Source organism: Carassius carassius, chromosome 46 (assembly GCF_963082965.1).
Source record: "Carassius carassius chromosome 46, fCarCar2.1, whole genome shotgun sequence".
NCBI lineage: Eukaryota > Metazoa > Chordata > Actinopteri > Cypriniformes > Cyprinidae > Carassius > Carassius carassius.
In genome coordinates this window covers 14182561-14304456 of record NC_081800.1, presented here as the reverse complement: position 1 = coordinate 14304456, position 121896 = coordinate 14182561, and the positions used below count along the sequence as shown (strand labels likewise).

The 121896-nt window shown below is 38.5% G+C and overlaps 3 protein-coding genes across 16 annotated transcripts; 1 reads left to right on the top strand and 2 right to left on the bottom strand.

Moving 5' to 3' along the window:
- The first annotated feature begins 5523 nt into the window (after window positions 1-5523).
- Window positions 5524-62521, top strand: LOC132128833 (polyhomeotic-like protein 2). 3 transcript variants are annotated; one of them, XM_059540197.1, is made up of 15 exons: window positions 5524-5661; window positions 29091-29319; window positions 30805-30948; window positions 32531-32608; window positions 32850-33011; window positions 34485-34637; window positions 34754-35051; window positions 48150-48511; window positions 48629-48761; window positions 59315-59514; window positions 60237-60336; window positions 60725-60839; window positions 60929-61052; window positions 61135-61408; window positions 61487-62521. In XM_059540197.1, exons 2-15 carry the CDS (start codon window positions 29155-29157, stop codon window positions 61639-61641), a joined length of 2463 nt encoding a protein of 820 aa, XP_059396180.1. In that variant the 5' UTR covers window positions 5524-5661; window positions 29091-29154; the 3' UTR covers window positions 61642-62521. The 3 variants fall into 3 exon arrangements, with proteins under 3 accessions (XP_059396180.1, XP_059396179.1, XP_059396178.1); XM_059540196.1 differs by lacking the exons at window positions 5524-5661; window positions 29091-29319; window positions 30805-30948; ... (4 more) ...; window positions 48150-48511; window positions 48629-48761 and adding an exon at window positions 49953-50160 and having other exon boundaries at window positions 59318-59514; XM_059540195.1 differs by lacking the exons at window positions 5524-5661; window positions 29091-29319; window positions 30805-30948; ... (4 more) ...; window positions 48150-48511; window positions 48629-48761 and adding an exon at window positions 49953-50160.
- Window positions 62522-70313: 7792 nt separating this feature from the next.
- LOC132128851 (eukaryotic translation initiation factor 4 gamma 3-like) lies at window positions 70314-109931 on the bottom strand. 12 transcript variants are annotated; one of them, XM_059540217.1, is made up of 35 exons: window positions 109696-109931; window positions 104594-104648; window positions 101629-101799; window positions 93485-93577; window positions 93162-93194; window positions 91423-91443; window positions 88162-88341; window positions 87847-87961; window positions 87012-87118; window positions 86652-86777; window positions 83070-83142; window positions 80953-81720; window positions 80791-80870; window positions 80135-80354; window positions 79919-80046; window positions 79465-79584; window positions 78871-79026; window positions 78496-78693; window positions 78242-78388; window positions 77695-77931; window positions 77015-77119; window positions 76375-76513; window positions 76169-76257; window positions 74967-75063; window positions 74052-74169; window positions 73376-73590; window positions 73150-73268; window positions 72858-73030; window positions 72367-72492; window positions 72190-72271; window positions 72008-72106; window positions 71754-71900; window positions 71592-71673; window positions 71099-71266; window positions 70314-70941 (listed from the first exon to the last, which is right to left on the bottom strand). In XM_059540217.1, the coding sequence occupies exons 1-35, from the start codon at window positions 109851-109853 to the stop codon at window positions 70760-70762; spliced, it is 5127 nt and encodes a 1708-aa protein (XP_059396200.1). In that variant the 5' UTR covers window positions 109854-109931; the 3' UTR covers window positions 70314-70759. The 12 variants fall into 12 exon arrangements, with proteins under 12 accessions (XP_059396200.1, XP_059396203.1, XP_059396201.1 ...); XM_059540220.1 differs by having other exon boundaries at window positions 71099-71245; XM_059540218.1 differs by having other exon boundaries at window positions 79919-80043.
- Window positions 109932-112954: 3023 nt separating this feature from the next.
- Window positions 112955-117610, bottom strand: LOC132129287 (putative beta-lactamase-like 1). The gene is made up of 6 exons (XM_059540819.1): window positions 117426-117610; window positions 116710-116824; window positions 116424-116576; window positions 114985-115223; window positions 114231-114336; window positions 112955-114075 (listed from the first exon to the last, which is right to left on the bottom strand). Exons 1-6 carry the CDS (start codon window positions 117529-117531, stop codon window positions 113097-113099), a joined length of 1698 nt encoding a protein of 565 aa, XP_059396802.1. The 5' UTR covers window positions 117532-117610; the 3' UTR covers window positions 112955-113096.
- Between the last annotated feature and the right edge of the window lie 4286 nt (window positions 117611-121896).

Genomic DNA, 121896 nt, shown 5'->3' with positions numbered 1-121896 from the left:
TACTTATTTTGAGAAAACTATCATCATATACAGAGACAGCAGTTTCAAAAAAACACCAATGTTTCATGAGTTTATTACACAGAATACGTCACATGCTTATTAGATAACTGTATTTAAGTTGATGTATATGCTTTTATTTATTATTCTTTAATTTTCACAAATTTATAAAAGTAATCAAAAAGTACTCAAAAGTAATTAGTTACTTTACTTTAATAAAAAATTAATTGAAAAAGTTACACTACTATTACATTTTAAACAAGGTAACTTGTAATCTGTAACCTATTACATTTCCAAAGTAACCTTCCCAACACTGGTTCTGGGGTGCGTTTCCCAAATCCATGGTTGCTAACCTGTTAGCAACTTAGTTGGTTGGCAATGGGATGGGAAATTGCATTGCAACCAACTAAGTTGCTAACTTAGCAAGGTTTTGGGAAACGCACCCCGATCACCGGTTACCATGACAACAAAGACATCAAGTACACTACACTGGAAAAAAAAACTTAGGTGTCACACTTTGCTCGGAGAAGGACTGAAGAGATACAAGAGAATGTGGTAGTAGAATATTTAATTAAATGCCCACGGAGATACAAACAGATAACTGACATTCAATGACATAGACAGCCGACATCGAACCAAGAACAGAGGACACTATTTAAAGACAGAGACTGATGGGACACAAAATCAAATTGGCTAAATGGGGAACACCTGGAACTAATGACAGGAAACAGGAAACATAACCAAATAAGGACAACAGGAACTAAGACTAGGGTAAAACAAATGGATAATGTCCTAGCAGAAAATTATCAGTACATTTTCCAGACATTTCTTTCAACCCTAAAACTGTCACAGGGTTTACGAGACCTGCGGATCCATGTGCAAGCTTTTATTGAACAATGACGTGGTCGTAATAGGTATGGGTGAAACAATGGCAAACAGGTATATAGAGGGAAAGACACAAGAATAATTGATCGGAGTGAGATCTGAGTGAGTGTTATATAGTGAATGTGTGATTGCTTTCAGCTGTGTGTGTGTAATTGCATTCGGCTGTGTGCGTGTAATCAGTGCAATGGATGATGGGAACTGTAGTCCGGGAGGAAGTTCAACAGTGGGTGTGGTGCAAGAGTCCATGTGGTGAGCGGGTGACCTCTGGTGGTAAATGAACGGAAGTTCATAGACCAGATTCATGACAAAACACTACATAATGTAATGCATAAGTCAAAATACGGTACCATTCAACAGTTTGGATATGACTATAATAAAAATACGAATATTACTGAGTTTGAATTTACTTTAAAATTTAATTTATTCCTGTGTTGGCAAAGCAGAATTTCAGCACTACTACTACTACTACCGTTAGTGAAGTACTCAATTACTTGAATGTCACATGATCCTTCAGAAATCATTCAATATGATGATTTGATACTCAATAGATATGTATTTTTATTGTAAACTTTGGAAATTATTGTGCTGCTTAATATTTTGGGGCAACCGTGATATATTTTTCAGAATTCTTTAAATAACAGAAAGTTCAAAAGAACAACGTTTATTGTATAGAAATATTATAGAAAAGTTTTAACATTATAAATGTCTTTACTTGATTTAATGCATCCTTGATAAATAATAGTATTCATTTGTTTTTTGTTTTTTTTTAAAAAGCTCAGACACTAAACTTTTTAATAGCAAATAAATAAACAAAACAAAAAGCTAACAAACACACATACTTTTCACTAAAATAAATAGATAATTTAAATATATATATAATTGTAATATAAAATTATAATGAAATAACATAAAATAACCTAGAAATATACCTAATGACATTAATGCTGCAATTATTTTCTAAAATCAAAATATTACTATATTCTATTGACAGAATACTTTGGGGGTCAGTCGCATAAAAAAATTAAAACCTCTGAGTGAAAACCTGACTGAGTGTAAAGAAACTAAATATAAACCAAATATAATGGCAGGCCATCCCTACTCTGAAATAAACTTTTTATTTTTAAAAGGGGTATGTAAAGAGTCATTTGTGAAAAAGTCCTTCATTCTAAATACACATCTAAATATCCATAAAGGCTAAATACTGTAATATGAGCAGACACGCATCTAACATGCTGTACATTGACGTGAACTTTCACCAACTCGCCAGAGGATGGCAGAAGTAAAATACTAAGGTTGAAGGTCTATTTTCTGTATTTACAGTATACTGTGTCTGTAGGACGGCTTTCAAAATGTGAATTCTACTCACTTATTACTTTCTTTACAGTGTATTTGCATTATTCAAAAATGATTCTAAAGAAGTAGAGCAAATACCTCATGGACATTTCTGTACTTATCATTAATATTTCAGAGGGAAAGCCTTGAATAATGGATCATGTTGACGGTAATTGTGTGTGATGTCATGTAAACATTAATCATGACCTCTGAACCTTTGTGGTGTTCACTGCAGGAGATGAAAAGGTATTTTCTTTTTTCGCCAGTGCATGCCAGACTGACAGCATTAACCACAGATAACCTGTAAAAGACACTGCACCATATGAAACCATGAACGATATTAGTTGAAAAAATAAAATAAAATATCAGTCCTACTATTACAAATGTGAATGTCTGTCTCTAGGGATGAGAAATGGCAGTAGGTTGTTCATGGCCTGTGTGTGTGGATGGACAGGCAGCAGTCTGCCCCCATTCAGAGGTGAGTGATTTACAGCTCAACACAAGGGAGATGGATGGGAAAAGGGTGGATGTCTTTTATATATGGGGGCAATTACAGTGACGCTGGGGCATTTAAGCTACTGCTGATAAGGAACAGCACTGAATGGGGGTGGGCTCTTTTTCACCTCAACAACAGCTTTGTCATAAGTGTGATGGATCCTGCTAATCTAGTGTCTGTCTTTCCTTTTCTGGGAATTGAAATGGGATGTTCTCATTAATCGGATACACAGATGTGTGACTCAACTGCATCTCAAATTAATGCTTCCTTCACTGTTATCTTGAGGGAATCTTTCAACATTGTGAAACTTTGCTGTCTTGGCTGGTTGGGTGAATTCCGATGAAAATTACCAATCATCTATCAGTGCCTTTGTCTGTAATTTTGAGAAGGAATGTGCCTGTGTGGTGGCAGCAGTGACGTCAGCGCCATTCATGTTGCTTCATATCAGCCATATAAAGTGGATTCAGGATACTGCATTGGCCTACGCTCTTTAATACGTGCAGGATTTATGAAGAACCATTTCCTATAGCATCAGTGACATGTATTAGAATAAAATGATACAAAACGGCACCACTATTGGTAATCAGCACAACTAAATTTCTGAGTCTTCTGAGTATCTGTGCTATCTATAGATAGATAGATAGATAGATAGATAGATAGATAGATAGATAGATAGATAGATAGATAGGTTTTCTTCATTATCCATGCATAATTTTTCAGAAAAACCATGAGATATGCATATCAAATATGATACCTTAGGCCTTTGAGAAACATTTATATGTTTTGTCTCCCACAATAAAACGACATAACTTTAATCATAAAACTAAGCATTTAAGTATCTTCTAATAATAAACATCTCACTGACTTCCATTGCAAGCTTTCATTTTACTTATATATGAAGACTTTAGAAGCAAAAACCTGTCTGTCTGATTTTTTTCTTTTAAAGGAGCATTTTTATCAGGCTCCTATGAAAATAACATTGGACATTTTTGAAAATAAGGCATTGGATAACAGACTAATAACCTTTCTTTTCCATTAAATAGAAATTATTGAACCTAAAAACAGAAGCTTGATAAAAATGCTAATTTAAAAGAAAAAATCTTAGATGGACTTAGAGATGATTGATCATTGTATCTCAACAAATTATTTATATATATATATATATATATATATATATATATATATACATACATATAAATATATATATACATATATATATATTTTTTTTTTCACCAACTGAATTTGCTTGTTGTAAACTTGATTTTCACATTTAAAAAGTAGCTGTCCCAATGATCATTAGTTTCCAAAGAGTTTCACTACAATCATCTCATGATCAAAACAAAGTTCAACAAATAAAACTATTGCATAAAATATTAATAAAACAGACATAATACACAACTGTGACCACACCTGATAAACATCTGTCTGGATGTTTTGGTCATGCAAACTCAGTTGCCTGAGTAAAATGTCTCAGAAAACCTCAGTCAATGTATTGCTGCATCGAACCACTATGAACTCTTGTCTGATTTACATGTAAGTTAGGAGCTAAAATATCTGGATCAGCTTCCTGTGTTCCCCTTCAATACACTCCAAATCTTGGATTTCCATATCTTGGATTTCCATTTTTCTTATGTTGTTGGCAGATGTTTTCCTACCGAAGTGGATGCTCACATAGCTGTACTAGTTATTAGCTAATTCAGATCAAGTACAAAGGCTAGACCTCATACCAAGAATCTCTCTCTCTCTCTCTCTCTCTCTCTCTCTCTCATTCTCACTCACACACACACACACACACACACACACACAGACATAACAGAAGCATAAGGAACTTATTATCAGAGCAGAAAATAGCACAATCACCCCCTTCATTCTCCTGGCTGTCCTCTGACCTGTTTAATTATGCCAATGCTGCTCATGCACCTGTGTGTCCCAGACTATTACACCTCCCATCACTAAATGGCTTTTAGTATCGCAGCATCCTGTTCCACATCCACTCACTTTATTGCCTCACGCCACAACCCGAAAAAACCTACTGTTTGAATCACTCTTGAGCGAGACCAGTACAATCACGTACTCTTTGTTGAGGTGGGATCGTAAAAGTCATGGTCAAGCAACAGAGGTGTGTTGTAGGCTTCCACCCCCCATCGGCTCTAATGAGACACAGAGACTTGATAAGATGGAGGATAGTGCACACCTGCAGAAAGGACATTAGTACGCTGTTGTTAGACTACAATTCCTCCCTCTGCTCCCCACAGAGGCTGAACCGCTTTCTAACAGCGTCTATGACAAGAGACATGCATTTCTGCTTCACACTTTTTGCATTTCCACTTTGTGAATCAATTTTTGCATTTTCATTCACATAGAACACAATAAATGTGTGATTTTTTTAAAAATGCTATTAGAATGTATTCTTCTCTACATTGCATATATTTACTTTCAATATGCAAACTGAGGGTCTGATTCTCATTATTAGAATTCTGATAGCAAAAAGAAAGTTTCTTCACACTTTTTGCATTAAAACACTCTTTGTGACATCATTTCGTTCACATATTACAGTATTTACAACCCAAAATGTGGTCTTTTAAATATACTATTCTATATATTGTACATTTGTTGCATTATGCATATTGAGCATCTAATTTTCAGGGATTGATAGCAAAAATAGGTGCATCAACAGACCACATGTATCACAATCCTGTCGGGTTTCTATAAGAGAGCGGAATGAGAAGAGAGAAGGGAGGAGCTAGAGGTGGATCATACTGAATCCAGTGCAGCCTATTGGTGTTTTGAAGTCACATGATTGCTTCAGGAATGCTAATTCATACTGTATTTTTTCTCCTCCTCTGTGCTTGGTGTAGTCTGTGCCTGTCGGATAGAGCAAACCTCAGACATGGTGTTGGATATCAGGAAGGGAACAAGCTACTGAAGTTGAGACGAGGCCTGTGTTAAGGGTACGTAAAGCTTTATTAAGATGTGCTGTTGTTTTTGGCTTCATATGTGACTGTAAATGCCACTTGTTCAGGAAGCCCTATATGTATTTATATATGTCTCTTTAAGCTTAGTGTCTTATATCAACAGTATGTGTGGTCTTTATGTTAAATAGAGTGCATCAATGAGCGTATGCCTGTGCTTGTCCGTCTCGGCACAATGAAAGCCGTTTACTTTGGAGAATTCCACCACATGTCTGCACTGCTTTCATTACGGTTCATAACATCAGAGAAAGCGACACAGGCTGATAGATATTATCTAGGTGGGCTTGAGGAACTCAAGACCCTCCTTTCAAATCATACTTCACCCAAAAATAACATTCTGTCATTATCTACCCACCCTCCTGTAAGATTTCTTTCATAATCATGTTGTTTTGTCCATACAATTAAAGTCAGTGGGGTCCAGTGTTGTTTTCTTCAGAATGTCTTGAGTGTGAGCACATATTTGGGTGAATTATCCCTTTTATGTGACAAGCTGATTACTCAGTATTATTAATAAGACACGTTTTTTGACTGTAGTATTTCTGCTAAATCTGAAGGTGAGTGATTTATGTGGATATGTGTCACATCATTTGCAATGTTTTAAGGATGCACGATGAGTTTGCTTAGCACACATGTAAACAAGAAGCTTTTAGACCTCTCGTAAGACTACATGGAGACAATGGGTTCCTGGACAGGGGAGTGTTACACTATTAGACTGACTGACTGACAGCTAGTGCTGATATAGTTCATCAACCTATCGGCTCTCAAATAACAAGACCATATGCAATCTTTTTATTACCCAGTGCTCTGTAAACAACGCCAAGAGGAGCGACACTTGCGTGTAATCTCGCCAGTGTCATCTTATAAATTTGACACTGAACATCTGGACACTTTTATTAGTTAATTGTTGTGTGGAAGCTTTATATGTGATATGTGTTTTATAGAATGATATGCTATGGTTTATTGTGCAACTGTGCTGTAGAGTGAAGGAAGCAATAGTTTATATTTCATCATTTCATGTTGTGAGTTGTGTAAGTACTAAGGTGGCCTACTTCTAGGTTTTCGCAGATGAATCAAGCAAACCTTGTTGAATAACACTTTACAATAAAGTTCATTAGTTAACAATAGTTAACTACTTTAGTTAACAAACTAAGCATGAACAATACTTCTAGCATTTATTAATCATAGCTATAATTGTAACTTTAACATTCACTATCATTAATTAATGAACTGTGAATTAGCATGAACTAACATTAATAAAGATGAATAAATATTGTAATCAATGTGTTGCTCATTGTTCATGTTAGTTAACTAACATTAACTAATGGAACCTTATTGTAAAGTGTTACCGTTGTTGCTCTCAAAGCGCCAATGGGCAGGTCACTTCTGTATGGTAGCTGGGGTAAGACCTTCATGTTTTACACTTGCCTTTCCTGTGTCATGGGCCTCACAATGAGCTTGAGTAGTTCACCCTCACCCTCAGGTCACTCTAATAATTAATCAAACAGGAGGGACACAACTGCGGTCCCCCTTAAAGTACCAGGAAATGAGGGGCTTGTTGAGTAGTGCAAGAGGCTTCTGTAGTCAAAAGAGAACAGATAGAATGAAATTAGCACTCATGCAAGGTTTTTCCTTTATTATTCTCTCTCAAGGCCTGATATTTTCTGTGGAAGAAACAGATATTGGATTAAGTGATTAGATACTTGAGTGCACTCAAGTTCATAAAGTTCATAAAAATGCCTTTAATGCAGTTAAGAAAATAAAAAATATATAGGTAGAAGTTTATTAGTGCTGCCTTGTTCATTATTATAAAAGCTTTTGAGCTTTTTTCTCTTTAAAGTACATATAAATGTGGGCATTTGCAGATTGAGTGGCTTTTTTGGAAGTATTTACGGAATATTTACAGAAGTGTCTAACGTTGAAATGAAAAATCATTTCAATCATTTAATTTCAAAAAAAATGAAAAATGATCATTTGTCTTCTATCATTTACTCACCCTCAAGGTAATCCAAACCTGTATGACTGACTTCTGCAGAAAACAAAAGAAGATATTCTTCTTTTGTGTTCAACAGAAGAAAGAAATTCACGCAGCTTTGGAACAACTTGAGGGTGAGTATATGATAAAAAAGCTTTATTTTTTTTTTTAGATGAACTATTCCTTTAATGTACGTATGTTATAGATGTTATTATGAACAATTCATGTATGTATTTTTACCTTTTCTCTCTCTTTCTCTTTCTCTCTCTCATAACTCAAACTTCCAGTGAAAATTACAGCTTTCTCAAATTATGTATTTTCACTTAAACTCCGCCACTTACAATCGACTGCAAAACCACATACATTTCACATACATGCAGTTCTCACATGCTAAAATATAATTAACAACAGGCATAGTACCAAGTTACCGGCCTACATGTTTTACTTTTTTGATAATCTGCTACACACAGATATATGTCACAATACAGAAGAAAAGATCTGTCGATACTTCCATTTCATTGCAACTTCTAGTATTGTTTTTCTCTGCAGATCTGGAAACACTCAAGTCTATTGAGAGTTTGCTTCAAAATATGAGTCTCATACTCTTTTTAAAGCAGTTGAATGTTTTAGAGAAATTTTGATTGATTAAATTTATTAAGTCGACAATAAAGTTGACAATATATTTTTATCCATATTCTTCAGTAGAACAAGTACCAAAACCAGTAGACAATTGCTTTCACTTTTAACAGACAGCAGTCCAGTTTAGGCTATATATCACACACTGGTGATAGTTCTTTTGAAGGAAGAGATCTGTTTTTGAGCACATGCAGTGACCGCCTTGATCTCTAATGAGCTATACAGGACTCAACAATATGTGCTATGTGGAATCTAATGGTGAAATCCATCTCCAGCGATGAAAGCGGTGAGAAACAGTAACAGATGAGCCAAGATGTTTTCATACAGCGCTGTCCAAGCTCTCGTGTAGATGAGATGCAGACCTAGCAAATGAACGCGTTCACCTCAGCGCTCACCATGACATTCTTCTGTCATGCCTGATGATGCTCCCGTGTGACTCAACCATTAACAGAAAACTCAAAACATACCGTATGTCAGGGCTCTCTCTTTCTTTTCTGACAGTTTCTGATACTTATCCGACATTTAGATATGTTCACTGCTCTTCTCTCCTGTCTTTCCTGAGAATGACAAGTTTTGCCCTTAGAGAAATGCTTGTGATGCCCTGGTTCAAGTGTCAAAAACGGTGAAAGTGATTAATCAAATTGAATGCTGCATCAGAATATTAACTGATAATTCTCAGTCATTGAGTTCAGTAGCTCAGCAAAACTAAATTTGGCAATATTTGAAACAACAAGCATTTGATCATGCCTTGTTATCCTTGAGAGGTAAGATTTTCAGTTACTTTTAATTGAATACATTTTGTTTGAAAACACTTCCTATTCTATGTTTCATAAGAAATATAATACCATCAAGAGTGCTGTAGCAACAGCATGATTATGAGTGTGATATAGATTTCAAACAACAGTTTAATAAACAAGAAATTAATATTGAGTAACTTACATTTTTAGTATAACATGTCCAGCTTTGGGTCCTTTTTACATATTCCGGTTTGGAATACATCAGTGTATTTGAATTAATCAGTTGAGCGAATTATTCACTGACTCACTTATAACAGCAGGCAATTGTTTAGATCCTGAATGAATCAGTGTGTTTGATCAAATCGGTTAAATGAATGAAATAAATGAATAAATGCCTAACTCCTAACAACAGTCGCCACCTACTGGTGTAACAATGAAACTTTCATGAAAGAGTCACTGAAAAATCAAAAAGCAAAACAGTGTTGTTTAAAATCTAAATAAATCAATTTGTTTGAAATAATCAGTTTAATGGATGATTCAAGGACTCATAACAACAGTCAGTTGTTTAGTTCCTGAATGAATCGATGTGTTTGAACAAAACGACTGAATAAATGATTCAATGACTCGCTCATAAAGATCACCAAAAATCCCCACCACTAATACACAGACTGTTCATCAGAATGCACTAACACAGACAAGTGGAGTGATACAAACAGCAAAAACTCTCAGTGATCAGCATCCTTGTTACATCTCTTGACCAATAAAATTTGAGAGCCAGAACTAACTAATGCAATTATGAGTCAAATAGTTTTCTCAAAATGCACAGATCTCCCTTTCCTGTCAGAGGTTTTTTTTCTCGGAGTAAAGGCGTTTATGGTCTGAATGAGAATGTGTGAGAGCTGCTGACAGACTGTAGTGACTGTTTGAGAGTGTATAACTTGAGTGCAGACAACTCTCTCTCCCTCCACTGCTGCCTGGGCAGATGAAAGTGATTCTTGCCTGCCTCTGAGCTCCATACCCAGGTGTTCTCTGTCCTCCTCTCCCTCTCACTCAGCTCTCCAGCTCAGCAGCCGACAGCTACACAGCTGCTTGACATAAATCTCCTTTTTTTTTCTTTCTTTTTTTTTTTTGGAGAAGCAAAGCCTAGGGCATTAATGATTTTGTTCCTCACCAGCAAGGGCAGCAACCACTGATATTTGGCCCATATTCCAAACAATTTTTCTTTACTGTTTCATATTGATACATAAAACATACACATTTAAATATTTCGCTTTCGATGTCATGACTCCTGACTTTGGGATTTCCAAAAAATGCTGAAATACACTCACATTTCCCCCTCTGCATATCTAAAATAAGATATAATGTACAGTCAGTATGTCAGTACTACAAAATAACATCTCAACAGTTGATCAGCCATTATTCAACCTATAGACAGCTACTTACAAAAAAAAAGAAAAAAAATTACACGAATGAAACATTTTTTTGGGACAATAATCAAATATACAGTTTTTGTCTTTATATAATGGTCTTCATATAAAATAATTACAGACTTACAGAATTAAAGATTCAGTCAGAATCAAGCATTCCAGAGAGAAAAGGAAAAAAAGATAAAGGTATACAACAACATACTAAAAAGTAAGTTTATTATAATAATATAAAGATGTACAGTCAAAATATAACACAAAATAATCTACAAGACTAACATTTGCTGGTCGGGTGCAGAAAGTCAAATGAATGTTTAAAGTTGTGTTCGATAAGAAATATCATAATATACATTTTTCTATGACTGCTAAAACCCTGTAGTGGCACATTTGTCAAACAAAAGTCTTTTAATTAACATAGATGTTGTCAGTTCTTATCAAATTTGGAGGTTTTCTACTCAAGTTACACCTCTAGACATTGTTAGACAAATTAGAGCTACAAAGCTTCTTAAGACTCGTGAAAGCTTCATAGTTCTGAGGTTTTCAATATTTACAGTCACTTTTCAATTCTTGCGTTACACTCTAGACTTTCCACCTCAGGACAGAAGTAAATCAAAGATCAGACAGGCAGTTTAACTCTGAGGGTTTAAATTACATACATGATCTGTCATCTTTTCCTCCCCGTTTGCTAAGTACTGTCCAACAGCTTCATGCTATGACATGTGGCTATGACAGGTGGTTGTGTTTCACAAGAACATGGTTTGCTCAGGTGTTTTAGCTATATGTTTGCAACTGGAAAACTACCAGTCACCATTTGCTACGAAACATAACATCCACTAAAAATATATTATATGCTGCTTCAAAATGGGAAAAGTTACAAAACTGCACATTTAAAACTGAAATGTGTAGCTTGTGTATTTGACTCTATGTTATTTGTGATATGTGAGTGGGTTCGTTCTTTTTGCACTTTTGTGTCTTTTTTTTTGCAGAATGTGTATTGTCGTTTTTCACAGATTGTGTTAAACATGGTTCCCTTTCGAGAGTACTCTCGTACTGCGTAAGCTAGCTTACGCTATGGGAAAAGGTCCCCTTTTCTCGAGAATATGAAGCCAAAAATTATCCTTAATTTTTAAATAATGTAAAACGCAGTGCTGCAGCACAGCAGACCCAAGCGAAGCGGCTCGCGCGCTTATTGGCTGTGCTGCGGCAACTGCAGCAACCTATGGTGAGGCGGCGGAGAGTAACGAACCAATGGGGGCGATTCGCGCCCATTGGACGTCAGAGCACGCCAAAATAGGCGTGGCTGGAACTATATAAGCCACCGCTTCACCATAGGGATCAGATTTCATCTCCTTCAGCGATCTCACCTGCACTTCGCTGTCTTCTCCGGAGAAGCCTCTACACGCCGTCGAAAAGCCTCTCAGCGGGATAGCACTGCAACGCAGATCTGAGGACGCCGGCTCGTGTTTCATCTCGACACCGCCTTCAGCACTCGCTTCCTGCTGTAGTGAGGAATGGTCGGGCTCCATTGCGGACCCCCCCCCCCCTCTACAGCACCCAGCTGCACCGGACAACGCGCCGATATCGACGCGGAGCTTACTCGCGTGCTTACAAGGGCTGTCAGCGACCTTCAGCTCGACTGGTCTCCTCCAGACGAGCCCGCTAAAAGCAGGCTGGATGAATGGTTCCTGCAGGGGCGCCCTTCGGCCCCTCCGCAAAGAAACGCCCCCTTCTTCCCGGAAGTTCACAATGAACTCACGAAGTCGTGGAAAGCCCCATTCTCCGCACGCTTGAAGACTTCTGTCTCGTCAGCGCTCTCCTCTGTCGACGGCGCCCGAGACCACGGTTACGAGAGCCTCCCCCCTCTCGAGGAGGCTATTGCTGCACACCTCTGCCCGCCCTCAGCCGCTGGATGGCGGTCGAAGCCTGTGCATCCATCCAAGCCGTGCCGCACCACCTCAGCTCTCGCTGGCCGAGCTTACACCTCCGCTGGTCAAGCTGCTTCGGCTCTACACACCATGGCTGTGCTGCAGGTTTTTCAGGCCAGACTTCTCCGTAACCTGGACGAGTCTGCCCCAGATACCTATGACTTTAAAAATCTCCGCAGCGCTACTGATCTAGCCCTGCGTGCGACAAAGACCACAGCACAAGCGATCGGCCGAAGCATGCAAGCCTCGCTGTTTTAGAGCGACACCTCTGGCTCACGCTCACGGAGATGAAAGACGCCGACAAATCCGCCTTTCTCGACTCTCCTATCTCGCCTTCCGGCCTCTTTGGCTAGTCGCTTAAGGGTTTCGCTGAACGCTTCACTGAGGCTCAGAAAACGTCACAGGCAATGAGACACTTCCTGCCGAAACGCTCTAGCTCTGCTGCGGGACGCCGTAGAAATGCGCCGCCCCCTCAGACCTCGAAGCCATCGCAGCCAGACTTACAGTCTCGCCCAGCGACCAAAACCCAGCACTGCTCTCGCTCTACGAGCCGCAAACCGCCAGAGAGACGGGGACCTCGGCCCAGGATTGTGCTGAACCCCGAGCCTCCGAAGCCCTCCTGACCTTCGGGCTGAAAAGACCGTGGTTAAGTCCCGCTGCGGCCGGACCACCACACAAGAAACCTCACATGCTTCCTCCAATCCCCTCACTAAAGGCGGTTGGAGATGTCTATACTGCAGTAAACGAGCCTGTTACAATGCACGCACGCCTGCACACAAACGCCGTTTTCACGGCGACCTCAATAAAGCACAAAAAGAGCTTTTTCTATGTAGGCAGTGTGCCCACTACACAGTACGCACCCCTACATGTATACACACTCCCCCAAGTGTCACAAAGACTCACTCGGGTCTCCTTTCATGCCCACCTTCCCGCTCGCGCCGAAGGTGCTCTAAATGTAGCGCGCGTGCCCACTTCTCAGTGCGCAACCCTACAGATAAGCGCTGTCACCACAGTGTCACAAGCACAGCATACTCGAGCTACTGGTCCCCTCATAACAGGCGGCCAGTGCCCGAAGCACATTCAACCCATAACCGCACGAGCCGCTGCATGGCAGGCCATCCCCGGCATATCAAATTGGGTTTTGAATATAATAAAACGAGGTTACTCGCTCCAGTTCGCTCGCAGACCGCCGCGCTTTCGCGCCGTGGTCGAAACGAAAGTGAAAAGCGAAATGACACACGTCCTTCGCGCCGAACTGATAAACCTTCTTGCAAAAGGGGCGATAGAAACTGTCCCCCCTGCGCAGCGCGAGTCAGGCTTTTACAGCCGCTACTTCCTCGTACCAAAAAAGGATGGCGGTCTCAGACCCATCCTAGATCTCAGACGTTTGAACAAAGCGCTTATGACGCGATCGTTCAAAATGTTAACCACCAAACAAATACTCGCGCAAATTCGCCCGAGGGATTGGTTTTTCTCAGTGGATCTGAAAGACGCTTACTTTCACATTCAAATAGCACCCCATCACAGGCCATTCTTGAGATTCGCCTTCGAGGGGCAGACTTATCAGTACATGGTTCTTCCATTCGGCCTCTCCGTAGCGCCCCGTACGTTTACACGGTGCATGGATGCCGCTCTCGCACCCCTGAGAATGCGGGGAGTGCGAGTATTGAACTACCTCGACGACTGGCTAGTTTTAGCCCATTCCGAGGAACTACTGACGACACACAGATCCTGGATCCTCAGCCATTTAGAATGCCTGGGTCTCACGATCAACACTGTCAAGAGCGCTCTGTCTCCCAGCCAGAGGATTTCCTTTTTGGGGATAGACATAGACTCTGTGACATGTACACCGCGTCTGATGTCACAGCGCGCTCTCACTATTCAGCATTTAGCCGTGTCGTTCAAAGCCGGGTCTCTTTACCCGCTCAAACGATTTCAGGAAATGCTAGGTCTGATGGCATCAGCCTCTGCGGTTCTCAAACTGGGCCTGCTGCGCATGCGCCCACTACAGCGCTGGCTGAGAGACCGTGTTCCAGCGCGCGCCTGGATTTCCGGCCGCGCGCGCATCAGGGTGACCCACGGCTGCATCACAGCTCTGGCCCCTTGGAAAATAGCCAACTGGTATCAGTTAGGCGTAAGCACGGGCGCTGTCTCGAAATGGAAAGTAGTCTCGACAGATGCATCCAACCTCGGTTGGGGCGCCCTGTACGAGGGCAGGTCTGCCTCCGGCCTCTGGTCGAGCCCGGAGCGACTGTTACACATAAACTGTCTGGAGATGATAGCGGTCGAACTATCCCTGAAAGCTTTCCTCCCATTTTTAAAGGGCCACCACGTTCTGGTCAGATCAGACAGCATGTCAGTGGTGGCCTACATAAATCGCCAGGGTGGTGTCAGGTCAGAAACCTTGCACACCCTGACCGAGCGTCTTCTGACATGGGCACATTACAATCTGCGCTCGCTAAAGGCAGCGCATGTACCTGGCATCCTGAACCGGGGCCCGGACATGCTTTCCAGGGCGAATGTTCCCCCTGGGGAGTGGTCTCTTCACCCACAGACGGTTCAGTTGATGTGGAGCATCTTCGGCAGGGCAGAGGTCGACCTCTTCGCCTCAGAAGACAACGCTCATTGCCCAATATATTTTTCAAAGAGCAGGGACGCGCTGGCCCTCGATTGGCCCAGACGCCCGCTTTATGCCTTCCCACCGGTCGCGATGCTACCGCAGGTCATCGATCGGGTCAGGAAGAGCAGATGTGCTATGCTGCTAGTAGCCCCACTCTGGACGACCCAACCTTGGTTCTCCGAGCTGATGCAGCTGTCCAGTACAGCCCCATGGCCAATACCGCTGCGGAAAGATCTCCTCACGCAGCTGAAGGGCGCGCTCTGGCATCCCCACCCCGAACTTTGGGCCCTTCATGTATGGCCCCTCAACGGGTACCCGGGAACCTCCCTGAGGGAGTGTTAAAGACCATTACGGAAGCCAGAGCGCCCTCAACCAGGCGCCTATACGCGCAGAAATAGTCAGTGTTCTCCACCTGGTGCGGGACACGGAACCTAGACCCTCACTTATGTGACGTGACGGAGATACTCTCCTTCCTACAGGAGCGTTTAGATGCGGGCAGATCCCCGTCTACGCTCAAAGTGTATGTGGCAGCCATTGCAGCTTCTCATGCTCCGGTGGCCGGCCTATCACTGGGAAAAGACGAACTGGTCATTTGTTTCCTTAAGGGAGCTCGTCGGATGAACCCTCCCCGACCCCCTTCAATCCCTTCCTGGGACCTGTCTACGGTCCTAGAGGCCTTAAAGGGCCCCCCTTTTGAACCGCTTGAGTCTGTCGATATGAAGCTTCTTTCGTTCAAAACCGCTTTTCTACTGGCTCTGGCCTCAGTCAAGCGAGTGGGGGATTTACATGCGCTATCTGTAAGCGCTGACTGTCTCGAGTTTGGGCCTAATGACTCCAGAGTCATTCTCAGACCAAGACACGGCTATGTCCCCAAGGTGCTCTCAACACCGTTCAGAGCGCAGGTCATCTCGCTGTCAGCCCTTTCCTCGCAAAGCGACGAAAGCAACGCGAGCTTCATCTGCCCCGTCAGGGCTCTTAAAACCTATATTGCGCGCTCCGCCTTATTCAGGAGGTCGGACCAGCTCTTCATATGCTTTGGTGGGCGCACCCGAGGTCTCGCCACCACGAAGCAAAGCCTATCGCGATGGATAGTAGACACTATCTCGCTGGCTTACAAATCTAAGGGCCTTCACTGCCCGTTCGGCATCAGAGCCCATTCCACCCGAGGTATGGCCTCGTCATGGGCGTGGTCCTGCGGGATACCACTGGATGATATCTGTGCGGCGGCAGGCTGGGCCTCTCCGTCCACATTTATTAGATTCTATAATCTGCAAGTCCCTGCCCTGCAGGCCAGGGTACTTTCTATATAGACGTGCTAAGCCTTATCACGTCCCCCTTTTTTCGTTCCCTATATAAAGCTCACTAAGGTTGGCTGTTGGGACTGGGATTTCTCCTGCTATAAAGCCCCGAGCTCTCGCCTCGGGCTGTGACAGGTCGAAGTTCCCGAGCACGCACGGCGTTTTACATTGTGTTCCCATAGCGTAAGCTAGCTTACGCAGTACGAGAGTACTCTCGAAAGGGAACGTACTCGGTTACTAACGTAACCTCGGTTCCCTGAGATGAGGGAACGAGTACTGCGTAACCTGCCGTGCTATGTGCTCGGACCGGGTGATCGCTTCAGTCGATTTAAAACCTGATCCCTATGGTGAAGCGGTGGCTTATATAGTTCCAGCCACGCCTATTTTGGCGCGCTTTGACGTCCAATGGGCGCGAAGCGCCCCCATTGGTTCGTTACTCTCCGCCTCCTCACCATAGGTTGCTGCAGTTGCCGCAGCACAGCCAATAAGCGCGCGAGCCGCTTCGCTTGGGTCTGCTGTGCTGCAGCACTGCGTTTTACATTATTTAAAAATTAAGGATAATTTTTGGCTTCATATTCTCGAGAAAAGGGGACCTTTTCCCATAGCGTAAGCTAGCTTACGCAGTACTCGTTCCCTCATCTCAGGGAACCGAGGTTACGTTAGTAACCGAGTACGTTATTTAAAACAGTAAGTTGAAATTGCTGGGTTCAACAAAACAGTAGGTCTGTCTTAAATGGTTTATTGTTAAAAATGAATTCCCTTATCGAGAAAATGAAATAGAATTGGAAAATGTATTTTTTACTGCCAAAACCCAACTTCAGCAGAGGGGTAGAGTTTGAGAAACCTGGTCATTTCTGGTATGCTGGTTATGCTGGTAGCATAAATGACACAATTCCGCTTTAAATTTGGTCACTCAAAGAAAAAGTGCAAACTGACTTTCACCTGTGTTCTGCAGGTTCTGTCAGTAATAACTCATAGGCTGGAAGGCTTTGAGGTGTAAACTGAGTGCTCTCTGGGGCATCTGTGTATCTGATTCCTTCCCTGTGGTAATGTTGTTTTATGTCTCTGGGAGTTTGCACAGAGATGGCCACGTGTGCTGCTGGCTGCAGTCGTTTTACACTGAGACAAAGGAGAAGAATACAGCCTGAAAAACTCTCACTCTTTTAGCAGGAAGACATTAATTTATAGTCCCAGTGTGAGAGCATCTTTGAGCTGGACAAACCAATCATTTCAAGTATCATTTAAAAGGATAGTTCACCCCAGAATTTCTCATCTCTCTCATTTACTCATGTCTTTTAAATTCCTGTATGATTTTCTTTTTTCTGTATTTCTTTTTCCCATAGAGTGAGAGTGAACAGTGACAATAGTTGTCAAATTACCTTCATGTGTAATCTCCCTATCCATTTTCAGTGCCCTTTTTTGTTCCACAAAAGAAAGTCATGCAGGTTTTGAAAACAACATGAAGATGAAATAATGACTGATTTGTTTTATTTCTGGGTGAACTATCCTTTCAGAACAAAAATGTTTGTCTATTTCCATATCAGCAGCATCTATATTTTGATATTTTTACACCGACTCTTCTTGTAATCCTAAGAAAAGCAGAAATGTAATGTGCTACAGTCAGCTATCAGATTCAGGCATGCATTAAGAACAGCTCAGGCCTCCCGAGAATGCTGTTTAAATGTTTTAAAATGGTTTTGTGCAACTAAAGGCATTATTTTTTGATTGAAACATATTAATGAGATGGTGCTTACGATTGTGTGCCCGGGAGGCCTGTGTTGTTATAGTGAGGAAACTGATGTTGAATTCAGGTTATTTCACGCTTGGACTCCACGTGATAATTAGACATGATACAGTACAAATCTAGTTTGTGTGCACCCGGCTGAATAAAACAACAGCAAAATAGCCAAAACCATGCTACTGTTCCAATTTATCCGGCTCTGTGCACACCTAATTTATATGTTAATGGCTCCATCTTAAATGATAGCTTTGAATGCGCAGAATCCCAAATCTTTGTGAAATTGCACCACATACTTGGCATTCCCGTTCAGGTGCTGATGATAAGCTGACTCTATATTTAAACTGGACTATTTAAATATGCAAACACGCAGTCTGCATGTTAATTTGCCCTTCCATTTACAATGTGGGTGCCCTGATTTTTTTCAGCTGCCTGGATATTTGCATGGTGAAAATTCTGTCTGGCTTCTATGTTCAAATCCCGACTGACATTACTGTGTCATCTCATAAACTCAAGGGGTTTTCGCAGTGATGCCACAGAACAACAATTTTGGGTCTCCCAAAGAACTTTTCAGTGATCATTTTATAAAATAACATTTAAAAAAAAAATGTCTTAGTGCAAAGAACATTTTAACAATCTAACATACCTTTTTTTCTTTAATGATTGGTCATGCAATCTACAGTACCTCTAAAAACACTTGTGATAGCTGCCAGACAGAGAAACCCCCCTCTGTCGGGTTCTTCATACTGATACCAAGGCGACTGGGGGTCATATTTCATGCTTTCTCAGTTGAAAACGATGTGGCCCTTGCAGACAAAGCCTGCAGTTTTATGGTGGATCTTAAGGAAATGAGGGCCACAAATCTCCTTTGCCTGGTTGTAACATATAGGGGGAATGTGCTAATGTGGAGAATGATGGATACCAGAGAAGAGAGAGTTCTGGCAGGACAGAACAATGGCTTGTCAAGGTTAAGATAAATTTCTAACTTTGAACTGTTTTGTGGTAACTAGTTTGGTGAGCAAATCAAGGAGGAGAACTTCACCTGAAGGACTGAAGAACTGCTGTGTTGAGTCATTGCATGTGTTTGAGACAGATGATGATAAAAGAAGAGAATGTTACTGATTCATGCATGCTAGATGCATGCTAGAGGTTCCATCTGTGCTCTTTATTTTTTCCAGCTCGCCACATCTCTGATTTACGACAAACATTGATGTATGCTCAACAGGCACATTGTTAAGTGAACATGTTTTGTCAAGGTCCTTCGCTGCAGTGAAATCTTTCTGAGTGATGTACGCTCTTGTGCTACTGGGAACCATTAAATCTGACAGAATGAATTTCAAAAGCGTCAGATCTCGAGGTGACACCACGTCTGACGTATCCATTAACTGTAGAAACTCCTAATTGCTTTACTGTTTACTCACTCTTGGCCAAAGGTGTCAAAACTGACAACAAGCATCCTGTGATGAAGCTTATATCCTGGGTTTAACTAGCAGAGTGGTAAGCATGAAATGCTAATTTCAGATCTAATTTTAGATTAAATGTTTACTATACATGTGAGATCATTTTAATGGACCATTATAATAATAAATATTACCACTGTGGTTAAACAATTCATAGCATTATAAACAATCTAACAAAACAATATTACACACAATAAAAATACATTATACATTAATAACATTATTTAACACATTGGCTATCTTGAACTCACAATTAATAATTTTCACAGCATTTCTTAATCTAAGTAATGTTTATTTAGAAAGATACTTTTTTCATTGTTAATTCATGTACATTCATAATGCATTAACTAATTTTGGATTTTATATTTTTTATAATATTTTTTTATTTTACATTAACAAGTAGTCAGTTAATTATAATTAAAATATGTAACAATATATTAGACTATATGTACGTACAATATATGTAACATGTCATCAAGTTAATTTTGTTTTAGCTTATATAAAAAAAGAGAAATTAGTATATTTTATATTTTAATAGTTAATAGTTAATTTATATTAATTAATATAAAATATATTAGAATCACTAATATCTATCTATCTATACACACACAGTCATAGTCTCTCAATATCAGCTCATAAAAGCTGCATGCATAATATATATATATATATATATATATATATATATATATATATATATATATATATAAAGAGCAAAACTGCAGAAAGCAGCCGTTTCGGAATCATAGGGGATAATTAACTTGAATAAACAGAAGTTCAAATGATAATGAACATAGCATGAAAAAAAATACATTTATTTCTAATTCAAGAAGATTCATCTTGATGCACCACTGTTTAAAATACAAGATTAGAATGTAACGGTGCAAGACATGTGAATACACAGTACTCAGAGCAGTGACTGACCATTAATCATTCTTTTCAATCAAGCTGTCAGTTTATGACTTAACAAATGCCTGACCATACACACAACTGGTTTTAGCAGTTACTCAACATCTTTTGATGGCCAGGCTGCTGTGATCCTAGCAGACTGGTTTAACCTGGCTATGGCCTGTCCAGACAGGCACAGATTGGGTGTCTCATCCATCTGCAGTCATTCACCCTAAGGGTTTAGCCCTGATTGTTTGATGTGGCCTCTGCATTGTGCTGATAACCCATCTCTACCTGAACGCCTTGAAAAGAACCTTGACTTTTACAGCTCCGGCTCGCTCATGCTAATCCTATTTGTATCGCTCAGTGCAGACTTCGCATCCTGGTAGCTACACAAAAAACACTTTGGTTTTCAATGAGTGTAACTCAATTAGTTGTCTGACTGTGAGAGGGTTTTGCAAGAGGATACTCGGATGATGCTGGCACTGGACATTCAGTTAGCTACAGAGCTGTGTGGTGTGGAGGTCTCTAATGCAGACTACAGAGCAAATTAAGTGGAATAATGTGTAGTGTGTTGCTAGCCAGTTTAATAATGAGAAGAGAGGAGAGAGAGAACTACAAAGAGAGGACAAGTCTCCCTTTCAAGGTAATGGAGAATGGACTGTATTGAGCTTTTATGTCCTTGAAAGATTCCACATCTAGTGGAAGGTTAAGTGGGATCAAACCAATTCCACAAATGTATTCTGATGACTTCAATATTTAGAATTATATATAAAATCTCACTGTAGTACCGGTTGAAGACTCTTTCTCTCTTTTTCTCTTTATGTGCACCCAAACAAACACAAATAACTCAACATTTTAGGCCTGTCTGAATGTGTTAGACACATAACAGCAGGTGTATTGCACTATAGAAGAGGATCTCTCCCATTTGGTTCAGTGGCCACACTGTTGGTCTAGCTGTTCCTCTGCTGAGTACAGGAAGTGGGTCCAGGACTATTTTGATCAAGAAGTGTCCTCCCAGCCCCCAAGAAGAAAACCTCAGCTCATTTCCCCCCGCAGTAGCCTTTGATGTGTGTTTGTTTAATGACTTTATTGGGTCCCAGTCATCTGTGATGGGAGGAGTTTCAGGAGAGTCAGAGTTTGGATTCTCCTTGCTGCTAGTTGTATCCTGTCATAAGTTGTGGTGGAAGCTGTCAGACTATCTGAGTGAGTACAGTGCTACTGACTGGGTTTTGGCTTGTGAACTGTTTTTACAACATTTTAAAGTTTGATTTAAGAGAGTTCCCTGCTAGTAATTTTATGCTCTACATACATGAGTTAATGAATTAGCTGCAGTTAAAACATTTGTGGAATGTTCTCGACTAACATTTTTATGTGCTTTTGTCTTCCATCTTTTGCAGTGTATAATCCATTTATATAGTATATATTTAGTATATAGGATTTTATTTATATATTTTTTTGTATATAGGATAATTGGTTGTAAGGTGTTATATTGAGGTTGATTTTGCACTGAATAGGATTGCATAGAATTTCGTCATACTTCTTGTATAATGAAAAATAAAGATTCTGATTCTGATGACACTTTAATCTGTTTCTCTGCCTTTGAAATTACCATTATTTTCTGATGTCATGAACGTTATCAAAAACATCAACCAATAATGTTGTTTTTCAAAAATTTATCTTTCCATTTTTAAATGCATTGTGCATACATTTGTGTTATGAAAACATTATTTCCAAAATTGTATTCAAAATATTATTTTCTAATGTTATTATTTATAATATATATACAGTACAGACCAAAAGTTTGGACACACCTTCTCATTCAAAGAGTTTTCTTTATTTTCATGACTATGAAAATTGTAGAGTCACACTGAAGGCATCAAGGGCTATTTGACCAAGGAGGAGAGTGATGGGGTGCTGCGCCAGATGACCTGGCCTCCACAGTCACCGGACCTGAACCCAATCGAGATGGTTTAGGGGTGAGCTGGACCGCAGACAGAAGGCAAAAGGGCCAACAAGTGCTAAGCATCTCTCGGGGAACTCCTTCAAGACTGTTGGAAGACCATTTCTGGTGACTACCTCTTGAAGCTCATCAAGAGAATGCCAAGAGTGTGCAAAGCAGTAATCAAAGCAAAAGGTGGCTACTTTGAAGAACCTAGAATATGACATATTTTCAGTTGTTTCACACTTTTTTGTTATGTATATAATTCCATATATAATTCCACATGTGTTAATTCATAGTTTTGATGCCTTCAGTGTGAATCTACAATTTTCATAGTCATGAAAAAAAAGAAAACTCTTTGAATGAGAAGGTGTGTCCAAACTTTTGATCTGTACTGTATATACATATATATATATATATAGAGAGAGAGAGAGAGAGAGAGAGAGAGAGAGAGAGAGTGAGAGAGAGAGATAGAGCAAAAACAGCAGAAAGTGAATGAACATGAAAAACAGCCGTTTCGGAATCATAGGGGATAATTAACTTGAATGAAGAAAAGTTCAAATGAAAATGAACACAGCATGAATAAAAATACATTTATTTCTAATCTTATTTCTAATTTATTTCTTATTTCTAGTTTCTCTGCATCTGGAGAGCATCAGCGCTGCGGATCATTTAATAAAGCTAACAGCTATAAAACCAGCATTAATAACTTTTTAAAATAAGTTAAGCTCAAAACTCACTTTCAGTCAGCAGCGAGTATTTGAAATAACTTGATCTGATGTGGATTATAATAACCATACAAGGCAGAAATATTTATAAGTGATACAAAAGACTATGCACACTAGGCACTGCATTACCATAGTAAATGTGGTAAATGCGACCACTTAAAAAAATCAGATGTCAGCTTCTTATTCTCTGTCACAATCGTGTATTCATTTAGTAACAGATTTTATCTGTCATAATTCTAGTCTAGAGAGTTTAGCTACGCGTTAGGGGTGGGCAATATAGCATCAAAATTATATCACGATATTTCAGGAATATTTGCGATAGCGGTATTTATGACGATATAGGAAAAAATACATCGAACAACATTTTATTGGTGATTGCAGCTGGCGGGCAGCAGCATTTGCAAACAAAATGAAGGCCATTTTCAATCCTTTTCCAATGAGCTACTCTCATCGATGACATACTACCTAATTTGAAGTGTAAACCTGTTGTCATAAGGTGGCAGCAGCAGCTGTGGGTTCGACTTAAAGCAGACCGATCAGTGTACAGGGCGGTAGCTGGAGTTTGCGGGGCTCCGATGCATGGTTTACCGGTTGACCCTATATGAAATTGTGTAAATAGCACAAATAAACAAATATACAAATTAAAAAATGTTTAAGTTTTTTTTAAGTTTGTAGGTGTCCAGGGACAGAAACTGAATAATCAAATGTAAATAGCATTGCATAGTATTTACTGTATGATTTAAACATAGATTAATTCTTGTTAAAACTACAAAGTAAAGAGTGGTTTTCTCCCATTTCATTTGTTTCATTAATTTCTTCTTAATTGGCAAGGCTTAAAACATGTACAATTGATAAGCTTATATGCTCTAGAACCCCACTCGTGATAGTTTGTTGTCATACACCGATCAGTCTGCGCAGCACTGCTTCAATTAGAACACACCTACTGGGTTGCGTTTTGTTGCTGTGCTATGATATGGCACACCCCCACTCTGCGTAGCCTAGTTTTGTGATTGCGCTAGTTACCATGACTTATTTCTTATTAGTTTTCTGATAACTACTCTTTGTTGGTAAAATGATGGGGTTGCGTGACATTGTTTCTGAGAGGCGTGTAAAGTAGGGTGGCCAATTGTGCAATTTTCGCAGGACACATCCTGGCCAGGATTTTTATATTGCCTAAAATATCCAGGTTTTGGCTTTGGTTTCCTGGTTTCATACTTAATGATGGTAATGATCGTTTGACCAGTAACATGCAAACACTGTACGTAATCGACCAATCGTGTTGCATGACATGAGAAGGTGGGATCTACAGAGAACGGTCAAATCGATGCAAATACGTGTACATTTTATTGTTGGACTGGAAGAAGCACTGAGCAGACTGATCGATGTACGACGTCATGGTACTTTATACAACAATTGGTCTGAGCAGCGCAAACAAAGCCAAAACCTGGATATTTTTGGCAATATAAAAATCCTGGCCAGGACGTGTCCTGCGAAAATGGCATGATTGGCCACCCTAGTGTAAAGGGTGGGTTATAGTAAAGCACAGTGGAGTTTCTGGCCCGACGGTGGAAATGCAGTCCTATTTTGGCCTCGGTGCTACAGGTCCGAGGCTATTAGCCCTGCCCGGCCCATTTTAAGCACTGGCTCTCACTGGCCCGACAGTGTAAAAAGCGGCTATGAAGAGAATGAGCACACAAAAGCATGACTTAGAATGTTAACCAGATTAGCATGCTAAGTTAACTTATTGCTAACATATTTTATGGTTAACCTGATAGCTAAAGAGCAACATTAGAAAGAATGGCAACCAAAAGATGTTAATAAATTTAGTATGCTTAGCTAACTACCATAAGTCAACAAACACATCCATGGTCAAATTTGGAGAGGTATTTCTCGGGAATGTTAGCGAATTTCACAAATCTGTTCAGTCATTTCTGTGCGGCTTGATCCAAAGATCATCTGATCAGATTTTTGACAAAATTGGACAAATGAGATATCATCAGAATTTACATAAACCACAGAATAAAAAGATACACAAATAACAAAATTTTGACAATGTTTTCAAATGTTTTAAGCATTTTAGCAAAAATCGTTAAATCTCTGGAACAGTGGTGTTGTGTTCAAATTTCTCAGGCACTTCCCTGTAAATATGTCAAATGGTTCAAAAGATATTGCAATTTATGACAATTTCCAAATAGGCCATTTGTCTGATCCTGGCAAAATTGACATCCAGAAATTCGGCATGACCCAATGAATCCATAGAATATTATGATTTTCTGACTAACTGTTCAAAAATTATTAGCTAATATAGCCATTTTTCGTATCTAATGAACCATAGGTGGCGTTGTTGCCAAATTAGGCATGTACACTCAGAACATGGTTGATTAAGTGTCCCAAGTTTTATTTCGATTAATCAAATTTTGGTCAACTTTGTTTGATTACTTCTACAGTTGCAATCAAAATTATTCAACCCCCTTGACCTGCAAGACATATTGCTGTGGAGAACAACATTTTATGAAATCAATTCAACAAAGTCATCAGTAAAGTATTAGAGAAAGTTTGTAAATACACTTTTGAGTGATTCTGAGAATGGAACATTGATGAATCATGATAAAATTAAAATTGGCTCTAAACATTCATGTTCAAAATTATTCAACCCCCTTTGTGCAGAATCTTTTATTCTTTAAAATCACCAATAAACACTGTCTGTAAGTAATTAGAAGCTTCTGTCACCTCTCTACTACAGTCTTGGCCCATTCCTCGTGTAACCCCTCTCTCCCGGGTCCACTCCGCTGCTCCTTGCACTCGCTCCGAGCGGGGCTCCGACATGGGAGGCGGACGCACTAACAAGGAGGCTAAATGGCTACAGCCACTAGCGTCTGTCGCTAGTGCGTCTCTTGAGATCAGGGAGTGAGGTTTACCTGCACAGCACTACTCGCTGGCCTCCGTTACACTCACCTCCCTAAACCACACTCCCATCCGGGTCACGGCACCAATATAACCCCTCTCCACCGCTCCTCGCACTCACGAAGAGCGGGGCTCGAACCCGGGTCTCCGGCATGGGAGGCGGACGCACTAACAAGGAGGCTAAATGGCTACAGCCACTAGCGTCTGTCGCTAGTGCGTCTCTTGAGATCGGGGAGTGAGGTTTAACCTGCACAGCACTACTCGCTGGCCTCCGTTACACTCGCCTGAAAAAGCTTCCAGATCACTGATAATCTTTGGTTTTCACATTGCCACTGCTTTCTTCAAATTCAACCAGATATTTGCAATGAGAATTAAGCCTGGAGACTGAACAGGTCACTCAAGAACATTCTATGACTGATCCCTGAACCAAGCAGTAGTAGATTTGGATGTGTACTTTGGGATGACTGTCCTGCAGGAAAGTAAACCGATCATCAGCTTCAGTCTTTGCACCAAAGGCATCACAATTTTTGTCAAAATGGCCTGATACTTCAAAGAATCCATGATGTCCTTCATACAGTCATGATTTCCACTTCCTTCTACAGTAAAGAAACCCCATAACAGGACTGATCCACCTCCAAGTTTGAAGATGGAGATGGTGTTCTTCTGCTTATGAGCTTTGCCTGTTTTGCAGCAGACATACCGCTGATCCATGGGCCCAAAAAGTTCCAGTTTGGTCACATCACTCCATAAAACATTCCTCCAGAGCTCCACAGGTCTACACACATGAATTTTATCAAGTTCAAGTTGGCCTTTTGTTCTTCTTGATCAAGAATGGTATTCATCAAGATGTCTCAACATGAAGGCCATACTTGTCTAGTGTTCTTCTTACACACTGCATTGAAATGGTTTTCCTCCTTTCATCGGGTCATCTTGCAAGTCTTTGGCTGTACATTGCAGGTTTTTCTCAGTTGCTCTGGTTAAACATTTTATGATATTGTGCTTTTTCTTCAACACCCTCAAAGGTTTTCTGGTTCAACACATTTTAAGCTAAGGAATAAGGCTGAGAGCTGTGTCTCTAGGAACTTTCAATGTCTTGGAAATTTTCATATAGCCTTAGCCTTTCTAAAGTAATACAATATTTATTCTCTTTAGCTTTTGTGAGATCTCTGTTGACATTTTTGCTACTCAACTTCACCACATGCATGGGCTTACTGTATGTGTAACAGCTCATGCTAATTTTGTTTTTAATAGTTTCTAAAGGCTTAATTGTGTTTTGAGACTGTTTTATTCCCCACCATGCAAATAATAAGTGATTTAAAAACAGCAATGTTGAATAGGGGTTGAATAATTATGTCATAGCAGTATTATTAAAAAATCAAAAATATTACGTTATATATTGACTGTATCACTTTTAATATGCCAGTCAACTGTTATAGATGCAATATTTATTTTATCCTGGATCTTCAGAAAAGCTTGTATTTGTAAAGTACTGCGGTCTCTGAGGGGTTGAGTAATTTTGATTGCAACTGTAAATGAGAAAAATCACCATTTCAAGTATGACATTATCATATGCATTCCAATGACACAAAAGCAGTTTTACCTGAGTGGAAATCAAAGCATTAATCACGCTTTCAGCGTGTTATAATGCCTGTTAATACATCTCTTATGGTCTGTGAGATCCCCAAATGGATCAAAGCCTGGGGTTGCCTCCGGTGTTATTGTCATGACTGCATTATGTTGTTCCAGCCGATCAGTCTTTACATTTGTGTCTATTCATATTGCAGATGCTTTTATCCAAAGCGACTTACAATTGAGGAAAACAACAAGTGATTCATCATTACGAGGCAGATAAACACAGGAAGTGCTTATAATACAAAGTTTCAGACATCGTTCAGATTAGTTCAAACTAGACAGGGAAGGATTAAGGAAAGAGATGCAAAGTTTTTTTTATATTAAGGTGTAGTCAAGTGTTGACAAAATAGATGAGTTTTCAACTATTGATTGAAAGTTGTCAGGCATTCAGCATTCCAGATAGGGTTCGGAAGATCATTCCATTAGCCGGGAACAGTGAACGAAAATGTACCACAAGGCATTGCTCACTTGTAAATGATGTAAATTCATAAGAGTGAGTGGAAGTAGGAGAGTGATGAGCCTGTGGCTGTTCTATACACAAGCAATAAAGTCTTGAACTTGATGCGAGTCGCAACCAGTAGCCAGTGAAGGGTGATAAAGAGACCTGCGCCCTTTTGGGTTTGTTGAAGACTGGTCGTGCTGCTGCAATCTGAATTATGTGTGGAGGCTTTGCGCATGATTGAAGTCCAGCCAGGAGAGGATTGCAGTAGTCTAGCCTAGAACTGACAAGGGCCTGAACAGCAGCATGTTGTTGTGCAATGCAAACCTGCATGATTGAGCGGTCTTGTGAATGTGGTCATGAATGTGGTCTTGAAAGTCAGCTGATCATCAAAGATTACACCAAGGTAATTGTTTATAAACCTAGCTGGATGGTGAAATCATGCTATAGAGTTAGAGTGACAGGGAAGACAAGAAGCGAGAAAGATGAAAGCAAAGACTGATACATACTCCGGTCCGACAGTTCTATTAATTTGTGCCACTTTCTCACTGCTGCCTTGAGTTTGGATCGATGTTCACGAATAACATCGGATAGCCAGGGGTTAGAAGGAGTAGCACATGCTGGCATGGAGGAGAGAGGACATATATAGTCTAGTAGTAGTAAGATCTAGGTTAAATGTAATAAAGAAATTAGATTTGTAGGGGTTTTACCAAAATTATGTTTGCAATACAATTGCGTGTGTAAATTAAGTCAAGCTGGTTGTCTGATTTGTGAGTGCTTGTGGTGGTAAGCCGTTTGAAATCAAATGAAGCTTGGAGTAAGTGGAAGCCTGCAGCATAAGGCTTCTCCAAATACTTCTGAAAGCCCCCCCCCCCCCTACATAATTAAAGCTGTGACAGTTGAGTGCATGAAGTGTCCAATATTCCACACTTTTTTTCGGTTATTAAGTGCATTTTTTCTTTTTGAAATTTTCAACTACTCTGTTTATACTACAAAATGTCATAGAATAGTGCATAAGTAAACGCTTTGGGACACATCTAATGACATGTACTGCTCTGTATTTCTCAGCTGGAGGGGAGTGTGAAGGATCGACAGTAACCGTGGATCGGGCACAGGCAGGCGGAGGCCCCCCATGGAGAAGGAGCAGGGCAGCGTGGCCTCCAGTGCCAGTGTCACCACCCCTAGCACCACCTCAGCCTCCACCGGCAGCAACACTACAACAAACTGCTCCAGCAGACAGCAGGCTGTGCCTCAGATATCAGTCTACGGAGGAATCACAGACAGACAGGCCATTCAGGTAGAGAAATAAATATCCACAGTCGGTCAATCGCAATTCCTTCACTGTGCCACATAGATTTGCATTATCCTCTGGCGCCATCTACAGGCCATATGCAGCAAGTACTTCTAAAATGAATCGGCATGAGGGTCTTTTTTTCATTATTAATGTGGTGAGCTTTTCTTAGTCACGTGTATTTAGTGTTGTTCATTTAGTAACACAGTATTTTAAAATAAATATACGTTTTATTGCCATATAATAGATCTTTAACAATCCTGAATGATAGTCCAGAAGTTCTCTGTGAATCAGAATGAGTCAACAGTTGACCACCAGTGATTGGCTGCACAAAACAGGATCTCTGATGTCAGCTGAATTTGAATAGTGGTATACTTAACACTGAGCACATGGTCAGTAAGGATCCAGCTGGATTTATTCAAGAGAGCTCAACTTGTGGTTCTTCACAGGGTAAAATTGGTTTTCTTTTGGCTGTATGTACATTGTTAAACATGTTGATATTATATAAGAAACTGTGATACATGTAATCCTGTTTCTTAATAAGAATGTGAACTTCTTGATTATTTTCTTTTGTAGGTTTGTTTTATGGATATCTATCCCTAATCTGATATAAGGACATTCAGTTCCTTCTCAATTTTAGCGCTTATTTCCTCAGCACGAGGTCTGTCAAATTAAACTCCTCCCTTTGGCTAAACAGCAGAAATAAATTTGTTATATATTATTTAATATTAATAGTTTTACTGTAAAAAAGTAATATAATTATTACATTATTAAATAAGGTTAATGCATTAGCTAATGTGAACTAACAGTGAGCAATATATGTTTACAGCATTTCTTAATCTTTGTTTATCTTAGTTAATAGAAAAACTATTGTTCATGGTAGTTCACGGTGCATTAACTAATGTTAAAAGATAAAACCTGATTTTAGATGTGTTTTATTAAGTGTTAAAATATAAAAAAGCTAAGATTTAGAAATGCGGTAGAAGTATTTGTTAGTTTTGTTTATCAGATGCTTTTATCAAAATGATTAGCGAATGCAAATAATTTAACCAGGAGTGATAGCTTTTAAAAGCAGTGGTTCTATTGATTTTTCATTTTCATAATACAAGTATATTCTCAGATATCCAGTGGTTGACAGTCCATTGATTGCTCTGAAGGACAATGTGTACAGATCGTGTTAGGTGGGACACTATAGCTATGAAGGGAATGTAGTCATGCTGTCATGCTGGTGTGATGGATGGCAGTGACCCCATATGCCAAATCAGTGCACCCAGCAACCCTCTGTGTTTACAAAGGAACCACTCTGGTCTTCTTTCTGCATGGAATGTGATGTGCTGGTTACAGATTATACAACACAAAATGTTTTTCTTTACACCTCTGTGGTGTGAAATACACCATGAATAATATATGCCCTAAAGGACTTAGTAGACTAGGAGCAGAATAATATTCACATGTTTGTTTAATAATCCTATCCCATCTCATCTTACTCAGGTCATCCAGCAGGCCTTGAACAGGCAGCCCAGCATAGCGGCAGCTCAGTATCTACAGCAGATGTATGCAGCTCAACAACAACACCTCATGCTACAGACAGCAGCACTTCAGCAACAGCACCTGAGTCTGGCCACTGTGCAGCAGGTGGGCACACACCTCATACACATATACCGTAGAATGCAAAAGCCATTGAAAATGATTTGCTTTAGGCTGCACTTGTGCTGTATACTAAATGTTACTTACTATAACATTTCTTCTTCAAAAAATTTTTTAGATTTAAATTAGAATCAACATATCCATCTGTTAAATGCTTACTCAAGCTTACAGGAAATGTTTTGCATGCTGGTACTTTATATTTATTCAAAATTATTATCCGATCTAACAAAATAATTCTTGATCTAATATTTGATCAGCTCAGACAGGATTTTTCTTGTTTGTGTCTTCTTAAAGTGTTTCATTCGAAAAGATGAAAGAAATAGTTTGTTCAGTGATCACTCAACATGCTAATGAAACGTGCATGGACAAGCATGCTCTTAATCAGGTAGTGCTTCACTGTATGTGAAGATAGTGAGGTAATGGTTAAAATAAAATATTGTGTGATGATAAAAGCAGATGAGGTCTAATGAAAATCACTCAATTGTGCAGTCAGTAACTCATGTACAGGGTCATTCATCTCTTTTGACAAGTATTGATGTGGGATTCTTTGCAATGCCCAGAGGCATGTTTTGCAACATTTAACAAAAATCCGCTCTGGCAGAGCCACATCCTGTGGACATTTGAGAAAACCAAGGGGAACAAGCATTTCTTAACAGCTAAGGAACGATTTGATTTATATTTTTGGCCAGCATGTCAAGTTTGTATTGTTTTTTCAGTGGATATTGCTGTGAATTAAATTAACAGGCAGAAATAAAGTGCTAAAGTCAGTTAAGCCATTGCTAAGCAAGTAATTGACATCTAAAATAATTTTTATATTTTTAACAAGCTTTTAAAATTTTCAGAATATAATACACATTCCATTAAATGAGACACAAACCAATTATTACAAAAAAAAAAACATCTTAGAATTCTTCAAATACTTTGCCAGTATTGAGGTTTGTGATGTTATTTTCACACCAAAATGATGTTACTTCCTGGGTGTATTAAGAAAATAGTTAAAGCAATATTGCTCAAGGATAAAAACACTGTACTATACTTCAAAGAAAGCATGTTTTGTTTAAAACATTTTGATTCAAGAAATGGGAAAAAAAGAAACATATTTAATATTTCTTAATAAATTGCCAGTTATTCGTGTTAGTTAGTTAGTTAGTTAGTTAGTTAGTTAGTTAGTTAGTTAGTTACGGTAGTTAGAAGTGCACATGGTAAAAATGGCAATAGCTATTCACTCAAACCAAAACTAGCTAAACGATTTAAAACTCACACCTATATTCAATACATTTTCTTTTTAAGAAATGTATTTTTAGAGATTAAAAATATTTTGGTTCACAAAATGGAAATCACTTTTGGGGAGTAAAGTAGGGCTGAGTGTATGGTGTGGTTGTAGTGTTGAGTGGCAGGCTGTTCACATGAGGGATCTGTTTCCTGCTTCTCTCTCTTTCTTCCCTTCTCTCTTGCTCGGTGCTGTTGTTATTGAATAATGAGTGCTGGGTTTGACTTGTGACCTGTCTCTGTGTCTTTCCTTCTTTTACCATCTCTCTCTCTTTCTCTGGCATTCATTCATTCCCCATAGGCTAGTATAGTGGCGGGAAGACAAAGCTGTAGTCAGAATGGCACTACATCCCAGCAGACCGTGGCCTCCCAAACCACAGTAAGTATTATTAAACCTGACATTCACATCTCACTCAGCAAGTATCTAGTGCTACAGAAATAATGTTAGTGGGTATTACTTGCAGGCAACCATCTTTTTTTTTTACAAGGCACGTCCCTTAGTTTTTGGCTGATTGAGATAACTGTAATGTTTTGGTCAAGATTATGATGAATTATTTTGACTACATAGATTTCAGAAAGTAAAACGCATATGTTGTTAAGATTTTTCCTTGTTGAAACAGATCAACCTTGCCACATCCCCAACGGCAGCTCATTTGATCAGTCGAGCCCAGAGCGGGAGCTCCGTTCCAGTCTGCATTGCCCAACAGGCCGTGCTGCTGGGAAACTCCTCCACACCCACACTCACCGCCAGCCAAGCACACATGTATTTACGAGCTCAGATGGTAAATCCTCTTCCACACACACAACATAACCACATGTGCTAAATAAAGAGCCATACCATAGACTTCTATTGTTTTGTACATAATGCTTATTTTAATGAGCACAGACTAAACATAACTCTTTTTATTTTATTAAACGTAATTACTTTACTTTACTTGTCCTGGAGGATAATGTTGCTAACAAACCAGTGAAAAGAATATTGTAATAGGATGTTAAGGGAACATTGCAAATATCTATAGTACTAATTTAAACAATATTTCTAAAAAAAAATAAAATAAATGTTTTGTTGATTAGAGAAATAGAAAAAAATACACTCGTAATATATTAATAAACTTCAGATTTTCATGTTAGTTAGTTAATTAATTGTGTGTGTACCTACTTAATCATATTTTGGGACTCAAATTTGTACACAAAAGTGAGCTAAACCTGACAAAATCTCCTAAAAACTCCCTTTGGTGACATCCTCATTTATAAAACTGATATAAAAATAAAGCCCTATGGAATGTCCCCATTTAGAAAGCTAAGTAAACGTGTGTGGACAGGCGTGTGTGTGTGTGTGTGTGTGTGTGTTTTGTATTCATAATTAGTTAGTTAGTTAGAAGGGGATATGGTAAAAATGGCAACATCTGCTACATCAGCAAAAGTAGTTATATGATTTAGAATTCACCTCTACATTCAAGTAATTGTGATATTGTGAAATCATCTTTAAAAAACCACAGCTAATATATATATAAAATTATAAAATAATGAAGTATTTTTCAAACAACAATGTCCCTAAATGTGCCCAGAAGAAGGTTTTGCCATATTTCTCCAACTTATGGTGGCAAAATATAGTCAAGTAAACCCAGGCACACTGTGTGGAATTGTGGAGTGGTCCCATTTTAAATCCTATATATAAATGGATCATTTTGGTTCCCTAATGGCAGTACTCACTGTAGTGTGGGTTATAGAAAATTGCCTAGTCAAATGCACTGCTACTAGACAGTCTTCTTCAAGATTTCCTCATGAATAAATAGTAATTTCCTTGAAAATTGAAAAATAATTGGTATTTACAGTGGTCTGCTTTTACTTCTCCTGTATTGTGTGTGTGTGTGTGTGTGTGTGTGTGTGTGTGTGTGTGTGTGTGTGTGTGTGTGTGTGTGTGTTTTGTATTCATACTTGCCATCTTGCAACATCTTTTTCATTTGGCCTTGGAGAGTAAACGTGGCACAGCTGCAGCTCTTTCAAAAAACCTAATAAGGATACTGACCAAAATGTTTTCACTGGCACATCAACTCTTTTTTTATTTTTTTTTATACAGTTTTGGCTAGGAACTGATTAACAGTTAATGAGCTGTCTCAGATCAGCCAGTCCTTTCAGCACTGTAACAGCTGAAATGGGTCAAGTGCTCTCTCTGATGTCAAATCTGATAGCCTAGTATTTGTTATGTGACTCATACATTGGGAGAAAGCAGCCATTTTTGGTGTGATTTCCAGGCACAGCAAACCAATCTTGTACAAGTAGCAAGGAGTCTAGGCCGAGCTGTTCCTTTGTCCCCCCAGCTTATTTTCACCCCAACTGCCTCAGTCACTGCAGTTCAGCCGGAGACCTCTGCATTGTCAATCAACCCACCACCCACCAATGGACAGGTAACACTGACATACACTAGCCTGACTTAAATCTATACCAACATATGCAGGTTTTTTTATTTTTATTTTTTTTCCCGGATGCCCCACCAAAGTCACTTCTGTCTTTCTCTGCATAGATGCAAAACTTGGCTCTTCGTGGCCAGCAGGGGGCGCTGACTTCCTCCCACTCTCAGTCTCAGTTACAGAGCCTGAGTGTGAAACAGTCCCCCGGGGTATCAGCGCATCTCTCTGTGACTGGCCAACCATTGGCCCGACTGAAGGGTCCTGGAGTGGAGCTAAACTCTCAGGGAGCTGCTGCAAATGGTAGTCCCTCAGATACTGTGGAAAAAAATGAAAAAACCAGTAACCTCACAACAAGGGAACTTACAGTGTGTCCCAATCTGACCTCGGTGGCGGGCCATCCTCTCAACACAGGTGAGCCATCAACACCCGGTTGCTGTCTTAAAGTGGTCATATGGCGTTGCCAAAAAGAAGATTATTTTGTGTATTGGGTGTAATGCAATGTGTTTACGCAGTTTAAGGTTAAAAAAAACATAATTTTCCACATAATGTTCATTAATGTTTCTCCTCTATGCCCTGCCTTTCTCATCGTTCTGAAAAGCATGGTGTACACTGATTGGCCAGGTATCCAGTGTGTTGTGATAGGCTGAATGCCTCAAGCGTGTGGAGGAAATGTTAAGCCCCTTACCACAGCGGTTCCCAATTCCAGTCCTCGCACCCCCCTGCTCTGCATATTTTGCACATCTCTCTTAGTTAACACACCTGATTCCTATAACCAGATCGTTAGAAGAGAGCTGCGTTCTGATTGATATGATCCCTGCACTGTGTTCATTGCTCCCTACATCTTTTAAAGATTACTTTACTTCCTAACATTCATTCATGGATTTGCGCTGTGCTGCTGCCTGCAGCGTCTTCACACACAGATGAGTGTGACAACATATACCTATGTAAATAAATACAATTTAAATTCACATCTCACACTCTTTAATGCCCTTTGAATGGAACATATACACTAGTTTCGTAGGGCACTTACGGTCGAAAAGGACAAACGTCTATGCGATAAGAGTATTTGGATTGGGAAACGCTGCCTGACCAAACTGTGATGCCGTGTCCCAGCATGACAAGACAAAAACAATATAAACCATTATAGACAAGGCATTTACTGCATCCAGTGGGGACATAATTACTGATTATAATGACTTATACTGTCTTTTTACGGGTTGCGTTGCGTATCCTGCTGCGTAAACATGAAACCATGTCTGGATTTGTGATAGAGAAATTACAAACAACAAGCGCTGCTCTACACTGCTCAAAACTCACGTTTGAATCATCAGTGGCATATTCTTTAAATATGTAAACGTACTTAGAGCAAGAAAAAAAGTTATGCCTTCTTTCTTTGCCTGAACATTTGTGCGGTGTTGTGCAAATCTTTCCACATCGTGATGTGGATATGTGGGAGCGTGCTAGAACGAGCATGAATGAGCTTTTAGGTAGGCGTGGTTTACTCTTTTATAAAGAATATCTCTTTGGATTTGAGACTTTACTCTTTGCTACAGATCTTCTTTATGCACCAAGAGCTTATAACACTCCAAAGAGAAAGGAAAAATTTAAATCGCATCATATGACCCCTTTAACATTCATGCAGCAGAGGCGGATCTAGTGAGAGCATAGTGTCTCAATTTTCTTCCTAATGGAGGAGTGAAAGCAACAAGGAACACTCAAGTGTGAGGGACATCTGGCCTTGAGCATTAAACGGGGTGTCGGGTTGCCGTGCCAGCGGACTTGAGGAGCACACTGGGCGGCAGTGTTTCTTTATAACACACCTGCTATGTGTGTATTTGTGGCTGGTGGGATTCTCTATTTTATATGCACGGCTTCTCTGAAAGGATATCCCTTATCAGAGACAGATGCATAGCCTTTTTGGTGAGCAACACAATTTTCCCCAAAGTGAGATGCTCATAAAGTGACCCCTGAATTACTGACATTCCGTTAGTGATATAAATCAACAATATATTCAGTATAAATAATTAGTGAGTCATTATACCCGTGGATGCACAGCATATTGGTGTCATATCAGTTATCATCTGATATTAGAGATTTTTTTTAAATTATTTTTTTTAATTTACAGATAGATGACAATTGCTTGCTGTCATCTAACAGTTACTTAAAGTTAATCTTCTAAAACACTGATAATTTATATCAGGTTATATCAGTAATATCAAAATATCAGTATAATGAAGGGTCGAATGAAAGTGAGATGAGGCAGATCCACATGCAAGCAAGGTTTACTGATTAAATAAAGAAACAAACTTAATCAGGAACAGAGTAAATCAGGAACACAGAACAGAAACAACGACCAGGGAACTAAGACATGAGCATCTATGGGAAAGCAACAACAACTGACATTGAACAAGGCAAACACAGGGGTATAAATACATAGGTTAACAAGGCTTACAAGGCAGTGGAGCTAATGAATTGTCACAACAATTTTTTTATGTTTTGATTATAATTTATGTAGATTAAATAGTATAATATTTTATTAATGTCATATTAATATAATGTTTTTAACCATAAACTCTTAGAAGCTGACCCAAACTCATCCTGATTTTCATTGCATAGAAAACCAAATTTTTCCACTGGTCTTCAGAAGAAATGGGAATATAAAGGGCTTTGTACACTCTAAGAAAAGTAGAAAAAAAATACAGCTCAAAGTACCGTTTTATTTTTTTTTTTTATTTATCCTTTATTTAACCAGGTAAAACTCATTGAGATTAAAATCTCTTTTACAAGAGAGACCTGGCCAAGATGCAGCGTAAAAAACAAACAAAAAACAAACATAAGGAACAGTTTCCAACATATAAAAAGACCACACCAAATACACATACATATATATATATATATATATATATATATATATATATATATATATATATATATATATATATATCACAAGACCCAGTGCTGAATAAGGCTTAATATAACTTTATGAACAATTACACTGACCAGTGTTCACCTGCTCCACATTCTTCAGAGCTGAAACAAACTGTCTATAAGAAATAAAGGTAGTCATTTTCAATGATTTCTGAAGAAGGTTCCAGGCAGAAGGTGCTGCAAACATAAAGGCTTTTTTCCCTATTTCTGTTTTGACACGGGGTACCAACAAGTGTAGTACATCATTTGAACGTAATCCATAATGGCCATGATTACTTGTTAAAAGGACACTCAAATAAGTAGGAGCTAGTCCAAGAAGTGCCTTGTAAATGAAACATAGCCAGTGAGTGTACCTTCTTGCATAAAGAGAGGGCCATTTTGCTTTATAATAAAGGATACAATGATGTGTCCTATAACCACAACCAGTAAAAAAACGTAATGCACAATGATACACAACATCCAGTTTCTTCAAACATTGGGCAGAAGCATTCATATATATCAGATCATCATAATCTAATATGGGAAGAAAAGTGGCCATCACCAGGTATTCTCTAGCGCGAATGGATAAGCATGATTTTGATCTGTAGAGATAGCCAAGCTTTACCTTAAGCTTAGAAACCAGATTGCTAACATGGGTTCTGAAACATAATTTAAAATCAATGATTATACCCAAATATTTATAACTTTTAACTAATTCAATTTCATTTCCTTCAAAAGTTGAGATGCTTGAAGAAGAAACTGGAAGTTGTCTTGAGTTTGTGAATACCATCATTTTTGACTTTTGTACATTTAAGACCAGCTTAAGCTGTTTTAAACGGTTCTGAACAGTATTAAATGCAAACTGCAAAAGCTCAAGGGCTTGTGCAGTAGATGATGCAGTACAGTAAATAACAGTGTCATCAGCATAAAAGTGATACATAGCATTCGATAGATTTTCACAAAGTTTGTTTATATAAACTTTGTGAAGTATAAACTTTGTGAACATTTTTGAGGGGAAGTCGTGGCCTAATGGTTAGAGAGTCGGACTCCCAATCGAAAGGTTGTGGGTTCGAGTCCCGGGCCGGCAGGAATTGTGGGTGGGGGGAGTGCATGTACAGTTCTCTCTCCACCTTCAATACCACGACTTAGGTGCCCTTGAGCAAGGCATCGAACCCCCAACTGCTCCCCCGGCGCCGCAGCATAAATGGCTGCCCACTGCTCCGGGTGTGTGCTCACAGTGTGTGTGTGTGTGTTCACTGCTCTGTGTGTGTGCACTTTGGATGGGTTAAATGCAGAGCACAAATTCCGAGTATGGGTCACCATACTTGGCTGAATGTCACTTCACTTCACCTAAATTGAAAATAATATGGGCCCTAATACTGAGCCTTGAGGAACCCCCTTGGAAATAGGCAAAAATGAAGACACAGAACCAGCCATTCGAACACTTTGGGTTCTACCTGACAAATAATTTGCAAACCAATCTACCGAATGCTTAGACAAACCAATGCTCACTAGACTGCTCACAAGAATGCCGTGATCAACTGTATCAAAAGCCTTTGAAAGATCTATAAACAACGCAGCACATATTTTCCTATTATCCAAAGCCCCAGCAATATCATTTATCACCTTCAATGCTGCAGATATGGCGCTATGTTGTTTCCTAAACCCTGATTGAAAAGGTGGAAGGATATCATTTATATTTAAAAATTCCTTTAGTTGCTCACCAACCAGGCGCTCAAGGAGTTTAGCTAAAATACACAGCTTAGAAATAGGCCTATAGTTATTCAAAATAGATGGATCGCCCCCTTTTAGTAATGGTGTAACATGGGCTGACTTCCATACTTTAGGGATGTCATTTTCGATAATTGTTAAGTTAAAAATATAACATAAAGGCTCCGCAATGAAGTCAGCTGCTATCTTAAGGAAGAAGGGATCTAAATTATCAGGACCAGCAGACTTTTTTGTGTCTAATTCCTGAAGGGCTTTATGGACTTTGGTAATTGATAAAGGAGAAATATAAAATTGTTTTTCTAAAGGTAAACATGGGTCAGAGGGGTTCTCCTGTACAAAGGAACCAGAAGAATCAGGACATAAGGATTCAAATAGGGATCCTGAAGAAATAAAGTGCTCATTAAAGCAAGCTAACATTGTTTGTTTATCAGTCACCTTGCCTGAATCAGCCATAACATGAGGGGGTAGTTCACTACAGCTAATATTTCCAAAATAGGCTTTAATAATTTTCCAGAACTTGCTTGGATTATTTAAGTTTTTTGTAGTTTCATTAACAAAATACTCTGATTTTGACTTTTTAATAAGAGATGTAAGTCTATTTCTCAATTGCCGAAAATAAACCCAGTCCGTTTCGCTCTTTGATTTCCTGGCCCTTGACCAGGCAGCATTCCTATCCTTGAGAAGGCATGAAATCTCAGGAGAAAACCAGGGATTATTTCGGCCTTTAACTCTGAATTTACGTACAGGGGCATGCTTATCTATGATCCTAAGAAAACCATCATAAAAATAGTTCCAAGCCAATTCTACTTTATCTATAAAGTAGATTTTGTTCCAATCAAAATGAAACAGATCATGTAGAAAGGCTTGTTCACAAAAATGCTTCATATCCCTTTTAAAAATAATCCGTGGTCTCTGTTTCATGATTTTAGCATTCCTAACTGCCGCAATTGTACAATGATCACTCAGGTCATTTGCAAACACACCTATATCTGAGAATTTGTGTGGAGCATTAGTTAAAAACAAGTCAAGTAAAGAGGACTTTTCAGGGCACTTGAGGTTTGGATGAGTTGGACTATCAATTAACTGTGTAAGATTAAAAGAGTCACAGACAGATTTAAAACTATCTGAAATAGAGGTCAACCAATCCAAGTTAAAATCCCCAGCTAAAAGGACCTCTCCAAATTCAAAGCTCGATAGATGATGATTTAAAGAGCATAGAGCCTCAGTACTTGCTGAGGGTGGTCTATAGCAACCTATGACCGTCAATGTTTGCCCCAATGTAAACTCCATCTTTAGGGCTAAAAGCTCTAGCTGCTTACTAATGGATACTGAATACACAATGTTACAAGGAAAATGATTTTTTATATAAATGGCAATGCCACCACCCTTCCTAGGGCGGTCACAACGGTAGACGTTGTAGCCATTGATTGCTATATCCCTATCTAAAATAGATTTACTAAGCCATGTTTCTGAGATTATAATAATGTCAGCATCTGTTGAGTGGACCCAAGTTTTTATAAAATCGAGTTTGGGGAGAAGACTTCGGGCATTAATATGAATAAAACCTAGTCCGGCTCTAGTTTTGAATATGAAGGGATTTTCTATATGAATTTTTTTCCTTATCTAAGCATAAATGAGATGGGCATGTTAGGCCATTTAATCACGTCTTGGTGGGTTTTTTTTTTCATTTTGGTTCATTACACAGAACACTTGTTTCGCATAAAAATATGAGACGATGTTGTGGAATGAAACAAATGCAAGGCTTAAGACAGCATGTCAAATAAAAACCAGTTAAACTTAAAAAATATGCACCTTGAAAAGCACTGTGCTCTGTTTTATTCTAGGCCTTTTTCAAAACCAAGAAAATATCCTGTGTAAACGGCTCCTAAGAAAGATACTTTTCAAAGATATTTCACTTTTTGTTCTTGCATTTCTTGTCCATTAATCTCATAACACATCATCTGTCACATACGTATTAATAGCAACATGCCACACTGAGGACAAACCAACCCTTCAGGCCACTCCAATCCAATACAAATGGCAACCAAAAGCGGGTTAATGTGCTACGTGTTTGCGGGTGTGGGTTTCTGTGCATGTGGTAAGGTCCTGACCATTTCCTGTCATTAAAAGCTTGACAGAGAGGATTAAAGCACCAGTATACACACAGAAATGCTGACAAACCCAGAGAAACCACTGGAGCCATGAAAAGGTTCAGTACTTACTGGCAACACAAGCCATCTGTATATTTTCCTTTACATACTTGTTGCTTAAATGAGTTTCATGTACCTACAAATATAATATTATGATTTGTTAAACATGTGCACAGTTCTAGTAGCTCCTGAAAAGAAAACCTGTTATTATGGTAAATCTTGGTGGAAATACTATATTTAGATAGGTAAAGTCTATGGAAAAACCAATTGCTAAATGTAAATGGTGTGTTGAATGGCTCACTCTCCCATTGCCCATGTTGTCTTCATAAGGAATTCATTAAACTAGAAAAACATATAGCCAGGAGCATGAAACTGGCAGGAAATTATTTGGACCATGACTTGAGAGAAACCTAAGTAAGACCAGACATTTCTTGGAATTATCACTCCAGAATTGAAGTGTTGGGTCTCTATGAAGCATTTTGATCAAGGTTGAGATTGTGGACCCACAGATTCTTTAATCAGCTGTAATGAACAATGGTTTGGAGAACTTCTCCTTTAGAGACCAATAACGTATATGAACAGAGGAACTCTGCCTTCACCATGGTTCTAAAATCAATAGTCATTAAGAGAGAGAGAGAAAAATCAGCTGTTTTCAACTTGTTTATGCATTGTCATGCTCTAAACCAGGATTCCTCAAATGCAGCCCTGGAGGGCCACTGCCCTGCAGAGTTCAGCTTCAACCCTATCAAAAGCACCTCAGCAAGCCAATAAAAGTCTTCAATAAAAAATTACAAGTAGGTGAGTTTGATCAGGGTTTGAGCTAAACCCAGGGCTATAGCTAGTCATAATAAGGCCAAACTTGAATCTGAGCATATTAGAGTTTTGTTTAGTGACATTTCAATTATTTTATTCATTGCCATCATAGCTCTCCTGCAAACACTGTAACATGATTTGATATTCTTTTCCCTCCTGTCTCTTTCAACCTTGGGATGATGTACATTACCCCGACCTGGTAATTCTGTAGATCCTTAGATGTGTCTGTAAAAACTTGTATATTTAGTTCCAATATATTCTTTCGTCAGCTCTGTTTCACTCTCATTCTTTCTCTAGAGTGAATAAATAACATCTAACAGACCACTGCTAGATGCTCGTGACTATGCTTTTACTTGACTGGTTCCAGAACTGTTGCTTTCTGCCAAACCTTTTGTGACTGTGTTGGTTGTACTCTCACTTGGTCACCTGGTTTCAGGATGTTCATATCTTTTGTGTGTCTGTTGTAGTACATTTCCTGTCGTCTTTGATTTAGTCTCAGTTTTTGTGTGGTGTCTACTACTTTTGGCTTCAACAGATTGTTGTGAGTGGGGAGGAGTGTGCGTGTTCTCCTGCTTAACAGTCTCTGAGCAGGGCTTACATTCAGACCCTGCGACGGAGTGTTTCTGTGATCTAATATCGCCAGGTATGGATCTTGCCCTGACATTTTGGCTCTCTGCATCAGACCTTTTGCTGTCTTGACAGCAGACTTTGCCTTCCCCTTACTTTGCAGATGAGTGGGTGATGATGTTTTATGCTGAAACTCCCAGCGTCTACTGAACTGCTGGAATTCAGTTGATATGTATTGGGGCCCATTATCTGAGAACACAACGTCTGGTATGCCTTGCCTGGCAAAATGAGCTTTCAGCTTCTTAATCACCGTAGAAGACTTTGTGTCTGGCAAGTAATCCACCTCCCAGAAATTTGAAAAATAATCCACAGTGATGAGATAGTCACGATTGTTGAATACAAACAGATCTGTGCCCACCTTGGACCATGGTCTTTCAGACAGTTTGTGTGGGCAAAGTGACTCTTTCTGTTGTTTTGTTTCCAGTTATCTACACATCTCACACTTTTCAATGTAACTCTTTATCTGTGCACTCATTCCAGGCCAATAGAAGCATTCCCTTGCTCTCCTCAAGCATCCTTCAATACCAAGGTGTGCAGAGTGAATTCGGTGTATAATGTCGTTTCTGAGTGCATCTGGCATCACAGCTCTTTCACCTTTAAACACAATACCATCCTGCACAGATAACTCATCCTGGATTGAGTAGTAGTGAGCTATTTTGTTTGGTATGATTCTCTTGTTTGTAGGCCATCCTTCTTTTATTGTCTTTATCAGTATCTGGAGTGTCTCATCTGTTGTTGTCTCATCTCTGATTACTTTGAGTCTCTCTTCAGATATTGGAAGGTACTGAATCATGTTAACACTTTCTATCTCTTTCTCTACTGATCCTTCCTGTGCGGTGTCCTCCGGGTACGCCCGACTCAGTGCATCTGCTAACAGCATCTCTTTTCCTGGAACATAGTTAATGATAAAATCATATTTCTGGAGTCTCATTAACATCCTTTGAAGTCTTTTGGGTGCATGCAGCAATGGTTTCTTAAAAATACTCTCAAGAGGCTTGTGGTCCGACTGCACAATCACTTTCCGTCCATATGTGTATTGATGGAATTTCTCCATGCCGTACACTATGGTTTGGCACTCTTTTTCTATTTGGGCATAACCCCTTTCAGTCAGTGATAATGCACGGCTACCAAAAGCAACAGGCTCTCCACTCTGCAACAATGCTGCACCCAGGCCTATCTCAGATGCATCGCACTGTAGGACCAACTGTTCTTTGAGGCTGTAATAGCGCAGTACAGGTGCCCTGGTTATGAGGTCTTTTATGCTCTGGAATGCTTGTTCGTGCACCTCAGACCAGTCCCACAAACTATCTTTGTGTGTCAGCTGCCTGAGCACTTCACAGTGATCTGAAAAATGTCCGCAAAATCTAGACAGATAATTCACCATGCCTAGAATTCTCTGTACCCCTTTCACGTCAGTTGGACTCGGCATTTCATTTATGGCCCGTACTTTCTCTGGATCTACTTTTAGACCTTCAGATGTGAGCAGATGTCCAATATGTGGCACTTCACTTTGCCTGAGTCTGAATTTCTCTTTGTTCAGCTTGATATTTTTGTCTCTGCATCTGTCAAGGAACAATTTAAGTTTTTGATCATGGTCTATACTTGCCATTTCTAGTGTTTCACCTTCCCCAGTTATTAGCACGTCGTCTGCGATTATGTGTATGCCTTGAAGTCCTTCTAATGCCTGGTTTAGCATTCTCTGAAAAACCTCAGGTGCTGGGCTTATTCCCATAGGCATTCTTAACCACCTGTATCTCCCGTAAGGTGTTGCAAACGTGGTGAGATAACTTTCCAATTTGACATGCCAGAAGCCATTTTTAACATCACAGACCGTGAACACTCTTGCTTTTGACAGCTCCGGCAAAATATCCTCAATCATGGGCAGAGGGAATTGACCCCTCTTTAAGGCTTTGTTCAATGATCTGGGGTCTATGCAAATTCTCAACTTGCCACTGGGTTTCTTTACGACAACCAGACTACTTATCCAGTCAGTGCTTTGTTCTACCGGTGTGATTATACCTCGTTCTTGGAGATTGTTTAGCTCCTCCTTCAGTGGTCCCATCATTGCCACTGGTACTCTTCGCTTCGGCAGTTTTACTGGCTCCACCCTAGACTCAATCTCTATCTTGTAGCGACCTGGCAGACAACCATCACCTGTGAAAACATCTGAGAACTCACTTGTTATTTGTTCCATTGTCCATTGCTCGCTTGTGTCGTCACTGTGTGACTTTGTCACAAAATTATCCACAATCAGGATATTCTCCGCTTGTACTTTAACCAGTTTCATCCCCTGGACTGCTTTGTTTCCTAGTAACGGTACTGCAGAGTGTGCATCAACGACCATAAACTCCAGTCTGTACAGCTTTTTCTTACGTGGGTTTCTCAGCTTCAAATGGCACTTGCCTACTGGTTTCAGTGTACTTTTATTGTACATAACTAGTACCTGGTCTGTTTTCCCAATTTGAACATCTGGATTCACAAAGTTTATAGGGATAATGTTACACGTTGCACCACAGTCCAACTGAAATTTGACTATGTTTTTTCCAAGCAGCATACCTGCAAACAGTTGAGATGGCTGTCCGTCCAGGCTCTTTGTAACTTTGTTCACAGACTCAGTTGTAATGCTCCAGATGTCCTCATACTGCTCACTCTCAGTTTCTGTTACATTATTCACAACCTTTCCACATTGACGTTTGGACTTGCACAATGCAGCAAAATGATTGGCTTTTCCACATTTCTGTAATGTCAGCTTTCCACTTGTCATCCTTGAGTCTTTTGTGTGTCGGTACCGGTTTCAAAGAGTGAATTTCCTCCACTGCTTTTCCCTCTATGGTTTTGCTGTTCTCTCTGGACAACTCGGTAGCCCTGCAAATCTGGACACATTTCTGCAGCGTCAAATTGTCCTCTCTTAACAGTCTCTCTCTCAAACTTGGACTATTTGTACCGCACACAATCCTGTCACGGATTAGAGAGTCTTTTATGTCACCAAAATTACATGTGCTAGTGAGCATTTTCAGTTCAGTAACATATTTGTCAAACCCTTCATCAGTCCCTTGATTTCTCATAAAGAAACGATATCTCTCAACTGTTTCATTTAGCTTTGGGTTGCAGTGTTGATCAAATGCATCCAACAATAGCTTTACAGTCCTGTCCTCCGTTGATGAGCCCACCAAAGTTTCACATAACTCTCTACCGGTTTCTCGTACCAGATAGTAGAAAAGTTTCACCTTCATGCCTTCCGACGCCTCTGTTAAAGTCAGATCAAGATACAGCTGAAATTCTTCTTTCCATGACTTCCATGTCTTTGCCAGATTGCTCGAGTCCAGCATCAATGTCGGCGGTGGTTTTAATCCAAGTGTGCCGTCCATTTTATCTGTTGAGGCTCGTGTCGGCGCAACAGGGCTCGCTTTTTCGCTAGCACGTTATCTTCCCGCGGCGAACTTCACACAGCGCATTTAAGCACTTAAACAAAACTCATTCGCCGGCAGCAAAAACAAAACCGCTGCCACCATGTTTCACTCTCATTCTTTCTCTAGAGTGAATAAATAACTCAGACCACTGCTAGATGCTCGTGACTATGCTTTTACTGAACAGCATTCACTTACTCAAGAGCAACATACAAAAAGGTCCGTGCTGCAACACGAGTCAAATAGCAATCACATTGTAATAAGCTCTACCTCTAATAAATTCATTTTATTAAATCCATTCCCAGTTTGATTTCCTCAAGATCTATTCATATTCATATTTTTGGATTGTTTGAATTAGCTGGCATGGCCCTCTAGCAGCATCCCTCCCTCAGACCTCTGTTACCCCTCTAGTCCTGCCTACTCTCACTACCTTTAAACAGACTCTCTGTTTGTATGAGGATTTTGATATCAAGGCCATTACTTTTGATCGCTTGCCTTATCAGAATTTGTTTCTTCGGACTCAACAGTACTTAGTAACACAAATGTAATCTTATAATATAGAGAGTGAAAAGCTTAAGATCAAGTGAAATTGTGCAAATTATGTCAAACATTGTTCGCCACCCAAATTAAACAATTGGATGAGCCAAACAGAGTAATATTAAAAGTGCCACATTGTTTACTCTCTTCAGGACTGGATCAGAAAGTTTCAACATTTTAAAATGACTCACGGCACATTTTAGGTCCTGCACAAATTAGGCTGACATTCCTCTGAGTTACCACAGCACAGGCTGTCAGAGTATGTCTAACTGAAGGTTACTTGGAGCCATCTGATTCATCCAGGTCATATGGCACTTCTCTAGTGGATGAGTAGAGCTATGCTTTATAAACCTTATATTTGACATTCCAGATCAGAAAGCTGAATTCAGCCAAATTAACCCAGTAACCTCAAGTCAGCAAGTCAAACCTGCTCAACCAATGAAGACCCCTGCAGGAATCTCACAGGCATCACATTTAGGATGTTTTGCTATAGTCTTAAATCTTACAGTGAGACATTATTTTACCTACTGAATGTATACTGTAGGTAAAATGTTTTTTCTAAAATGATCATTGTTTAAATGTAGTCAGTTCAACTTAGTTGTGTTGCTCGAACAAGATGTCAAAGTTTCATATATATATAGAGTGAATTCAGGTATATTTGGAGACTTTTCTATATATATTATATATATTGGGACTTATATTGGGGCAATTTTATATATAAAATCAACCAAGCAAAATTTTATATGCATCCAATCTCCAAATTGATTGTCCTATGGGTCGTAGGTGATATAAATGAACACACAGTATGTATGTTGGGTCAGAATTTGAACCCAGTTGTGAATTCTCTGTTGTTAGATTCAATTACTTAGTGGAAATTCCTTAGGCACAACAACCCAACCAACAGTTGATGGTGCAAGCTTGAATAAACATAACAATTATGTGGATAGTTTGATGCAAAACATATTTTTTTATGTACTTATTTTTAATGCACTTAAAAATAAAGGTTCTTTACTGGCATCAATTGTTCAATGGAGAACCTTTAGCATCCTTGGACAATTAACATTGCACAAAAAGTTATATATAGTGGAAAAAGGATTAAGATTATTAATATATTTTTTACAAAAAGTCTTTTAAGAATTGTTCGCTGAATTTTTTTTCTTTGGAGAATCCAAAATGGCTCTTGTTGCATTGCTATGAAACCCCTCTTTTGGAATCCTTTATTTTTAAGAGTGTATAGTCTATCTACTGTAGTATAGCTGGTTTACCATACAGTGTGTTTCTCTGAAACTGAAACATCAGTTTCTTTGTTTAATTGTTTTTTGTTATATTTATTCTAGCATATACCCAAATTCAGACCCATCAGCTGCTCCAGCAGCACAAGCAGCAGTTTGTGATACAGCAGCAGCAGCCTCAGATACTGCAGAGAGGTCAAGCGCAGCTCTTAGAGGCCACCACCATTCATCCTCACACAGTGCAAGCTGTAGCCATTCAACCTGCCCTGCCAGTTCAGCCTCAACAGTGCCCTATCCCTATGGTACCCAAAGTGCCTGTTACCTGCCAACAAGCTACCATCTTCCATTCTGCTACTGTGAGTCAGCAGGCACTTGCCCAGAATGGACAGCCACCCATGAGCCAGAGCAAAACAACACCTCTACGGCTTACTGCAGTTAATGTCCAGATCCAGCCAGTTCAAACTCAAGTAAGTGGATTGAACATCATGTATTTGTCCGTTTCTTGATTTGTATGTATCCTTATTGTCTTAGTTTCACTTATTTGCTCCTATTCTGACCGTGTCCTGTTCTGACATTAATTCCAGCTGGGAGTAGCCAAACAGGATGTGTCCGATAAGGATACCCCTGTTCCTCTCGAACCACAGGTGCTATCCATACAAATGGATGTGCCAACCCACGTCAAACAATCTCAACAAAGTCAAGTAACAGACACAGAAGGTACTGATTATTTTTGTTATTACATTGCTTCATATTCGTCTTCCATTTATTTAGTTTGTTAAGGGTAAGGGTTGTATATTGTTTCATGTTTTTTTAAATTGAACAATCCCTGCAAGCATTGTTCATGTTTTGATTAATACATATTTAAGCCAAGTTGGCTCCCTCTGTTTTAATGTAATCAGTATGAATAATGAATGAATATATGTAGTACACCAAAGCCACAATACTGTATAAACAGCTTAGCAGTTGAAAATCAAAATTTTGAATAATTTCAAATATCAGGATATAGATAATGGGGGTTTTGTGGCGTCTTGAGTTCTGAGTGAAAATTGTTTCTACACCAATTCTTTTCAGTGTAGCTGATATATCATACTCTGATATACAAAAAGGCGTTTACTCTGAGTCTCACAGCCCCTTCTCACAGCCCATTTCTAAATTTTAAATGTAAAAATCATATTAACAATATAAGTACAATTCAGGAAACATTAAAAAAAGCATTAAAAAAAAGAAAATAATCCATGCCATGGGACCTTTAAGGTAATGGGGCTTGATTTTAGCGCACCTCCTCATAATCTCTAGCTCACAGCAGACTGATGGTTAGAGGGGGAGTTGGTTACATTGACATTGACATAGGTTTAGGACCTGGCATGAATAAACTAACAATTAAATACATGCAAAAATTGATCTAGGCCTGGCTATATCATTGGGATACTAGGATAACAGTATATATATATATATATATATATATATATATATATATATATATATATATATATATATATATATATATATCAGAAACAAATAACATTGTTTTCCATTTTCAATATTATTTTAAGAAAAAATGTCAACTTTGACAGTCCAATCAAGTAATGTTTCCAAGTAAACATATCGTTTAGATTGAGATATTGCTTTCTGTTTATTCATAAATATGTTCATGAGAAAGTCCTGCCTACTGCAAATGTGGCAATTCCATGCTGCTAAAATAGTATGAGTAGTATGCTAATATGCTATTCCAAAGATAGCCACGGACTATTATATGCTCTTTTTCTGCCTACGTGAGCCTCTGTCATGGAGCCGCTCACAAGTTTTAACCAATCGCCGAATGGCTCTGTGTTAAATGTGACCTGCTATTGGACAGAATTCCAAGCGTGTGCGACCAATCGCAGCTGCGCAATGTTTCCTATTCAGTTCCCCTATACAAAGAGGATTAGAGAGTGCGGCCCCGCTGCTCACATTGAGGGAATCGCATAGAACAAACAAATCCACGCACACAAAAAGTTTGAATCGGATCATTTGCTGTACTGCTTTGTGTATAACACCAGTGGATTATGGAAGTGTACTCGGAGTCGTTGGAATGCTAAATTCACTTCAGTGTTTTCCTCTTTTGGCGCTTGAAAGTGTAAGTAAAGAGTGCGTGAGCGGAACAAAGGCGTGTGCTGTTGACAATCACCAGGACGGCTGTGCGTGAGCGTTTGTCTGCAGTGTGAAACCCTGTCAAATGTTCGGGATATAAAGTTACAAAGTTACAGATTTGCTCGCCACTTGTTCTGGGACGGAGGGGTGCGATTGTTTCTTTTTTTCTATATGTTTTTTAAACGCGAGTTTGAGTGTTTTGAACCGTCTCCAGGAAGCATGGGAATAGAGCTGCTGCAGTTCAAGAGTCAAATTTGGCAGTTTTTCAAAACTGGTAATGCTAAGAAACTCCTGTTTTTTTTATAGATGGTGTATAATAGTAGTCGCCTAGCTCTTCATAAATCGGTTTGCTGTGTGCAGACGTTACAGATCAGATGGAAAAAGCTGGAGAAATAAGCAAGTGGTTGCAGGTAACGTTAGCGTGAATGTGTTTTATTCGCACACATAAATAGTTCAGTATCACAATTGCATGTGAGCAAATAATGCGAGAGTAGTTTAAAAATGTATCATGAATATATTATCAAAGTGTGCGTTAACGCTAATCGTTCGCACGTTTGATTAAAAACACTAGATTCGCGTGAATGGGTCGTTGTCGTTCTTTTGCGTTGAGTCTTTTCGATGAATCTGATAAAACCGTTCTGAATGGATCGTGAACGAACTGCATTTATGGAAGGCCAAGAGGGTCAAATACACGTGAATTTTAACGCGTCACTAACACGTTAAATACGTGTATTTCACGCGTAAACAACACGTATTTAACGCGTTTGAACGGGTCAATGTCATTGGCTGCTGAGGACTTGGGTCAAACCACTTCTGTGAGTTTAGAGGGGTGTACCATTAATAGACAGGCAACCACCATTTAACATGCTATAGATCAGCTTATTCAGCCTTATTATTTTGTCTTTTTAAGTATAGCCTATAGAAAAAATATTTAAATTGCAGTTTTATGAAATATTTATTTTTTACCACTCATGCCTTTTTGTAAATAAACATATTAGCGGACATTCCAGCTTTAATAGTGGTTGAACTTAAAGGCTTAGTAATTAAGCAAAAAAACTTTTTTATGGATGGTAACTGTAAAATTATTACAGAAATATTATTAGTAATTAGTTAGTTACTGCAAAATAAATATCATTTAAAATAACTTAATTACTAGTTACTGCTCAACTCTGACTTTCAATGAAAAAAAAATTGTTTGAGCATTCTCCTGCTGAGAAAAAACGGATAAAAATGTAAGAAAATTGAGTGCTCGAGACATTTTTCATATACATCTTATTTGACATTCAATATCTCAGAACATAAATAAGGTAAGTTAAGATGTATATGTTTAAAATTTTGTGGTGATAGCATAAAGTTCATAAAAGTTACAGTATTTTGTAATGAAACGGGACTTTTTATTTAGCTCTTGACTCGCCGAAGTATACTATTTAAATATAAGTAGTATAAATACTGTAGCTTTTTGAGTGCCATACACAAAATACCAACTCATAACTCCACGAATATAGCAAGGAGAGTCAAAAGGTATAGTCTGATTCTACTGTGACGATCCAAGGGGCTTTTATTTTGTCCAGCAGGTGTCTCGGGTTAACACTTTTTGTGTCTTTAGGTTAAGTGCTGTGATGCAGGTGTGGAAAATTTATTGTGATTAACGATGCTGCTTATATGATGCTGGCTTTCTTACCCTCGGGAGGGAAGGAGATTGGAGCTTGGTCTCTGCTGGTCTTGCTGTTTGGTGGTCAGGCGGACTTTCTCACGCTCTCCAGTCCAAGGCTTGGTGTTGTGTTTTTGTATCTTTTATATTTTTTATGTTTTACCTTAATGTAGTTATGTCTGTTTTCTGATTAAAATACATATTTGTGCAAATTTGATTATGTTGTATGGACTCTCCATTCATGTTGCTACTCCCTGAGCCAAGCGGTTGTAACACTATGTTCTGTCAAATGTTTAATAGAGCTCTCCAACTGATTCATGGGTTTAGGTATTATTTACATATGAAAGATCGTAATTGATTGTTTTGATTTTGGACTCATTTCAATCTTGAGAATCTGCTGTAAATAATGATATGCCATTTTTCACAATCAGAGCATGTTTCATGAAGTTATAAAGGTAAAACCATGAGAATATTGCAGCATGTTCGCATTTGGAGTTTTTTTTTTTTTTTGTTATAATTCGATGACTAATATCTTCAAATCTAAATGACAGATTATTGTATAATTGGGCTCATTTTAATGGAGAGAATTCTAAATTTTCAATGAGCTATGCATGTTTCATGAAGTTATGAATGGAAATGTAACTAGGGATGGGCGTTTTCTGCAAAAATCATATTCGAATATTTGAGCTCACAAAAAACGAATATTCGTTTATTTAAATTAAGTTTAATGAGACAGACGTTATTTTTCAGCAACATTTATTGTTTCCGTCATTTTGAACAAGCTTACACACAATAAGCTTGAACATTACACATCGTGTTTTGTAGCTGAAAACCTTAACAGCCAAAAAAAAAAGTGAAAGAAAAAACGTAAAGCAGTCTGCAGCAATTAGGCTATTGTAGAACGTAGCCTACACTTAACTTTGAAACTTTTAAACTGTCAGCAAATCTTTTTTTCTATAGTTTTACATGTTCTTGTTAAGAAATATGGGCATGTAAACACGATCGGGGGAAAGTCGGCTCCTTAGTCTGTTAACAATAAGGCCGGTCGTGGACAAAACGTGCTCTGACGGCACAGACGTTGTCGGGACTCACAAATAACGGTGTGCTAAGCGAATAAGTTTTGTGGAGCGCTTCGTGTTTTCGTTTCACCACTGAATGGGATTAGGGCTGGGATAAACGATTATTTTTTAAACGATTAATCTAGCGATTATTTTTTTCGATGCATCGATTAATCTAACGATTAATTTTCCAGACCGATTCGATTTCGATTATCTCCACATTAATTGACTACTAACAATTTATACATGTTGATTTACATATCTGAATGAAAAAAACATGAATTCCTTAACATTGCAATATGTTTATTGCTCTTAAAATTACAAAATAAAAGACTAAGAATGCATTACTTTGCACTTGTATAGAGATAGCATTCAATAAAACCTTGAGGCCTTGAAAACACACAGCTTACTGAAACAAGCTTACTGAACACATAGGGCTTAGCTTACTGAAAAAAAGTTCTTCTTTTAGATGAAAATAACAACAACTTGATGTCTAGCATTCAATAAAAAAGGTCACCCAAAATACTTGTTTAGAGCAATTGAAAGAATACAGTAACCAATGTAAACTTGGGGGCTTTAAGCTAATACAGAGTGCTTTTCCAAAAAAAAAAAAAATTAACAGTGGGAGCCAGCAGCCTGTCATGGAGAAAAAAAAAATATCCGGATGCTCCACGTGAAACTTTGGCGTTTCGCCCTTTTTCTATCGTGTCTAATTATTTTGGTTAATATGCACAAGGGAGAGAGAGAGAGCAAGACAGCGCTCGTGTAGTTTGAAGACTGTGAGTGTGCGAGCACGCGTGAAACTTTGGTGTTTTGCCCTTTTTCTATCGTGTTAAATGATTTTGATTAATATGCACGAGGGAGAGAGAGAGCAAGAAGCGCTCGTGTTGTTTGAAGACTGTGAGTGCGCGCGCACAGCCAGGGCTCTCTCTCGTACGTGCCCTGTCAGGCGCCGCAGTCATTCTATTCTACATCCCTCACCGAACAAATAACGCTTTGACAGCCGCCAAAAAAAAGATCAATGCAGAAAAACCCCTGGATTGGTTATATAACGTTGGACAGAATGTTGATCCGGCCATCGCGTATATTCAGCACACATAAGGTAAACGTTTTGCAAACGTTTTTTAGAGAAACAAAAACAGGTCGACGAATCGATGCGCATATTTTGCGTTGACGTATTTTTTGCGTCGACCTCATCGATGACCTCGACGCGTTGTCCCAGCCCTAAATGGGATCCTCATCTTGTGGATGAAGCAAGAACTGTTCCCACTCGTCTCTGCTGGACTCTCTGTAATCATCGCTGAAGAACTGGCTCAACCTTTTCCGACGAGTGGGCATTGCATCCTCTTCATCGTTGGTGACGGCGCCTGCATCTGCACCACTCGCATCAAGGAAAATGTTCTGATGATGTTCAAAAAAGTTTTTTTTTCTTACTTCTCTCATGTTTTCATCGAGAAACCTGAGATGTTTGTGCTGAGGGTCTAGGGCAGACGCGAGAAGAGGAGTTTTCACTGCATTCTCCAAGTTAGCGGTGTTTATTCGTTGCTTGAGAGATGCCGCAACAATGTTCTTGAATTCGGTCACTTTCTGTGATTCTCCACGGCATATTTGAAGTACTGTAGAAGACCGCAGTTCTTAGGGGCCGTTCACATATCACGTCTTTTGCACGCTCAAGATCGTTATTTCCAATGTAGGCGCGCGGTATGTGCACTCATAATGGAAGCGACGCACCGCATCGAGTTAAAAACATCTCAACTTTTCAGAATGCCGCAAGCGCACCGCAGGTCATGTGACAAGAACTATTAATATTCAGCTTCATCCTTTTCCCATCCTTCATCCAACTTTGAAAGCTCAGCCAAGATGAAGGAACAGCTGATTATAGCTGTATATGGATTGCCATTTTGAAATAAATTTAGTCGCCGGCTACTGAAAGCAATTTTATTTTTTTTGTGCTGCAAATCCATTTATCCTTTGATGAAATTTCTGGTCTTCATGGAGAGAGCACGTCATTGTTGCTTAGCAACGGCAGACGCCTCAGGAGCGCTTCTGCCCGAGCGCTTTGGAAAGAAGGAGAAAGCGGCGCGCCTAGCGTTTTCCACGCGTTTTTAGGCGCGATATGTGAATGGCCCCTTATTTATTCATTAATTATTTTTTGCTTGCATACATCTTCAAATATGCCGTGGAGAATCACAGAAAGTGACCAAATTACGTTTTATTGCGAACTTTTTTTTTTTTTTGTTAGTTTTTTTGCAAAATTCAAATATCATTTTTATTTATCGAATAATTAGAGCAGAACGAATATTCGACTATCCGTGCACACCTCTAAATGTAACCTATGTTTTTTTCTCAATTGAATGGTTTCATGTGTGTGATAATATCGTAAGTAATATATTTAGATCAAGTGAACAAATTATGATGAATTTTAGCTCCTTTTAATCTGGAGAATTATCGGAAAAAAATGACGTATGATTTTGCATGATCTATGAATGTTTCATGAAGTTATTAATAAAAGCGCAAAGTGAAACTAAAGTTATTTGTCGTGCTGTGCCTGTTGGGTTTTATGTGTTATAGCAATATGAGTAATATATTTGGATCTCATCCATGGATTACAGTATCTCTGGAATGAAAATGAAACGTGAAGTATCGAGCTGTTTTTCTTTGCAGCCTCAGTGCGCCAGTCTGCTTTCATGTGTCACAGCTCTATGAACGAAATCTTTCGATCTGATCAAAGGATCTATGCATGTTTGGTGAAGTTAAGAGGTAAAGCGGCACGGGACTGAAACCTCTTTTTTTTTTTTTTTTTGCTAAGATACATTACCAAATTTTTTTCTATTTGTTATAGCTTTATGAAATATATATTTAGATCTAAACGATGTTTTATGGTGAGTTTTGACAGTTTTTAATCTGCAAATAGTGACGTGTCTTTTTTTATGATATAGTCTATGCCTTTTTCAGCGGGCCCCGACCTGTTTTACCTCCTCAAGCCGGGCTTCGATTGTTCAGATGTGGGCCGGGCCTCCAGTCTGTTTAGACTTCTTCTTACTTTTATATTTTAGACATTCATCAATTAGCAATGAAAACTTGCTGCGCTGGTGGAAACAACACGAGACCGTGATGCCACGACTGTAAAGAGTGGCTCGACTGTGTTTTGTGTCCCGCAGCAGCACAGATGAACAGTTCTGCGTTCAAATAATAGGCTTAAAAAGAAGATATTTTAATTATTTACTAATAAACTAGTGTTTTCTGAATCCGTGTCGCAAGGATGAAGTTGCAATCCCGACTCGTCATCTCCTCATTAGACGCGCTTTTAGAGATAAGTACATCTTTATGGGCTATGATTATAATGAGAGTTTTTGTTTTATTTCGTTAAGTAGTTATTTAAAGCTATATGTATATGTGTATATATATATATATATATATATATATATATATATAATATATGTATATGTATATATATATATATATATATATATATGTATATGTATATATGTGTGTGTTTTCACTGAGTTTCAGTTCATTTTTGTACTCCTATTAAAGACAACACGCAGAACGAGCAACTGTTTTGTTGATATTGTGTGTGCAGTTACGAATAATGTATTACTCTTATGAGCAAAAATGATGGCATATCCATGGAAAAAAATGCAAGTGATCATGCTGCCGTCTCCCTGTCCTGAAGCATCTCCGCACAAACTATTTGATATAGCTTACATTTATCTAGGTCTAACGTTTAAACATTGTCATATGCTTCAACTGTTTTATATCTATAGATTTTATTTTAGGCAAGTCATGATGATCTGAGAAGGCTAAATTGATCAAACATAGGCTCACTGTCTGCCGCTGGCAGCTTGGTCGTTACTTAAAAAAACCTAAAACTTATATTTAACAAACAAAAAATGCTCCAAACGCTTTTCTAAATAAACTTAATTAAAAAAAAGAAACAAAATTTAATCACTTTGCTATTACATACAAAACTGAACTATTTTAATAGCTGATCCAATAAGTATAAGCTGTTTAGGGACTGTTCACCTGTTCAAATCAGACAGGTTTGTCTGATTTGTCCCATTTTTTCAGACACAGTGGAAGATCTGATAAGAATCAGTGTAGAAGGCCAAGTCTGGAAGATTTTAATGCTTGAGAGAGTGAGGCCAGCTGGTTAAGCCAAGGCTAAAGATCAAGAAGGCCAAACTACAGGAGTTGCATGTGACTGCAGTGGAGGATAGTCCATAAGACATTGAGCCATGATATGTTCGGTTTGAAGCCCTTAAAACCCTTAATTTAGAAATTCTTTTTATTTCATATATCTTGAGATGTTTTAAGTTTAAATTTCACCTCAGTGAAACACTTTAAGCACCAAAACTTTTTCAGTAAATTACCTTTGTTGTAGAATTGTGCTTCAAATAAAGAACATTATGTTGACCAGATTGTTAGTTAATCATTTAAGCTACAAGTCAATAGTTTATATGGACAGCGATTTAAAAAAAAAAAAAAAAAAGTGGACTTGTAAGAAAAAAGTTAGGCGCACTAGTGTAACAAGTGCAAAAAATTAGCCTAGAGCCCTGTTGTTTTATTCTACTTCATGAGACCTTTCAGATGACATATGGCACATAACTAATAGCTAATAACTTGGCACTATTTTTGAGTTGATCAACATGCTAAATGCATTGTAATGCTCAGACTAAGCTTTCAAATTATATCAATTTTTTTCTTGATTTTAATTCAGCAGTTTGAAAAATGAGATTAGTAATATTGATGCGATGGGGGGGTTCATGGTGGTGTGGTGGTAGCACTAGAATACTTCTGTTGTCCTGACCCTAGTACAAGCTCTCATTCTAATCCTGAAAGTCTTAAATGCTTATGTCTTATAACATCACCTGTGTACCTAATTACTGATTGTCTGATGAGTGCATAATCACTGAACAAAAAGAGGTTTCAATAAGTGCCACCTGCTGGCGGTAGCTGTAAATGTAAGCACAATAAAAGCTGACTGTTTTCTAAAGACAGATATTGATTTCAATGGTTTTGTATCTTAAACCTGATTTGATTGCTTACCTCCATTGTAACTATTTCACCCACACAAATGTTAATGCTTGATGCTAACTTAAGTCTTATACTATGACCAAAACATTTGAAACGGATACACCTTTACTTACCTTATTTATGTCCTGAGATATTGATTATCAAATAAGACGGATATAAATAATTTCTCTTGAGCACTAAATTTTTGCTTACATTTTTATCAGTTATTTCTCAGCAGGAGAATGTCCATATATATATATTTACTGAAAGTCAGAGTTGAGCAGTAAGTAGTTACTAGTAATTTAGTTATTTTAATAATATTACTTTTGCAGTAACTAGTAGTGTAACTAATTATATTTCAGTAATAATTTTACAGTTACCATCCATAAAACAGATTTGTTGCTTTACTTCTAACCCTTTAAGAGTGACCACTATTAAAGCTAGAATGTCCACTAATGTGTTTATTTACAAAAAGGCATGAGTGGTAAAAAATATTTTTTTCATAAAACTGAAACTTAAATATATTATTTCTATAGGCTATACAAAAAAGTAAAGAAAAAAAGACAAAATAATAAGGCTGAATAAGCTGATCTATAGCATGTTAAGTGGTGGTTGCCTGTCTATGAATGGTACACCCCTCTAAGCTCACAAAGGTGGTTTGACCCAAGTCCTCAGCAGTCAATGACATTGACCCGTTCAAACTGATTTTTAATGCGTACTTCACGTGTATTTCACCTGTATTTAACACGTGAGATACACGTTAAATACGCGCTGATTTTTCACGCGTAAACAACACGTATTTAACCGCGTTAAATACGTGTTGTTTACGCGTGAAATACACGTATTTAACGTGTTGTTGACTCGTTAAAATTCACGTGTATTTGACCCTCTTGGCCTTCCATATGCATTGAAGCGTTCCTTTAGGTTCTCTATAACCAATAACGAATAAGATAAAGCACCTTAAAATGTTTATCACGCGATTGTTTGACAGTTTTCTGAAAACACTCGAAATGGGGTTAGTTTCAGTGAACAGAATTTTAATTAAAAACGTACATAAATGTATTCGGCAAATAAATGTAAATTAATCTAACCATTGTTTATCATATTTACTTTCGAAATGGTCATCGCAACAACAAACTGGAATTGGACACGAAATCACCATAAACACCATTTCCATTGAAACTTAAAAGAAAGTAGTTAACTAAACAGCGACATATACCCACACACGGCTTTTAAAGCGGTGTTAAAATGCAACGGTGAGATGTCAAGGGGCACACGATGACGCAATTACGTACAATGATCACTGAACCGGTTCTTTGAAACGAGCTGTTCTAAGGAACCGATTCGTAGAAATGAGTCGGACTTGCCGTCCGTATTATGGGATTTCTAATGGACGCTGTTGTGCTCGTGTTCAGCAGGCAGAGTGAATGTGAAGGCAGGTGTGGGCTCACCTCCAGCCATGACCTCTGGGAGCGGCAACAGTGCGCCCACGGTGACCGGTAGCGCTCCGCAGAATGGCGAGAGTAAACCGCCGCCACAGGCAGTAGTGAAGCCCCAGATTCTCACGCATGTCATCGAGGGATTCGTGATTCAGGAGGGAGCCGAGCCTTTTCCCGTGAGTAGCTGTTTATTTCACTCCATCACGTCTGGGTGTTTACGTTTGCCATTGTCTGTTTCAGATTCTCTCATGATAATGTATCAGTTTTTTTATGTATTTAATAAAACTATAATGTTGTAGCTATATTTATTTAAGAGGTTGTTTTCATTATTATGCTTATTTGTGTTAGAAACCATTTCAGCTGCTAAAGCCTAAATATTAAAGTTCCAGCATGGTGTTTTAAACATGTCTTTAAACATTGACTTATGTGGAATATGAGGAAAAGTTTTGAATAATGTGCGGGTAGTTTTTCTTGCATTTAATTACAATGAATCGAGGACTTAAGTTGCCAAGCTTCAATAAAAACACCTTTGTCAAATAATACTGCAAATATAATTGGAATGTACTGTTTTATGGACATAATTCTATCACTTTTTCTGTCATTTTGGAGCTTGACAACCCTTATCCCCATACAATAATATTCTTAGAAATATTGAGTCACATGAGTTTTGGGTAAGCTGTTGCTTTAAAATAAAATTAATTTTAAGTCCTTGTTTATTAAAAGAAGCACACTTCCCTCTAGTGGACAATATAGCACTGTCATTAATTACATCTGCAGACTTTGGTTGAAGTTTCAAAGTAGTGAGCAAGCACATATTCCATGCATGGGTACATTTGAGCAGTATATGTCCTTGTGTAATGAAAAATGTTTTTATGCAACACCTTCTGTATCTATCCAGGTTGAACGTCCATCCTTGTTGATCGAGAATTTAAAGAAGCAGAAGCAGCATCAGGCCTTTCAGAACGCAGACTCTGAGATGGAGGATCTTTCACAGCAAGGTAAAGGTCACTTTAAGGCTGAGACTTTTGCCACAATTTACAGTTTGAATGAGATGCAGCTATTTGCCAAAGTTAGAACTTGTCTGCTGATGAGCTGACAGGTTTCACAGAAAATTACGTAGTGTGTGATTATTTTCATCTGTCTTATGTTTCAGTGTGAGTTTGTGTTCGGATTGACTTGAAAGTCTGATAGTTTGTGATCCTCAGTCGTTTAGTGTCTGATGCCTACTTTCGATGTAACCATTTACAAAGTCATCAAATATATGATGTCAAGTGTAATCTGTTCAGATTGTATAGTGTTGTGTAATGTTCCAGCCTTCAGTTACACATTTGATGGATCACTGAAGCTCCGACTGTTGTCCAATCAGCCATGTAAATTCTTTCATAGAGCTGAATAATCAGAATGCAGAGCCAGTGCTGTCTTGTGAATTCTGTGGGATTGTAGACTTTGCATATAACTTCAAGAGATCCAAGAGGTTTTGTTCTACGGTGTGTGCAAAGAGGTATGTTGATTCTTCTGTAGCATATACATTAAGTCTTTGTATCAATACTTGCTTATATGATTGTTTCTCTTGTTTTTCTTCTCTACTAGGTATAATGTTGGATGCACAAAACGAATGGGACTTTTCCCAAGAAAATCCACCACAGAGAACCCAAAGAAACAGAAAGCCTCCAACACCAATCATCATAACAGCAGCATGGATGTCAGAAAACGGGTAATCGCTGTTTCTTCCTGTCCCATTGCAGTGTCCCATTGGGTTTGTCTTTGCAGAAATGTGCTTACTTGTTCTCTCATAGAATCCAAGCGCTCAAAGAACCATGGGAGCATCTTTGTTATCCCCACACCCCTCTCATCCAAGTCACGGTGAGTCCAGCCAGTGTTCAGACATGTCCAGCTTCGAAGAGCCCATTTCACCACTGTCCAACTCCAGTTTTGGAGCCCAACGGCTTCAGAACGAGGAAAGATTCGATCACAGTAGAGAGCTCCCTCTCCTAACGCAGCACTTCCTGGCCAGTGACCCGACCAAGTGGAATGTCGAGGATGTCTATGAATTCATCTGCTCTCTGCCTGGTAGCTACCATAATGTTCCTATTGTTTTTTGGGTTACAAATAATTTAAAAGTCACTAAAAATCTCTGTTTTGCATTAGACTGCCAGGAGATTGCTGAAGAGTTTCGCTCTCAGGAAATCGATGGCCAGGCCTTGATGCTCCTCAAAGAGGATCATCTCATGAGCACCATGAACATCAAACTGGGCCCAGCACTGAAAATCTTTGCACGCATCAGTATGCTCAAGGACCCATAGCCTTTCCTACAGCCTTATATAGCTTGGAAAGGACACCCTAACGTCTCTGCACTGGTTTCCTCATTCCATTGTGGCTTTGGATCCTGGGGATGGCTGCTCCTCAAAACCACAAACCTGTGTATAGTTCTCGTCACAGTCAAATGGTTTCATCCCTAAATCATGATGATGTGACCCGATTAACAATTTCTCGTGTATTCAGCTGTGCCAGGCCTGGGAGGGGGAGACAATCCATCATGTCAGGAAGACAAGCACAAGTACACCATTTGTGCAAACAGATGTTCATCATATGGTAGCATGGAAACATGTTTACAGTTTCTTTACTGTTTTGAACCAGACTTTGTGATTTCTCTGTCGTAGTTCCGGTTGTCATTGTCACAGCAACGTGTAATGTTTGGTTAGCTAAGGAAAATTTTGTACCTTTAGCCTTGCAGTGTGCCATCATTTGTAAGTAGTGAACTATTCAGGTTTCTTCATCTCACAGGATGCTCCTCAATTCACATCAGATTTTGTAGTCAAATGTGGCATTTTTGACACGGGGATAACGGGAGTTAAAACTTTGACTTTCCAAGATGTGCCTAATCTTTTTCTAAATAGCCCAAAGATTACACAATTGTCATGTTTTTAGTTCAAGTGAAAGCAGCATTTCCAAAACCCATTTCCCAGTATTCAAGTTCAAGGACTGCCAGTAATATCACTACATTTAAGTTCAAAACCCATCTTGGTATGATATGATGTACTGGGATCATTTTTCATAAATCACGGTTATCCCAACCATTAATGTTTGAACTCGTTTTGCATTCATCATTTGATCAAATTTCTGTATTTATTGAGAGCAAGTCTCTGATTCTCTTTTATATTTGAAAATAAAACTCAGAAAACATTCAAGTTGTCAAATGATTGCTTTTCCAATGAGTCAAAACCTCACAGATCCTCATATCAAAACAAGTGGATGAAAATGTTTTTATTTCTAACTGTACTGTTAAGTGGTTAAAACTGATTACTGGATGTTTTCCTAACTGCATTCAGAAGTTAAGTAACTAGCCACGTTAGCAGTGCTGTTCTATGTGTTATTTAAGTGTGGATACCAACAGTGTTATTGTGAAGTGAAGTGACATTCAGCCAAGTATGGTGACCCATACTCAGAATTTGTGCTCTGCATTTAACCCATCCGAAATGCACACACACAGAGCAGTGAACACACACACACACTGTGAGCACACACCCAGAGCAGTGGGCAGCCATTTATGCTGCGGCGCCCGGGGAGCAGTTGGGGGTTCGATGCCTTGCTCAAGGGCACCTAAGTCATGGTATTGAAGGTGGAGAGAGAACTGTACATGCACTCCCCCCACCCATAATTCCTGCCAGCCTGGGACTCGAACTCACAACCTTTCGATTGGGAGTCCAACTCTCTAACCATTAGGCCATGACTTCCCCAGTGCGTTTAAGTCCTCTTGGGAAGTTCGTATTTACGAGTTGGGAAGTCATGATTACATTGCCGGTGCATTCAAGTCATTTGGTCGGATCAAGATGGCAGAGCAATTTTCTTCAGGCTTTTTTAAAATTGTTTTATTCAATTAAGTTTTTTTTTGTAAAATGAATGTATACTTATTTTATTGTATTGTACATTTTCATCACATTGTTCATTTCAACAAATTGGCAAGCTCACAACTTGGGAACATTTTCCAATTCAACATCATAGTGGTGTTCATGTGCGTTCCACTTGTAAATTTGATCTTTCTGACATGACTTGAATGCACCATAGACACTTCACTGCCACCTAACGATGTTGGTCAGAATTAGAGCTGTAATCGGGCCTTAAAAGTTTGGCCCGACAGGACCCGAGCCCGACAAGTACATTTTGATTGACAGCTTTTTTTAAAGCCCGAACCCGTTTACAGCCCGGCATTATTTAAATGTGCGCGCACACACAGCTATTTTTCCTTTTGTCAATAATGAGTAGTTTATACATGTTTTAACATAATTTATTCGTAACTAACGTAGACTAGACAACTTGGAAGTTGGAATAAAGAAATAAAATAAGTCCTCTGTGACATTGTAACATCTCAGCATTCTAGACATAGGCTCATTTAACCTATAAATAGACCAACGCACCAATAAAAACAAGTCATTTTTAACAAATTAAATTAAGATAAATTTTAAATTAAGATGGGTATTTGGCAATAACGATATTAAGATAAAGGCTCCGCCGGATATGCTTCGCACAAGCAGCTAACATTTAATAAAAGAATAATGCCAACATTAGTGTAAATACTCTGTCCACATTATGCATTTAAGACTCAATGAATATTTAGTTATCATTCGAAAAACCTTTACTCACAGAGATTAGGCTAGCCTACATGTTTTTGAGGAGGAGAATTATTGAATCCACTGTACGTTAGATGTCTTCAGTGCGTTCCGGTTTCCCTGATAGCAAGAAGTGGCACATCACTGGAGCTCTGGTTGAGCCTGGCCAGGCTCTCTTCAGTCCTGCCATTGTGCTAATGCAGCAACGATTCCCAGGAAGCCCACACCTGTGTGGCCTCCTAAGTCCCCTGCTATGGGACACCATCCCCATAATGCAGACAGGGCTCAAAGACCCTGCAGTAAGCCACCGGTGAGGCAGAGTGAGCCCCCACCTGCTAATCCCTTGGGGAAATGTCCTTTGCCGTGGTCGTGGTCAAAAATTAAACCCCACTCCCTCTGACTCGAAATGCGAGCAACCAACCTGATGAACAGCCACAGGGGGCTTTGAGTCCAAGTTCATGGGCAGCCAGCCCTCCGGACACCAGTTCTTCTCCTTTTATTCCTACATTCAAAAAATGGAGGTTACTGTATCTGTCGACGGGGTCACCCCCCACTGCCAGTGGTTACCCATTCGGATTTGTGTGCATTTCCCCATTTCAGAGGGAAACATAGTAAGAACACAGCTCCCCTAGCTCATCTCTCTCAAGTTAAGTTAATAAAGGCTCCGGCCCATGTGTTGCCCAAAACATAAAAACATTGTACCACAAATGAGCAAACCGGACGAATTAGTAACTTAAAGCAGTCCTCCGGTTTGTGTAGGGACTTTCGCGAGTCATGTAACAGCCTGGCTGTCTGTGTCAGCTCCCGAATGGGTGATTCACACAATAATGAAGGGGTACAGACTTCTGTATGCCAAAATACCCTCTCATTTCAACGGAGCTCCGTTTACATTCTGAAAGATTATAATTTCTGGGAGTGTGTGTTCTATTTACGACATCGGTCTCCGTGGAATACCCCAGCCACACCTGTCTCTCCCGGTGGGATGGCCAATTCTAGACCGGGGTCTACAAACAGGAGGACCGCCAGCCCAGCGCCACTGCACAAGATGGCCGCCAGGCCAGCGCCACAGCACAAGGTGGTCGCCAGCCCAGCGCCACGATGCAAGATGGCCGCCAGCCCAGCGCCACAGCACAAGGTGGTCGCCAGTCGAGCGTCACGGCGCAAGATGACCGCCAGCCCAGCGCCACAGCACAGGATGGCCGCCAGCCCATCGCCTCAGCACAAGGTGACCGCCAGCCCAGCACCACTGCCCAAGATGACCGCCAGCCCAGCGCCACAGCACAAGATGGCTGCAAGCCCAGCGCCACCGGCCAAGATGGCCGCCGGCCCAGCGCCACTGCCCAAGATGGCCGCCGGTCCAGAGTCATGGCACAAGATGGCTGCTTGTCCAGCGCCTCTGCACAGGATGACAGCCACAGTTGACCCTCCAGAGTCGAGTCAGGTTCCCGTTCCTGTTCCTTTCCTGTTTGTTTGTTTGGATGGATTTTTGGTTTTGACCCCTGCATGTTGGATTCTGAGTTGGATTACCCAAATAAACCCACACTATATTTGGATCTCTCGTCTCCTGCGTTTCACTGGGTCTACGATCATAACAGGGTCCCATAATTTCAACATGGCAAAATACAATGAAGGGCCACCCACACTATACATTATTAAATGAAGAAAACTATCATAAAATCATCATATCATATGAATGCACAATCAGGTGAGTCCAAAAAAAAAAGAAAAAACGTAAATATCCGGGAATCTGCAGTGTAAAAAATATTAAATTGGCAACAAACTAATAAATGTAGCCCTTTTAAAGATGCTGTGGGATATCAATCATAAAATGTCCAAATATGACAGCATTTATTGAAATAGGTTTCTTGAAAAAACATACCTATCTCTGTAGCATTTTTGGACTAAATAAACAAAACATTTAAACAAGTTGAATCAGCTGGAATCATTTAAAGCACCTTACTGTATGTCACCTGCCATTCCGTTGCCATGTGCATTAATTCAATGCATTAGTTATCTCAGGGTTCGAAATGAGGGGGGTCCCGGACCCTCCATAAGTCATTAGGGACCCCCCATAAGAATTCATTTTTGGATTTTGGGGGGTCCCCAACAAATATATTTTAACATTAAAAATTATTGTGAAAATTATAGGTTTTAGTGACGTTTTGTATTTATAACAGTAATTAATTTATTTCCTAGCATGAGGCAGCAATCAGGGCAGCTATTAGCTAAATGTGAGTTCAGCATCACAGATTGTTGTTGTGGTGCTCCCGCAGACACGTACTAGATGAACACGGCAAAACGAGACATCACAAAGAGTGAAATCCTGAATGAAAATCCTGTAAGTGCTTCGATTGCGTTTATATCTCCATAATTTCTTATAGTAAAATATTAGGAGTTCGAGTTCCTATATCAAAAGTTGCATTAACTAGATACCCAGTGTAATGATTAGAAGAGTACGTTTGTCAACGTTTCTTGCTAGCTGTGTAACTTATGTGTATGAAGCCAAATGATCTGCCAGCTAACAGCAGAACGAGCAGCTAGACTAGTTATTCAAAGCTATCAACAATCTACTTGTCCAGTCAGTGATTACAAAAGATAACCAGGACTTAATTAAAGTCTGTGAGTTGATTAAAGTGAATGTGATTTGAGCATGACTGCACATGAGAGCTTGGTAAAGAAGCTAATATTATTTTTCTTAATTTGGAATCCTGCACATGGAAAGAAAAAGAGGAAAAAGAAAGATCACCGACTTTTTTCAAGGTTAAATTGTGCTTATGTGATAACATGGCTGTTGTTTGGGGAAATTGTACAGTCGTGGCCAAAAGTTTTGAGAATTACATAAATATTGGAAATTGGAAATGTTGCTAAGTTTTTAAAATAGCAATTTGCATATACTCCAGAATGTTATGAAGAGTGATCCACTGCATTTAATTGCTGTCATTAAAGTACCTGCTGAGATCATTTCAGTAGTCGTCTTGTTAACTCAGATGAGAATGTTGACGAGCACAAGGCTGGAGATCATTATGTCAGACTGATTGGGTTAGAATGGCAGACTTGACATGTTAAAAGGAGGGTGATGCTTGAAATCATTGTTCTTCCATTGTTAACCATGGTGACCTGCAAAGAAACGCGTGCAGCCATCATTGTGTTGCATAAAAATGGCTTCACAGGCAAGGATATTGTGGCTACTAAGATTGCACCTAAATCAACAATTTATAGGATCATCAAGAACTTCAAGGAAAGAGGTTCAATTCTTGTAAAGAAGGCTTCAGGGCGTCCAAGAAAGTCCAGCAAGCACCAGGATCGTCTCCTAAAGAGGATTCAGCTGCGGGATCGGAGTGCCACCAGTGCAGAGCTTGCTCAGGAATGGCAGCAGGCAGGTGTGAGCGCATCTGCACGCACAGTGAGGCGAAGACTTTTGGAAGATGGCCTGGTGTCAAGAAGGGTAGCAAAGAAGCCACTTCTCTCCAAAAAAACATCAGGGACAGATTGATCTTCTGCAGAAAGTATAGTGAATGGACTGCTGAGGACTGGGGCAAAGTCATATTCTCCGATGAAGCCTCTTTCCGATTGTTTGGGGCATCTGGAAAAAGGCTTGTCCGGAGAAGAAAAGGTGAGCGCTACTATCAGTCCTGTGTCATGCCAACAGTAAAGCATCCTGACACCATTCATGTGTGGGGTTGCTTCTCATCCAAGGGAGTGGGCTCACTCACAATTCTGCCCAAAAACACAGCCATGAATAAAGAATGGTACCAAAACACCATCCAACAGCAACTTCTTCCAACAATCCAACAACAGTTTGGTGAAGAACAATGCATTTTCCAGTTGCATTGAATGAAGTTATTATGAAAGAATGGGTTGCTATCAGTCAGGATCTGGCCCAGAAGTTGATTGAGAGCATGCCCAGTCGAATTGCAGAGGTCCTGAAAAAGAAGGGCCAACACTGCAAATACTGACTCTTTGCATAAATGTCATGTAATTATCAGTACTTGTAAGTGTACAAGTGTTTGTAATTATATTTCAGTACATCACAGAAAAAAACTGAAACAAAGATCTAAAAGCAGTTTAGCAGCAAACTTTTTGAAAACTAATATTTATGTCATTCTCAAAACTTTTGGCCACGACTGTAGATATCAGGGATGCAAAAACATTGCACTTTTCGGTGCCTCCCGCCTAGTGTTTGTTTTACTCTCTATGGTATATGCAACTGCATCAAATTCTCATCAAATTCTGCTTTAAAAAACTCCCTGTCAATACAGAACGAAATATGCTTTATCCTATTTTGCCGTCAATACTGCCGTCGTTGTCTTTGCTGTATCAGTATAGGTTATATATTTATGTTAAACATCCAAATGTAGACGGGTCTGTCTGTCGGCGCGCAGAGCTACGCAGTCGCAGACAGCACGTGAAGTTCGTGAATACCGAATTCCCTTGTCTTTCTTATCAATTTGTGTTTGAACGAAATAAAAAAAATTAACAATGTGCTCGAAAAAAGAAGTCAAAGTGTCCGTTTCAACGAGTTTCCCTGTGAACGCAGTCAGAGAAAGAAAACGGATGCGTGTCATTATTCGCGGTATTAGATACATGCATTCGTCTTAAAGGGACAGCAACCCAATATACCTGCAGCTGTTTGTGTCACCAAAGTTAATCAAACAACAAAAGAGAAAAAGAAAAAACATTTTTTGTAGCTAAAGGTAAACTGTATTAATTATATGAACCAAATTTAATGTATACAGTGAAGGCAGTGTTATTTTACATTTGATTATTCAATGTCTGTAACTTAATACAGTTAATTTACCTGAGAAACCAAAAGCACTGCTTTATTTCACATGTATTTTATATGCTTGTACTTTGTTTATTATTTTCTATGCAGAGGCACTAGGCCTACCCTACAAAATTACCCCAATCATCCTAGAACTTTACAAAAAGAGCTACTCAAATCATCAGGTGAAATTGTTTTCAGGAAGAAGAGAAAGGAGTAGTAAAGCAAGAAGAAGTGATAGTTTTTCAGAATTTCATTTTACTCTATGTGCCTATAGGGGTGGGATGGCAGGGGTTGATGGCAATGTAAGTATCTAGATATTTGCAGCGGGGCAAGGGAAAACATCCCAAGACCATTATCCCACCTTCGACACTGGTCCATATAATTTTGCCTACAGTATATCGTGTTGTAAGGTAGTCTTCAGAACCTTTAATAATTACATTTTAGGGGACCCCCCAAGAGCTGCATATCTCATTTCTGTTCGCCTTCAGCAATCTTTAGAGGATTTTGCTGTGCATTCGTAAGACAGACCCAAGTGCCGTTACCGAAGCCTTGTAAACAAAAGGAAAGGTTCAAAAACGTAAATACAAAACTCGAGTTCGGACCAGGCAAGCGAACCAAGTGTGAAAGCACCCTAAATCTTATTGTAAAGCATTACCACTCCCACCCCACTTTTTTCTTTTTGCAATAATTTACTTGTACACTTACCGTTCCTTTTAGTATTAAAAGAAGTACTTATATTCAGCAAGGATGCATTAATCAAAAGATATTTTAATCTATCTATTATTCAAGGAATTCTTAAAAAAAAGTATTACGGTTTCTGCTAAAACATTAAGCAGCACAACAATTTTCAACTAAAAACAAAAAAGTTTCTGGATCAGCATATTAGCATGATTTCTGAAGGATCGTGTGACACTGAAGACCCAAGTAATGGCTGCTAAAATTAAGCTTTGCCATCACAGGAATAAGTAACATTTTAAAATGTATTGATTGACAATAATACAATTACTATAAGTTTTCTATCACAATATTATGTTACTGTGTGTATGATCAAATAAATGCAGCCTTAATGAGAACAAGAGACGTCTTTCAAAAACAAAAAATCTTGGCAACCCCAAAATTTTGAACATATTTGTTGATTTGTTGACTGAATAAGATTCATTTGACTGCTGTAACAAAACCAGCATGGGCGTCGCTGACAACACTAGAAAATGCCACTACAAATCACCACGTTTTGTACTTTTATGAATCTTTTTTGTCTTTCATTTATTTACAAGCTTTAAATTTGCTCTATCAGTATGAAGAGTAACAAGCACTTTAGGTTCAGCAACATCTCCTTAGTGGTTTTGTACACGTCACCATCTGCCCACTGACATCCATTCTGAGCTCTTGTCATGTCATCCCAGCAGTCCCTGAATGCATAGTACTTGCAAGTTTCTGCCAGATTAAATGTTTCACAAAGAGCCAGCTAAAGCGAGGGACATTTGGTCTGGTTATTGAGATAATAACCTTAAAGATTTACTAAAACCTCTGTACTGATGTACTAAACGCAGACCAGGTCTTCGCTGTGCTGAACCAACAAACTTTTTTTAACAATTTTTCAACAAGTTGTTTAATTAGTTACTGTCATTATATTAATAATACAATTATCATTATTTCTCTATCCACCAATAACCGCTCATTGTGATTGCAAATGTGTTTTGCATTTGTGTATGCTGTTCTTAAAAACAAATAAAGGAGTCTGAACGTATGTTTTGTTTCATTGTTGCATGTTTGTATTATTAAAGTCCTCTTAAAAAGTAAAAAAAAAAAACAAAAAAAAAACTTAAATGCAACATTTCTATAAATATTACATTTTTTAGTGCTCCAGCAAATTGCAAGTCATCATAGGGTCACTGCATGACCCGTACCATTCCAAATCTTGCTGTGCTCCATCCATCCTGATGCATAATGTGTTGCTTGTTATGTCACATTTTAATTTGATGCAGTTATTGTTTCAGCGACTATTGTCTCTTCAGAACTTGTTGGCAAATGTGTCTGTTTGTCCCCTCGTCAATTGTCCTCGGACTCCTCCTCTGCCTCGCGCAGCCACGTGAAGAAGGCTGTGACTGACTTCAGTGCCACACCTTTGCCTTGCTGTTCAGCGGGGTCTTTACTGACCTCCCACTTATAGAAAGCCTCTTCAGATATCACATCCTCATCATACAAACAGTCAAAGAACATCCGGAGCAAATCTGCAAAAATATTACGTAAATAAAACTATTTGAATCTCTTGGTATTTATTCCAAAAATCAACATTAAAAAATAGCATTCATTGTAGAATAGCGTTTATAACACAAATATCCCATGCGGAGTGAGTTTATAAATGGGAATTTGAAAGGTTTTACTCACTAGCAGGCTGGTCCAGTTTTACTATCAATGCTTGAAGTGCGTAAAGTGCTTGCAACTGTCTCTCTGTGTCTGAGTTAAGGTACTTGTGTAATACAGGCAATCTCCTCTGGATTATGGACAAGTCCACTTTGTATGAGGAGCCCTCGGCTGCAGACAGAAGACACAAGACTGGAGGATTTGACATTCTGACATTTGAAACTGTACCTCATAAAAAAAACACATGTTCCTGGGCAACAGCAAAAGTGCTCAAATTTGCATAACTGTATCTGCACCACTATCCAAACTCAAACAATTGTCGCTGGGTGAATTATCTCATAAGCAATTCCTTCTCCATTTGATAGAATTAAATGTTAAACATTTTTTATTGTATAAATACACAGAATTTGATGTGCATATAAAAAAATAACATTAATAGAACATATATTTTAGATTATATTATATGCACATATTATACACTTTTAAACTCAACTACCCAAAACAGCTTTTAACTTACATTTCACTGCCGCCTTGCAAACAGCAGTCATTAAAGCTCTGAGGAAAGGAGATGAACTCATTTCTGATTCATCTAGATTGGCCTGTAATACATCACACATCAATGACAAGATCATTCACAGGCTTTGATAAAACAAGTCTAAGGAGCTGGAGTTTAATGTACCTCAACCCAGTCAAAGATTCGTTCATCACCAGCCATGTCCTCAAGTAGTAGTTTTTCAAGTTGCTTGTTCAGTTCCTCAGGCAAGAGTGTTCTCTTAGAGACAGCCTCGGTCAGGTTTGAGCCATCAGAAAGTGTGAAGTCTAGATTCTGTTGGAAGATCAAATCATAAATGTAATGGGACAGCTGATTAATCTGTGAATGTTTTGATGGTTAGCATATATTAGATATCTAAGAGAATGTAAATCAAAGCTCACATGTTCTGTGATGAAGCTGTGCACATCCTCCGTTTCAGGAATAAAATCTGCCCAGCTCAACCCAGAGTCCCTCCATAATGATCCTACTTTCCTATGGCTCTGCAAATACACAACACATTCATTTCCCACTATTCTCACACTAACAAGCGTTACAAATATGACATGGGTATGTTTCAGCTTACCATTTGTTTGCATAGAAGGTGCAATATTTCAGAAAATAATATCCCAGCTCTTCCCACAGGGAGTAATGGTTTGCTAAATTCACTGTAGACAAATAAAATGCGTGTAAAGGCAATTACTAAAGCTGATTTAGATGAGCCCTATGAATCTAATAACACCTCACCAACACCAACTCTCACCTAAATAATTCTCTCATAGAGATTCCCCCCTCTCGAAGCACAGGGGTCACCAGCTCCGCAAGGTACAGCCATATATGAGGAATATCAATGGCCATATCATCTGCTAATTCAAGAGTTTCAGAGAACCTGGGGGAAGAAACAAATATATTGAAAAAATCCCAGAATCGGATGCATCTTTTTTTTTTTTTTTTGAGTTGATTTGATAAGATTATATTATTTTGAAGCATAATTAAAAAAAAATATAAAGAAAATCACAGACCCATTTAAGAAACAATCAGTATCAGTATTGTTAAAATTGTAACAAAAAGTATTCGTATCATTATTATATTGATAAAAAAGGTTGGTACCACCTTTCCCTACTTTTTTCATGCATCCTTAGTAGATAATGGATAGCGAGGCTGCTTACTACATTTTGCACAAAAGCACACATACAATTACTAAAGCAGCAATTATAACTTTCTTCTGTATTTCTGCAAGTACTGCAATCTCACCCTTTAAAGAACTGAAGTTTGTGGAGGATTCCAGCCTGCAGGAGCTGGTAGAGCAGCCGACCCATATGGTCTCGCGTGATCTGACTCCTCTCCAGCGTGGATTCCACACCCACCCGCACAAACACATAGAGCATGGCAGGTTGCTCTAGCTCCTCCACACACTGCACTGCCTCCTGCAGCACAAGTATACTACGCTTAGAAATTCCTCTACTGCTGTTCTGGACCAGGAGATACAGCCTATAATATATATAGCATAAAATAGCAATTGATTGATTTAAGGTTTGGTACAAACCTTGTAATCATTAATGTGCAAAAACTCATCAATAATGGACTTGGACCGCTTCTCCATGTCCTCTTCTGTTAATGTAGGCTTATCCGGAGGGGGTCCTGACAGTACTTCAAGTTTAACAGCTGCAATGAGAGACAGCCTTAAATGTTGGATTTTCTTCTCGTGTATTTCACCATAATGTAACCAGCAACATGTGTTACATGTGTGCGAGGGTATCGATGCGGCTCACCAGACTCTCTGGATTGACTACGCTCCAGTCTGCTGTTGTCTGCAGTGCTGGCGGGCAGCTTGGGCGAGTCTGAGGCATTAGAGTCTCTGCGGGACACTTCCTGGACCGACACCTCAGGGGCCTCCTTATTGCTGCTACCCAATGAGATGGGCCCTGTCCGAGCGGGACCAGCACTCAATGGTTTGTCATTACGTTCTCGACCTGAGCTTCCTTGACTGAGAAATTCACAAACACACAGATACAGATTCATTACAAATGAAAAAAAATAATAATAATAAAAAGTAAAATTATATATATATAAATATAATTAGTTTATTAATATTTAAGTTGTTATCTGTTTATTTCAATGTACTATATAATTAGATAATCGTATGACTATAATTATCATTTGAAAGACATGAATTTTATTATATAAATGCAAAGTATAATTTGAATAGGCTGAAAATAAATTAAAAAATAATTAATTATATAATAATTATATAATTGCAATGAATTGTATAATTAAATAACTATAAAGTAAAAGTATAATTATAAATAAATATAAATACTTATAATATGTAATAATAACAGAAGCAAGTCTGAGATGTATATAAAATATTGCTAAACACCTTACAAATGTAAGAATGAAAACGTATGTTCCTTTTCTCAATGACTATATTATACATGTGTACAGTACCTGCTGAGAACTCTCCTGGCATCAAAATCCGGGGATGTAGAGGGTACAGAGGAGGCCAGGGGCGCTGAGGGTTGCAGGGGTGAGTAACAGTTCAAACTGGCGCTGGGACGAGAGACATCTAAAACAAAAGGACAGGAAAAAAAAGGAGGAAATTTCACATAAGTAAACAAAGTATAGAACCATTAAATCCTGCATAAACTATGGGTGCTTTCACACTTGGCTCACTTGCTTGGTCCGAACCCGAGTTCGGTTGCTCCCCCTGCCCCCGCTGGACTGTGTTCATATTATAATATTTGAGTCCGAACCGCGGTTCGCTTGCGTCATCTAGCCAGTAGCTGTTTACCCCGTTGCTTGGTAACGACAGTGCAGGAGAAGGCGGCAAATGCATAACATTACGCTCTGCACTTTTATGTATTACGTTTTTGAACTGTTCGTTTTTTTTTTTTCGGTACATAACGGCACTTGCGTCTGTCTTACGAATGTACTGAAAATGCTCTAAAGAACGTTGAAGGCGAACATAAATTAGATGTACAGCTCTCTGCTTGCAGCGCGTCAGTCACGCTCATCAGGAAAGTGAGTGAAACACACACACAAACACACATTTTCATCAAGTAATTTGTCATTAAAAGCGGTTCACTTCCGCGATTTGGTACGATTGCGTTCACATAAGCAGCGAACCGTCCCAGAGTTCACATGAACCGTACCCAAGACCACCGTTTTTAAGCGGACTCGGGTACGATTCGCGGGTGCGCATCAGAGTACGGAAGACAGCGTTCACATCATCCAAACGACCCGAACTCTGCTGTCAATCGAACCCGGGTGCGCACCAAAAGTGCTAGTGTGAAAGCACCCTATAAAACAGCTTGAATTGACAGAGCCAGCAGCCCATGTCTGACTGCTTCAGACTTACTTTACCTGACTCACTGGCCTTGGCTCCAGCCCCTCCACTGCTGCCCTTTATCCAGCTCAGCTGAGCTCTTGGTCCCAGCTGAATCTTCTCATCTATTGTTGGCTGAAGAACACACACACAGAACCGGTTTCAGTAAAATCATATTACATCTCACACATTCATATAGATCGGTAGTTCTTAATCCTGGTCTTGCAGACCTGCAGCACTGCACACTTTGCATGCCTCCCTTATTTACCACACTTGAATCAAATCAGCAGAGCTTCATGAACTTGGTCTGTAAGATCTGCAGATCCCCAGATTAACAATCAAGAGTCAATGAGATACTAAGATGCTACTACACAAGCAAACAGAAAAACAATCAGATAGGGCTGTTGAGTCAATCAGTTAATTAGCATATTTACAAACACTGCAAAAAATATAACTATTCTTAATATTTTGATTTTTTTCCTGTTAAAAATATTTTAACAACACTGATCCTCACTAAATAATGTTATATTTAAATTTACAACAAGAGATTTGCCAAAAGGGCTAGAGAATTCATCCAGATCTTGGTAGTGTTTTTTTAGGTAGTGTTTTAATTGTGCTTATTCTGTGCTTCAGCTGTCAGACAGTTTGCAGTTACAGTTAAGACCAATTAGTAGAATAGTCGTTCAAACATATGAAAATATATTGTTTTAGCACATTCAGAGACAGAAAAACAAAAAACACATATATATTTATATATGTATATATATATATATATATATATATGTATATATATATATATATATATATATATATATATATATATATATATATATATATATATATGTATATATATATATATATATATATATATATATATAAACTGGAAAATTGATCACTCATTTGTCATTCATTATTTGAACATAAAATGTATAATAATATTTTTGTATAAATATATTTTTAAGATGAAATGCTTTAAAGCAGCACACTACAAAGCACAATCGATGACAAGTAGCAAGGTTTAGTTTGCACAACCTCCATAAATGTGATTCAGCTGATATGATCAATTGTTTACATGAAAATCCAGCTTTTTTACTTCCAAACAGATCATGGGGGATTATAAAAAAAAATACAGAATAGCAGATATAGAATCTCTTTCTCTAAAACTCAGTCATGCTATCTATCTTAAGACGTGACTAGACTAGACAGAAAATGTGTTTTTAGTTTGACTTCTGGACTTTACCTTCGAGATCTTGGGAATCTTAGTAGGGTCTATTGTTCGGCTGTTTTTAGTCATAGGCACAGTGCTCCAGGTCTCCTCTCTCTGCACCACTGCAACATGAAGAGAAGGTACAGCTACTTCATCAGAAAGTGTAAAAACGAAAGGAGGCCCACAGGACTGAGGAAGCTGTAAAAAGGATTAGCCTATAGCAGAAGCCTCTTTCTGACCTGGTCTCCTCTTGTTGTCCTTGGACAAGAGTTGCTGATGGACCTTCCTCTGTTCCTCCTGCTCCTCCAACTTTGCCTCTTTATGGATCTGCTCAATGGTTTTGGGGCCTAGGTCAGCTCTCCGAGACACCCAATTGTGCTGAGATGAGGGAAGAACACAAAATATGACCTGAAAATACCAGCATGACTGCCATATTTTATATATATATATATATATATATATATATATATATATATATATATATATATATATATATATATATATATATATATATATATATATATATATATATATATATATATATATATATATATATATAATATATATATAATATATATATAATATATATATATATATATAACATCCTCACACGATACAACAGTAGGGTTAAAAAAAAATATTACAACAACAATACTTAATTGTATTTAAAAAAAAACAGGTTTAAGCCAATACTTAGCTATTTTGATATATATATATTGCAGTGTCTACTTGGCCTGTTAAAAAAAGGATGAACTTGAAAAACTTTACATATTTGTCTGAGTTTGTTAAGCTTTTTGAGAAGTAGTTAAATCATTCCCTTATAGAAATAGATCTTAATCACACATTTTTTTGAGATTCAAATCAAAGCTGAAAACTCACCAATCGCAGGTCAATGACGTCCTGCAACATGAACCGAATGCGTGAAGAAGTCTTTCTCTCCTTTACTATCTTCTCCATCTGATAAAAGTACTGATCCATTCGTGGCTAAAAAGGAACAAGAAGAACCATCGGCAAGATTCACAAGCTTCAAAAAAGACCTGGAAATGTTAATAGACCACCATAAACATTTTTTTTTTTTTTTGCCTGACATGAACTGACATTTGTCTTTAATTAAAGTAAAAAAAAAAACACAAGTTCACCTAATGACATGAGGCTGAATAAATAAAGACAGAATTCTTATTTTTTGAAAGAAAAATCCATTCAAGTGCATTACTAGGCACCAGACTCACAGTCATGTTCTCAGCTGAATCCAAAGTGAATTTTGGAACCAGAGCACATTAAAATGACTCATTCGGGATTTGTTTCCAAACAGCACATGGCAGCAGCAGAGAGGACATAAACAAGGCTTTTTTAAGGCCAAAGAATACTAGTTTATTCAGAGCTCCACCACAATGCAGTGCAAAGAGTGACCAACACTTCTATTTCTTTGCATATTTGCATTGAAGTGAGGAACCGTCTTTGTGTATTTATATGGACTCCAGCAGCAACTAACAGATTTAGACATTTATTCTTAAAGCCCATTATAGAGGACATCCTTCAGATTAGGATAAACCACTGACCTTAGCTTTCTCAAAGTCCAGGTCCTTGCCAATAGTTGTGAGCAGCCTGCACAGGCACTCCAGTGACTCTTCGTCGTGGTTTTTCAGCAGCTTCACCACGCAGTCATGCATGATTGCCTCTGTCAGCATCCGCAGCTTGAAGAGCTCGCCAATGAACTTTATATTGCCGATGGAGCGTCTGCGAGCCTTATCTTTCGCCTCTTCCAGTTCCTCCTGCAGCCTCTCCCGTTCGCTAGCCTGAGAGTAAGAATGAGAGAGAGGAAGACGTGTCAGAAATGATCACGAGGTGTGCTCGCTGCAGTAAAATCTTCATTTTTCATCTTCATTTGAATTACTGTATCCTATAATGTAATGTAATAAAAAATAAAAGAAAATGCATGGAACATAACTGCTGAAAATATTTTGCAAGCCATTTAAATCCAGACAGACAATTCTAATCAACCTTCTCATAGTATATGTTATTCTAGGCAATTACTTCTAGGCAATCTGAATGGCCTGTGATCCATATAAGAAGTTTTAGTGCTAATTTTGGTGCTGAAGCACTTACCGAGGTAGCTGCCTCCAGCTCCTTGTGTTTCTTCTCGAAGACATCGTCATCCACCTTGTCCTTCTCAAACTCCTTCTGACAGCGATTCAGAAGCAGCTTCCGGAAATTCACAGTGCTGCTGGGCTTATCCGTCATGGGCACTTTTATCTACAAACACAGCACGTGACTGATTTAGATGTGCACTCACCATGCTGTTTTCCAAGCTAAACACACTCGGTTTCCAATGCCCGGTTTTAATGGATGGTCTGACTCACCATGGCCAGACAGCTGCACATATTGCCATAGGCCACAGAGAAGCTGGGTTCATCAATGGCTTTCTCAAAAACCAGGTCTATGACACCCTTGAGCCGCTCCTCAGTGTTTATGGTGAGGTCAGCCACCTGCTTCATCAGCTGGTTGAACATCTGCAGCGTTAATTTGTTGAGAATACTACGCACTTTTCGGAAAAGCTCCTGTGAAAATATCATTGAATATATTACTGAATGTCCTCCAAGGCAACAATCAATCCCAAGCACCATTTTCTCTCTATTTTAGTAATGATGTAATAAATTATTTAATTATAGCTGAACATCTGGATACCACAGCATGCTTTCTTTGTACGGCAAAATAGGGCCATCTGAAATAAAGACCTGAGTTGTCAGAGTCTCTGGATCTTCAATGACATTTTCCCGCTTCATGCCAGGTTTCCAGGCATTCTCTGTTGTCCTCAGCTGCACATCATCATTCACCGACACGTTTGTGATGATCTTGCGTCCAGGTGGGCGATGCAGGCTAACATTCAGCAGCTGAGGGAACAGAAATTATCATGTAGTACAGGCAAGAATAATAGAGGAGTTTCTGAGAGCGTATCTAAAGTCATATCAATTGAAACTGCTTTTATTCGTAAGTGATGTATTAGAATTGAATTACATTTAAGACAGAGAGCATTATAAATGACTTTGTAGTTATGGGATTTTTTATATTATTTAAATTTTTAATAAATAAAGCTTTTTGTATGTGTACTTGCGCACAATATTGGATATAGATTCGAGTACAATAACTATTTGTACATTTTTGTAAGGGAACGTAATTGAAAATGCTTTAATTCATCGGTGAAGTAATACATTTTAATTAAATTAAAGGTAAAGGATCTAAAGAGTATAATAATTGACTTACTGTAGTAATTTAGACAAAACACCATATTATTATTTTTTGTATGAGTGTGAGAATAAGTTGGGACGAACCGGTGCTCCCCTGCCTCCTGGAATCTGTCTGCCAAAATCTGCAAACGCTGGCGTGAAGTCTGGGCCTCTGGAAATCACACGTGGGTCTACCGTCCGCATGGGCAGCTTATTTTGGTTAATCTGTTCAGTGAGGCAGAAACACATTAGGCTTCACTTAAAGAACAACTTAAATTCTGTACAAGAGCAGTAATGAGTTTATAAGGATTTAACAGAAGGCCATAATCAGGTTACAATAACCCTTTATTCCCATAGTAGTCCATTTAATGGTGCGGAGCAAAGTAATTCTGGTACAAGAGAAATTTATATGGGAATTCTCAATTATTAGCTTTAATAGACGTTACATTGAAAAGCATGATATAAATGTTCAAACAAAGGCTTTCAACTGAATGTGTTTATTCAGTATAGTATAAGTAGAAAGGCTGTTTAATGAACTGTTTGTGTAATATTGGCTAACCTTATCTAGAACAACATCAGAAATGGGAGGAAGCCCCTCTGGTTTCTGCACACATGCAGGCATGAACTGGAAGCCCAAAAGGAAGTCTCTGTCGTACTGCTTCTTTCCATTCTTCTCTGGAGGCTCTGCTAAAGAGCAGAAAGGCTTTCAGTGGTAAAACCCTGGCTGACACACACACACAGGAAACGAGAGAACGCTGTAGAGAGATGGCCTTACGGGGCACTGCTTTGATCAGCGGCACTTTGACTGCAGGCGGATGGATGCTGTCACTGCTTTCAGTTTCAGAGGTGTGTTCGGCCCCGTTTCTAAGAGGCTCTGCTTCCTGTTCTCCGTTCTCCTCAAGCACAGCTCCTGCGGATGGCCTCCTCTCCACCTCCACAGGAGGGGGACTGGGGCTCTCTGCAGCAGGTTCCATAGAGGACTGATCCATGTCCTCCTAACAAACACACACACTTTAAATTAATCTGAATAAAAGCAATTGGATTTAACAAATCACATTCAAATTCTTGAAACACTTCAAAGCTGCACATGTGAGTGGCATTTAGAATCAAAACAGAAACAAAAATTGGTCTGTCATGATTATGCATTTTTGCTAGTTTGAAATAATGACATAGTAATATAAATGTTGTTATATTAAATAGTATAACATTACAATTTTATTTTACAAAGTAATATAAAATAAACATACATTATCCATTTAGAACTATAAAATGATTAAAACAACAGAAATGCGTCAAATAATGAAAATTCAATGAAAAATACCTGTTTGTTGTGATTAATTATAATTAATTAATTTATAATAGATAAATATAATAAAAGCTAGATGTATTAATACGATGGACCCAAAAAGCATATATGCACAATTATTTTACCTCTTTGTCTGAAGACTGATCTTGCCCTACAGGCATGTCCTCTTTTGGCTTCTTCCAGGTCTTTGGTGCACTAGATGTAGCTGTACAAAGAAAAAATGTGTGTCATTTGAACGGTCCCCACATTTTGGTAATTCATCTTAGGTGTATACTTCGACTGCTCACCTTGACTTGAGCTTTTTCTGGACTGCAAGAAGGGCTCGCCGCCTCTCTCGTCCGGCAAGGCCTCGGTCTCCTTCCCTGTTTCCTTGAGCTCTGATCTCTTGGCTGATCCTCCGGAAACCTGACTTGGGTGTGTGAGGCCTGGAGGAGGAGCAGGTGTGGTGGAGATAGCAGCAATAGTGGAGGTGGAGAGGGATGGGGTGACAGGAAATCCAGCGTTGTCCTCACTAGGAGGTGAGGGAGTATCTGCCATTCCCACTGCAGACTCGGCCTCCAGCGCCGGTGTGATGGGCCTAGGCTCCAAGCTGAGGCACTGGGCCTCGCTGGATGTAGGCAGCAAAGGAAAGACTTCCCTGGGTTGGGATTCCAAGTCTTCAGTCAAGTGAGCAGCATCGGTGTCCTTCAGCCCATTGATGACCCTTTCAGGCTGGGCCAGGGACGTAGACAGGCTCTGAGGTGAGGGCTGCTCTGAGGAGGATTTCTCCGGCTCAGAGCTTTCAGGTTCTGGTGTGATAGCTTTAGTGGAGCTGGGTTCAGCTGATGGGCTCGGAGCGTCAGCGGACTCCACTGTTGAGGCAGGTATGGAAGGAGTTGGGGCTGTTGCTACACTTGATGCCGATTCTGGGCCGGAGGGGGGAAGCTCAGTTTTCTGTGGGGGAGAGGGCGCTTGGACTGGGCTGCTAGGATCTCTTCTTTCCAATGGAGTCTCTGGCTCCCGCAATCCTGGAGATGCAGACCTTTGTGAGGCAAACTCTAGTTTTGGCTTGTCATCTATAGCCATAAAGTAAACAAGGAAATGCATTAGAGGTATATAAACCATCAGAGTAGGGTAAATAAAACTAAAACATGTATAAAAATAAATAAATATAAAACTTATATATATATTTAGACACATATTGTGATATATATAGAAATTATATTGTGAGAATATAGAAATTTATCTCCCAGTTTGCTCATGGTTTTGGTGACAGAAATCACTTAAAAAACGATATATTAAACATTTACAATGTGCTTGCAGTGTTTTTGTTGGCAATATAAAAGAAAGCAACAGTTATAAAGTGATGTTAGGCTTTTCTATGTGATGGATAAATAATTAAAAATTATTATGAATATAGATTAAATATATATATAAAAAAAATCATTAAAAACATATACAGTACAATATATCTGCACTGATTTCATTGCCAATATAAAGTAAGCAATATAATGAAAGTGCTGCTCTTGTTAAAAAAGTAATTAAACATTAAATAGTAGAATATACACAAAACCCACATAAATATATGAATAAATAAATAAATTACATACAAAGTGTTGATCTCAAACTTTTAATGTATTAGTTAGTTAAATACTAAACTATAAATAAATGAATAAATAATTAAATAACAGTGTATTTGCAGGGATCCTTATCAGTTATTAAATAATAAAATATAATTTAATAAAATATTATAAAATGAAACTAACAAATTGAATAATATTTTATATTATTTACTCAAATAAAATATAAATAAATACATGCTTCAATGAATAAATTAATGCATGGATAAATAATGTAATATATAAATATATATTATCTGCAGTGATATTGTTGGCTATATAAAATTATTAAATCATGAAAATAATTCTTTATTTTAATAATCTACAAAATAAATAAATAAAAACATATTTATTTGTGCAGTATACTTTGTGCTTTTAATGTGACCTTTAACATACCCTCAGAAACACTAAAAGGCTGAAGAACAGATCAGTGGTTCTAAAGTAGTTTTGCTTCAGGACCCAGATTTAACATTGGACATGAAATGCAAAAACTATACTTTCATGGATTTAAAAACAAGGGCATGATATGAAAATTTGTGCAGGTTGGCATTTGCTTAATTTCTAACAATTAATAGATGCAAAACACATTAGAGATACAATAAAAGCTTAGACTTCAACAAAAAAAGATATGGGAAGTACTTTCTCATCCTAAGAATTGATATGCCTATTTAGTTGCATTTTATTATTTGCATTTAAGATTGTTTATTCCCTGCTGTCTATGACACTCAGACCGGTCAGGACCCACCAGTCGAGGACCACTGCTCTGAACCTGCGGGGAGAAGGTGGCAACTGCTGTGAAGCCTGACCTGCTTTCAAGTCGATGGGTGTAGAAAGGAGTTGTGTGCGGTCCACGTGACTCACTGCCTGGCAGTTCAGCTGCTGGGATTTGAAGTAGAAAAAGTGTAGATAATGAGGGTATGGACATAAAAACTAGCAACAGAGAGACACAAGGCACAAGCACATATGCAGCACACAGACAGAGCGGGAAAAAAGGGAAAAACAGAGAATGGAAAAGAATGAGAGGGAGAGAAATGACGAAACATGGAGGAAAGAGAGCAGAGGAGAGACAAACACTGTTAACGTTCAGGGAGAGGAGACAGAGGAAGTGTGAAAATATAGTGAGCGCTCCATCTACAGGGACAGTGTCTTATATTAAGGGTTTTCAAACCAATTTATGCCAAAATCAAAAAAAAAATTATCCCTGTCCAAAATTATAAGAACTACATATTTTCTTGTACATAGACTAATTTATTGTGCATGTGAAAAAAAATCAAAATTAAACACAACTTTAAAACGAACGAAAATAGTCCTAAGCAAAGCTACAACAGAACAGTTGCGCATCTCCGAGCAACACTCAGAGGTGTTTCATCACTGAATGATTCAGCATTTTGACAAAATCTGTTGAGTCAATGATTCAGTGAGTAATTCATAAAGACAGCCACTTGCTTTATTTATTGAATGAATTGGTTGAATCAGTGACTCACTCATTAAAGGGTTAGGTCACCCGAGAATGAAAATTTGTCCATCTTCTACTCACCCACAAAGCATCCTAGGTGTATGTGACTTTCTTCTTTCAGAATAATCCAATCGGAGTTATATTAAATATTGTCCTTGCTCTTCCGAGCCTTCAATGGGGGTAAGTGGTGGTTTGTTGTCAACAGTTCTGAAGATGTGAAATAAAGTGCAGGCATCTGTAATAAAACATCCCTCACATGGCTCCCGGGGGTGAATAAAGGCCCCCGTTGCGAATCCATGTGTTTTTGTAAGATAAATATCCAGATTTCAACTTTCACTTTTGCTGACTGTTGAGAACCGGAAGAAGTGCAGGTGGATGTTGTAGTTTGTCAGCGCTGCGTGGTTAGTGACGAGTGTGGAGAGAGAACAAAACAAAACGCTGGTCAGGAATTAGAAGCACAAAACGAGGAAAGAAAACGTTTTCTTTACAAATTTTCTTTACAAAACCAGAGGAGACTGGTTTTCCTTTGCTAAAGTAAGGAAACTTTGTTTCCTTTGCTCCTACATTTCCCAGAGGCGTGCCCAACTCAAATGTCTTCCATCTTCCGCCTACACATCTTCCGGTTCCCACAGTCGGCAGATGTTACAAAAAATAAATTATAACGGTTGAAATCTGGATATTTATCTTACAAAAACACATGAATTCGCAACAGGGTCCTTTACTCACCAGAGTAAAGAGCTTTGTGAGGGATGTTTTATTACAGATGTGCACACTTTATTTCACGTCTTCTGAACTGTTGACAACAAACACCCGGCTTATCCCCACTGAAAGGCTTGGAAGAGCAAGGACAATTTTTAATACAACTCCGATTGGATTATTCTGAAAGAAGAAAGTCACATACACCTAGGATGCTTCGAGGGTGAGTAGAAAGTTTTTTTGGGGAGAACTAACCCTTTAAGACAGTGACTTGCCGCCACCTACTGGTGGTTTGGTTTCATATTTAAAAGTATTATTTAATTTTTCCAACATTTCGCATTTATATGTTAAAAAAGTGAAACATTTATTCTTATAACATTATTCGTGCATTTGCAATTTTACTGTGTAAATGCATTTATGGAATGTGACGAGTGGGGCGGGGCCGAGGGATGTGGGAACACGAGCGAGGCCGGTGGAGTGATTGGGAAATCAGCACCACACGCGACCCACCACCGGTCTCGAGTCCCACAGAGGAGATGGAAGGATATAAAACTGGAGTGAAGACAGTGAAGGACGAGAGAGGACCAGGCCTGGGCTTTATTTTAGGTTTTGGTTTTATTTTGTGCGCATCAGTCGTCCGTGAGGGGCTGATGCGCTGTTTTGTGTTTATTTTGAATTATTAAAGTTTCATTTTGATTGTCCGCCGGTTCCCGCCTCCTTCTTCCCGATGATTATTAAGGTTTAATTCATTACATGGAACCTCTTGGAAACTCTTATCTTCATTAAACACACACACACACACACACACACACACACACACACACACACACACACACACACAAACACACATATATATAGACAGAATTGCCTAAAATTAAAATAAATTACTAGGTTTTATCTGTAAACTACTTCATGTATAAAAATAACTACATATCATATCCACAAATTTATATTTGTGTAGCACTTTGCATAATAAATATTGTTACAAATCAAGTAATGAGCAAGTTAAAGGTAATAATAATAATAAGAAAATAAATCCATATGATGATATGACACAAATAAACATATTCTTTAAAAAAATACATATATATTCTTAAAGCATAACATATAACAATTTCAAATGTTTGGAGTTGGTAAGATTTAAAAAAAAAAATCTGTTACGCTCACTAAGGCTGCATTTATTTGATCAAATATACAGTAAAACAGTAATATTTTGAAATATTACTACAATTTATAATATCTGTTTTTTAGTTTAACATTTAAAAATGTATATTACTTCATTACCTCGGTTATTAGTGTCACATGATCCCTCAGAAATCATTTTAATATGCAGATTTGGTGCTAATTTTTCACTATTATCCATGTTAAAAACAGCTGTGCTGCAAATTTTTGTGGAAACCTTGATGCTTCTTTTTTCAGGATTCTTTGATGAATAAAGCTTTTTTTTGTAAATGTCTTTTGATCAATTTAATGCCTCCTTGCCGAATCAAAATATTAATTTCTTTGAAAATGTTTTAAATATATTTAAAAAGACATATATTTTAGATTTTAGTTCTAAGAGATTTTATTTTTACAATACTACCTGCATTTTATTTTTCTAACTAAAATACATTTCGTAAAATATTTTTATATCACTTTTGACACGGACACCTTGTGGCCCATAGACCCCAGTTTGAAAACCCGTTTTAGATTAGGCACAGTGAAGATGAGAGATATTCTAGAGTGTGTAGATGAGAAGTCACTGTAAAGGGAACACACAGGGATCAGGATGACACAAACAATCATGAGGCAGAGCTACAACACAGAATATGCAAGATTGAAAATTGTTAATTCCTAAAAATAAAAATAATAAGACTTTTACTTCTGTAGGTAAAAGTTTCAAGACTATTCAGAGTTTAAAAATGCATAGCATAAAATGTGTGGCTTGTGGGTAAAAGATCAAACATTTAAGTAAAGGTGCTTACCCACGGACATAAGCTTGGCTTTAGATAAGAAGATAAATCCCTTATTATAAAGGCAGTGTGGCTACAAAGTCAGAAGGTGGTTGCTATAGTGGTCAGATTGGATTTTCCATGTTCCTATGCAGTTGCTAGGGTGTTCTGAGTGATCGCTTACTGGCTCAAGTTAAAAGAACTCATTCCCAAGGTGCAGAAATTAGAAATGGAGTGATATCCAACTAAATCTGTATCCAACTATAATCTGTGTTTGATTTGGTCTCTGTGATTGTCCGTCTCACCTGTGGAGGTGTAGGAGTGGAGGAGGGTCGTCCCACCGGTGGGGTTGGGTTCCGACTTCCGTCCACCCCTGATAATATCTCTTCTGTCACATCCTTGCCACCCTGGTTGGGGTCTCGGATACGGATCTTAAACAATACAACAATACTTAAACAATCTTAGACAATAAAGAGTCAGAGAATTACATGATAAAACCTCAGAAGCATCATCTACTTCCTGTTCAGCATTTCTCAAGCCTTGATAATTACATACATTTTTTTATTTTGCAATACAAATTTTCTCAAAGCATTACGGATTATATATATCATTTCAGTCTGCATACTGCTATAAAGAAAATCAGTGTATGCAATGATGGCACTCACTGTTTTCTTTTCCCTCTTAGCAGGTGGAGGTTGTTGTGGTGTAGGCACTATAATGGATGGAGATTGGGTGTAGATGGATGGTACAGAATAGTAGGGAAGTCCTGTTGCTAACAAACCGCACAAGACAACAAGTTCTTTATACTCATTCACACCAAAATCAATTATTTTGTTTTGTTTATTTCTGATGAATTGATTAATCAGATAACGAAGCCTAATTTTATTTTCTGTATATGCTGAAAAACACAATTTCAATGTTCTGCGTAATGTTCAATAAAATTAAAGGCTATGAATACAAATCTAAATGCATGCATGTAGGCTATGCTATGCATTTTGTGCACTTGTGTTTAATATATAACTTCCCATTACAAAATTTATAAAACCAAAAACGTTTGCAATTCGATAATGAAATCTGTTGCCTACTATCATCACCATCAATATTTTTATACATTTTATTTTAAAACTATATTTTATATAGTTGGTGCAGCAAAGGGAAATCGCAAAAAATCTATATTAAAACTGCTCACAATTATATGCCACATTTTTTGTATTTTATGTATTTATTTAATTTTTTACAAATTTGTCAGCTACTAAAATTGTGAAACCATTTCACAACTATAAATAAAAAAATAAAAATAAAATGAAAATAAATAAATAAATAAACCATCACAGCAGGATGATAAATCTTAAAATACTGTTTTGCATTCTAAAAATGTAGACTTACTGCACAACATCAAAACAGTAAACAGCGAAACAAGGCAAGTCAGCAGACTACATGAGAAAGTCAACATTAATCCACAGGTGGCCAACAAGTCAGGAAGGAGGTTGCTAAACTCACCATAAGCCGCTGGGAAGTCCCCTGGACTGGGTCCAGCAAAGAAGGTACTGGGTCCAGTGGGCTGGACTGGGTACTGTTGTGGAGGTCCCACATACTGAGGAGCACTGTGACGGTACTGTAGAGTCACACATGACAAACAAATGAGTGAACAAATGAATTCAACACATATATAGAATGCAAACAACTCATCAACTGGACAAAGCTCTGTAATCAAACTTGTACATCAACAACACATTAAAACACCCTGATGTGAACACATGGTCCAGATATAGTAAGTGTAATGTGATTCCTGTCTGCAGTCTTGTGCTGTCTGACCTGAGGGATGTAGTACTGCGCTGTCTGTGAGGAAGGGAAGGGGATGGGAGCCATGGTCATCATGATGGGCTGATTGGGGGAGTAAACCGCTGCTGTGGGGGTCTGAGATGTGGGCCGAATAGGAAGGTTGTTGCTTGGAATATTGGACCGCGCCGTTTGCATCTGCGTCCTCTGGAAAAACTGTGAGGAGAGAGAGAGAACAGTTATGTGGCTTACCATTGGGAATGCTGGCAAACTATTAAGTGTAACATTTCAGCCATGTTGTGTATCTAAGAAGGCATCTGAAGACATCCACTAAAGAAGTAAACATATTTTGTACAACTTTATGTAAAAGCATGCAAGAAACAGACACAGAACACATCATCCTAAGTAACATGCACTTAAAACAATAGAGAGGTACTAAGACTTCTGTTACAATGGTTTCATAACAGATCACATCAGGGTGTTTGAGCTTCGAACACCACCAGTAAAATAAAGCAGCTTCTTTGCTATACTATAAAGAGAAATGTATTTTTATAAATCCCTCAAATAAACCTGTTGACACAAGCATCTCACTCTTGTGACTGTGTACCAATTTCCAGACAACAATTTCGTTTTTCATCCATACAACCGGCTACCCACTGAATCAGAGTATTAACTGTTGCGGAAATGTGTGAGTCATTAAAGCCATGTACCCACTGCGGCTAAATATGGATGTCACTCCTATTCTGGATGCTTAATTATGTTTTGTACACAAAGGTCACACTGTAACATTTAAGGAGGGACAGCCACATTTAAACAATTGACACTGTGTATATCACAAAATGCTTGTTTGTTCCATATTGTAATTTTTAAGTTTAGCTATTTTTAATTAATAACATATTACTATTTAAAAATCTGGGTTAAAAAAAAAAAAAAACTTTATTCAGCAAATGTGCATTAATTGATCAAAAGTGACGGTAAAGAATTCGGTTTCAAATAATTGATGCTCTTTTGAACTTTGTGTTTGTCAAAGAATCATGAAAAAAGTATTTATTAAGAAGCAATATATTTTTACTGTATAAAAGCAGTCTTGGTGAGAATAAAAGAAGTCTTTTAAAAATATATTTAAAAAAATCTTACCAACCCCAAATGTTTGAATACATTAACACCCTGTTTAATAACAGACCATAATACATTTAAAGCCGTGAGCTAAATTGTTGCTATATGATTATCATGTCATATATTTAGATGTATAATAATTTTTATTAGACTACAGTATTTTGCAAAATTAATACATGTAAATGAACAAGTATAGAGCATATGGAGCATGTTTCACTTGAGACTGACTGATCCAACAGAAACCCTTGATTAAAAAGATGCCAAACATTTACAATGTCTGAACTAGCATGCCCTTAAGTACAGTGAACTGAGGTGACGAGAAAAGGATTTTAATTAATAAGCGGTTTAGAGGAGCCTGTCACAGGTAAACGGTCTTGAACTCTCTGATGCTGACTGTAAACCAAAACACACAGTCATTGGAGACTGTGGGTGAGGCCAATAGAGCTGAGATCCCTTAAGGACAGTCAGCATGCAGCTCTTTGAACACAGACAGTAGCTGTACTATCTGCAGATGCATCATTACTCTAACAACAGCTCTACATACAGAGGCTGCATTTTAAGGCAGAACAGGCACACTCCCAATGAAAATGGGGTGGGGGGGGGGGCTTCACTGATCTCTCAGCAGCAGCACAATGCTTAACACAAAACATGGTATGAAAGTCTATGAAAGTGACAAAACAAGCTGTCATTTAAGAACTGATGTTTGAATGTAATAATCTGCCTCTTTTTGAATGCTTTTGAACAAAATTTCCATCCCTGGCCTGAAACTAAATTTTAACATAATAGTTCTGCAGTCCATGATTCTGTGGTCCATCCATTTTACTCGGAAGAATGAGTACCTCATCGTCTCAATGCCACATCACATTATTAAGTTAACATTACAAGCTTAGAGATTATTTTAATATCACTCTGCTAAGCAGCTTATTTATTTATTTATTTTACATAAATTGTAAGGACAAAGTGGGACAGATCTTCTTCTTACAGTCTATCTTACACATAGACAATGATGCTTTTTAATGTGAAGACTAAAAGCTGTTTTAATCAAATGATGCTGTCCAGTTTTAGACAATCAGTATATTAATGCAATACCCTTTCATCACATTATTAAATTAATTCATATTTCATTCCTTTTATGTTAATATGGTTAATGAAACTTTGCTTTTTGGGTCATGAGTAACAGCTTGTAACGGCAGTTTATGATTCATAAAAAATACCTATTTAAACACACCACAGTGTCACATTCAGGATCTACAGAACCATGAGTCCAAAGTAAAACCACAGCAAAGCTACAAAAATATTAAGCAGCACTAACACAACTATTTTTGACATTGATAATAAGAAATGGTTTTTGTGTCAGCATGAAGGATCTTTAGAGACTGAAGATTAATTTAATGGCTGTTGAAAATTCAACTTTCACATTTTGAAATATATTCAATCATTTATTTTTAAGTTGCAATAATATTTCACAGTATTACTGTATTTTAGATCAAATAAATGCAGCATTGGTTAGCTTAAGAGACTTCCTTCAAAAAACATTTTAAAAGTCTTACCTTTTCCCCAACTTTTGAACGATAGTGTTATATGCTGCAACTAAACCCGCTAGCAAAGATAATAATTCAGCTCACCAACTATTTGCTCTTCTAGCACAAGCAGATTAATACTCAACATACTGTGTTTCTTCTGTTGTTGGTACATTATTAATGTCCTGCAAATGTCTACTTGTACTCATCAACCATATGTTTTAATTCTTTTTTCGATTAGTATTTATGACCATTGGTGCAAGAAAAAACCCAGGATGAATAAACACATCACTAATTTTGCTTAAGTCTTTAGCGCTGTCAGTAATCAATGTCTAACAGCATGAAAAATCCTCCTATAACACACAGTCTCAATGTCTGCATTTTAGCAGTAATGTTTCCTAGAGTATTTCAACATTGCAGAGCAGTGCATCCGACCATCGACAACAAGTCTACATGCAAACCTAACAATATACAAATACAGCAAAAACCAATCAGACCAACATGAACATATACAGAGGAGAGGTAAACTGAAATGGAGGATTCTGCTGTCTTTGGGCTGGGTAGCTGCAGTGCTGTTGACTGGGCAGGGAAGCTGGAAGATGATGTTGAAAGAGAAACAGAGGACTTCATGCCATGCATTTTCCTCAAAACTGCAAATTACCTGAATGGTTCTGAATCCTCCCTTGAATATTGAAGCAGGAAAGAGAGAGAAGCTAATGGGATAATGCACTAATTGGTATGGAGGGATAGAGAGAGACTAGCACACATACTTAAGGAGAGATCTGCAGCACAGGGCATGCAAAGATCCTTTTCTTCACGGGAAACCATTTACAAAACAAGAGGGCACTATGCGCTGCTTTTTAGGTAGCCAAATTACATCATCTTTATGTGGCGGCACACAAGAAATGGGATCTGAAATCCGCCGAATCTCACAGATGCTCACAATGAACTGATAAAATTAGATGGAAGATAAAAAGTCTCGAACAGAAATGAGTTCCTGTGAAAATATTTAAAAAGAGACAGAAGTTCAAAGCTCACTGTAGGTGGGACGGATCACAGGATAAAACTCCCCATATAATAAATACGGGGGTTCAAGAAATTGTGCATGAAATGTCAATGCAGAATTAAATAAAATATATACTTCTAGAAAAATACAATTAAAACATAATAAAAAAACCAATAGGAATATTTTACGATATGTTACATAATTCATAGTTTATTAGTATTTTACTAATAAACTAGTATTTTATTAGGTTAGTATTACTTAAGAAAAAATCCAAACAAAAAGGAAATTCTTTCATCTGTTATAAAGGAGTATAAAAGAAGATATTTCAAGCACTGTCCAAGCTGCTCTTTTTGATAAAATTTTTCAAGGCTGGATTTTCGGTCAGTGTTTTACATTTCAGTCTATTCCTCACACAAAGTTACTATATGACTTGAATTACAGTAGTATTAACTACTTCAGTGATGCTTTTGTTTTGTTTTTGGAGTTTGACAGCCTTTGGTTGCATCTAAATGGCATGGAAGAATCAGAGTGAATATACTCCAAAATTTCTCTCTAGGAGATTCATGGAAAAAAGCAAGCCATATAAGATTGGAATGACATGAATATTCTTTTTTGGATGAACTATCTCTTTAGAACCACAGCGGGTACTTCAAATAAAAAATGTAGGTCATAATATTTATATATATATATATATATATATATATATATATATAGTTGGGATTCCTCATATTACACGGTGAATGTTCATTTGACACAGAGAAAAATGACCCTCTGACCTTAACTTAATGCTTACGGCCTTAAGATTCAGATGTCAATTAAAAGGGCATTACTGTGGAGTCAGGCTGCAGAATTATACATCCAGTATTTCCCAGTGAGCTTCAAAGTTCAATCAATTATACAAACAATTCTAAACTGGATATGTTAGTAAACAGTGTTCCCAGACATTTATTTTATTATTATGCGTCTCTATCTGCATGTCAAAACTGCTTAAAGAGCCAGAAAGAGTGATCCGTGAATGTAGCAGATCATGTACAGTAGCTAGTCAAGCTTACAATGGACCACTACAGACAAGATCACCTTTATGCCCTATACATACAGTATATAGAGAGACATTAGGGGTTATAAAGTTGTTAAGTATGGATATTTTTCTTACACAAACACATTGATTAGCTGCAGAAGGCATTTATTAACACCCCCCCCCCCACCCACCGGAGCCGTGTGGAGCACTTTTTATGATGGATGGATGTTGGAAAGACAACATTTCTCATTCCTAAATGTATTGGAGCTGTAAACAATCTCTCCAAGTGATCACAATGAACAGGATCAATGTGTCATGTTAGTCTAAGGAAGCTTATGAGGTGTGAGAAAGGAGGCCATGCGATTGCGTACATTACCTGGTGATGGGTAGGACGATGCCCAGGGGCAAACTTGAAGGCAAAGAATGGCATAGCAGAGGGGAAGAATCAGAGAGAGAGAAAGAAGCGAGAGGTAAGAATGATCGCCCACAAACACATAAACCACAAACTGTGCATAGCATATGTAGAGCACTTCCTGAGAGGAAGCAATGTCGCAAGGCATGTTATATGTACCACATATACACAGCACCTACCAATGACCACAAACCACACCATAAACAACAGCATAGCGCTCAGCAGAAAGGAAGCATTTCTGACAGAAGTCTGATCTGAAAAGATGACATGGTATTACAGGCACTCACCGGGCGGCTCTGAGGCTGTGCGTTCATTGGCTGGGTTGGTGTAGAGTAGACCAGAGGGGTCGTGCCGGCATTCTGCCCTGGTGTGTACGGAGCCTGCAGAGTCACGGGGTCCCAGTGAGGTCGAGGAGGAACGACCACCGGCAGAGAAAGAGAAACAGCTAATTAGGATGGATGTGAGTATTACCCTCTGTGATAAAATCCCTACAGCTGAGTGAGCGTGTGCTATGTGAGTGTGGGTGACAGAGTGAGTGTGTCCACTCCCCACCGCTGCAAACACTGCGGTCTGCTGACACTGAAAAATCTGCCATCTCCTCAACACTGCCTTCAAGGCAGAGAGAGGGAGAGAGCAATAGAGGCGTAGTCCTGAGCTGACCGGAGCGGGCGCAAAAGGAGGATTTGTGTGCCACTGGGTTTGGGATATATTGAACTACACAGGATGACAGAACAGTTGCTTTCATTCAAAGCAACTTACAGCACATTTATTTCACCGTCAGTCGACCTTGCTCAAGGGGAAGAATGGTGATGGCTTGAAAGCTGTCCAGTGTGGGGTTGAAACCTAAAACCTTCTGGTTTTCCTGAAAGGATTAAAAAATGATTGGCCAAAAGGCATATATATATATATATATATATATATATATATATATATATAGAGGTAGACGTTATGTAGACGTTAGGCTATACATTTTATCAGTTGATGCATTGCTGCACCGCACTGACAGAGTGACCAAGTCAGCAAATAAGAATGATTTCTGATTTGTAGGGCTGGACGATTATGGCCTAAAATAGAAACCTCGATTTATTGAACATTTTGCCTCGATTAAGATTATTGAACGATTATTTTGTTTTCGGTTTTGTTTTTTTTGCCCTCATAGTTCACTGACAAGGTTTGTACTGTTAATATGATTGACTATCAGCAGTTATTTTATCTATGTTCGTAACATTTCTTACAAGGGTTGGGTATCGTTTGAATTTTATCGATTCTGATTCTTATCGATTCCTAGTTTCAATTCCAATAAGATAAAAAATCCAATATAAAAACATTAAGTCAAACATTTAGATGTCAAACATTTTTACAAAGCATTCTGTTGCAGCTGAATAACATGAGCAAAAATAAGCAGCCTACAAAACACTGCAAGAGGAATTTTGCCTGTGATTTAAAAAAAAAATACCATAGCAAAAACAACTAGATTTATATAAATTTCAAATATTAAAGTGTTAAAGACAAGTAATAAGATAGGTCAGTAATAATAAAGGAACAAACAAATCAATTAGCAATATCATGATTAAATACAACTAAACTAAATTTCAGGTACAGAAACTGTAATTAAAACTTTAAAAACACTGCATAGTTTTCTTTTTATAAATAAAATACAGATTAATCAAGTAAAGTTATTAAATATATTCAGTCAAGATCAGTGAATGATTTTCTTTTGTTCTTTGATTAACATTAATGCAGGCAGCGCGTTAGGCTGTAGTCTCTTTAAGCAAAAATACTGCACATGTGTGTTTTATTTCTCATCTGTTTATGTTCAAAAGACAAGACAAAAACGGCTGCGTTTATCATGATATACTGATGTAACGTTAGTTTTCTGTATCGTAGTTTCGACTCGGAACAACCTTTTCTACAGTTAAAATACACAGAACAGTCCGAGAACGGACACAAACCGGGAACCCGCAGCGCGACCGCCGACCGCTGCTCTCTATGCACGTGCTTGTGCTTCATGTGCGCTGCACACAAACATGCTATAATAAGTTTTGAGATTCTAAGCTACTTTAGTGATAAATCACAGGACAGCGCTGAAAACTAGTTTCTGCGTTCCTCTGTGCGTGCGATCTTCATAGCTACTGTTTATATGAGTGTTTGTGCCACAATGCAGCTGCGCGAACATGGTAGCTCGATATAAGAATACACATCCGTTCATCTAATCGCTTGAATGTCCAAACCATAAAACAAATACAACTGACAAAGTTTAGTGAAGACGCAAGGCTCACCGCTCACACCGCTTTGCTTTTATGCCACTGACTGGACAGGGCAGAGTCATGTGGCTACACACGCGCTAGTATGCTTTTAAGGGGGAAGTGTTAACAGGATTAAAAAACCGAAATAATCGACATGGGAAAATTACGTCAGTTAGAGGTTATGAATTTCGGTTTTGATTATTTTTCGATTAATCATCCAGCCCTACTGATTTGATTCTGATATTTTTTCAAGGTTTTTAACAATTTTGCATATGCATAACTCTAGACGTTTTTTTAATCGTACTTATTGGAATGTTTAATTACACTGAATTATTTAATGGATTTACCAACCAACAACACGGGAGTCTGTGAGTGTTTTAACCGATTCATGAAAAGAGCCAGCTCATAAGAGTCATTCATTCATAAATCAGACTACACTGATCAAGCTGTCAGTTTGTTTTTGCATGCAGCCAGAACAATTATGATTCTATTCAATGATTCACTGATTGCATCATAAGTTTTAATGCTAAGAGTCTTTTATTTCACCTTTTGAGTGTTGCATGCTTGTTCTCTGGAGTCCGTGCCACCCACACGAAAAAACCTCATCTGTGTTCATTTTGCAATACCCAGTTACAAAACCCGTTAACAGTAATCAGACCTCAAACCACTTCACAGCAGCCGATATATCTTGATCCACCTCTGACATCCACAAACCTCATTGATTCTTCCTCTGCATTCACATGCACAGGCTTTGATAGAGGAAAGGGTTGATGCATAATAAAATTAGGTTTAGCCTTTGGGGCACTCTTAGCCTATTAATAGGTGGTTGCGCTGGCAGTGTGGTGCAGGCATAGAGTGGGAATGTGAGCCCTGATCTCAGACAGATAACAAACTTGAGAATAGCTGAGTCACCCTCACAGTCTTTCTATTCCTGTGGCAGAGTCAGCCGGGCACAGTGTGCATGTGTGTGAGTGGCTGTGTGTGTGTTTGCGTGACAAGGCATGAGCTCGGCGGACCTCTATTCACCCACAGACACTGGTAATGGGCATACTTACACAATGACACACACGTTGTCACGCTGTCTGGTCTCTGTTTCCCTGAGTCTCCATTAGTGGTCTCACTTCCCCATAGGCACCTCACCGTACATTCCCACTAAGCCTTGTCCCTTCATCACAGTTATTTCACTCCTGTTAATTGCACTCAGGTGTCTTCACTTGTTAGTCATTATCCTCCCTATATTAACCAGTCCTTTTCTGTTTGTCTGCATGGAGTCCTTACTTTCCGTCACCTGGTTTCCACGTGTTCCTTGTTTTCTAGTTCCTGTTCGTTTATTTGTTTGTTTCTGTTTTGGACTGATGTTTGGTTACGACCCCGGCTTGTTTTGACTCTGATTTTGGATTACCCAATAAATCTCACACTGCACTTGTATCTCTCGTCTCCTGTGTTCCCGAACGTGACAGAAGGACTCCATCAGATCAGATCCAGCGGTGTGGGATTTTTCTTTCTCCGTTCCCCAGCCAGCATGGAGCAGAGGAGAAGACTCAGTAAACTAACCACCCTCCGTCAAAGGGGGAATGAGGTGGGTGGTGTAGCACAGGAATTCTGGACGTTGGCGGTATGATTGGGGTACAACGATGAGGCACGGAAGGACCTGTTTAACAGCTGCCTGGATGACCCTTTGCCTGGGTGGGAGATCAAGGGGCTGGAGATACTGAAATTTTGGGGGTTCACCAGTTACCTACAGCATCGATCTCGGTGCGATGCCTCAGCCACACCTGTCTCTCCCGGTGGGATGGCCGACTCTAGACCGGGGTCTACAGACAGTAGGACCGCCAGCCCAGCAGCACTGCACAATATGGCCGCCAGCCCAGCGCCACAGCACAAGGTGGTCGCAGCCCAGCGCCACGGCGCAAGATGGCCGCCAGCCCAGCGCCACCGCGCAAGATGGCCGCCGGCCCAGCGCCACAGCACAAGGTGGCCGCCGGCCCAGCGCCGCTGCCCAAGATGGCCGCCGGTCCAGCGCCACTGCCCAAGATGGCCACCGGCCCAGCGCCACTGCCCAAGATGGCCGCTGGCCCAGCGCCACTGCCCAAGATGGCCGCTGGTCCAGAGTCATGGCACAAGATGGCCGCTTGTCCAGCGTCTCTACACGGGATGACAGCCACAGTTGACCCTCCAGAGTCGAGTCAGGTTCCAATTGACCATCCAGGGTCGGGTCAGGTCACCGTTGACCCTCCAGAGTCAGGTCAGGTCACCGTTGACACTCCAGAATTAAGCACTACCACAGTGAGACCTCAGGAGTCAAGTCAAGTCACCGGTGATCTTCAAGGACAAAGTCAAGTCACCGGTGTTCTCCATGGGCAAAGTCAAGTCACCACTGATCTTCATGAGCAGAGTCAGGTCACCAATGATCTTCATGAGCAGAGTCAGGTCACCAATGATCTTCATGAGCAGAGTCAGGTCACCAATGATCTTCATGAGCAGAGTCAGGTCACCAATGATCTTCATGTGCAGAGTCAAGTCACCAATGATCTTAATGGGCTAAGTCGAGTCACCAGTGAACTTCAAGGACAAAGGCAAGTCACCGGTGTTCTTCATGGGCAAAGTCACGTCACCATTGATCTTCATGTGCAAAGTCAAGTCACCAATGATCTTCATGGGCTTAGTCAAGTCACCAGTGTTCTTCATGGGCAAGGTCAAGTTACCGATTATCTTCATGGGCAAGGTCAAGTCACGACTATCTTCATGGGCAAAGGCAGGTCACCATTGATCTTCATGAGCAAATGCAAGTCACCAATGATCTTCATGAGCAGAGTCAAGTCACCATTGATCTTCCTGAATCCAGTCTAAACTCTGCGGAACTACCAGAGTCTCTCCACGTCTCTGCTGAACTACCAGAGCCTCTCCACGTCTCTGCTGAACTACCAGAGTCTCTACAAGTCTCTGCTGAACTACCAGAGTCTCTCCACATCTCTGCTGAACTACCAGAGCCTCTCCACGTCTCTGCTGAACTACCAGAGCCTCTCCACGTCTCTGCTGAACTACCAGAGTCTCTCCACATCTCTGCTGAACTACCGAAGCCTCTCCACGTCTCTGCTGAACTACCAGAGCCTCTCCTCGTCTCTGCGGAACTTCCAGAGCCTCGTCACGTCTCAGCCGAACTCTCTGAGCGCTCGACTGATCCTGTCGTGGCCACGGAGGCCACCCTTAACTTGTTCATGTTCTCTGTTTCAGACTTGCCTATCCAGACTTGCTCTCCTATGTCATCGATCCCACTGTGATGGTCCTCGGCGCCGCCCTAGTGGGCTCCTGTCTCGACCGCACGGCTGTGGTGGTCTTCTGTGCCGCCCTGGTGGGCTTCTGTCTCGACCGCATGGTTGTGGTGGTCTTCTGCACCGCCCTGATGGGCTTCTGTCTCGTCCGCACGGATGTAGTGGTCTTCTGCGTCGCCCTGGTGGGTTTCTGACTCAACTGCATGGCTCCAATTCCATTTTGCTCCACCATGGATTCCTGCCTTTTCGGTTCGGCCCTGGGCCACTGAACTTTCTGTTCTCTCATGGACTTGTGTTTTGTTGTTGTTTTTTTTTTTTTGCACTTCCTGTCTCTGTTACCCTTTATTACCTGGCCCTCCGTCCCTCCCCCTGAACTTCCGCCGGTCCACCTCCCTCCTGGGCTCTTTGTTTTTGTTTTTCTTTCTGTTTCCCTCTATGGACCTGGCCCTCCGTCCCTCCCCCTGATCCTCCGCCGGTCCACCTCCCTCCTGGGGGGTATTCCAGAAAGCAGGTTATGTGACATACCCGGGTATGTTTAAGAGTAAGTAAATGGATAAGCTCAACTTTCGGTTCCAAAAACGGAGGTAACTTTCAGGTTATGTTAGTTGTCATAGCAAATCACTCTCTGAACATAACCTGCTCCAGAGCAGGTTATGTTCCAGGATTAGTTCACTTCAGCGAGCCTTCAGTGGGCGTGACAGATACCGCACAACATTATATAATATTAGAATATGTAATATAGCCTATTATATATATATATATAATGTATGTTAATGAGGAAGCGCTAATATAAGTAATAAATAAGGTAATATATTATTCTAATATGATTATTTCTTTTATTGGCATATATAAGAGTTATCTGTAAATTATGTATTAAGAGGTATGTATAAATTATAAAACACTATGACAAGGTAATGTTTAACTTATATATATTTATATATTTTATTTATTATATGTTATATCTCACTGCATGGAGTGGCATTTTTCTATAATGTCTAAATTCTAAATCAAAATACATATCTGATATGACTTAATGTATAATTAGCATAAAACAAACAATATAATTCACATTCTCAAGTATTAAAGATTAAATGGAAAAAAATAAAAATGATTGCACAGCCATCAATTAGGTGGCGATATGCTCTAAGCATGTAAACAACTAATTAACAAAAGAAGAAGAAAGAAACAGCATGGCGCGCTTTTTCTTAGCGTCCGTTTCTATAGTGACTCGTCGATTCGTCGCTCTGTTGAGAATGTCTTGAGTCTTAACCAGGAACATACTCTGAGTTGAATTAACTTACTCCCGGACGAGTTTTTGGAACCACATACCTCGAGTAAGCAAGGTTTGGGGTTAACCAACCGAGAGTTCAGGTTTTAGTTCATGGTAAGTTAACCCTGCTTTCTGGAATACCCCCCTGGGCTCCTTGTTTTTGTTTTCTGCACTTCTTGTCTCTGTTTCCCCATTTTACCTGGCCCTCCGTCCCTCCCCCTGGTCCTCCGCCGCTCCACCTCCCTCCTGGTCTCTGTGTTCCTTGGTTTTTTCTTGGGTTCGGGTGGAGCATCTGGTAGCTGCTCCATGGAGGAGGGGGTAAATTCCCACTAAGCCTTGTCCCTTAATCACAGTAATTGCACTCCTGTTAATTGCACTCAGGTGTCTTCACTTGTTGATCATTATCCTCCCTATATTAACCAGTCCTTTTCTGTTTGTTTGCATGGAGTCCTTACTTTCCGTCACCTGGTTTCCTCGCGTTCCTAGTTTTCTAGTTCCTGTTCCTGATCCTGTTTGTTTATTTGTTTGTTTCTGTTTTGGACTGATGTTTGGTTACGACCCCGGCTTGTTTTGACTCTGATTTTGGATTACCCAATAAATCTCACACTGCACTTGGATCTCTTGTCTCCTGTGTTCCCGAACGTGACACACGTAAAATCTTCCCTGCAGGCTAATTATGATAGAAAACATCCGGCATACCCAGATATGCCAGGTCGCTATCAAATATTAACAATACAGACCATTGCAAAGCACTTCACAGCAGAGAGAGGAGTCTGGCGAACAGGTACAACTATACGTCAAGCATCTTCTTAGTTTGCTAGCTTTATTTTATCATCACAGTGAGATGCACTGCTTTCTGTTTGACAGCAAGCACAGCAGGTTTCCAAAGATTATGTAAACTTACAATCCTATCTGCTCAGGTCTCAAACAAATATTTGCTGAGTGCAAAAACGCAATCAAATCTGTCTTAACTCAAGCAAAGAACACTAGGCTTTACATCTTGTCTAAGAAATCAGTGTTACTACAGATCAAAAATGATTTACCACAGAAATCAATTATTAATATCATGTTTGTCATAGGAAATCTTTGGCATCTGCATCCTATTATGTGGAATACCTTTCATCTGACCTCTAAAGACCATATATCTGTGTGTAATGTACCTGTGAGAAACAAGACAACCAAACACTGATATGCTGATTAATGGTGGCAGGCATTAGGGCTGACCAATATAGCTAAATATGTAATATTTTGTTTCTCAGTATTTTGAGCCTTTTGACTATATTCATTATCATAACAGCTATGCATTAGCTTTTTTATGTAGTATTTTTGGTGGAATGGATTTTCGATGGAAGTATAGTAATCTCTTAGGTTTCATTAAAAATGTGTTTTTTGAAGATGAATGAAAGCCTTATGGGAGGACATGAGGGTGAGTAAATTATGTCAAAATTTTCATCTCTTTAAAAACTTAACTGTCAAATTAAAATTGCAATAATATGTCTACAGTGGTCACAATGTTGCTTACTTTTATTTATACTATAACAATATTACAAATATTCAATATATTGCCCTGCCCTACAAGGCATACAAACACATAAAACGACACATTTAGACAGACAGAAAGACTCGGGTGCGGGTGCACTCACCCCTCCTCCTGCCTCCCAGCCTTTAGGGGGACCATATAGATGCGCAGTGGATATTGTTGAAACTGATACCTGAGAGAGTCCAGGGGAGGAGGCAAGACCCGGCGGGGTGGCTGCTAGGTTAGGGTGTCCCTTGTTGATTTCATGTGCTGTATATAGGGGGCCAGGGGGTCTCTGCACCCAAGAAAACAAAGGGAAAACTGTGTCAACACTTAAGAGCTGGACAAAACAATAATTACTGTTTTTAAAGTCAGCATGAAATGACATTAACAATCCCCCTTATTTTTGTAACTCAAAATGCTGAATAATGTTTTATTTGGTTACAACATGAAAGAAGGGGGGCATTGAAAGTGACCGAACCATGAAAACCAGAAGGGACCAAAAAGTATTAGAGGGCTAGCTCTGAACATTTCAATGAGATTTTTGTTGTTGTTGTTGTGGTTTGTTTTTTATATCTTTATTTGTTATTGTCGTAACTTTTTGTACATTAAATCTTTTTGTACAGTTTACCACAATTTACTAAATTTGATTTTAAGAGAAGCTACACCACGGTCCAAGTGTGTTGTTGTTTTTTTGAAAGAAGTCTTTTACGCCCACCAAGGCTGCATTTATTTGATCAAAAATACAGTAAAAACAATAATGCTAATATTAATATAATTTAAATTAACTGTTTCCTAATATATTTTAAGATGTAATTTATTGCTATGATGGCAAAGCTGAATTTTTAGCAGCCATTACTCCGGTTTTCCGTGTTAAATGATCCTTCAGAACATTATAGAAGTCAGTAATGTTTTTTTCACTTTTCATCAATTAAAAGTGTACTTAATCTGAATTTTTAAGAAATTAATGTGTTCATTTCTTTACAAAAAAAAAAAAAAAAACTTCTTACAGATCCCAAACTTTTGAACAGTTGTGTACAGTATATTACCTGCAAAACAAATACATAGCTATTTGGCTATTGGTTAAGATCACATTCCCACACCCACAGCCTTGATGTCATCAAACAACTAAGGATGTCATCAGGCGGCTTTACCTCGTTTCAGATTATATTACATTTCCATGAAAGACAAAAACTGATGAATCATGCTCAGTAATACCAGAAACATGCATTAAGAAGTTAAACGCTATAGTTTGAGGCAGCTTTCCTCATGGTCAAATTAACTGTAAACAAAGCCGAAATAAGTATTAAACAATAGAAATAAGCCTTCATCCTGTGTTCTCTACATCTAGTAGAAAGATTCTTTCTATTACAACAAACATGCTCTGCTTACATAGACAGCAATCAGCCACTGCATAAACTCTCCTGAATACTCATTACAGCAGCAGCAACAGCAGCTATGGTCCGTTATCGTTGCTTATACAGGCATATGAGAGAGTGCAGTGTCATTATCAGTTCTCCCTGGATTTTTAAAGTTGCTGCTGTAATTATAAATTGCAAATGCAGGCCAGAAACTGATAATGAGATCAACTTGGTGGTTGCACGGCGAGAGACTGCAGGCCGAGCTATTCCATAACTCATTAAAGAAAACAAGAAACCTGCAATCCCGTCGTCTTCCTCGCAGATCAAAGGTTTTTAAACAGAGAGTGGCCTGTTTTTACCTACTGTGAGGGCTAAAGAACGCTCATCTATGTGCCAGACGTGTTCATCTGGAAGCTTACAGTAAAACAAACATCTCTGCCATGGTCGTACAGCATACGTATTCAATGACAATCATTCAGTCTGAACTAAACACCTGAAATTTCAGGACTGGCTTCCTGGCTTTCCCAGGCAACATCAGCAGGTGCAGAATGACCCACTTATTTGCAGAGATTACAAAGCTTACCCAGCAGCCTGGGCTTTTCCAGGGTGGGGTGCTTCTGTGCTAAAAAGGGGTGGGTGAGATCAAACACGCAGCCCTATGGCTCCCAGAACGAGGGGCTTTCTGACCCAACACAGGAGAAAGACCAGCTCAGCAAAATAAAAATAAAAAAATCACCCCACCCTTCTACTTCCCTCATCACAGTACTGTTCAAACATCATCAGTCCTGCTCTCTCAACCTCATGTCAGTCCAGCCTGCTGTCAGAAATCAATTTATTTGCCTTCTGGGGCAAATTTCTAACAATATAAAACACTTGGCATGCCCTCTAGTTGTGACAAATATATATATATATATATATATATAAAAAGAAATTTTATCTTAGAAAACTGCAATTTGGCCAATTGTATCCATGTCTGACTTTTTGTGGTATTTTTACAATAAATCTGGAAGATTTATTGACAACAAATTTTAAAGATTTTTTGTTATGCAAGTTGATTTAAACTTAACTGTATTTTTTCAGCATGTCAAACACTGGACATCTAAAATATATACTGTACTTTGTTATATATATATATATATAAAACAATATACTTTTTTATTATTGAGGTTTTTATTATTAGTGCTCTCAAAATCATGGAATTTAAAAAATAAAAAATTATTATGACTAATGTCATGCTTTTCCTCACTTCCAGTGGCAGAATATACACTACCATTCAAATGTCAGTAAACTTTTTTAAAGAAAAAATGAATCCTGCTCTCCTGAATCATTACTCAGCTACAGCAGTAAACAACTTCCACCCATACACATGGTGGTCCTCATGTTGATGACTCAAATGCACTGTGGTTAGGAGTTAGATAAGGGACAGAAGGGTGTTCTGATCCCAAGTTTGAGTCAAAGCAATCATACAATATTTTTGCATCATTGTCACGGCCACAGGTGTCCAGTCGACATGCATCGAGTGCATCTGAAGGAGTAGGCTAGTGGTTTACAATAAGATTGCAGGCAGACAAAACAACATGTTTGTATACACTGCCAAAGGATCCCGACATGTCATAACCCCTTTAAAATGACTAAAGCAAAAGGGGCAGTCCTCAGGTAAAGCCACCATAATGGCAGATTCATATCTAGATGTGAAAATCAGCGAAGATAATGGAGCGTTTAACTTACATTGTAAACAGCAGTGACGGGGAAGATTCGCTCTTCCGGGGGCACTCTTGGGTTCCTAGAGGGGATATTAAGGAAAACTCTGAGGCAGAAAGTATTTAAGGCCAAACACAGCAACAAGGTGGGAAAACACACATGATGCATGAAGTTCAAGCGCAGTGACATTAAAATGAAAAGAGCTGACAGAATCAAGCAGATGACATTTATTCACATGCAAATAAACAACTATTTTTAAAGAAGTCTTTTATTCTCACTCAGGCTGCATTTATTTGATCAACAATACAGTAATACTGCAAAATATTATTACAACTTTAAAATGTATTTCAGATGAATTTTTAGCATCATTACTCCAGTCGTCAGTATCGGAAATCATTCTAATATGCTGATTTGGTACAAAAACATTTCATATTATTATCAATGTTTAAAACAGTTGTGCTGCTTGATATTTTTGTGGAAACCATGAAGCATTTATACATTTTTTCAGGATTCTCTGACAAACAAAAAGTTCTAAAGAACAGCATTTCTTTAAAATATATAAATATTTTGTAACAATGTTACATTTTTTACTGTCATTTTTAATCAATTTAATGCATCATTACTGAGTAAAAGTATACAGATCCCAAACATTTGAACTGCTATCTGTATATATATCAAAAAACTTTATTTCAGAAAAAACGTTACAGAAATTTAAAACATTTTTAGGCAAAAACAGCTAGCAATATACAGTTACACTTTACAAAAAGAGAATTTTTTTCACTTAAAACCCATTCTAAATGATAGCTATCACAAACCATCTATACAAACACATAACTTCACTTTGGATATTGTATTTAAATATGCTGATTATATGCTTTTAAAAATAAAATTTTAATGAACACATACTAAAAAATATATACATTTTTATCATGATTTAATTTAGCTGATTTAAATATGTTTTGATATTTAAAAGAGTATAAGTGACACATTCCTGTTGCCCAAACAGTAAACATTTTTGCTAGCCACACCGAGGTCACAGGTTTGATTCCCAAGGAAAGCGTGGACTAATAAAATGTGTACCAAGTAAATATCTTAAACAACAATATTCAATACATCACAGAAGTACAAACACTTAGGTTTGCAACACTTAAAAAAACATACACAATCAACAAACGTAATGACAACCAGTTCTGGGCCCAATATCTAGCCATCAACTGACCCTGTGAAACTTTCCACACGTGTCTTTAAAAAGAAGTGAACATTCTGAAAGAAAGTCTACTCCAACTCATTTTGCAGTGTTTCCGTGTTCCTCTAAAAAGCTGGCGTGGGGTCCAGCACACAGGGACTGAGTGGCACACACAAGAATTCATATAGCTGTCAAGACATGCCAGCTCCCATCAGCGTTAACAACCTCCAGCCACACCGGAAAAAACAATGCAAACTTTATATAACTCTGCTCAAAACTGTCCTCATAATTCCTCCATCTATCAACCATACTTCACATTACTGAGTAAACAGTGTCTTTTGAATGATGGAGCCATGCTGTGCCATTCCACAAAGAAATAAGGTTCTTGCACAAGGGAAAATCATCATCTGTTGTCATACAAGAGAAGCAGATTGTGTATTAACATGCTGCTGGAGTACAGAGGATGGAGATGCGTCTTTCCATCTCCACCCCAGCAGCAGAGCCGTGCCGCCTCAGTTCTGTATCTAAAACCAGAATACCGTTAAGAGGCCGGAGAAACCCTTCCTCCTCCACTGCACCACAGGCACATACACACAGAGAGAGTTCAAACAGAGATAATGTACAGTTTACTGTAAAACAACAGCTGTTAGTTACTCATTTTAACTTTCCTTTGGCGCCCTGCCATGAAACGTTTGCAGTAATCTTAAAACCATGTCAACTTTTTACAGTCACAGTTTCAAATTGCTTGTAGGTTACAGATATTTTTTTAGTGCTACAGTCTCATTTACTAAGATTTACATTTGCAGTGTCACAGTTGTTTGCTCTGTGTTCTGCTTCAAAATGATCCTCAATTGCTCAAAACACTCTAAAAAGCTATGCAACGCGTCATGGTCTAAATACACCTCCTGCCTAAATCAGAGCGCTACCTGAAAAAAATTAATCCATATATAAACTAACATGTTGTTATAAGAAGCATATAAGAATGCTTAGGTTGATCTCATGCAAGAGCTTGTAGCAGATAGTTCTCAGCTAGGAAATATTTGCAAGTAGACTTCCTGTCAATGAACAAGTAAATGAAACCAGTCCATTTTTTTACATAGTTAAAAAAAAAGAAACCGAAAGCATTAACTGTAAATGCGTTTGGGGAATCTCACACAAAAACTAAAAAAAAAACCTAGAGAGCCATCATTGTCTCTGACTGTATTATTATGCATTGTTAGCACTATTTTCCCATGTACACAGTCTAATTTAGTCTTTAGCCCTGTTATTTCAACTCCCAAAAACAATTAGATGGATTTAAGTGACCCAGTGCAAATACTAGACCAACACGTCAAATTGTTTACTTGCTTGTGATGACAAGTGGAAGTTTTAGAAGTCAGATATGCAAAAACTACCCTATAAACCCACACAGTCAAACAGCAGCTTGTTTTTCCTGGAACCGAGATGTTGACAGAGGGGCACGGACAGTTACAACAGAAGGGCGTTAAGCTTTTTAATGCCATTAAGAAATATCAACAAGACAATAAGGGCAAGCAAAAGTATTACAGTTTATCTCTGTGGAAAAACATAACCTGAACACTGTTTAGTCCACCCTACCTTACTGTCAGGAAGAGATATAAGTGGTATATGTGGGAAGCATTGCATTCTTACAGCTAACCAAGATGTGAAATAATCTTAAATGTTTTAGTTCACCCAAAAATGAAAATTATATCATAATTTAATCAGCCTCAAGTTGTTCCAAATCTGTGTGAGTCTCTGTCTTCTGTTGAACACAAAAGACGACATGCTGAAAAATGCTGGAAACCAAACGGTTGATGGTGGTAACCACTGAATTCCATAGTATTTGAACAACTTGAGAGTAAATTTTGACAGAATTAAATGTATTGGGTGAAAGAACCCCTTTAAGGCAAGACACTACAGGTCGATGTTTTTTTATGCGAAAAAAACGCTCCAAAATAAACATTTGAGTATACACTTCATCTAAATTGCACTAAATTTGCATAATATCATGCATTTAAATGCATAATAATATTTAAAGGCAGTTTTCTCCATAACTAAATAAATAAATAATATCATGTCCTGAACCACAAATCTACACTTCAGGAGCACCTACATACACCAAACTTCACATTTTTATTCCTATCTATATTCTGAAGGTTTTTATAGAAGAGTTTGTATATCATCTGCCTGATTTATATAACATGGATCGTCTAATTTATTTTCTGAGTGATAAGAGATACCCCAAACACTCTCTAATATGACAAAAAAATGAAACAAGAATTTTGATCTTGGCTTTAATTAAATGCCTCATCTGCATAATAAAAACGTGTAAAACCAAACATGTACTGTGTCTTCTTAATACACTGCAATTAATCAACAAGCTAAGTATGGTCATATCTAGTTTTCCCAATTCACACGTGGTGTCTTGGATTAAAGGGATAGTTCATAAAATAATAATAATAAATTAATAAATATGTCATCATTTACTAACCCTTGTGAGATTTTTAATCAGAATGATAGTTTCAGTCACCATTCACTATCAGTGTGTTGAAACCGATGTAATGAAAGTGAATGGTGACAGAGGCTGTCATTCTGACTAACATTTCTCATGTGTTTCGCTGCGGATATTCAATCACTGGTTTATAACATAAAGAGTGAGAAAATCTTGACACAGTTATTTAAATATCATCTTATTTCTTAAGCAAGACAGAAAAAGAGAGCTAGCTTTAGCACTGTCACGCAAGCCGACTGCTGTTTGACAGCTGGTCTTTTGACAGCCACATAAACAATGTTACTTCAATAATAGCTTCTCCATGTTAAGAGACAAAACCAGACTTAAGCCAGAGCCAAACCAAATCAAACATATAGTTAAGCGGCACACAGTCCAACACACTCCAGCGCTGTCAAAACCTAGTGTCCCGATTTCGGGCATCACATGCTCAGTGTTTCCTCTATGTTGATTAGTTAATGGCGGCCCGCCACGGCAAAATTTTTGCCGCCACGGTAACGTTAGGGCTCTACAGTGCGACCATTTCACTCGCATTTGCGCCTAAAATATGTCTGTGTGCGACCATGAAAAGATATTTAGGCGCACTTGTGCGACTGACCCGATCGAAGATTTTTTTTGGCGGCCGCCAAAGCGAATTTTTGTCCCGCCAAAGTCTTATTTGACCGGTGTGTAATGTAGATAAACTGCTGCGCTTGTGACAGCTGGGCGCATGTTTAAAAGAACAAGAGAGAGCGAGCGCGAGCACTCTCTTTGCGAAGCAAGGTTCCACTCGACGGGAGAGAAAGAGAGAAAAAAAGAGACTGCAGCGTTCTGGAGAATAAATAACTTGAGATCGGTGTACACGTCCTTGAGAACGGTAAGACGTATAACTTATGTTGTTCATTTAAGCCTGTTATTGTATTAGTCATAGTTCTTGCTAATTTGAATTAAGTCAGGGCTGCCAACTTACACAATTGACACTTTTCACATGCTATCATGCCACACATCCATTTTCTCATGCACAGAAAAATCGCGAAGCAAAGTGAAGACCGACAGACAATACAGAGCAGGTTACTTATGATATATAAACAAAGTCTCAACTCTCAGAATCAGTCAATTTTATTACAAAATTCAAACAATAAATACAGTTTTGGTGTAAATGTGACGTGTCACGTGACAGATCCCTAGCCTCAGTGAACCGATCATCTCGCTGCCAACTTGTACTTAAGATTTTGGTTGTTTAAGGTTACAGTTCAATCGCAACTGAAAATCTGCCTCATTATGTGTGAATAAATATACTTGTTTGTGTTGCGGGGGGGGGGGGGGGGGGGGTTGGGCCTTGGACAGACCTGCCCCCACTGCTAAAAAAATGCCTATGGTGTTTAGAAATGGGTATTTAAACACAACAACAGATAAAGGTTTGTGTTGGAGGAAGATGCTTTCAGAGAAGGATACTGTGTCGTTGGCTGTTGGAGCACCGTTGTCCCCGGCGGTAACGTTAGCGGTCCTGGTGTCAGGGTGGCCCGCAGCTGACTCGAGGGTGACGGTCCGGTTCCAGGTCCAGCGGCGGAGGCAGCGGCTGGTTTCGGCACCGCTCTCGGCGGCAAACTCATCGCAAATAAAAACAAAACGAACACACGGCTTTACATATATTTACAATAATAAATTAGCTAGCGGCTAAACTGTGCACGTAAAAAGTTACGTCAACACCGGGCCTTTTAGGATAAGGTTGCCGGTGTCTGAGCGGATAGAAAAGCTTGAGCTAACAGGTTATTGATAGAATACCAGGCTAAAGTTAGCCAGCTAACGTTAGCGCTTATTGTGGTTTATCTTCATTGCTGAAGGTTGGGGGCTGTACCCCCACCCCCGTCGGGGTTTCCGAGGATCTAGTTGGCCTCTTCTTGCCAGGGCGATCTTGACAGGTGAGCCCCCTTTGGAAAATGAAGAACACTTTGTTTAACGTTACAACTGCTCTTTGACGAGAGTATTTCCACGGAGTGTGATGATTCCGTTCAACATGGCGCTGTGGCCGCCTCCGGCAGTCCTACAGGACCGAGATTTCGTTTTACTTCGGGTGTTTTCGTGTCACTTCGGCGAGTGGAACTTGCAACGAGTGTGTACGGAATGCGCTATCCGGAATTCATAACCTACTTGGATGTCAGCCAAGAATATAGTAATAAACGCTGTAAAACAGCCAAGGAATGGTTTAGATAAAAATGCGGTTTAAGTGCTATCGCTGTATATAAAATATGCAAACCTTTCAGTGTTTGTGGAGCGGTTTGGCCCCGATTTGTGCTGTTACAGTGACATCTCGCGTCTACAGCTGAACACACAGTTCAGCTCATGACAATTGGGAAAAGCTCCAGACTGACTGATTTATTTATAGTCTAGCCTCTATATAGTATATAGAGGAGCAGTATAATTATCATAATGTAGTAATAATTTCTAAATTAAAAATGCTTTCTTATAACCACACACACTTTCAACACTTTTGTATCCATAAGGAATAGTCTGTTTGACTCCATAGAAAAATTCCATATTAATGTTAAAGCTATTCTTTACTTTTGCCAAATCTTGCATGGTACATGTAATTGCTGGTAACAATGTTTGTGTGTGTGTGTGTGTGTGTGCGTTTACATAAATTTTAATCATTGAATGGACTTCTGTGCTCAGTCTAAAGTGTTTGTTTCTTTTCTTTTCACCCTGATTTGAAAGATTTTAAAAAGTGACACTGCATCCTTTGTTATAATTAATTGTAAGATTATTTACAATTTTATAAAATTTTATTTTGCTGGATAACAGAAAGACAAAATACAATATTCCAAGTCACATATTTTTCAGTTGCTCAGTTCATGGTTACTTGAGAACTTCACTCTAACATATAGATTTTTGGAGATTTGTAGGTCAACAGTTATGTACAGCTTGATTTTCAGTATCCTCAAGACTTGATTCCCAAGAAACAACACAGCAATGACAGCGGATTAGAGCTAGTGTTAATCTCAGCAAGACCATATGTTAGCTCAAATGTTCAGGACTTTGTGTGCACAACTAAATGCATTTTCAGTTGGTTAGGCACACTTCATTTCTAAAATATATCCTGTTCTCCTACAGTGTAGAGTGCAACAATGATTCTATATTCTAATAATGTTTTGTTAATGTCCCCAAAAATGTTCTCTTAATGTTTAAATGTGCATTTGAAAAGATATTTGGTTATTGTTACATCAACATCTCAGATCTTGGAGAATACAAATTTACTGGTACAATCAAAACACATGTAGCGTCCCACATTTATATATATATATATATATATATATATATATATATATATATACACATATATATATATGTATATATATACATATATATATATGTATATATATATATATATATATATATATATATGTATATATATATATATATATATATGTATATATATATATATATATATATATATATATATATATATATATATATATTCTTGTTTTTTTACTTTTTTATATATATTGTTAAGTATATCTATTTTATTTGTTTAGTTTGTTATTTGTTATTTGTTTTGTTTGTTTAGTGCATATACAGTACTGTGTATATAGAGTATATAGATTTTAAAAAAGCAAAATTTACATTATTGATAATAATCAATACTTTGGAAACTGATGCACAGGTGCAAATGCTTAGGAAAGGCACACACTTTACATAATCACAGTTTTTCTCAGTCACTTTGGTACATTTCTCAGATCAGAATTGAATCATTGAATCATCATTGTGTCACTTGTGCACATCAAAAAAGCAGTTTCTCATTTCTTTGAACAAGTTGCAAATCCTTTGGTACATCCATGCAAATGATTATGTGAAATTCTCTGTTGTTTCCTACATTATCAGTTGCTAATGTCATGTTGCTCAAAATTTATTATATAATTTTCTGTGCAATAGTCTTACCCCCCAAAACATCGGGTCTTTAGTTCATCGTATAAGTCATTAAATGCAAAATAGTTAACATAGTTGTCATAAACTGCCAAGTTTCTTTTTTAAACATTATTTAATTTTTTTTACACATTATTATTAGACTTTTTGTCAATTTGGCATGAATTGTCCAAGTGATTTTTCCAAGTTTTTTTTTTTTGGCCAGACCACTAGTAAAAGTGTAACTGGGAATTCTATCCAGTCTCTTTCAATCAATATCCCACATACAGTAATGTGTAAATTTGTACTTTTGAAATGGATATATGGCATACATAAGCATATGCCATACTGTTCAATACAGTAACTGCCATCCAAAATGTTGCCATAGTTTACATCAGAACATCTCTCCAGAGTACACTGTTATATTGACAACATGACTTATCCGTAAACTATGACACAAGGACTTGTCATTCTGATGGCACTGACATGTTCATTGACACAGATATTTATTTTTGAGAGATGAACTAAGGATTTTGAGCAAGAGAGTGGCTTTTGCAGGTAATCCTTGGTGTTTTGCTATTTGTACGAGTTGTTTTGAGAAATGCACTTACTGTTTTGCAAATTGTGAGTTTGATTCGAGAAATGTACCAAAGCGACTGAGAAAAACTGTAAGACATGCAGTTCAAGCTTCTCAGAAACACACATAAAGGACAGTTGATGCCATGATATTCCTCTGAAATAAGGGAAAACAATCAAGCAGCCAGAGATACTGTACATAAAAAAACATTTTCAAAAGGGTCAAAATAGAAATAAGTAAAAAGTATTCTACATATACGTTCAGCTCTTAGACACATGTTTAGTAAAATGCAGAGGTTGAAGTTCCTCAGAATTTGACACTTTATTTAAAGAGAGCAGCTTTTAGCTTAACAACTCAAAAGCACAATCTACTGATTTCTTCATCCGCTGAAAATCGGTTTGAGGGGAATCCGTGTGACTTTATAAGTGTTTAACCCTGGGACATCAAAACCTGGTGAGAGCCCCTTTTTGTTAAAGATGTAAAAGTTAAAAAGCTGTCCATCCTGAGATTCAAGAGACACAGAAGCAGCGTTAACTTTCAGCTGACAGGGGTATTCCTTCTCAAACACCACCCTGAAGACCCTATCCTGGAGATAACTGAGATTCAAACTTCTGTGCTTCATGGGAACCATGTCATCGACTTGAGGTCCGGTCTGCTCCAGAGACAGCACTCCATCTGCATCTGCTTTGATCTCATAGAACGTTATGTTGCTATAACTAAAGTAACCTATGTAGGGAACAGGGTCCGGAGGAGGGATGAGAACATGAGGTGCATCTCTAAAGGCATTTTCCATGGCAGGAATGAGTGAACTGTAAACTTTAGCCACAAGATCTTCATCTTCAGGTTTGGTTCCAGCCATTAGGAGGACCAACCCGAGCTTCAAGCGAGGAACAAGGGACAGTGAGGCCGAATAACCATCTAGATCTCCATCTTTGCGCATTACGTCATAGTCCAACTGTTCTTTTACCTCCCACGGTGTGCCAGTTTGATCTGCAAAGTAACTATTTTCACAGCGAAACAGAGGAGTTAACATGGTTTTGAGGGTGTCAGGCTGGAGAACCGGGCGATGGTATGCACCCAGAAGCATCATCACCAGTTTGGCCATGTCAGCAGGTGTGGAGTACATTTGCCCTGATGGTCTATACCAGCCGAGGTCATAGAGGGGTGCGGGACGCCCGCTTGAGTAAACTCCTATTGCCATTTGGTTCTCTATTTGAGAGTTGATTTCGAATCCAGTGTCCTCCATTGTAAGCGGCTGTAGGATATTTTTAGACACCCATTGCTGATAATCCATTCCCACTACCTTCTCTGCCATCACGTGGGCCAGCAGAGAGAAGGCCAGGTTGCTGTAGTGGCATCTGAGGACAGCAGAGGGCTAGAATTACTTCTTCCAGGGAGAATCCACAAGTGCATTCATTGCATCTGCTGTCATCAATTATTTACACCTCCTTTCATTCATTAAACATCCTCTCAATACAAGTTTGAAGAGGGAAATATACTTGTGCTAGCTTACCTTGTTCCAGGGTCAGCCACGAGAACATCATCTTGTAATAAATCCACAGCAGCCTGAGTGTTGCCTTTCCACAGTAAAGTAGTCGCCCTGAGCCGCCTGGGTAAACCTATAATTAATGAACAATGAATTAGAATGAATTATGAATTAGAAATATCCAGTCCTTCATATTTTTATTAAGTTGATATAGTGTTACCTTATGAGCAATATCAAAAAAACAGATATTTTAATATTCTGAAGTTTGCCATTCAAAAGTAAAGATAATAGAGGCATTAATATTCATTTTCAAGTGGATTATTTTCATGTTATGGCTGCTGCTAACCAAAAAATGGCAGATATTAAAAATATGTACTATTTTGTCTTAATTAAATAAAAAATGTAAACACTGAAAACTAAAAATCTGTCATTTTGAGAGCTGCACCAGTACAATAATGTGCATTATGAAATATTGATATATTTGATAAAGATTAATTTTAAAAGTGTCATTAAATTCTTAATGTTTTTAAAGATTAAGTGAACAGCAAAAGTAATGAAAAATGGAATGGGAAATAAACATGTTAAATTAAATATAAAATATAGGTTGATGTGTCCAGTATTGAATAATGCAAAAGATAGATAGATAGATAGATAGATAGATAGATAGATAGATAGATAGATAGATAGATAGATAGATACAGACCTAATTATACACATGCTAATAATCTCTTACTGATCTAAACACCACGTCAAGGTCAGTTACAGATACTGTGGTCCTCACCTGACAGCTGACTGGCCATCCTTCTCAGGGTAACTGAGGAGATGTGGACTTGAGCCTCGCTACTGCTCATACCTTCAGAGACGGACTTGAGTTCATGATCCATTCTTTTCCCCAGAGGGTTTTTTATGGTGAAGTTCTTAACATACTTCCCCAGAGGGTCATCCAAGGAATCCACTTTTCCATCCTCCCAAAGTTTGTACAGCATCAAGGTGGGGAAGATTTTAGAAAGGCTTGCAATTCTTTAGTGGTAAATCCATTAAAAAAAATAAAAAAAACACACACATGAAAAGAAGCACATAGGAGCCATAAGTGTATAATGCTTAATATTTATAATGTATAACTACATTTGAATTTTTAAGGGGGTGAGCATCAACTTTTTAAATTAAAATTTATTTTCACTAGTATGAATTACAATAGCATTTAATTAATTTTTGCATTGACCTCTTATAGCACAGTTAGCTAACCATTCAAATACATTTAAAAGTTTTGCTAACATTCCCATTATGTTTCGAAAACGTCCCCAACAACGCATAAGGGTTAATTAAAAAAATGAAGGTAACAATATTACACATAATATTTTTGAGTAGTTTTTCGGGCTTGATTTTTAAAATGGAATCTACCTGAACAAATCATGTGAAATCTCCTAAATTAATGAATCGATGACACAATGAATTCAAAATAATTAGTAAAATGTTCTCTTTTATTTTAAATTGATTCTCAAAAGTCTGTGATTCTGAGTGAGGTCTATTTGTGTTTGACTTTGAGTTATTTTATACATTTAAAAGACTGTATACAGCCAAAGAGCTCAAGTGGGAAAATACTTAAATACATAACTGAATATTAAACATTAATAGTGAATGCTTCCATTCACTCAAAAACATAAAATAGCATTTCATTTTAAAATGTACTCTCCATGTCCAGCCATATGCAAAGCATGCTGGGAACTAACAATCACCTCTGAAATAAAACAGCAAAATTGAGCGAATTCTCTTAAAATTAATAGGTAGCCTTCCTTCCTGAATTTTTTTTGTTTAATCAGTTCCTCAATTTAAGCACCAAACTGCTTTTATTAGCTGGTTTTATTAGTAAAAGGTCCTCAATATTTTCTATACAACACTGAATCACAATTTCTTTAATGAAATTTACACATTATTTCTAATTATCACCTTAATTTTATTAGTGAAAATTACAAGACCCGTGATTCATTTTTTAAACATACAGTTTATCTTTGAACGAACATTCTATCAACGTTACAAAAACATTGAGAAAACCTTGTTCTGAGAATGTTTCCTGTTAGCAGGAAAGACCTTTAAACAAAACAACAGTTTTTGTGATGGATCAATTTAAGCTTTAATTAGATGTGAATCACCCCTAAGCCCTGAAGCACAAGAATAGAGCGTAATTATCAACTCATAACCGTGCAAAGCCACTCTACCCACCGGTAAACTGTGTACTCATTTGTTGGGGGAGACGTGGGGTCACTTCCATTCCTTCTGCCAAAGTTCCCATTCCACAATACAGAATCATTAAATATTACAATTGCAGAGATGGCTGGCAGTTTTTTGGCATCAATGCTGGTCCTCATAAGAGTAAAATTAGATTCGTAATAGTTGTCAAACATATTTTTTAGTATCAGACTGTTCTAATCAGAATTATTTAAGGAATCTAAACAGAAAGAACTTGTAAATTACTTAAATTTTCTACTCATCATTTGAATTCAGTGGCCTGACCTTGTCCAAAGCTTCCATAAGGACAGGAATCGGGTGCTCCAATGGCACAGGCTCAGGGAAACGTGGGCACATCTTCTCCACTTTTACTTCTTTTGCAAATTTTATATCCACTGTAAAGTAAAAAGATCATATAGGATATGACTCATATGTGTAAACATATACTGTCCTTGTGACACAACAACAACAAATATATGAACTACTTTGAGTTAAAGGTGGCACAAAACATTGAGACTGAAGATAATAACAACATGTTAATGGCCGAATCACTCATATGACATTTATTATTATATAACATAGTGCATTTGACATGTAATGGAGCATGGGGTTCAGTCCATAAACATGTATTTTACACAAAGTTGTTTTTCCCTCACCCGCAGTGATAATCAGGCTTTACATCGTGCAGTAATCTACAAACTACTATGTCACGCTCTGGGTGATCCATAGACATCTCTTGCAAACTATGAATTAAGCACAAGGAGATCGAAAAGCCAAATGTAAGGATGTTCTCTAATGCTGTAAGTGCTATCTAGGCATTTCAAAAAAATAAAATAAATAAATAAAAGAATAGCCCCGGAACACGATTTTCTATTTGTGAGAGCAAAGCGCATCTTTTATTCTAAGTATAAATTTGTCATCCATTCATTGAGGTTTGATGGTCACTTCACAAATCTTTCTACAGTACAGTAGCCCTTTTAATTTGTATCATTTTACCTGGTTTTGCTTTGGGAAGGCTGTACTGCCAAATGAAACAGCCCGTCATTACAAAGGAAAGAAGCAGAAAGAAAACCATTCCTAACTTTGTCCATTTCACTTTCATCCCTGCAGTCTGGTGGACTCCTTTTCTGGCAGGCTTAATTAGAAAGGACAGTTTCACAGACAGCTTTCTGAATGTTATATATTATATGGGCTTGCCACATCACGTATATTGCACATACATAATGTATATTTAATCTTTAACAGAATCATAACAATGGTGTAATATTCTCAGGATAAATGATAAAATGTCTTACCACAGGGTTTACTCCTTTAAGACAAAATCAGAGTTCTGTATGATTCTGCCACAACTGTTATGTCTATCCATGCAGAGGCTTGCTTTAATATAAAAAAAACACATTAAAAGTGGAATTCCATTAAAGCTGAAAACATTGAGACTTACCAATCACTCACCAGCCATGCTTTGATCTTAACGATAACACATGCACCGACTTCTCAGCATCCTCTCGGCCAACTGCAGGCCTGCACGTCATAATCTGAAGATATCCTTCTTTAAAGCCTCACTCCTGATCTTCACACATCCATTCTGTTCATTCAGTTTAAATGTTATATTTTATGTTCATATATATATATATATATATATATATATATATATATATACAATTGCAAATTTTATTTATTTATTTATTTATTTATTTATTCAGTATGACATAATGTCAGAATTATTTTATTATTTAGTTTAGTTTAGGTTTTTAAATCAGATGATTAATGTTAGATTGTAAATCATATTTACTAACTTTACTCAACATGCATAACATTTCTGTTAAAAAACTTTTTTTTTAATCCTAAAAATCCTTTCTGCTATTTATTTATTGATTAATTGAATGATATAATATAATATAATATAATATAATATAATATAATATAATATAATATAATATAATATAATATAATCATGTTGTAATTAATATAATCATGTTGTAATTCTTTTAGGTTTCTTTTAGGTGTTGTAGAAATATTTCACATTTTAATGTAAAATGCTGTTAGCCAATTACACAGAACACCATTTGACCAATATCTATTTGTCTTAATGAAAAGACTGTTATTTATCTTATTTTGAGAAAAAGTAGTTTTAGATATTTCATATATCATTACATTATTTCTTACATTATTTCATTATTTCTGTATTATGTTTCATGAACCACAAAATGATTTAATGGTCGAACATGCAGATAATCTTTCTTTTTTTCTCAACAGTTGTCACAAGGGGGCAGCAAACTCTATTGTATTATTTAATTTCTGTTTTGTTTTCCCCTAAATCCCCATTAGAGAGTGACCGGCAACACTCATAATATCAATTCAAAAGAAATTAAATATTGTTTATTTATTTTACAGTCATGGCCAAAAGTTTTGAGAATTACATAAATATTGGAAATTGTAAAAGTTGCTGCTTAAGTTTTTATAATAGCAATTTGCATATACTCCAGAATGTTATGACGAGTGATCAGATGAATTGCATAGTCCTTCTTTGCCATGAAAATTAACTTAATCCCAAAAAAACCTTTCCACTGCATTTAATTGCTGTCATTAAAGGACCTGCTGAGATCATTTCAGTAATCGTCTTGTTAACTCAGGTGAGAATGTTGACGAGCACAAGGCTGGAGATCATTATGTCAGGCTGATTGGGTTAGAATGACAGACTTGGCATGTTAAAAGGAGGGTGATGCTTGAAATCATTGTTCTTCCATTGTTAACCATGGTGACCTGCAAAGAAACGCGTGCAGCCATCATTGCGTTGCATAAAAATGGCTTCACAGGCAAGGATATTGTGGCTACTAAGATTGCACCTAAATCAACAATTTATAGGATCATCAAGAACTTCAAGGAAAGAGGTTCAATTCTTGTAAAGAAGGCTTCAGGGCGTCCAAGAAAGTCCAGCAAGTGCCAGGATCGTCTCCTAAAGAGGATTCAGCTGCGGGATCGGAGTGCCACCAGTGCAGAGCTTGCTCAGGAATGGCAGCAGGCAGGTGTGAGCGCATCTGTACGCACAGTGAGGCGAAGACTTTTGGAAGATGGCCTGGTGTCAAGAAGGGTAGCAAAGAAGCCACTTCTCTCCAAAAAAAACATCAGGGACAGATTGATCTTCTGCAGAAAGTATAGTGAATGGACTGCTGAGGACTGGGGCAAAGTCATATTCTCCGATGAAGCCCCTTTCCGATTGTTTGGGGCATCTGGAAAAAGGCTTGTCTGGAGAAGAAAAGGTGAGCGCTACCATCAGTCCTGTGTCATGCCAACAGTAAAGCATCCTGACACCTTTCATGTGTGGAGTTGCTTCTCATCCAAGGGAGTGGGCTCACTCACAATTCTGCCCAAAAACACAGCCATGAATAAAGAATGGTACCAAAACACCCTCCAACAGCAACTTCTTCCAACAATCCAACAACAGTTTGGTGAAGAACAATGCATTTTCCAGCACGATGGAGCACTGTGCCATAAGGCAAAAGTGATAACTAAGTGGCTCGGGGACCAGAATGTTGAAATTTTGGGTCCATGGCCTGGAAACTCCCCAGATCTTAATCCCACTGAGAACTTGTGGTCAATCCTCAAGAGGTGGGTGGACAAACAAAAACCCACTAATTCTGACAAACTCCAAGAAGTGATTATGAAAGAATGGGTTGCTATCAGTCAGGATTTGGCCAAGAAGTTGATTGAGAACATGCCCAGTCGAATTGCAGAGGTCCTGAAAAAGAAGGGCCAACACTGCAAATACTGACTCTTTGCATAAATGTCATGTAATTGTCGATAAAAGCCTTTGAAACGTATGAAGTGCTTGTAATTATATTTCAGTACATCACAGAAACAACTGAAACAAAGATCTAAAAGCAGTTTAGCAGCAAACTTTTTGAAAACTAATATTTATGTAATTCTCAAAACTTTTGGCCACGACTGTATATATATATTAGCATATGCCTTTGTAAAAGTAATTTAATCGTCTTGTTGACACAATATCAAGCATTGCTTGTGTGCCTGGGAGCCAGTTCAATAATGATTCAGGCATGAAGTGGATATCAGTGTCGTAAAAAGAGAATTATTGACTGGTAGCCATTTGCTTGACTGAACTAATTTTATGATCTTGTCCTCCAATTTTTGAAGAGAGCTGCTCTTCAGATCCCTGCCCTCGGGCTCCATGTCCAAACCGATAGTGAGATCAATACCATCAACCTGTCTGCACAAGCTGTGACTGCTTGATGGTGGTTTTATTGTGCCCACACAATCCCATATCTAATAACATAAACATATGTCAACCTGCTAATTACACCTGACAAAATCAATTATGTGACACCAAAATGTAGCAGCATGAGATGGGGGAAGAGTTTATGCACTACCTGTTAGCTACCCAGACCATTATATTATTTGCATTACTCCATTTGCATAGTCTTTATTTTTCTTTCTTTCTTTTATCCATTCTTTGAGCCCATTCCTTAATGACTTTCACCAATACTGAAGACTTGGGGTGCTCTCAACTGATACCCTCAGACTATTTTCAGAGCCTAATTCACAGAAGACCATGTGCATGATCCAGATATGAAATTACTCATGAAATCTTTGCTCATCCTCCAGGCCTTTTTCAGATTCTTAACAGAAAACTCTGCTAAGTCCTGGAGATGTCAAAGAGAGCAAATCTGAGTCACCTCTGTGAGCAAGGTCAATTTTTCCAATTTAGAGCAGCAGGATTAGAAAGCCAGTCTCCTATCAGTGCGTGTTACAATCAGAAGCCATCAAAATGGCACAGTGGGGTGTCGTGTTGGTTTCTTCACTCACAAAAGAGAGTATTTTGTGGGTCTGTGCTCTCATGGGAGAGTTTGGAACAAGACGCACTGACCCTCTTTAAGGGTCGCTGACCTTCTTTAAGCTTGTTTAGTTTCAGACTTTAGTGCTGAATCACTGATATAAACAGTAATGTGATTTTAGTATTCTTCATAACTTTGCATTTGTACAGGTATTATAAAAAAAAATTGTATTAAATATTGTATTTTTATTAACGTCTTTATTTTTATTAAAAGTGTGTGCGTGTGTGTGCATGCATTACTGAATATTTCATAAAAAAATAGTTATTTATATTATTATTTTAATATATATTTGTATTTTTGAAGTAAATATAATTACATTTCAACTATTTTAATATATTTCATTATAAATATTTTAGAATATATACGAATATGAATCATAGTATTTCTTTTATATACATTTTAAATATTTTAATATATATTTAAATATGGAAGTGTTCAGCTAGTAGTAGACTGGCTCATCTCTACTCCTGTCATGCTATGACTGAACACTGGAGCCTGACAGACACATGGTCACTTCCCAAATTAACCCAGTCATCACTGACACAGATGAGTGGAAGTAAAGAGAAGATACCGTAGGCATGTTTCCAAGTGACACAAAAGAAAAAATGAAATGAACA

What these genes read in the sequence shown, in the direction of transcription:
- LOC132129287 (XM_059540819.1), bottom strand. Translation starts at nt 117,531, where the DNA reads ATGAAAGTGAAATGGACAAAGTTAGGAATGGTTTTCTTTCTGCTTCTT. An exon ending in GAAGCTTTGGACAAGGTCAG is followed by an intron (nt 116,577 to 116,709) that starts GCCACTGAATTC and finishes CGAATCTAATTT; the next exon opens with TACTCTTATGAGGACCAGCA. An exon ending in GATGGCCAGTCAGCTGTCAG is followed by an intron (nt 114,337 to 114,984) that starts GTGAGGACCACA and finishes CATTAATTATAG; the next exon opens with GTTTACCCAGGCGGCTCAGG.
- LOC132128851 (XM_059540217.1), bottom strand. Translation starts at nt 109,853, where the DNA reads ATGAGTTTGCCGCCGAGAGCGGTGCCGAAACCAGCCGCTGCCTCCGCC. An exon ending in ACGTCATTGACCTGCGATTG is followed by an intron (nt 76,514 to 77,014) that starts GTGAGTTTTCAG and finishes CCCTCATCTCAG; the next exon opens with CACAATTGGGTGTCTCGGAG. An exon ending in AAAACTGGACCAGCCTGCTA is followed by an intron (nt 70,942 to 71,098) that starts GTGAGTAAAACC and finishes ATATTTTTGCAG; the next exon opens with ATTTGCTCCGGATGTTCTTT.
- LOC132128833 (XM_059540197.1), top strand. Translation starts at nt 29,155, where the DNA reads ATGGAGAAGGAGCAGGGCAGCGTGGCCTCCAGTGCCAGTGTCACCACC. An exon ending in CCGTGGCCTCCCAAACCACA is followed by an intron (nt 32,609 to 32,849) that starts GTAAGTATTATT and finishes TTGTTGAAACAG; the next exon opens with ATCAACCTTGCCACATCCCC. An exon ending in TCTACGGTGTGTGCAAAGAG is followed by an intron (nt 60,840 to 60,928) that starts GTATGTTGATTC and finishes CTTCTCTACTAG; the next exon opens with GTATAATGTTGGATGCACAA.